Consider the following 118,697-nt stretch of genomic DNA (forward strand, 5'->3'; position numbering starts at 1 on the left):
GTTGTTGTACGATATTTAATTTTGTCACAACAATCAACATAGAACATAAAGGATAGAATTAGTAGTGTAAATATTATGCAAAATGGAACACGAGAGCTACATACATGCGCAAACCACAGAGTACATTATATAATATGGGAAGTTGACGAAACCTTTATACCTACATATTATATATACGTATAACATAAATACCTGTATTATGGTCGTTTTTAATTGTAATATTATTTTTACACAGGAATTCCACCATAAATTTAATGGCAGAATTACTAAAATGTAGATATTAGGAAGTTAATTTACAATAAAAAAACATGTTATTTCCATCTTCTTTTATTGTAATACTGTATAGCGAATGTTTGCATTATATCCTCATCGTGCGTCGAGATTGCTCCTCGAAGTATTTTATTGATGTTTCTGCACATATAAAATATATCATAGATATAGTAAATATCTTGTCAGTCAATTCGGAACTATGCTCTTTGAATTTTAAGGAAATAAACGGAAATCACTGTATACTCAACACGCAACGAACACCAAACAACAACAATAATGAATAAGCAAAGCGGTGGCGGCAAATAAATTAATAAGTAACATGGCGATTGGCGGCTACCTACTGTGTAGGTGGGCGAAGCGGGTCTGTGTATCGATCAGTGCCTTCTATAGACAAGGTAACAAATTAATTTTAATGTGATGGTATTGTATGAATCAAGATATGTTCTAAGTACAAACGCCGTGGCGCAAACGCTAGTAGTAGCCGCCATTTTATGACCAGTGGGCAGTGACACAACTAAAGAAAAGTTGAAAGGTTTCAAAGCGAGTGACAGTTGACAAAGCTTTAATTTTCGGGACAACTAACAGATGGCACTACAGTCTTCTGAAAACGTCACTCTAAGGCGTCTGTCCCACCCCTGGTTTTCAGGTATTCGTTTTTCCGTCACCCATTTTAATAAATTTGCAGAGTTAATGTCATCGTGGGAATCTGAGGACTTCGATTGGGATTTGAAGATTAATAATGCACCATTTATTAATACAATTTTTGTTCCCGTATGAGCGATTATCCAGCGACTCCCTGATGACTTTGAGACGAACATTCCTGGCTCCTCCTCAGCCTGCTAACAACTTTTTTTATGATAAGTATTGTGTATATAGGTCTCATCTAAGTATACAACGGGTCGTTTTTCCACAGTGCGATGAATTCGTATTTTATCCAAATATCTTGCACGCCATGCGGTAATGTCGTTTCTCACCTAACAATACAGTAAAAGGAAAACTTTAGTCATTTGAAACTATTTAAAATAACACGACACTTTCAGAGTCATAATAACGTAAGTTATTTGGATTTATTGCATGGGTCATCTCATCAGTGGGTTCGTAGACATTTTGATAAAGTTGCCCAAATATAATTTTGATTTATCTGAAATATAGATGTTTCACTAATCTGAACTATTGTTATAGTATGGGCTTGAGTAAGGAAATTACAGCCTATCTAAAATGTACTTATTTCTTAATACAATTTAAGAGCTTATATTGTTTCATCGAAGTATGCAGGAATTAGTATTATTTGATAAATTACATATGCTAAATGTAAAATAATTTTTTTACTCATAAATGGCAACATTATATCACGCGACTACAGCGCTGCGTCTGGGGGACTTCTTTCATGAGAAGGACTTTTGAACGTACCACATAGTATATACCCATATTATTACGTAGTATTAAGTACACCCTCTTTGATACCCACTACATAGATAGACCGTACATGATTTCCTAGTGTGTACCAAAATAGTAATAAATTCTTCGTAAATAATAGTAACTTTAAACTTTGTTACAAAGAGTACCATTGTACTATTTGCTACAATGCTCTTCAGACCCTGAATCAGAGAGCGAATATTAACATGGAAATTTTTATGTTTGGTAACCATTATCAAATAAAGATAATATTTCTAAGTAAAAATATTTTTTCGTTTATAATAATTTATTACTATCTACAAAAATGTTGATAACCTCTGAATCAGTGATGTCATATCTACCAACTTTTTGGTAGATCTACTCATTTTCACCTCAGTCTACCTATCTACCCCCCTAGACCTAAAAACTACCTATTTTGTAATTAGTTTGACCATATCACCACTTTAAATTATTTTTATATCGACAAGTGACGATTCGATGTGCTGCGTGAGCCATGCGACGATGCGTCAAGCAGTCCAGGCCATAAACCACAAAAAAAAACATCAGCAACAGTTCGCCGTTCGCGCCATTTCGCGCTCATAAGTCATAGCCATTATTATACTGTTCTTTCATATATGGCTCATTCCCGGTTCGTTAGTTGCGGAATCAATGGTGAATCTTTGCTTTTTGTGAGATTATTAAGAAACATGACATTTCATTTCACAGAAAAAATGTGGATCCTACACCTGAAGAATTCTGGAAGCATGTTTCATCCATTAAAAAAGGAGACCAGTCTCCAATGTTTCCCCTGCTATGCGAATTCGTGAGAAAATTACTCGCACTTCCACATAGTAGCGCCAACGTTGAGAGATTGTTTTCTGCAATTAATAATATGAAAACCTTCCAGAAAAATAGAATTTGCACGGAGACTCTAGACTAGACTCTATTGTTGCGTACTAAAAGATTTATAGCAAACAACGGGCAGCCTAGCACAGAACACTTACAATTTTTCAATAAAAATATGTATAATTTTCTAAAATAAATATTTTAAGAACAGTTCATGCATTTTTAATCTTAAAACTTTTTTAAATTGAGGTGGTAGATCTACCAATTTTGGATTTTACATTCTACCAACTTCTACCAACATTTGGCACATAATCTACTAATTTTCTAAAATTTGGGTTGGCAGCACTGCTCTGAATTATCATTTTGACCCGTGCCACTAAATAAATTTAAAAAAAAAATATCATTTTGACAGTGACATTTCTTTGTTTACATTTTTGATCTCGAATTACCTACCTACTTCATTTCCGATTCTATAGATAGTACTACAACTTTCAAGTATTAATTTGATTATGTTCAAAGAATATATTACTGCTTAGAAATAGAATATTTTACTGATTACGTCCGAGAATACAAAAATAAACCTTTTGTTGCAACAAACACCTTAATTTGTTTCACTTTCTGCGTCATCATATTATGAAAAATTGCGAACTGAAAGTCAACAACATAAGCAATGGGCTTAAATGATGTTGGATATTACCTCACCAAGGACTCTGTAAATACTAAGGTACCGGTGTTCTGTTTAAATCATAGTAAATAGTAATAGTCCTGGTTACCCAGGTGATAAATCCTTGGAATATATAAGTCCCTGAGATACATATTTATAATGTGGTGATTAGAGTGTAATCATGTTATTAGTAGCTAAATATTTTAAGTTATGTTGACCTATTATGTTCTTCCATTTTCTATTTAAACCAACCACAATGGGAAGCTTTTAGCAATACTTCACAGTACACATGCTAGCGTTAGTTCAATCATCTCATAAGATGCACACTGGATCACCAGTCATACTCAGTTATACTAGAAATGATATCATTGTGATGTGGAAGTTCTTATGCAAATACAAATAAGCTTCTATTCAATTCATCCTACCTTTGCTTTTGTGCCACAGTTTAGACAATGTTGTTAATGATCTTCTTATTTTTAATTTTTTTTATGTGCTTACATCCTCACAACTTGATACCAATATATGCCTGGAGATATAGTACAGGATTTTTTTAACAGCCTATATAATGCAGGTATTTTCTATTCACATATCTAATGTCTGTAAATATATCTGCTAGTGTAAGCACCTATGACTTCCATTTCTGTTATATAGAGGGCAACATACAGTCCAAGAGTCATATGTGTCCCATGTGTGCACTAGTTCTTGATAGTCTTAGGACTACTACAGGCTAATGAAGTTACCTAAATATTAATATAAATACATTTCGTATTAACTAAGAAATAATTTCAAACTTTGATGTCTACATAAATACATATCAAACAGGAGTGTGCATACCATATAGGCAATTAGGCAGTGCATACCTCACTAAGAACTTAAATAAATATAGTACTAGTGTTAAAGTTTTTTTAGTTCAATTTGGTTCCATTATTCTTTAACCAAACTTCTATTAATTCAATACAGTATTGTATTCAATAGTATCTATTGAACATCCACTCAATAAACAAAAGTATTAGATTGACCAAATGGTCCGGTAACGATATGAGAAACAAACAACTTCAATATTTAGACGTCAAAACAAAGTACCGTCTGTATAGCTATATCTACAGTGCCTACCTTCTAGAAAACCAATGCACACCCCTGATATCATATATATACCAACTGCTCAGCTGAACAGTTGAATACCAGCCTGTGGCCTCAAGATAGAGGTATTTTTACTGATGAAACGCCACCAATATTCCATTTTATTATGTTGTTCATTTAAATATTCTAAAATATTACATTATTGGAATTTGATAATCTATAGTAATAAGAATTTTTAACTGACTCCAAAAAAGGAGGAGGTTCTCAATTCATCAGTTTTTTTTAATGAATTAATGTGTGCAGTGTGAAGTCATGGAGGTGGAGGAGACATATGGGGATCCCCTGTGGCTGCACAGCATGCTCGTGTCTCACACCCTCGCTGTCAGTGATCTGTTGGTGAGTTGACACAACATACAGCACATAATAAATAAGTTATAGTTATTTATTAATTATTATTGTGTAAGAAGGGGTATTAAAACACGAATGTGGGTTTATCATATGGTATCATAATAGTATCACACAAGTGTTTCAATACCTTATTATCAACAGTTGCATACAAGACTTTATCTACACCCAGAATATGAATCCTTTAAAAGATTCTGAAACAGTTAGTAAGCTAACTGTTTCAGAATCTTGTTTCAGAACTGTTTCATTTAAAACTTTTTCATTAAAACAGCCAGTCCTAGTAGTAACCTAATATCATCCATTACTGATTATATACAAATAAAGTAAGTGTTAATGAAAGAATTATTTATTTTAGTAGAAATTTACATTTTCTGTTGTGCAATTATTAAAATTCACTTGAATATTATGTTCTTATGCAGTGTTTAAAATATCCGGTGGTGTGATGTCAAAACATGAACCACTCATTTTTTGAAGAAAAATGGCGGGGTTTCGAATAACCTACTTTTTTTTTACGGCGCGCCACATTTTGGTAGTGTGGAACGCGCGTAAACGAAAATGTTCTTTTTTTGAAATTCATACAGATACCACGCAACAAGCAATAAGAATGTGGCTGTTTGTTAAAACTCTTTGCGCATGAAGGGATCGAAAAAATAAACCAAGGAGTGTTGTTATGAAATTCAGTACAACATTACAACACTCGTTTGGATGATGTAATGGTTATTACGACATTGGGTGTTTTAATGTTGGTAATAAGCTGTTTCAGAATCTTTAATAGTGGATTTAAAGCATGGGTTTAGATAAATTATTAAATTTAATGCAAATGCTGGCTGAATGAACCTAATGACATAGATCAAATTAATCTAATGACAGTCTTATACACCTTAAAAGTTCAACATAAAAGTCCCTGATGGTATCTATGATGGTACACTACCTCTTAGGGATATCTAACCCACAGTAACTATTTCTTATGCCTTACTTTTTACGAGAATAATGGCTTATATATGAAGCGACTTTAAGCAATACAGCAATAATCCTCATCCAATTTAGTGCTTTAAATACAATGTGCATTTAACATAGTACAATATGGCCTTGTACAGTATGCAATTTAAATGAATATTTTCGATGATATTACAGATTTAAAATGCATGTTGATATATAAATAACGGGATCACTCGGAAATACCTACATTATATCTATAATTGTTAACTTATGACAGAATGGAGTCTGTCCGAGCAGCTAGTACGATAATAATAAATAATTATTTTTATGTTAACTCTCTTGTTTAATAAAAGTTGAGAGTGAAGATGAGCATAAAACATTATCTTCCTTGGTTGCAATGAAAAGTTTTGTATTTCTTTCTTCTTATAGTACGTAAGTACTTATAACTATTGTTAAACTTTCTTTGTCATTTATGTATTAAATACTGGTAACACTATAAAATCATCCCGTGGATATAGGTATGGGTTTTCATTAGAAATTAATTTAATAAATTAAATAAAACGTTCCATCTGTTGTTGTGCGCAGGAGGGCCGTTCCGGCGTGTGGGGCGAGCACTCGTACGCCCGACCGCGCGGGGTGGCGGCTCCCGGCGGAGTGCGCTGTCTGCTGCGCGCGCACCCGCCCGCCGCGCTCCCCGCGCCCTCCTCCGACGACCCCGTGGACGTGGAGAGCGTGCCGCCCGCGCCGCCCGCGCCCCCCACACTGCCCCCACTGCCCGCGGCCGGCACCGACACCGACTCGGATCAGGTGATGCGTGCAGAGACGCCCATTTAGGCCTATCACAGACTAGTAGTCTGTGATAATAAAACATATAGAATTATATGCAGTACCGCAAACGACGCGCAAAGTCTGACACACAAAATATCCTCGTCGATCTGACAGATCGCGCCGCACCGCGCCACACCACGCCGTACAAAAAGTGCGCCAAAAACATAAAACGTTCGCGTTAACACGCGCTAAGTTAGCGTGTGTTAGCGCCGCTAACGCAGCGACGCTCACTTAAGTCTGTCGTCTGCACTTGCTAGCGATTGACGTGTGTCATGGCGCTAGACATCGATGTATCAATGTTGATTCAAGAAATAGAAAAGAGACCAGCACTGTATGATACATTTTTGGCAGAGTATCATGACAGAAATTTAAAATGAAAATTGTGGGATGAAGTGTGCAAATTTATTTGGATATAAATAGTTTTAGAACTGAGTGTTTTATATGAAACAGATCCTTTAATAATCGTTCTGAAAGAATAGGATGAACCCAATTTTCTCTATTTCTTCTTCTTTTTTATATCTCAAGTACGAAATAATACACCGCAATCTCTGTACTTCCATTGCGTGTACATCCCTACAGTTCTGCCGACAAAATGAGCGAAAGTGTACGTCGTGTGCGTTGAGTCTGTGAAATATCTGCCAAAGACATTTTTTACGTTATTAGTGGATTGTTTACTCGCCACTTATTAAAACGTTATCGAAGCGAAAAATAGTGAAACTCTGACTTATTAAGTGAAAATTAGTACATAGGTTTGTATATAATTATCTACCCTCATTATAGACCTGTCATTAAATATTGACGCGCGAAATCTGTACAAATTAAAAATATACATAATAACAATACACATTGACTTTCAAATGAATCATGTCAATTTCATACTAGTTTCAAATTCCAAAAAGAAAGACAAACATTTATTTCACAAAACACTCACAGGATAAATTTAATAGAATAAAATAGAAGTACAAAACAAACCGAAAAATAACGTATTTAATTAAATATTGGAGAGTTCCTGTGCAATCAGGAATTGGGTCACCGACTCAGGATTATCTGTGGCGTGATCAACTTATGTCAACTTCACATAAAAATTTTCTATTCCTATGTTTTCATAACAAGAGTTATTTTGAGATTTTACCTACCCGCAGTAGACACTTGAATCGCTTTCGCTTTCGGTATTGTTCACCATCCGTATCTTCTGCTTCTATTCATATGACAACTTAAGGCAAAATGATTTTGCAAATCATAGTTCTTGCATGTTTTCCCAAATGCAGGACATTGTCTAGGGCACCTACGGCACTTATATTTGTCAATAGGTTTTATTATTGAGTCTTGTTGACTTGATTGACATCAACGCTCGTACCACTTAGCTGATTCATGTGCGAGACCTGATGAGTTGCCACTTTCTTAGATTGGCAGAATCATACTGCCTTATTAAGGGTGAGCTCCTCGATTTGCAAAAGTGCCGCGTGTGTAGCCTTATCGTAGAGATTCTGTGTGATAAGGTGGTCTCTCATCATTTACAGCACTGAGTATTTATTTCAGGTTTGCTAAAATGTTTTCCATGTTGACCCTTGATGGCAGCTTCTGCTACTTTGTACTACGCTCTTGCTGGTCGTACAAACATCCACACTGCTAATTCTGTTCACTTCACTCGCGAAATATTGTACAATACCAAATTTCAACAATTTCGGATCAAAATGACGTACCGATTCAGGTTTCGTATGATAAATGAATGACAAATTGCACGTAATTACAAAAAACATTCCAAACCCCAATCATGTCGAAATTGAGCTAAGAACACAAAACTGGTCACGTGATTCATATTAACGGACTGACAAAAAATAGCAGCCCCACTGTCATTCTTTAAATGACATCATGACTTAGTAGCTCAACCCCAAGCCCAACATGTATGGAATACACTAATATTTATTAAACTTTCTTTAAAATGTGTTTTTTTTTATGAAAATAAGGGACGAGATGAGCAGGGCGTTCAGCTGATGGTAATTGATACTCACTGTCTATTTAAATGCAGTGCCGCTCACAATTCTTGAAAAACCCAAAAATTCTGAGCGACACTACCACTGCGCTCCTCGTTTTGAGACATAAGATGTGAAGTTTCGTTTGCTCCGGCGCCCTCTCAGACCGAAACGCAGTAATCTTTACACATTACTGCTTCACGTCAGAAATAGGCGCGTCGTGGTACCCATAATGTTGCCAGTATCCTGTGCAAAGGTGTAAAATGGTGACGTTTGTATATATTGATGCAATCGTAAATGTTGTTCAGGACGGTGAGTCGGAGAGTGAGTGGGAGGAGCGCGTGGTGCAGGCGGCGCCCGGGCCGGCGCACGCGCGTCTGGCCAACGAGGCGGTGGCAATCCTGCGCGCGCTGCGGCTGCGGCGACTGGCGGGCGCGGGCGGGCGGCGGCGCGGCGTGCGGCAGGCGGCCGCGCGTCTGCGGCGGGCCTTAGCCCCGCACTGGGCGCGGGCGACGGCGCGCTGGCTGCACGCCACGCTGACACAGCACGCGCCGGCCGCCGCGCGCCGCCGCTACGGTGCCGTGCTGGCAGCGCTGGCCCGCGCCGCGCCGCGCCTGGCCGAGCGACTGGCGCCGCGCCTGCAGCCCGCGCCCGCGCACCCGCTGAGCGCCGTCGGAGGTGAGCGGTTGTTAATAGCAAACAGATGAGTGAACAACTTACAAAAGAAACAAAAGTTAAACAACCAAACTTTAAATAGAACTGATGAAAAGTTATATAGAATTGAAAAAGCACTAAAAGAAATTGACCATAAAAAAGATTGGATGCCAAATATGAAAAACAAAGACGGTAAAAGTAAAACTAGTAGCAATAGACACGATGTATGATAAATCGCTACCGAATATTATAAAAATGTATACAAAAGTGAAAAAATGGAAAAAACTACATAAGAAGATGATACTATTAAAGCTAGTAGGACACAAAAGTTTGATAAGGCACCTGAACTAGATCTCGTTACAAATGAACTACTAAAAACTGCATTAACCGTGATCGCTCCAAAACTAACAGATACATTTAACGAGACTCTCAGAACGGAAATTATTCTAGAACAGTGGTCCAAATCGACTATAATACTACTACATAAAAAAGGAGACAAGGGCTTAATGTCCAATATTTACAAAGTGTTTACCAAAATCATATTATGCAGAGTAGCCAATACCCTTAACGAAAATCAGCCTAAGGAGCAAGCTGGATTTCGTAAAAAAATTTCAACTATAGACCATACCCTTCGACAGATACTACAAAAATTCAAAGAACTTATGAAAACCTACTTTATCGGATTTGTTGATTTTAACAAAACAATCAATACCCTAGAACGTGAATTTATTTTGGATGCATTACATTTTCAAGGAGTACAAACAAAATACAGGACAATCAAGATTATTTGAATCCTGAAAAACGATTACAAAAATTATCGTAAAAGTGACGTTTGATTATTTGTCAAATTCGAATATTCGTCTCTGATATTTTCAACTAAGGTTAGGACCGTTAATATCGAGAAATGTTTCGTTTGCAATCATCGTTTCGACATTTAATACGATGTAACGAAGAGTAGGATTAGACACGACTAATGCCACGATATATCGAATATCGATTTTAGGAGTAGGCGCCCAGCAATATATATACTTAGGGTTTCAAATGAAGAATGTTAACAAAAAAAAATAGAAAGAAGTATAATTAATACGTGGAAACGATACTGGTCACCTACTGCGGTAATGAAGAACAAAGAAATGCCTATGAAAGACAAAAGAAAAGTATTTAATCCGTGCATACCATGCTTAATATACGGTTGTCAGACATAAGCATTGATCGACCAACTAGCCAACAAAATAAAAATTTGTCGGAACGGCATAGAAAGAAGCACAATTGGAGTTTCTAAAAGTAAGGGTCGTGTAAAATTAAAAGCCATTAAAAATATGACAAATTTTAAGACACAACATTCAAACAATTAAAGTGGAAATGAACAGGTCATATGATAAGAGAAAAGACAGAGAAATGGGCAAAACTAATAAATGAATGGCAATCCCTAGACAGCAAAAGAAATAGATGTACATAGCCCATGAAATGGGAAGACCGATATCAAGAAAATAGCACGGCAACAATGGACTCGTACAGCAAAAGACAGGACAAAATGGAAATCTTTGGAGGGGGCCTTTGTCGGAAGACAAGCTATACCAAATCAAAGACCGTTTGCCGATATTATTTAGAGGAACTTTTTTTTTACTTCATTTTATTAGTACCTAGTATGTAAAATAAGTACAGCAATAAAGGCTTTTTTATTTATTTTATTTATTTATAATAGAAAGAGAAGGACAAACGAAGAAGCGGTTCACTGGGGATTAATCACATCCATTTTGCATTTAAATAAAAAAATAACAGGATGTAAATAACATCGGTACGTGTAGGACATGATCCAATATATCGTGCAATTTTTATGTAGATTGAATGATTAGCATGGCTCCAACTGTAAGACTTAGGGGGATTTTGGTTATATTTTTTCGCACTGTCTATTATCTATGTAAGGAATAAATGAATTGTCTTCTCATATTGTGTAAATATATAATTATTTTTTGTAAAAATATAAACCGGCAGGAAATGGTTTCAATTATGCGCTATTTTGGCGATTTCTTGGGATTGCGGCCCTAGATGTTATCGTTACTCGGTATTATACAGTATTTAGTATTACTACATCAATCATAAAGTTTTATTTTACAATATGATGGATGATCGTCACATGCAAAATGTTCCCTAAAACACCCTCACTCTGTCAGTTACGAGAGTACCTAATTCACCCAACAAAATGGGACATCTTATAATAGTATATAGATAGATTTATATTTGAGAACAAAAACTATGAAGCCACCAAGAAAGCTTAACGGAAAAAGTTTTGAATACGAAATATCTTTTTTATGTGTGTGGACTTCTAGAACTTTCCAATAGTGAGCCTGTTTGTGTGCTATGTACGTATTGTATTCCAGCGGCGGTGAGCGCGCGGACGGACGGCCCGTGGCTGGCGTGGGCTGGCGGCGCAGGTCGTTGGGTCCGGCGCCTGCGCGCTCTGCTGCACGTGCGGCCCCTGCTGCCCGCGGCACAGGCCACGCCCGCGCCCCGCTCGCCGCATCGCTGGTGCGCCGACGTAGCGCACGCGGCCCGCGCGGCGCTCGACAACGTGCTCGCTGAGGCCGGGTAACTCGATCGATTCAAATAAACCTTTACATAGACAAACTTCCACATACAATATTATTCATTAGGCCTATCGCAGATGACACTCTTGTCGTGCTATCGAGTTGGCAGCACACACAACGTGTGCATTGCGTGCAAAATGTCTTTGGCAGATATTTCACAGACTCAACCTTCAACCTTCAGTCATTTTGTAGGGATGTACTCGCAATGGAAGTACAGAGATTGCAGTGTTTTATTTCGTTCTTGATATATAAAACAAAGAAGAATAAATTGCGAATTTTGATTTCATCCTATTCTTTCCGAAATATTATTGATTGACTATTTCACATTAAAAATTCAGTTTTTAAATTACATCCAAATAAATTTGCACTTTTCATCCCACAATTTTCTTTTTAAATTTCTGTCATGATACCCTGCCAAGATGTATCATTAAGTGTTGGTCTGTTTTCTATTTCTTGAAACAACATGGATACATCGATGTCTAGCGCCATTATACACGTCAATCACTAGCAAGCGTAGACTACAGACTAAAATGAGCGTCGTCTGCGTTGGCGCGCGTAGAGTGTAGACGCGAAAGTTATATTTTTTTTGACGCACTTTTTGTACGGCGCACATAGGTAGATTTCGCGAATTTAGGCGGCCAAAAACATTTTACTGTGTTAACAGCTTTTAAATGGGGTTTTAGTAATTAAAAGAGGTTATTATAAAATGAAACACTGTATGGAGTAAAACAAAAATTTTTAATAAATTATTTACTAAAAATATATATAAATATTAAGATTTTAATAAAAATTTATATTATTATGTTGTCTCAGCGGAGTAATTCACGGGACGATGCCCGGTCCTTTGAGAGGCTTGCATGGGGGCATGGGTCCAACATGTAGAGGCCCTTTGAGACTTTTAACTGTATAAAAAAAATTATATATATATATATATATTTACCTATATAACTAAATATATATAAAAAAATCTAAATAAGTATACTAATATGAAAAAAAATAAGACATTTGATATTTACAAAATAATTTTATTCCATTGTATATCATAAAAAACAAAAAAAATAAAACATTTTATAAAAAGTTATTAATCTTCAGAAAAAGATGTGTCGGAGTCCTATATTTCATTTTCGGTCTCATTTGGATCCCCAGGCAACAAAATTTCAAAAGTTTCGCTTAAAAAAGATTTATGTGAGGTTTTCCTGATTGGCCTCAAATTACTTAACAATGGATCTGATAATAATAATAATCTATGAAAAATATCTAAGTTGCACTCTTCGCGCGAAAACTTTCTCGCGTAATTTAGCCTGTAGGTGCGAAAGTGTTTGTTGCGTGCCTCTGCCGCTTCTTCTGACAGCTGTCCTATCGGCAGCAATGCATGTTCGATGATGCTTTCACCGTGGATTAACATCTTATGCATTGTTGGCGTCATGGGGTGCCATCCATAAAGATCAACATATAACTTTGCTGTATCCAAAGCGTAGTTATTATATTTAGAAACATCAATTTTATGGCCACTAGTAATCACCTCTAATATAACCTTCAACCTATGGATAACTTCATGGTTAATGCCTGTAATCTCAGCAGCCAATTCAGTGTCATCAAAAAAGCGTCTACTGGTATTCCCATCATTTGTGTTACCAAAGTTAGCTTTAGGCATATCAACTAAAAGGCCAGTTTCTGTTCTGAATCTTTCTTGAATTTCCCTTTATCTTTGTTCTTCTAACAACTTTTCCTCTGGGGTCCTCCTTTCTCTGTACTTTTTTACGAGACTCTCGAAACTCGAGAGCTTCGGGACATTTTACTACATTATTTTTACTAAGATCATTGAAGTCTTTTGATGTCGCTCCACATATAAAACACCGACTTGTTGAAGAAGTGTTTGTAGCTGCGTTGCATACTTTGCCGTCAATCATCGTCATTTTGATAATATGCCGAAACGTATATTCGTTAGAATTAATATTAACTTTTGTTGTGGTCAGGCGCTTTTGTGCATTTTCTACATATGCTATTTCTTCTCTAGTGATATTTGTTGATTCTTTCACGAAGCGAAATCTAATCGGTCGGCAAAATCGTGGTGACGAAGGTGTAGGATTCTGCCATACAACCTTTTTGCCCTGTTCTCCACAGACAATTTGGATTGGAACAAAAGAACTCAAGAATATATTTGCATCAGAGTCGGCATCTTCTGTAAATTTCTGCTTATACCGCGTTTGTTGTGAGCCGTCACAACCCCATTTCAATATAATAGTTAATGATTGTCTTTCATTAGAATTAGTGTTATCAAAACTTCTTCCAGGAATTTCGATAAGCGCGTAACGGTGTGATCAATTAGGCTTTGAAGGTCCATTTCCGCGCAGGTAGCCGTTACCCGTAAAGCCGATTTCGGCGGGTAACACTCTTGCTTCGCTTTCAACAAAAGGTCATAACAAGGGAAATGTCTTTTGTTTGTTGCTCTTATTATTTCATATTGCCTACGTGTGAGATCAGCCTCAACAAACATCTTAAGTGCTTCGAAGGGGGTCAACGGAGGGATAGCTTCATCAACCTTAGAATAAGCCTTTTTGTATTGACTGGCTTTTGTTGGCGAATTGGTTACGTCCTTCAGGACTTTGGACGCATTTCTTTTTCCATCTGATTGTAAAAGTACTTGCGCAGCATGGACTATTACTTCAGGGTCCACAGAAGAACGTATTTCTTCTGTTTTCCTTCTCTTGCTTCGCTCACTCAAATCGGCAAACGATTTACTTGGACGACCCTGGCGATGAGTTGTTTCAATCGGAATCTCAAAGGTTCCACCTAACCAAGAACTATTATTTTTTTCGAAAAACTCTTTATTTTTATGTGCTTTCAACCATCTTTGTTTCAATTGCGATCTAACGTATGAAAATTTATGCTTAAGAGTTTTTTTATTGTCTTCTGTATCACCATAGCGCACCAGCAAGTAATTCTCTAAATAATCCAATTTCTCATCAAAAGAAGGTAAGTTTTGTCCCTGCATTAGGTCAAATAAATATTTTTTCGTCACTACCTTCACGCCAGAGGTATTTGATGACCCTAAAACGAAGACAACTGTATTTTAGAAGCGTTAGAAAAAATATTTTTTTTTCTTGTTTTTTTACAAAAAATCTTTGATTAAGGATTTTTCCGAGATTTGCGGTTTCTAGCGGCAAATTTTTTGTTTACTATAATACTAAGTCCCTGTTTATACCGTAAAAGAGAAGAAAACAGGTGGGATGGACCCTGAAGTATAATTAAAACTCTTGAGAAATCGAAAATCAATGATAAATTTGTACAAAAAACATCTTGTCTTACAAGTGAAAAAAAATATGACAATCTGTAATAAAACACCATTATTATATATAGTTTCAAAGATTCATACCTGAATTATGCGAATCCATCACTTTCACTAAGGTAATTAACTTCACAAAAAAAATATGGACTTTGTAAGAGAAGTTGCACAGTGAGCGACGCGACGCGTCGAGAACTGTAACGTACACCGGGAACGGAGGTCAAGTTTCGACTATGTGTAAATAATTCATGGCACATGGCCCAAGGGTGGGGATAGTGAGGATAGATTCATGGAAGTGTCTTGTAACGGTACCGGTCAAAGTTTTATGGCTAAATTGACTTTGAAAAAATGACTTTTGGCCGCCTAAATCGTCGAAATCTACCTATGTGCGGCGTGGTGCTGCGAGGTCTGTCAGATGTATATTTTGTGTGTCAGACTTTTTACGCGTCGTATGCGTTACTGCACATAATTCTATAGGTTTTATTATCACAGACTAAAAAGTGCGTCACGGATATTCTGTCGTCTGTGATAGGCCTTAATTATTTCAGACAAACTTCCAAATGCAATATTATTCATCAGCAGTAAGCATCAAAAAGTTTGAAAATCTAGATTCCTTAATATTTCCTTGGGAATTTCTCAGTAATTCCGTCTTGATTCATTTATGTTTATGTATTATTTATCAATGATGTATATATTCATTTGTAATCCGCAGATTACACAAAGAGATTTATTGTGATTAGAATAAAGTATATACCTTGTCTTGTCATAAATACTGAAACAAATTTTATTTTATTTAAAAAAAAAACAAAATTTCTACTGCAAATAAAATTTATTACTTTTACAAGTATGGTAGTTTAATACATAAATATAAAACAATTTAAAATATAAAAAGCTTATTCGAAGTGGTCTCCAATGGCTGCAATAAAGTTTTTTAAACGTTGAGGCCAGTTATCAGTAGAAGCACGCATTCTTTCCATATGAAAATTCTTTACTACCAATCGTAGGGATTGTTTTAGGAACTTCAAATTATCATGGTGTTTAGAGCAAGGCGTACTCCCTAAAACTGACCATAAATCATAATCTAGCGGATTAATATCGGGACTAGAAGACGGCTAGTCTTCAGCTCTGATGAAGTCCGAAACGTTCGTTTCCAACCAAGACTGCGTAGACCGAGCTTTATGACCCGGCGCCGAGACTTGCTGGAAGGACTATTCTGGGATATTGAACATGGTGTTGTTAAGGGTCTTCTCTACCTTCTCAAGAATGGTATCTTGATACACTTGTGCCAATGATTTGATACCTTTTTCACAATAGGCTCAGTGATAATGGCTCAGTCACTCCTTCATAGCTAATACGCCACCAAACCCTCACTGAAGTCGGATAGTGCCCACGTTGCACTCTGTCGACTAATTGGGAAGCTTCCTTAGGGCTTTGAGCTTAAAATACGGTCATTTTGTTTGTTAAATGTTAATGTTGCTCAATTGTAAAAATTTTCTCATCCGTATACAAAAATTTTCTGTAATAGGCTGCAAGTTCTGAGTCATATTTTAAAATACGCGACATGGTTCTAGATGCTATCTTCATCTCCCGAGATAAAATCTTTTGCTTTCGGATTGGATTTCTTAGAATTATTTCCCTTACTGCTTTGACCACCTTTTTCGTACGAACACTATTTGGACGGCCAGATCGTATTGTCACAAACAGTCTCATTGTACCAATTAATAGCCCGGTACACAAACATTTAACTAATACCAAGCGTATGGAAGTTTAAAAAATTGCATCTGCCTCCATACCTACTTTGTGTAATGCAATCACAGCGATTCGGCTTATTCCATCACCCCACCATTTTAATATCGCAAAATATTGTACAATGTATTGGCGCCATAATTAGAAAACTTAATGAACAATCATATAAAAAGACAGATTCCAAATGTTTTTTTTATTTATTTTTCAATATTATTTATAATGTTATTCAAAATTTTGTTTATTTTTAATTGTAACAGCATATATGTCCAGACTAAGTATTAATGCTGAAAAATTCATACAGTAAAGTTGAGCCGGAAACGTAACCGTAACTGCGTATACGCAGGTACTCTTTCTTAGTCTTATCTGTAGAAAAATATTGGGTGACTAATGATTATTAACTTTATGTTGTGTGCACCTATAATTGACTCATACACTGGAAGTATTTTTATGGAATATTTAAGTTAAGAATGTATTATGTGTCGTTGGAGCACCTTTAAATAAATAAATTTAATGTAAATGCTTTGGGAAAGTGATTTACTATAGATGAAAGTGCTGTCAATCCCAGAGGGATTTTTGCTAACTTTGAGATCAGAAAGAATTAATGCCATCGAATGCAGTTCGTTTAAAGTTGTTAACGTGCTCTAAATGTTAAATATTATATTGCTAATCCTTTGATTGGCATCATTTCAAAATTTTAATGTAATATATAGGCAAGGTTTAGTAGCTACTTCGCGACGAAAAAGACTGTGAGTCGTTCTGACGAAGCGAGCCACTCGTCCTTTTCACTGTAAAGCGGGGCTTAGATAGGTTCAATAACTGATTTTGATTTCAAGACAAGTCAGCGCTGACTCGAAAAATACCCAATGTAAACTGATTTGAAGTCAGTAGAGCGGCGGGAAGTCAGCGCCGACTTCAATATTTGCAGACAAATATTTTATGGTTAGTCGGCGCTCCCTGCCACCCGCGCCAGTGGTAAAAAAACCCATGTAAAAGTCAGCGCTGGGTTAGTCCACAGAGTCCATTATATAATATAGGTATAGAGTTGTCAGTCAATTTCAAGGCGAAAGCGACATCGCGTGGGAAGTTAATGAAACTTTCCTCGGTTATACCTACATTTACGTATAATATAAATACCTGTATTATGGTTGTTTTAATTGTGATATTATTTTTACACAGGAATTCCGCTATAAATTTAATGGCAGAATTACTAAAATGTAGATATTAGGAACTTAAGTTACAATAAAAAAACATATTATATCCATCATCTTTTATTGTAGTACTGTATAGCGAATGTTTGCATTATATCCTCATCGTGCGTCGAAATTCTCCTCGAAGTATTTTATTGATGGTTCTGCACCAATTATATATAAATATCATATAGTAAATATCTTGTCAGTCAATTCGGAATGCTCTTTGCATTTAAGGAAATAAACGGAAATCAGTATATACTCAACACGCAACGAACACTTAATAACAACAATAATGAATAAGCAAAGCGATGGCGGCAAATAAATTAAAAAACAACATGGCGATTGGCGGCTACCTACTGTGTAGGCGGGCGATGGGGGTCTGTGTGTAAATCAGTATCCTCTATAGACAAGTTGACAAATTAATTTTAATGTGATGGTATTGTACCATTGTATGAATCAAGAAATGTTCTAAGTGTAAACGCCGTGGGTTAGTTCATAGATAATAATAACACTATATACTAGAGATAGATGTGCAACTCAAGTTTAATTTTGTAAAATTAGTGTACCCAGGCCAAGAGATGGTGCTGCGTTATTTTTACGCTCTTAGCGTACCGTCGCTAGAGGGCGCTAATTATGTTTATAGTTATTACTTTTTACAATTGTTGTAGACCGTATTGAATGCATATTGATGTTTATTAAGTTAAACAGTCATCTTTAAATAAGGAGCGCCATTCATTTTTTTTTTTTTTTGCGCCCAAGTAAGGGAATGGGCTACCCTCCGGGATAACGACGGGAGGGAGGTGGTGAATGCTCATGCATACCAACGCAGCCTAAGTCTGCGTTGGTTATGTGGGACTCACGTGAAAACCTAGGTGCCTACCCACTAAACACCACCTGCAGTTGGCTTTGGGCAGGTGCCCTCTAAGCCTACATCGAAGGCGACCTTCTCATGGGGAGAGAGAGGCGCAAGCGGCACTTCCTATGGAGTTTCCGCTGGGATAGAGCGCCATTCAGTGATTACAACATGATAGTCAAGTCTTTAATAATTATGTTAAGTGAGTGTTTTGCTATCACCAGCTCCATCTATCCGTCTATCATGTATGTAATTAAATAAATTATCGCCATCGTGGTGAAGTTGCAGCGTACCTGATAGAATAGGTGGCAGCACTTTTATTTCAATTTTTTTCATGTGCCAGTGTAGTTGCACCTCTCTGGGTCAGTCACTGTCGCTGTATTGTGGGTTGACGTCACGTTGCGTGGACGCTAAAATGTCTTGTAAATTAAGCGACTGACTTCACAAACGTGTGCTCAACCACACTCAGCCTACCACGACTACTGACTCCATGTAAACGAATGAACTCATGGATGGCGGCAGCGTCGGCGGTGATACTGACTTGTACACTGACCCTGTCTAAAGCCGGCTTAGTAACAGAGTTGTTCTCGCAGCGAGCGCGGCGTAGTGGTTGGCGGCGCCGGCGGGTTCGCGTCCCTGGCCAGTTGGCTGGCGGCGGGCGCCGACTCGCGTGTGCGCGGCACCTTGCTGCTGGCCCCCGCGGCGCGCACGGCCGAGGGCGACGCGGGGGGTGCGGCGGCGGGCGCGGGGGGCCGCGTGCTGACGGTGGCGGGGGCGGCGGGCGTGCGGGGCGGCGGGGTGCGGGCGGCGGGGGGTCGAGTCCTGCTGGCGGCGGGCGCCGACGACATGGTGCGGTTGCCGCGGACACACCGCCGCCGACTGAGGCTGCCGCAGGCCGCCCTTGATGCCGCCATTGTGGTAATTATCAATCAATCAATCATCGTTACGATTACAACTGTTGTGTAATAAGGGGTATTAAAACACGTATGTGGGTTTATCAATATAATGACAATAGTATCACATGAGTGTTTTAATACCTAATTATCAACAGTTGCATAAAAGACCCAGAATATGAATCCTCAAAATGATTCTGAAACAGTTAGCTTACTGCTAACATTAAAACAGCCAGTCCTAGTAGTAACCTAATATCATCCATTACTTTTTTAATTCATCCAGATACAATCGCAATCGACACGACAAATCAACACGCATCGAGCAATAAAAATGTGGCTGTTTGTTGAAACTCTTTGCGCATGAAGGGATCGACAAAAAAACATGAAGTGTTGTTTTGAAATTCAATACAACATTACATACAATATTCATTGGGTGTTTTAATGTTGGTAATAATCGCTTACTTAACACTAGTTTTTAGGTTTTTCCTTAAAAAGTCTTTTATTTAATAATTTTAGTTAACGAGGAGTTTATTATATATTCTGGCACTCATAGCAAAACAGCTTTTGTCATACTGCAAGGTCAGTGGAATTTCGTTGAAAATTTGTCTATTTGGATCCAGGCGGCTTCTTTGAAAGTTAGTGTCACAAATATTTTTGAATAAATCACTATTGAATTTCACAAATACACTCAGTTCATAGATATAAAGACAAGCAAGTGGTAAAAGTCCAAGTTTTCCAAACAGAGGTCTGCAAGACTCATCAGTTGCTCTCACACATTTTTTTGAGACATAAAAGCCCTAGAAATATTTGTACAATTACCGCCTATTTTTTTATTTGCCGAAAAGCATAAACAAATTTGTATATCTTGCTACAAACGTAAGAAATATGTGATTCCCATCTAATGGTGTCATTCAGGAGCAATCCCAAAAACTTTGTTTGATTTACTGTGTTAACAGTGGTGGTGTTATAATCAACATTTAGAACTGGAGTTTCGCGTTTAGTTGCGTTACATTGAAAACAATTAGTCTTTGCCAGATTTATCGTAAGGTTATTATGTCCAATCCATTTACTAATTGAATTCATCGTCATGTTTATGTCAGCTTCATGATCACGTACAGAAGCATTTTTTTCAGAACCTACAACTATGGAAATATCATCTGCAAATAGGATACATTTGTATTTTGTTACATTTAATGTCATTAATATAAATTAGAAATAGAAACGGGCCAAGAACACTTCCTCATTTCATGACTTCATCTCGTTATATTCATCAAGTTTCGTGATGACAACATATTGAAGTATGTTTAAAAGGTATGAAGTTAACCATTCAAGGGTGATTCCTCTTATACCATGATCTTCAAGTTTTTTAATAAGTATAGTAGTGAGTGTGTAAGTGTAGCAGTGAAAACATTGCTTGAGTCGTCGATTTCTCTTTCTGGAATCCATACTGATCAGTATTAAATATATGTATAAAATTTGAGACAAAATTCCATCAATCTTTTGCTTACAAAAGATTGATGGAATTTTGTCTTGATTGATGCATCTTTCAAAAACCTTTGAAAAGTTTGAGATTAATGTTATTGGACGATAATTGCGTATGTCAGACTTATTACCTCTCTTAGATATAGGCATTATCACTGATAGTTAAAGTAAATCTGTGAATGTACCACCGGCGAAAGATAAGTTAATTAAAAATTTCAGATAGTTAGTAGTTAATAGACCACCACAACATGTCTTCAATACCTTTCTACACACCTCGTCATACCCTTCTGAGTTAGTGTTTTTTAATGTGAAAATTTGGAGAAAAACAGTCTACTATCAACAGCTCAATTTGGTTTGAGATCTGGAAGGTCAACAGCTGACGCCGTACATGAACTTACAAATTTTTTGGTTAAAAAAATAGATAACAGAAAAAAACCATCGCCATTTTTCTGGATTAGGCCAAAGCTTTCGACACAGTCTCTGTCCCTATCCTTTTAGAAAAGCTTGATCGTCTCGGGATTAGGGGTATACAACTAAAACTGTTTGAAAGCTACCTCAGTGATAGAACACAATGCGTCTAAATAGGTAATCTGATAAGTAATGAAACCGCATTGTATTTTGGCGTCCCTCAGGGAAGTATTCCTGGCCCTACATTATTTTTAGTATATATTAACGACGTGTGTCAACTACAGCTCCCAAATGCTAAAATAGTTACCTTTGCTGATGACAAAGCTTTATTGTTTAGAGGAGACACTTGGGAAGAAGTGTATTTGAGTGCACAGAAGGGCTTTAATACCGTCAGTGAATGGCTAAATGACAATGTCCTGACATTTAGTATAGTTAAAACCAGGGTGGTAGATAACAAGTTAAATTTTCAATGCCACATAGGACAACTAGCAAAACGAGTGCGAAAATTAATTGTCATTTTTAAAAATTTGAGAAATGTAGCTGAAAAGGACTTGATGAAAAACATATATCAAGCTTTGTGTCAGTCGATACTAACGTATTGCATCACTTCTTGGGGCGGCGCTACAAAAACACACTTCCTTAAAATAGAAAGGCCCAAAAAGCGATATTAAAAGTAAGTAACTCATTACCAATCTACCATACCACTACAGAACTCTATAAACTATCAAAGGTTTTAACTGTGCGTCAGCTTTATATCCTGCAAACAGTTTAAAAAAAACATAGCCTTACCAGTTACGATCCGCAAAAAAATAAAGCGCAACGGCGAAAAGATAGAATCTGTGAAAAATTATTGTTTAATACTAGATTCTCCCAAAGATTCTTCTGTTTTTAACCTTTACAATAAGGTAAACAATGTGCTGTAAATTTACCACCTCAACAGAACTAAATGCAAGTGTATCTTGACAGAGTGGTTACTTTGGTTGGACTATACCTCTACTGAAAACCTTCTACACTAATAGTAACTGAGAGTAGAGAGTAGATAACACACACACACTCAAAAACACACATACATTATATTCCTAGTAATTTACAAATTTAAAGTCATCTATTGTACGGATGTAGTACGGATGTGTACTATTTTAATCATTGTAATCCTTATATCTGGGGGTGAGGTCCTGGTGATCTGTAATACAGGGTCAACCTACTTCAGACACCAGCTCCTCACAAAATACTATCTGTTAAAAAATGTAACACTACTGTACTGTTTTAGCTTTTAGATCTTTGTGAGGAGAAAATAAATAGATATTTATTATTTATTATTATTTAATGACATAATCTCGTTTCTAACCTCAACTTGCAACATAGGTCTAAAGAAAAAGATTACAAAAAGCTTTGATTGGTAGGTGCTTGCGGTTGTCCATTTGTAGTCAAAACTTCATCGGTCAATAAAGTGATCATTAAATTCATTTGCTATTCTGTGGGGGTATAGTCTCCTTTTTTCACATTCGAAACAGTATTTTGAACCTTTGCCTCTTCATTAACGTTTTTCATAAAATTATTGGAAAAATAATAAGGAATTGTCCCTTTTGTATGACGTGTGTAACCATTGGTATTAGGCTTATCACGCACAATACGTTTTTTAAGCTCTTTAGGGGCAAGGTATACACGCTCGTGGTTGTTACAATTGAAACCAAAGTTAATGAATATACATATATAATTTATGCCATAGTATGGTTTATTAGATTTAATAAAGTAAAATTTTTTTACTCCCTACAAATAATTTCAATGCTTTTGTTCAAAAGGATGGTATTCAAGTGTTTATTACTGGGGACATTTACAACAATATTAGTTTTGTGATTCAGTCTGTCTAACAAAAGTAGCAGCTGTTTTAAGATTTCTGTTGGATTATTGCATTGTTGCAATCGCAATATTAAGTACGCACCTAAATAAAATTTTATAACTTGAACACGAAAGCACTCACTCACCTACACCTACACACACACTCACAAAGAAATACTAATATGTATTATTTAGGTACGCAATAATACTAGCATAAAATAACTAATCGTATTAATATTTTGTAATTATTATTTTTAATCCTAAATTGGCATATTTGTACAGTGATTTTGTAAGACTATTGTATCTATACTAATATTATAAAGAGAAAAGATTTGGTTGTTTGTTTTGTTTCTTTGCATTGAATAGGCTGATTACAAAAATTCTTTCACGGGTGACATAGGCTATATTATATTTTCAAAAAAATTAGGGATCCTTACTAGAATTTTAGTAATAATATAACCCAAAGTGTAAAAAGTACCTAAATTATTTATTACTATTCTTTAAATCGCGTGCGCTGCGAAAGTTATTGATGATAAAATAAAATTACGACTTTGCAAAACACATCATTATTTAAAAAGTGTCACGACAACATATGTCATAAGTGCTCTTTTATTTTTTTAAATTTAATTGAAATGTCGCTAGGACGTCCTCAGTCCTGTGTTTCCGCGCACGTAGTCGCGGGGTATCAGCTCATCTAATATAAAGCTGTTGGATTATTAGTAAATAAATAAATAAACCACTAAGTATTGCAAACTGCCAATCACAGAATTTAGTAATTTTAAGACATGATAGACGGCAAATAGACAGCCTGTTCCACGATCCACCATCGGGTTTCGCGTAGTTGGTAGTTATTGATTCTCGTTCGCAGGAGGCATAGATAATACATAATATAAACTGCAGGAGGAATGCGTGCGCTGGATCCGCGACGTGTGCGCGGGCCGCGAGGACTGGGACGAGGCGGGGCAGGGGGCGCCGCCTGCGGGGGGCAGCGGCGCAGAGCCCACGGCCCCCGCGCCTCCCGCGCCTGAACACACGCGCGCTCGGCGCAGAGGTGACACATTTACAGACATTGTTACAGACATCAACTTACTCGGTTTAGCAAGGGGTTAATAATAGATAAAAATGTAAGAGATATTCATATAGAACCTCTATATATAATATTATACTAGCTGACCCGGCAGACTTCGTACTGGACCAATCGATAAATAAATTACCTAAACTTTTGTATAAAATAAAGTTTAAACAAACAAAAGTAATCCTTTTTTATAAAAATAAAAAACAAACAAATTACAAAAAAGTCTCGGTACGAATGAAATTTTATTGTTATTTTCGATTAATTAAACTTACTTACAATGACACACACAGTTATGATACAGTCTGTTAATCAATTCAAAGCTTACTGATTCATTATCGCGCTGAAAAGCACGTTTTTTATTAAGTAATCTTATTTTCCTCGCTAGAGAGCTCCGATAATAAACGCGTCCGATCGCTGCTAAATTCAAAGTGCTATAGGGACTAGGGGTGAGACGTATGTATCGTCACAGGTATTTGTAACAGGTATTAAAATATCACCGGTTGTCACTGTGACAAGATATCAAACATAACAGTGACAAGTATTAGGAGTATTTTGTAACAACTAGTATTTTATAACACCTAGTATATTAGTAACGACTGTTATTTGAGAAACGCCTGTTACTGAACAAGTATTTGATAACAACTACTATTTTAGTAACAACTGTTACTGAACAAGTATTTAATAACAGCTAGTATTTTAGTAGCAACTGATATTTGAATAATACCTGTTATTGAACAAATAATTAGGAGTATTTAGTAGATATTTTTTAAAAAGTATTTTGATACAGCTATAATTGTGTGATTTGTAGGTCTGTTATATTATTTTTAATTCAATAGGTAATAAAATAGTTATGGTTCAACTATTCTTTAAAAATATGTGGGATAAGAAAAACCCTGTTTACTTTTATTGTTTACTGAATATTTTTCTTTTAGACACATTTGTAAATAATAGATAGATCACTTTCATACATTTATTTAACATACTATTGTTTAGATAAGATAGGTAGGTACCTAATTAAAATATTGAAGTAAATTTCAAATGGAAGACCCTGTCTCTGATATCATTTTTCGTAATCGTATTTATTCACAGTTATATTGTGCCTACGAGCAGGAAAATACGGCTCACCTCTTCGAAAGAAAAAACCTATATTGGTAATTTGATAGTACCTACTGAATAATATATTTTTATGATGTTTATTTCTACTTTATTGTTGAATTATTCGTATGATAAGAGCACATTTTAAGTGTGTACTAGGTAAGGATCACTGTTTAAGCATAGGTAGTATTGAAACATAATGAATACGAAAGTATAATGATTATTTTTATTACATCAAAACTATAAAAATAATTAATAGGTCTGTACAGCTTTACCTAAACAGAACTTTTGAAATTCGAAGTTACCACAAGAGAAAGTACTATGTAATACGTATAGATGGCGCTAACAAGTAACGCCAAACAACGAAAAATATACGGCTCACTACAGTAGCTAGTATATTATCACAGATAGTATTAAAATAACAGCTAGTATTTTGTAACAGGTATTTGTCGCTGTTACTTTTGTGTCACAGTCACCGTCATACCTAATATTGCATTTTGCCTAGTACGTCTCAACTCTAATAGGGACAACTGCGGCCTCCGACGCTATTTATAGGCACTCCCCCGCCGGCCCCGCCGGTCGGAACCGCCGCAAACCATATAGATCTATATAAAATCAACAATGTAGTTAAGGTATTTAATTAGATAAGGATTAATGCTGTATTGGTTAAAATCGTTTCGAAAATTAGCCATTATTTGTCGTAAAAAGTAAATAACAAAAAAATATTATTGTGGGATATCCATAAGAGATAGACATATGCCATAGGGTAATTTTCTGTAGACCTTTTCAATGTGTACAATACTTAGTACATTATTTTGATAAATCGCAAAGGGTTCAGCTTGCTTTTGCAATGTAAGCGGAAAAATCTATTTCTTCACTATTTAATGGATGTTATTATACATATAAACATTCCTCTTCAATCACTCTATCTATTAAAAAAACCGCATCAAAATCCGCCGCGTAATTTTAAACATTTAATCATACATACGGATATAGATACAGAGAAAGCGACTTTCTTTTATAGTATGTAGTGATAATATATAATATAGAACCTCTATAGAATAACTAATTGAGATAGCTTGTATAGAACTAAAGCAATATATTTTTTAATTATTATTTACATTGGTGTATACAGCTCCCTCCCCTTAGTGCATCATATGAACAATTTAACATAGAATGAAAGAGGTACTATCAAAATTTTGTCAATTATTGCGTGTGGAAATTTCAATATAAATTTACTTGAACCTTCTGTCAATTGTACTACGAGGGCTGCACTAAAAGTATCGGGCATCAAGGAAGTGACACAACATTACTATTTAAAAATGTATTTCTTACTTTTCGAAGTATTCTCCGCGAAATTTGACACATTTTTCCATGCGATGGAACCAATCATTGAAGCAACCATTCCATTCTGAAGTTGGGGTGTCCAAAATGGCCGTTGGACGCCTGTCCACAGCTTCTTCAGGTGATGAAAATCTCTGACCATGCAATTTATTCTTTGTTTTAGGGATAGTATAGAAATCATTAGGGCTTAGGTCGGGGCTGTACGGCGGATGGTCTAATGATTCTATGTTTTCTTGCTCTAAAAACTCTTTTGTTCTGTGCGCGTTTTGAGAACTCAAATTGTCGTGATGGAGGATGATGCGGCGGTTGCAGTTCTCTTTACGGAGGTCAGAAATGACCTGTGGCAAACAAATGCTAGCATACCATTCTGCATTAACCGTTCTTTGTCCCTCAAAAGGAATAGTCGCAACATGGCCGGTTTTGGAGACAAACGTAACCACCATTTATTTTGCAACACTCTGTGAACGAACAATTTTTGTTGGATTTAACTCATTTTCGAACACCCAAACTCGTGACTGGTTTTTTGTTACGGGTTCGTACGCGTATATACAGCATTCGTCACCTAATACGATATTGTATACAGCATTTAAGGATCCTGCGTGGAATTTTTTACACCTAATTGTTCATGCAAGATTATTTGTATTTGACTCATGCCAATGTCTAAAGTTGCCTGAATTTCGCGGTATGACACATGTCGATCTTCCTCAATCAGCTTACGCACAGCATCAACGTTTTCTTTGGTGACTGCAGTTTTTGGACGACCTTGACGGGGATCATCACTGGCTTGACACGTCCACGTTGAAATTCAGCAAACCAGCGATAAATTGTTGTTTTGGATGGGGCTTCATCACCAAATGCAGAAATCATCCGGTCAACACACTGTTTTTGTGTTAAACCACTTCGAAAGTCATAATAAATCATCGCTCTAGAATTTTCTCGAGTCAATTCCATTTTCTCAACGAGTAAACAAGTTTGAAAAGACCTTGTGACAAGACCGAGAATCTTTCTTTAAATAAATAAATGGTATCCGATTTTTACAACCAAAGAGTTTTCAATTAAAAAGATTTAAATATGACAGGAACAGTGGAAATATTCCATTCCCGATACTTTTAGTGCAGCCCTCGTATCCTTAAAATTTATATCATAGTTTAAATTGTTAAATGTGCTTCGGGAACCTACTAAAATTATTTCTACTACAGCAACCTGCTAAGATAATATTTATACAAATGTTATTATAAAAACTTATAACTAATAATCTTCTGTCGTACCATATTAGGCAACTTATAAAAGTAAATAAAAGATAGGACAATGTCAGACCAAAACAGATGACTATTATACCAGTTACTGGTAGCCGTCTTGATAATAATAATAATTTTGTAAATACCATACCATTTTTACATTGTGGTGAAAGTGATAATTTTCACTATAACTTACTCTTCGATCCTTCTGTAATCACTATGTACTCCAATAACGGTTACACTAAACAACAAACGTGGTTTTACTGATTGGGCAGCAATGGGTATCCACAAAAATCGTAAATGTTTTAAATACTAGCTCTTATTAGCGCTTATTAAAAGCGTTTACGAGTGTATATATATATATATATATATACTCCCCTTGTACAACTATATATATATGTAGTTCAAAATATATGCAAAAAATACTCCAAGCTCTTTAAGGTAGTTTGTTATGAAGCGAAGACACGTTTCATTGTAGGTAATATTAAAAACAGTAATATTAAACTAAAAGCAACAAGGAATATAATTAGATAATAATGAAACTGGTAGGTCAAGTTGTAACGTAACCGTAACACTTTTATGTGTTTAAATATTAATAATCGCGTTATTAATTCGGAAATATAAAAAATATTCGAAATCCCAATTTTGCGACCAAAGACCTAAACTGTTCACCAAAAGTTCTATGGATTTGACATTTAGGTATGTTATAACATACCTATAGGTACCGATATATTATATATTAAGCTTTTTATAGCGCAGTTACTCAAAGAAAAATTTAAAGAAATAAACATTATGAATGTTCAGTGCCCTTACATTAAGAAAATTTAATATACGCTCACAAAAATCGTCACCTTTTTGCTCTTAATAGTGATTTTCATTATTATAACACTAGAAATAAGGGATTGCTTGTAACTACTTCTAGTAGGCTTCATAAGATACATGATAGCTTTAAGGGTAAATGTATACACTTCTACAATAAAGTCCCAGCCACTGTTCAGGCATTATCCATAAATAAATTTAAATGTTTTATAAAAAAATGGCTCTGTCGTAAATCCTATTACTCCACTACTGAATATCTAAATGATCGGACAGCCTGGGACTAGATTATCTCGACATTATCTCGACACCTGCCATAGTTAAATATTTGAATATTTGCCTGGTCCGTTTTGCGGATTGCGCTGAAGTGGTCGTGGTGAAGGAGGATCCTGCTTCGAGGGCGCTGCTGTCGAATTTTTTCCAAGACAACAGGCAAACAGCAATTGACATGTTATCTTCAATAGTCGCATTTAATGGACGTCCCTCACGCGGATCATCATTGAGATTGCTACGTCCACGCTTAAACTCGTTAAACCAATTGTAAATAGTGACACGAGATGGGGCTTCATTAAGAAATGCTAATCGCAGCCTATCATAGCTTTGTTGTTGAGTAAGCCCATAACGAAAGTCATAATAAATCATTGACCGAAAATTTTCTCGCGTAAGGTTCATTTTCACGTGCAACAAGAGTTTTAGATTTGCCGCCAATTCACAAAAACAAATGACAAATGAATGCATCATACTACATTTGGTCAGCCTAATTATTTAGTAGCAATAATAATGACAGTACAATATTGTATATTTTAAAAAGAGAGCAAAAATAGATTGCTGGGAGAGTTTCTTTCGCTGCTTCTTTCTCAGGATTCAATTTTGAGAAAAATAAACGCCTTTTATGCCTTGTATGCAACACTGAAATGAGGACTCGAGCGAATCGTCAAAAGTCAATAGTTTATGTCATATTTAGTTTCTTAGGATATACTTACCGATGTTAGGTTACTGTTCTAGCATTTATTGTTATTTAACTGGTTATTTTAGGTTTTTTTTTATTATAGTATAGTTTTATAGACGCGACATTGCGAGGTGACGGTTTGCACCAAACGGGCCAGAGCGAGCCTGGCGCTAACACTTCACGCCAGAATTTTTTGACGTTAACTCGCACGCCTTTGACGAATGTAAGCTACCATCATAGGTGTAAGGTGACATGTATTTGTGTGCAGGTGACAAGCGGGGAACCGTGACGGCGGTGGCGGCGGCGGAGGACAACGGGTGCGTGGACAATTAATTATTTGTAATTATTTAGGGTTATAATTGGTAATTCGACGTATTCTGACGAAGGCAAAACCTGATATATATAGATTTTTTAGGTTTTATCTTACATTTGTATGTTTTCTTCTATTTACGTTGGTTATTGTTATTGATATCATTTCTGGAAATTTTAAAAAACGATCTAAAGTTTGTAGGTATACTCTTATTCAGCGAAAAATGAGGTTTCGAACGAAGTTTCGTGTGTTTCTTACTACGGTTCCAAGCTTCGTCCTGAACGATCATTGTTTGAAATTCCTGTCTCCTAAACCTATTTATTCATTTATTCATTTACGTTGCGAACGAAAGTTTGATTATGACAGCTGTTTGCCGGAATTTTAACTTCAATTTGACAAAACTTCAAAAAACTTCGTGAATAACGTAGAAGGAACCGGCACCGCCTACGCATTCAATTTAATATTAGTTTGACGAGTTTGTAGGAAATTACAGACTAAAATAAATAATAGCCTGTTGTATTTTACATGAAGTATGTATTAAATAGGATAGAATACATATGGATAACTTAGAATAGGTGGTATTGATATTCCCGAATTAACAGAGTATGAACTGTAATCTGAAAGAAGCAAGCAGGTTCCCTCTCAATAAGCTGCTTCTTCAGCTCAAGCTCTACAGCCAAGTCGAAGGGCAAGAGCTGCATCAGTATGACAGTTAGAAAGAATAAAGATTGAACGTTATCTTATCTAACAGCAGTGGTATTACTATCTTTAGTAATATTTATAGTAAGTTTCATGATATTTTTCCTTTTGTTTGTCATTAATAAAAAAACAAAATTTATTTTTATTTATTATACCAAGAAAACTTACAGGTAACAACGAGTACTCAGACATATATAGTAAAAAGGTATAGTTTTATCATCGAATGTGTTTAAAGGCGATAATAAAGAAGTATATTACTGATTTTTACTTAAAACTGTCTGATGGAATGTGAATCACGATTGCGAGGTGTGAAAAGTGTTAAAAAGCACTTTAATAGATGATTTTTTAAATGTGTTTATTTCGTGTAAATTACAGATATTTGGTTGTCATAAGTTACTACCCATTGTTTCAAATACGGCCTATGGATAGATAAGATCTTGTCAGTAAACGGTGACAGCAATGTATCCGTAACTAGAGATACGTTATTGAAAACGGCCGTTAGTCGGGTAACGATTTCATTAATTTCAATCGTTCACGAAACTTTTCTATGGTTCCGAACTTCCTCGTGGTGTCCGATAATAAAATAGAGTAGTGAATCCTCCCTCTACCGAAACTTCGTTGAAATTTCGTTCGTTTACAGAGTTTCGTTTCGGAGAAATAGAGTAAACCCCTTGGTTCGAATACGAATTTCCTGCATCTTTTTTGTTTTTTTCTAATAAATTCCTAATTATTATGCATTTAAGGAGAGCTAAGAAAGCGATACGTTTCTAAAATTATCTGCAAGCTAAGTTTCATAACGGATTTTTATGTTTTTTAGGCAGGAGATAGGAGATAATATCGTTTTTCGGTTCCTCGCATTTTTAAATTTTAACCGATAATCGATGTTTTAATATTGATAAGCCAGTGTTTAATTGTTTTTATAAGACAGAAGAAAAAAAATGAGAGATGCAATTTTGACTTATTTCAAAAAAACTGGTTATTCAAAAATGGTTCTTATATAATAAAACTTAAATTTAACCTAACTACTAATTTGTCTCTCGACAAAGGCATCCTCTGAGGACTTCCACTTTATTCGGTCTCTAGCTACTCTCATCCATTCCGGTCCTGCTATCCTTTTAAAATCGTGCTCCCACCTTCTAATCTGTCTACCTTTCCTCCGTTTCCCGTCTTTTGGATACCATTATTGAACGGTTTTTGTCCATTTCTCTTTGTTTTCCCTCAGAATGTGTCCAGTCGTTGGTGTGTTGTGTGCGTTTTTGAATTTTGTCTGACTCTTAATGATTCACAATGCATATGGGGGTTAAAATTATCGCAAATAGTCAACCCTATCACCTCCTAACGGTATTACGTCGAATTACCAATAACCATGTATACATTAAGAGTATCTTTGAAATATGTCGTCGACGTTTGCAATGGTTGGTTGTTGCAGGTGCGGTGCCGGCGTGGCGGAAGGCGGTCCCCGCGCAGGTGAGTGCGGCTCCTCATACTAATTATAATTTATAAGGCTTTGTTCCGTTTTTTGCCTTCACCTCAAGCTTAAAACACCAATTGTAAAAAATCAGCCGCTACTTTATTTGTTCCTAAACAACACTTCTTGTGAACGTAACGCTGTGATTGGAGATCACGTGACCCACTTCTCTTCATACCAGTGGGAGGCTACTTTGCACAGGATGCCGGCTAGATTACATATGCTACATTATTGTGTTTCGGTCTGAAGGGCGCCGTAGCTAGTGAAATCACTGGGCAAATGAGACTTAATGGCAAAGCCATTGATTAGATTGGAACCTGGGCGGTTCTTCAGAGGTGCCACAATGATTACCGATATATCGAAGAGTTAAAAGGTTTATGTGGAATCGCCACCATGTCAGTCCGTCTCCAGGATCAGATCTCGAAGCCAGACAAGGCGATGTCATATCGCACCAGCTGTTGACTGGGCATCAGTATCAATGGCGATATCGTAATCATGGCAGAGACCATGGAAGATTTAAGCCATATGCTCGATGGCCTCAATACAGCTTCCCAAGGAGTAGGTCTCCAAATAAACATGGACAAGACGAAGATCATGTCAAATGTCCATCCACCTACTCCCGTAACAATTGGGAACTGTACTCTCGAAATTGTTGACGAGTACGTCTACCTTAGACAGACTATCCAGTCCGGCAGGTCCGATTTCGTGAAAGAGGTCACTCGTGGATTCCAACTCGGATGGGCAGCTGCAGCGTTCGGGAAGTTCCGTAAAATCTTCTCGTCCCAAATACCTCAGTGCCTGAAGACAAAGGTTTTCGACCAGAGTGTGTTGCCAGTGATGACTTATGGTGCGCAGACTATGGGCCTGATGAGAAAGCTCAAGGTCGCTCAGAGGGCAATGGAGAGTTGCCCTCATGGCCGTTGGGGCAGTAAAGTCCTAGAATGGCGACCACGTACCGGATGACGCAGTGTTGGTAGGCCCCCCCACAAGATGGACCGACGATCTGGTCAAGATCGCTGAAATACGTTAGATGAGGGCAGGGCCAAACCGATCGTCGTGGAGATTTTGAGGAGGTCTTACTTCATCAGTGGACATCTGCCGGCTGATGATAAAGTTATTATGAATAAGACCACCATGTCAAACTCTACGGACACAAAACTAGGCACGTCCAGCATACTAGGTAAGATGTTAGGAATACAGAGAAGCGACTTTGAGAAATTTAAAACGACCACAAGCGGCTAAGAGCTCGATGTAATGTTTGAAAACTGAGAATGAGAAGGAGAGGACGCGTTTTACTAAAACAATATTTTTTTTTTATGGAAAAGGAGGACGAACGAGCGTACGGGTCACCTGGTGGTGTACGTGTACGCGCTTTTTTTTTGAAGGTATCCATGTCGTATCGTCCCGGAAACACCGCACAAGGAAGCTCATTTCACAGCTTTGTAGTAGGTACGTGGAAGAAAGCTCCTTGAAAACCGCACTGTGGAGGACCGCCACACATCCAGATGGTGAGGATGATATCCTAACTTGTGGCGTGTCGTGCGAATTAATAAATATACAGAGGTGATTGATTGCAGAGGCGACAGTATGTCGCGTGGCGGGTGGAACCCCTCTGCCGTTGAGTGCGCCGCGCCGCGACCTTCGTGCCGCTGATATCATGAGGCTGCCCATCCTGTTTGCAGATGACCTGCCCGCCGTGCAGCCGCCAGGTGCGTTCATGAACAGGGGGATGGTTAAATAAATTCTAAATATGCGGACGACCGAGCCTTGCTCGGATTTTTAAGAATATACAAAACTTGAACAAAAAAAAATAATACATCTGGATTTGAACCGGGGTCTTCTGCTTTCCAGATCACCCAATGTCCCATCTGAGCTATAATAGTCTTGTATATAGTGGCGAAATTTACCTTTGTATTTTAATGCTAAAACAGCTACATAATTTACAATTATGTAGCTGTTTCTCATTAAAACACAGATAAAACTACATTTTTTTTTAATTAAAACATAGCTAGATCGATTTATCACCCCTGAAATCGCCTGTATACAAAATTTTATGAAAATTGTTGGAGCCGTTTGAATTGCAAGGTGACGAGCGCAATTGTAGTGCCGCTCAGAATTTTTGAGTTTTTCAAGAATCCCGAGCAGCACTGTATTGTAATGGGCAGGACGTATCAATTACCGTCAGCTGAACGTCCTGCTCGTTTCGTCTCGTCTCCTATTTTCGTAATAAAAAAACACATTTTTTATAATAACAGAAATGTACTAGAAACATTGGAGTAAAGGGTTTATTTTGTGGCCTAACCGTTTTGTTGTCCAATTTTGGCATTGCTTTTATGGCGTTTATCTCTGCTCGAACGCTTCTCTCAAAGTCAAAGTCAAATAAACTTTATTCAATTTGGCTTAAACTAAGCGCTTTTTAGTCGTCACTACAAATGTTTCCTTTAAATTACTGAATCTACCATATGTTCGTAAAAAGTTGAGCTCGTGAGAAGAACATACAAGAAACTTAACGGTCACACGAAGTACTGTTCTCAGATGAGTGCGGGCGCTCCCCAGATCAAGTCATCTCTTATCGGCTTGATTATTTGGCGATGAGTAGAGCTGTGGCTGGGGAGTGCTTATAGAAGTTATTCGGAATGATACCAGCGGCCAAATTGCACCAACGCACCTTACGTCAAAATGCTAAACACCACCCGCATCACGTAAACGTCTGGTATTCCACAACCGCGCGTTTTTCAATAAAGTTCCTGCCTCGTACAGCCATTTTATGGCAATTACCGGCTGCTGTTTTCCCCAATCGTACCGTAACTGTTTTCCAAGTACCGCACCTTAAAGGCCGGCAACGCATCTTTTGACCCCTGATTGTGCGTATATCCATGGGCGGGGTTGCCTTACCACGTGAGCCTCTTGGCAATTTGCCCACTCTTATATAAAAAAAATTGCATAAGGTCATCAGTTCGCCGTCTATGTGGTCAGCTAATACTCTTTTCCCTTCTGGTCCCATCCATGTGGTTGCTTTGTGTGTCCACCATCCACGATCAGTTAAGCGAGCTAGGTGTTCAGACATATCTTTAACGTTAACGCACTTGTACCACACGTGAATACTTCTGCAAGGCGTCCCGTCATTGTTGGATATTTATAAACATCGATATATTATTATTTATAAATTCGACCGATTTTCCGATCACTTTCGTTCCGGTATTTCTACTTTGTTGACGCCATTACATTGTACAGTCACCGTTTCCAGTTCTATTCTCCATAAAATTTTGTGCTTCAACGCTTGGAGCAGGTATTCAGAGTTATCGTATGTTCATTCGTCGAACTGCATGGTGATTGGGGGTTGTTGGCTCAGTGTCATTTTGTTTTCGAGCAGTCTGTGAAAATCCTGAGGTCTTTTTCGTTAGGCCTGCCGGAATGTTCACGCAGCTGTAATTTATATTTAAAAAAGGTGCTGCTTTGGAAACCTGTCATCGCCAACAAATTCTGTTCCTTTTCAAATACTTGCTATGTCAGTTCGTCTAAGATAGCAAAACCCCACATGATGGTGTTATCTATTAAGTCCGATCAAATTATATCGAATACCTTAATAATAATAGATATATACAGTAAGCCTCATTTTTGTGATCCAAACGCAAATTCGGTCATTTTCAACAAATTCGGATGCTCAATCTAAGATCCTGACTTTGGGGATATCTTGAGGATATATATGACCTTCTTGTTGTAGAGGAGAGCGCCACATCGGCTGCCACCGCTGGGCCGTTGACGGTGCGTGGCGGCTCAAGCGGGCGGCTCAAGTACACGCGAGTCATTGTGGCCAAGCGTGCCCCGCCCGCCGTGCTGCGCCGCTCGCCGACACATTGACCACACCAACACCTGGCCGCTGCTCACGGTCAGCGGCGGAGCAAGCGGGCGGCTCAAGTACACGCGAGTCATTGTGGCCAAGCGTGCCCCGCCCGCCGTGCTGCGCCGCTCGCCGACACATTGACCACACCAACACCTGGCCGCTGCTCACGGTCAGCGGCGGAGCAAGCGGGCGGCTCAAGTACACGCGAGTCATTGTGGCCAAGCGTGCCCCGCCCGCCGTGCTGCGCCGCTCGCCGACACATTGACCACACCAACACCTGGCCGCTGCTCACGGTCAGCGGCGGAGCAAGCGGGCGGCTCAAGTACACGCGAGTCATTGTGGCCAAGCGTGCCCCGCCCGCCGTGCTGCGCCGCTCGCCGACACATTGACCACACCAACACCTGGCCGCTGCTCACGGTCAGCGGCGGAGCAAGCGGGCGGCTCAAGTACACGCGAGTCATTGTGGCCAAGCGTGCCCCGCCCGCCGTGCTGCGCCGCTCGCCGACACATTGACCACACCAACACCTGGCCGCTGCTCACGGTCAGCGGCGGAGCAAGCGGGCGGCTCAAGTACACGCGAGTCATTGTGGCCAAGCGTGCCCCGCCCGCCGTGCTGCGCCGCTCGCCGACACATTGACCACACCAACACCTGGCCGCTGCTCACGGTCAGCGGCGGAGCAAGCGGGCGGCTCAAGTACACGCGAGTCATTGTGGCCAAGCGTGCCCCGCCCGCCGTGCTGCGCCGCTCGCCGACACATTGACCACACCAACACCTGGCCGCTGCTCACGGTCAGCGGCGGAGCAAGCGGGCGGCTCAAGTACACGCGAGTCATTGTGGCCAAGCGTGCCCCGCCCGCCGTGCTGCGCCGCTCGCCGACACATTGACCACACCAACACCTGGCCGCTGCTCACGGTCAGCGGCGGAGCAAGCGGGCGGCTCAAGTACACGCGAGTCATTGTGGCCAAGCGTGCCCCGCCCGCCGTGCTGCGCCGCTCGCCGACACATTGACCACACCAACACCTGGCCGCTGCTCACGGTCAGCGGCGGAGCAAGCGGGCGGCTCAAGTACACATTTGCCATAGTGACCAAGCGCGCACCGGCCGCCGTGCTACGCCGCTCGCTAACACACTGACCACACCCTCTCACGGCCGCTGCCCACACTGAGCGGCGGCGCGCGCTGCCCGCTGACAAACTGACCGCACCCTTCCGGTGTCGACATGGAACACACGGGGCGAAAATACGCTGTATTATACGACTGTTTTTTTCATATAATATGTGTTTCATTTTTTTTATTATCAAAAAAATTTAGTCTACCTTCTAGTTAGCGGTGTAAATTGAGCCTAAGGCTCAATTTACACCGCTGCGGAATGGAACGGAATGGAAGCGTCTTTTTCGCCTCATGACGCAGGAATTCGCGGGAATGCTCGGGCTGTCCCGAGTATGCATGAAACACGCTTGGCCCCGCACTGTGACAGACCTCTTCCGTTCGCGCCACTTCCAGCGGATTCCACAGATGGCACCGGAGAATTCTGGAGAATGCGCGAGGACACCGCGGAAGACGCGTGACAATTTTTTGGCTCGTATTTAATTTGTGTGTTATGCAATTGATATAAAGTTGATTATGCTATATACAATTTCGTCGCTTTTGTTCCATTCCGCAGCAGTGTAAATTGAGCCTAATATGAATAAGCACAGAATAAACTAGTTTGGCCTAGTCTATACTAATTCTGCCTATAAATACGGCATAATAAAACACCAGAACGAATAAAATTATGCAGATTTTTCATTTTAACCGCTCATTCAGCATTCATTTGACGCCATGTTGTTATTTGGAACAGAGCCCGGAGAAGGGCTTTTGACTACATCGTTGTGCAAAAAATAACATTCGGGATGAGGACGACCTCCGAAAAGTTCGAAGAGAATTCCAATTGTAACCAAAGTGGCGATGATGCTGATAAAACGTGGAAATTGATTCACAGAATATAGATGTACTGAGAAAACGAATTTCGCGAATGAGCACCAAACCCCTGAAAACAAACAGCTATTAAAATTAACTAAAAATTTTGCAAAGGAGAAAGCGTGCAAGTTTGTCTTGGTGAGGAAGGTCTACATTTTTTATTAAGAAAAATCGAAGAATAGCCTTAAAAAAGATTTAGCCACGATAAAGTTACTTTGTGCGTTAAACTATTATTGAGTTATCTTTATTCGGTTATCGCTATTCTCTTTTTGCTCAAGATTACCTACTAGTGTTTTTTATAAAATTTCCACAACATAATAAACATCACACTCAACACACTAACACTTGCATTTAACACATACACACGCCTTTATTAAATAGTCTTACATAAAAAATATTTCTTAATTGACACGCACCCAACTTCCCAATCCAATATTATGTACAACATTGTTACCACACCTACTCTACTTTTAAAATAAACATCATTTTTTTTCCATTTCGATCATCAAGCAAACCTAAAGTATACGTACAATTTGGCCTGTTAAATGTGTAAACAAAATTTATGAACGATGCGGGTCTTGCATCCGCGACTTCTCGGGTTCCGTCCGTTCCGAGCTCTCTTCCTCTGAGCCAACCGTTCGAGTGACGTATGGTTCATAAATCTTGGTATGTTTTGTTCCACTCTCAGGTTGTGGCTACATTAACAGGATCTACTTTACAGTTTTACCTGCTCAACCTCAATAATTGCATATTAGGAAATTTATGTCAGATGTCGCTCGTTCAATTCTAAACAATTTGTCGGCTGTAAACAGTTTTGTTGGCTGATTGGAAGAGCTATTACTTTTCTATAATTTGGTACTTATTACACATTCAAGGGCGCTAATACAATAGAAATACGATGCCAATATGTGCATGGTTTTTGCACCAAAACAAATGAAATTAGGCAAAACATACTTAAACCACGATTATGACATAATTTTGTAATTGCTTATTCCATGGCTCACTACCGTATGTATGATAGTGAGATCTGTGACAATAGATATGACATTTTACGTTGTGACCGAAACCAGGGAACGTCTACTAAAAAAATGGATGGGGGAATCCTACTATGTACGTCTAAGAAGCTACTGAACTGTCCCGGCGTCGAATCCTTGTGGGTAACTATACCAGCTTAATCTCAAAATTCCGGGGAACTGCAACATTTATATCGGATTATTGTATACATCACTTGACTCACAGTTACCTATACATCTCTTCTCGTCTCGCTGAAGTTTTGGCAACCCATCGTATCGTTGTGGACGATAGATCAAACGCTTTTTTTAAATGAAAGTAGGCCGCATCGACCTGTCCGCTACCATCACCTGCTGGAATAATATCTATCATGTGGTTATATATTACTTGTGGTGTTTCATTGCGGTCTAAGCCCATGTTGAGCAAAGGTTGTACCTGTGCTAAGATGCACTTTTGAATTGCTCACCCAAAAACCTTTGCTGGTGCTGGCAAGATCGCCACAGGTCTACTCGTCCGCTCTACATTCTAACCCCACTTTTAGGTACCGAAACTACACGACTAATCTTCCAGCACTCGGGATATGTAGTTGCTTTTAAAGACAAGTTATAAATAAGGAGCAGTGACACCGCTAACACCAGTCGGCAATCCTTTAATATATATGGAGGTAGATTGTCAGGATCTGTCGATTTTTATTAACCTCTTTTTTTTTAACATAACACAGTTTCATATTTAGATAAGAATTACTTATCTTTATTGGGTAAAACGTTACTAAATTAAATACAAATTTGGAATGATTTCGATTTCAGTTAAACAAAATCATTTCCGTGACCTACATGAATAAAGTGATTTTGATTTGAAATGAGAGTATAATTTGCCTGACATCTGCAACGAATAGTAGGCATTTTACTATGATCTAATAATCTCTAAACGCATAGTTTTTGCGAAAACTTAGCACCTCAAAATTTGTATTAAAATATTATTTCCAATTCATTTATGACTTCACGTGATCATAAGAAAGAATGTCTGGTTCAAAGTATAGTATAGCCATAAAGTTTCACCGTGTAGAATAATAAAGGAAATTGATACTTTAAAAATTTTCTGTGGGTATGTTTCATAACCTCTCACGCGATATCAGTCAATCAATCAGTCGGTATTACTTACATATGTATGATTAAAATAATATGTTGATTTTCCAAACGGACAGGGGTTCCCATATACTAGTTAACCGTACACAGTATTCATCTCAAGTTTTTTTTTTTTTTTGAGAGGAGGAAATACTGTTACGTATTTACGCCCCGGAACGGGGCGTAATATGTCGGACTCGAGTGTCCGCGTAAGCGGACACCCCATACCGACTAAAACCTCCTCTGTGCTGTTAGCAGCCCTGGCTTTCACAGCGAAGTAGGACGTGGGCCGTGGAGGCCGCAAAGACTACGCAACAACAGGCGCGGGGCGTCTCCTAAGGAGACTCGAACCTCAGACCGGCTGTGTGCTTGTGGGAAGGAGAGAGAATGAAAATGAAGATGAAATGAAGATGAAAGATGATAAGAACACACTCGCCGGCGAGTGTGGTGATGTTTTGTGTAATGTATGTAAGTGTGTATGTATGTGTTTATGATTGCATGTATGTGTGTTTGTATGTATGTACGTAGTGTAAATGTTTGTGTGCATGTATGTTTGTGTTTGTGTCTATTTGTGGAGTGTGTTTGTGATTGTGTAAGTGGTGTATGTCAGTCCGTCAGTCAGTCCGTGTGTGAGTGAGTGTAGTGAAGCGATTACAGGACGAGGACTAACGTCTCGTCGGGTATCAAATCATGTGTGGTGTATCTAGGGTGCGGGCAGCTGGCCATCGTCAGAGTGACGAGTGCCAGTGGTTTGCGGTGGTTGACCGCGCCTACGCCTGCGAAGGCGGTGTGTGCGTGTCTGTGTCGGTGTTTGTGTGGGTGTCGCGTTCGCGATGGTGATGTCGTCATCCGGGTCTACCGTTACGTGTCTGGGACGTCTTATTGGGTTGAGACTATGGCGAAGGGGGGTGTACCCGCATGCCTTCCTAACCAAGATGTTGGGATGGTTAGGCGCCTTGTCAAAGAAGCGTCGCGAGATCTCTTTAAAGTGTTGAGCTATTGTCGGAAGCTCTAGGTCGCGGTGAAGGTCAACGTTTCGGATGAACCACGGGGCTCCGGTTGCCATGCGCGTGAATTTATTTTGAACTACTTGCAAACGACGTAAGTAGCTCGGTCGGGTGTGCGCGAAAACGACGCTTGCGTATGACAGTATGGGCCGTAAGATGGTTTTGTACAGCGTCACTTTGTGTTTGAGCGGAAGTTTGCTTCGCCCACACACAAGTGGATAAAGGCGACTGAGGACAAATCGGGCTCTATTGCATACCGTATCAATATGTTTCTTGAAGTTCATATTGCTGTTGAACGTGACTCCTAAGTATTTGTAATCCTTCACCTACGGTATGGGTGTTTCATACAGTTTAATAACGTCGGTCGGTTGTTTTTTAGCGCGGATGCTATTCGCGTTACCGAAGAGTACCGCTGCACTCTTGGTGGGGTTCACTTCAAACCGCCATTTTCTGAACCAGTTGCCTAGTTCATCGACGGCGGCTTGAAGCACTTTAATGTTCTTGCTCAAGGTTGAGCGGTTGGAGCCGAAGTAGAGTGCCGTGTCGTCAGCGTACTGAGCGAGCTGGACACTCGGAAACTTGGGAATGTCGCTCGTGAAGAGCGAGAAAAGAGTGGGAGAGAGGACCGAACCCTGTGGCACGCCAGACCTGATGGGTCTGGGTGAGGATAGGGTGCCCTCTACTCGATATCGGAAGGAGCGATCGGTAAGGTAGGCTCGAATGATGCGCACGAGCCTGTCTGGCACTCCCAGTTGATACAGCTTGAATACTAAGCCGTTGTGCCATACCTTGTCGAAGGCCTTCGCGACATCGAAAAACACGGCTGCCGTGGTAGCGTGAAATTGACGCCGTATGAGAATGTACTCGGTGAGTCGGTGAGCCTGCTGGGGACACGAGTGAGCGGTTCTGAATCCGAACTGTATGTCGGGTATCAGGTTAAGCTCCGCGATGTAATGATTAAGACGCGCGAGAATTAATCTTTCGTAAAGTTTCCCGATCGAGTTAATTAAACTAATAGGCCTATAGCTACTCGGATTAGCTTTAGGTTTATTGGGTTTTGGGATACCGATAACAATGGAATCCTTCCATTGTTCGGGGAACGCGCTATTAGACAATAGAATATTAAAAATGGTAACCAATAAAGTAATAAGAGTCGAGGGTAGGATTTTAAGAACCCTATTGTTTATAGTGTCGGGCCCCGGGGCCTTCTTGGAGTGAAGCTCCTTAATGATTAGTTTCACCTCTTCGTAAGAGGTAGGTTTTATTACGTCGCCTGAAGGGCTCAGAGCGGAGCGACGTTCAACTTCACGATCAACTTCGTCAACGTGTGTCGGGTTGGCTGCTGCATTTGGAGAGCACTGACTCTCGAGACTATCGGCGAGGCATTCAGCCTTCTCATCGTCATCGAGCGCCGGCTGCAGTCCCGGTCTGTCCAAAGGAGGCATGACAGTGGGCGGCTCCTGTTTGAACGCGCGAGGCAGCTTCCAGAAAGCCACATGTGATGGCTTAAGGTTGCCGAGCAAGCGGTCCCAACGTTCGCCGCGGAGTTCTGCGATACGTTCCCGTACCACCCGCTGTAGGTAGCGGAGGTGGCGCCTATTCTCGACCGACGGATAAGGATAACGGAAAGTTAACCGGTGGGCCTTTCATCTCAAGTGAAGCGCGCACGGGCTTATATAGACTCGCCGACAGCAGTACACGCTCGTCTCGTCCCTTATTGTCATAAAAAAAAGTACTTGATTGTCGTACAAAATATTACACATATTACACTTATATTATTTTAGCGTTAAGTATAATTAAAAAAGAAGAGTTACAGTTACTATTCGTTATTAAAGAGCCTTAAGATCTTTTAGTAATCGTAATTTAAAAGTTTTATATTGTCAGCTAAGAAAAGTAGTTTTTTGACATTTCCACCAAGGGTTACTACGACGATCTGCGTATATTTGTCCAGCGGCACTAAACAGCAGTTCGCTTGGAACACTGGTAGGTGGAACGGAAAAATACTTTCTGAAAGCTTTTCTCAGAATTGGATACGGGTTGCTGTTTCAAGGCTCCTACAAATAAGACAGTAGGTATTCGTTCTTTCGATAAAATTTTTTGATCTTCAGCAGATCCAGTTATCTCTTTTAATTCATTAGGAGTATTATCGTTAGTATCCCACAGATTCTCCTTTTCTTGATGCATGTTGGAGTCTAAGCAAGATCGGTTCTGTAGAAACTGAGAGAACATTCTCTCCGCCGCTTGACAATAGTATTGGGTTGTAACAACCCGTCGAATAAGAAATTATTTCTGTAATTGCAACATCTAATTCATCAGAATTGCGATACTTTGATTTAAATCTTGGGTCCAGTGTAGGCGCAGCCATCCATGAATGCTGTCTTTTTAAAAAAGAGAACTTGATGTTCAAAGATTCATAACGTAAGTTTTTCTTATTTGTCATCATCTAATCTTTGTTTTCATATCGAACTTCCAATTTGCGGTTCACCACCATTTTTGCATCACGAAATCAGAAATGATAAATCAAGTGTGGCCCCATAAAAAATTCAAAACAGCTGTGAGATTCTTTATAATGTTCCATTAATTGATGTAATATGATTGAAAAATGAATATCATTGGCCATATTCAACACTGAATAAGTTGACTGCATTCCTTTCTTCTAAAAGCCTTTGCAACATCAAGTATGTGCTGTTCAACCTTACTTCGATGTCTTGAACCAGAGTGACACACCGACTCAAATACGGGTATAAAATTGAATCCAACAACAATTATAAACAAATATATGAATCAAACATCACAGGTATCTTCATATATCTTTTAAGTGTTACATTAATTTGTACAAATATATCATTGTCTTGTAACCCATAACACAGGCTATATATATATATATGCTTAACTTGGGGCAAGATAATTTGTGTAAAAAGTGTGTCATTATTATTATATATTCATATTACAGATCCAAGTAAAATATCTAATGTACTCTTTTCTATTACAACTTACAACCTATTTATTGTCCACTGTAGGACAAGACTCTAATGAATGCCATAAAAATACATCATCATAAGTAAAAACAAATACCAATTAATTTTTGCACGAGAAAAACCACATAACCTCCAATCATCACGATCGCGCCAGCTAGCGAATTCAACTGGCGTTCACGTTCAATCACTCGAAGTTAGCCAAATGATACCCGACGAGTCACAAGCACCCAGTTTTGGCGGGGCCGAAGGTTCGGCCAATTATTGGCCAAAACCGAAACAGTGGTCAAAACTAGATTTTTTGGGCAAAACGGAAACCGAACCGTCGGTTGCTCCTTACTGGAAAGACCTCCAGTTTTATCCACAACGAAGTTATAGGGGGTCGAAAATGGCCTGTACTTCGATAAAATGATGGTACGGCGGTGCCGCTTGTTTTTGCTAGACTTCACGGGGTCACTGCCGTGCCTCCAGATTTTAAAGCTGTATCTATATCATTTTCAATTTACTAAAATGGCAATAGAGAGGGAAAAGGCTGCATATTTTAATAAATACATTAATTCGAATTTAGATAAACCTAAGACTCTTTGGAAGCACATAAAAAACCAAGTACGCATCAAGCCGCAAAAAGAAATCGCTCTACCGTCACACCTTAATGATCCGGATACTATTAATGCTCATTTTCTAATTGTAGCAGCAGTTAACCAAATTTCTACTGCTGATATCAATTTTTTTATGAATAACTCATACAGTAACACCGTTTTTTGTTTTGAACCTGTATATGAGTCTACAATTTTGAAAATTCTAAGAACACTGAAATCTCAAGCCATTGGTAGTGACGGTATTTCTCTCGAAATGCTACGCCTCATTCAAGCTGACCTTTTGCCAGTCCTGACACAGATAGTCAATAATTCTATGACCACAAGCACGTATCCGGATCAATGGAAAAAAGCTATCGTTCGTCCACTAAACAAGATTGCAAATCCATTAGACTTCAGAGACATTCGACCAATAAGTATTCTCCCATGTATGTCTAAGGTATTAGAAAAAGTTGTACATGGCCAAATTATGACGTACTTGGAAACTAATGGCATACTTCCAAGCCTGCAATCTGGGTTCAGAAGGGGAAGGAGTACCACCACCGCATTGATAGACGTTGTGGATAATATTTTGCTATCACAAGACAAGGGTGAGTGCACTGTGTTAGTCTTATTAGATTATTCCCGTGCTTTCGACACTATCAATATGGAATTGCTGCTTTCTAAGCTTGTCTATTATGGATTCAGTTATCAGACTGTATTGTGGTTCAAAAGTTATTTTGGAAATAGGTACCAGAGCGTTGCTGTTACAGACGATAGTGGAAACACACGTTATTCCCGATATAAGTCGATATCAAGAGGTGTACCGCAAGGATCTATTCTTGGCCCTTTACTTTATAACCTTTACACTGCTGATATCATAAATAATATAGAGCACTGCAAGTATCACATATACGCGGATGATATACAGCTTTACATTTCGTTTCCTACAGATCAGATTCAAGTAGCCATAAATCAGTTGAACGCTGATCTACAACGTATTGCTGAGTGGTCGGAACGAAGCGCTTTAGCCTTGAATACAGATAAGACTAAATATATGATTCTTGGTACACCTTCTCTTATAAAAAACTTTGAACAAGCTAATCCATTGATACATATTAAGGGAATATCGCTGGGACGCGTGAATGAATCTCGGAATCTTGGCATTGTGTTCGATGAAAGCTTAAGGTTTGACAAACATATCGACCAAGTAATATGCAATTGCTTTTATCGCCTAAAATTACTCTACCGTATTAAAAATCAGATCACTCCTAAACTCCGGCAGAAGCTATGTGATGCACTGGTGCTTTCTAAATTAACCTACGGTGATACGGTTTATGGCGATCGCATACTTGTTCGTACACAAAATTCTATTCAGCGCATTCAAAACGCGTGTGCTCGCTATTGCTGGGATATTCCACCTCGATCCCACATCACACCATATCTAAACGATGCCAAAGTTCCCAATATGGAAAGTCGTAGGCGCACGCATTTTGCAGTTTTACTCTTTGGAGTTGTAAAATATCATATGCCTCCTTACCTATATAAAAAACTGTCATGGCTAGGAGATAAAAACAGGGCCTATAGTACCAGAGCATCACACTGGATGCTAGACGTGCCTAAACATCATACAGCTGCCTTCAGAGGTAGCTTTCGTTATAGCGCGACCAAATGCTGGAACAACCTGCCTCCACTATTGCGTGACCTCACTACAATTTCAAACTTTCGAGTAACAATGAAGAAATACGTAATGGCGAGTCAGATTGATTCAGCTCTGGTTGCTCAAAAATAATAGGCATTAACAGTACTAGGTTGGACTTTTCTTTGTTTTTTTATTATATAATATTATGTTGTGATAAATATTTATAATTTATTACTCAGCACCGCGACGTGAAGCGTCAAACGGGAGCTACTGAAAATCAGTGCTATGACCAATTGTCACAGGTAACCTGAGTAGCATCCCTTTTGATACACACTGCCACACAGCTGCTATATTATAATATCTTGGTAAAGCTATTTATTTATTCTTTGTAAAATATGTTCTAGGTTAGTTTTAGTTATAAAATTTGTTTTTTCTTATTCTTATTTTTGTAGCAATGTAATGTTTCATGTGTGTGTCAAATAAAAGATATTATTATTATTATTATTCATGAATTTGGACTATACATAATCAAAACCAGGCGTATCGAACTTGGGTTGCGGCGCTGGGCACAAAGGATCCGAACTGCAAAGTTCTTAAGAGGAAATATAACCGTGCCTCCAGAAAGCACAAATCGGCGCTTTTTTTTAAGCTACAAATCGCCCGTGCGAAGTCTATGCACGTCGTCAAAATCGGCGAGCAGCTTTCCAGTTACCCGACCGGAACACGCAAGTTCTGGTCGTTGTCGAAAGCTGCTCCTGGTAACTTCAACCAGCGGTCCATGCCGCCGGTGCACATGAGGAATGACACCCTGGCCCATACGCCAAAAGAGAAAGCCGAGCTCCTGTGCGCTCATTTCGCCTCCAACTCGACGACAACGGATATACATCGCCGACCATCCCGCGGTGTCAGAGCTCTATGCCTGAAGTACAGTTCAGACAGAAAACTGTTAGGCGAGCTCTGTTTTCGTTGGACGTCAGGAAGTCGAGCGGGCCGGATGGCATTTCTCCAATCGTGCTTAGAACGTGTGCCCCTGAGTTGACGCCGGTGCTAACGCGTTTATTCCGGCACTCTTATTCCAAAGGCGTAGTCCCTGACTCATGGAAGTCAGCCCTTGTCCATCCGATCCAAAAAAAGGAGACAGTTCGGATCCGGCAAACTACAGGCCTATTGCTATTACCTCCCTGCTCTCCAAAATCATGGAGAGCATAATTAGCCGTCAGCTCTTGGTATCACCAGTTGATCAACGACCGACAATACGGGTTTCGCCATGGTCGGTCGGCAGGTGATCTTCTGGTATACCTGACACATAGATGGGCTGCGGCTATTGAAAGCAAGGGGGCACAAGGCGCTCCTCTCCAAACTTCCATCATTTGGGCTTCCCGAGAGCTTGTGCAAGTGGACCTCCAGCTTCCTCACTGGGCGTAGCATACAGGTCGTTGTCGACGGATATTGCTCGAACCCGAAGCCCGTGAATTCTGGAGTGCCCCAAGGCTGTGTGCTGTCTCCCACGCTGTTTCTTCTGCGTATCAATGATATGTTGGACACCTCCAACATTCATTGCTATGCAGACGACAGCACTGGTGATGCCATATACACGGGCCATGCAGGTCTCTCTCGGGAAATCGTCGACCAGTGCCGGGAGAAACTTGTGTCTTCTATCGAGTCCTCTCTTGAGAAGGTCGCGGAATGGGGAAAATTTAACCTTGTCCAATTTAACCCCCAGAAGACTCAAGTTTGCGCGTTTACCACAAAAAAAACCCCATTTGTCGTAACACCGCTCTTCGACAACACTTCCCTCAAAGCCTCGCCTAGTATCGGAATACTGGGTCTCAAAATCTCGTGCGATTGCCAATTTCGTGGTCATCTGGAAGGCAAAGCCAAATTGGTTTCAAAGAAACTGGGCGTCATTAATAGAGCACGGCAATACTTCAAGCCGGCCCACATACTAGCGCTCTACAAAGCGCAGGTCCGGCCACACATGGAGTATTGCTGTCATCTCTGGTCTGGCGCACCCCAGTATCAGCTCGATCCATTTGACCGCGTGCAACGCAGAGCAGCTCGAATTGTCGGGGACCCAGTGCTCTGTGAACGGCTGGATCACTTGGTGTTGCGTAGAGACGTCGCTTCATTGTGTGTCTTCTACCGCATTTATCACGGGGAGTGTTCCGAAGAGCTGTTTAACCTGATTCCTGCCGCCGAACCTACGCACGACACGCCACAAGTTAGGATATCATCCTCACCATCTGGATGTGTGGCGGTCCTCCACAGTGCGGTTTTCAAGGAGCTTTCTTCCACGTACTACAAAGCTGTGGAATGAGCTTCCTTGTGCGGTGTTTCAGGGACCATACGACATGCGTACCTTCAAAAAAAGCGCGTACACCTTCCTTAAACGCCGGCAACGGTCCTGTGATTCCTCTGGTGTTGCAAGAGATTGTGGGCGGCGGTGATCACTTAACAACAGGTGACCCGTACGCTCGTTTGTCCTCCTATTCCATAAAAAAAAATATAGTCCTTGAGTAGTGAATTCGTGATAACGTCCCATCTTAATCTATCTAATGCGCAGATTCAAGTTATATCAAGATTCAAACTAAAAAGTACTACTGCACATAAAAATACACAGAAATGAAAACCAAATTACTTTTTCAAGTCCGTTAGAAAGCGCGTAATCTTCCTTCTTTTAATTCATCTGGTGTTACAGAAAGCATGAGTCGCTGTCAAGGTTGGTAGTTTGGGGGTTTTTTTCGAAACTCTGGGGAAAAAACAATCTAAATCTTTCTTGGGAAAATTTTGTGGAAATGAAATTCTTGGGTAGAATTTCGGGGAAAGAAACTTAAGTATAGGAAATTTGAAGTTACTTTCTCGCTATAGTCTTTTTTGTTTGTTATTTTGTTATTTATTTATTTTAGACAACAATAGGTCCATAATACATAAATGTTAGTGAAACAGTCTTAACCTATGTTAGTAAACAACTAATATTTATTCAAACATTACAAATCTTATAACTATATTTACAATACTATGACTACATAAAATTAAAACTATCATTACGTGGAAGCGTACCTAGAATACTAGCAGCATTTCCGCGTTGGATAGCTAGGCTGATCCGTTGACCGAGCTGCCAGCGCTTGGGTTTCCAGTAGCCTTATTGAGGCGCGAAGATAGTATTAAACAACTTATTCTATATTAGTTGATATAATTATTAAACTTACAAACCAAAGCAGATATCCAGTGCGCTTTGAATCCGCTGTCCTGTCTGACGGCTATCACCTTCCAAATAATATTGGGACTCCTCTCCAACCTATTTTTGACTGAGGCGATTCTTTTCCGTATGATTGCGGACAAACCATCAACACGGTTGGAGAACCGTTCTGTTTATGGATACAAACATACCGAACGTGCTTCAGTACCAAGGCAGGCCCAACATTATTCTGAAGATGTTATTATATTGGTCTCGGAGAGCATTAACAGTTTTTTGGGTATAGTCAACCCACAGACTGCACTTGTAAAAGCTCTGAATGACTTAAATGATGAGCGTGATCTTTACATCTTTTGCGCATTGTGCAAATCTGCCGGCTAACATATTCCCTCTAACCGCCAACGCCCTCCGCTCCCTATTATGTATATTATTCGTTTCTAATTCCTTTTCTTCTTCGTTACACTCTTGGAAGAGCCGTCGTGGTTATCACGAAGTGACATATTTTGGGGCAGATGTGATTCACCCCACGAGCATTCGCCACTTTTCCCTGCCGCCAGTCTAGTAAACTCGTTCAATTAATAATTGAATAATTCACTAATTCCGCCCACAGCAGACTTAATTTGGTCGTTCCATCTAATGGGCGACCTTCCTAGCCCTCTGGTGCCCTCCACGACAAGGCGCTCAATGGACTCACTTTATATCATGAACATTTCGCCTTTCGGTTATGCTTTTTATGAAGGGGTAGATATAAAATATAATAGTCTCTGTTTGAAAAAGATAGGGAAAATAGCTGCAAAACATATCTTTTTGGAAATAAAATGGGAACAGAAACTTTAATTTGGGTAATTTGCAGAAAATTTATTTAACAACCGTGGTCGCTGTCACTGTAATGTAATCTACCAGACATCAGGAACACAGAGTACTTTTAGTTATACATAGACTTATATATATATATAGAGGTCGACAGAAGACGTGCTGTTACATCTCTCGAGAGATATACGTCTGAAGTGAACAACGGCTTCATGCTCACTTTGTGAAACACAGTCACTACAGTTCCCTTTTCTTTTACTGAAAATTCCATTCTTGTAATTTAATAATATTAACTTTGAAAAAAAATTTGAGATATGGTGGGAAAATATCTAAAATTCTCACATAACAATAAACATACACACATATACACAAATTTTAATTCTAAAAATTATGGCCGGACTAGTTATATTTAAAAAATGTAGCCATTCTAGATCTTTATCAACTATCTCAAAACTTCGCTAAAACCCTTCTCGAAGCACAGTTTGTCTCAAAAGTTTACAAGTGTATAAGTCCGTCAACTTAACTCGGGACCTGGCTTGAATGACGACAGTTCTAAAGTACGGTCAGCAAGAAAAACTCAACAAAAGGTATAAATCACGTAGATTGGTAAAAATAGAATTTAACCTCGCACTAAATTTTCGATAATTTTTTTTTTGTAACTCTTGTAAATAACTGAGCATAAAATCACAAAATGCTCCAGGTGGAGCTCTTGAAAAAACTTTTTGGTCGATATCTCGACAGTTGCCGAGTTATCATATATAGTTATAGCTATGCACTTTAGGACAAAAATTATAGGAACAATTATTGAAGAAAATAAAATTTCGCATCTTTTATTTCCTGTAAACTTTTTTTTAAACTTACTGTTTACGATTTATGGCCCTTAAAATATATATATGATACCTCTTAAAATATTGGATTAATAGAAAAAATGTCTATTACACGAATAAAACTGAAATCAAAATTAATTTATGGACGATGACCTCTCGCGTTCCGTGCGAGCGTTCTTTCCAAATGAGCCAACCGTTCCAGTGACGTATTGTTTATAAAATCCTGTATGCTTTATTCAACCCTCAGGTTGTGACAACGTCGACAGTAGTCAACCTTCATATACAGGATCTACTTTACAGTTGATAATCTGCGCAACCCCAATATTTGCACATTAAGAAATTGACTTGAGATGTCGCTCTTGCAAATCTAACTAATTTGTTATGTTTTTAATGTGATAATCACTTCTGCGATGAATTATTACACAATTATTCAGTCCAACAGAGCCAACCGTTTGAGTGACAAATCGTTTGTAAAATCTTGTATGCTTTGTTCAACTCTCAGGTTATGGCTTCATGTTGTTGGCTCAGAAATCAGTTAATCCCAGAAGTGACGGTTATAATATCACTTTAAAAACATAAAAAATTGTTTAAAAATGTCTATTTTAATAGATCAGTTTATTCGCTACAACTTTTTTTCTATATGTCCATACTTTTTTAGTTGTAGGACGTTTAATGCTGCACTACCGAGTGTGTGTGAGAAGTGACAAGCTCGGGCCATTAACCACGCGTTCTGCTAACTCCGTGACGGACGAGTGAAGCTCTGTTTCGGGGGCGATAGGGCGCGTGCGCGGCGTGACGGAGGCGGCGGGGGCAGCTCTGCGCAGCAGTTCTGACGCGGAGTCCGCGAGCGTCGTCTGCCGCCAGACCGTGCCACGCGCCACAGAGCGGCGGCAACATGCACCCGCCCCGCCCCCGCGCGACCTCTCGCGTCGTCAGCCGTCCCACCCGCGCGTCCCTCGCGGGTCCCCTGCCACCATCCTGCTGACCTCCGACCACGACTGTTATGTAACACAGCAGAGCCCTTCAACGACAGCTCTAGGGGTCACCAAACACTCTCCTCGAAAATATCGTAATCAAAACATAGAACACAATAGGCAGCTTGGTGGTGCGGCGGGGAGCCATCTCCAATCCCATCTAGTGTTGCTCCTGTGGCCGTTGGGCAAGGCGACACCTGACGTGCCATACAGCCAGCCGCCGGTTATATAACAATATCCGACAACATTCAAACGATGTGATCGTACAGAAACACTAACTTACGTAATTGTTATTGATGTGGACAGCGCGCGACTTTGTGTTTATATCTAATTAAGAATTATTTATGACCTGAAAATATGAGTCGTTCAAGTAAGTATGTCAATTATTGTGCGGTATGTTAAACTGGCAACACGCCGCGACACGTGTCCACCGCAGTAGAGGGTGGCTAATAGCTATTGACGCAATTTGTGTGCTCGACCCTTCACCCTTCCGACTTTAACAATAGGCTGTTACAAATTTAACATCAGGCAGCCACAACCAACTCGCTTTTTACTTATGTTCAATTATAATGTAATATATTACAGTATAAATTGTAAAATTTTTACATTGCTCACAATCTTTGTAATATTATGCAACCAACAGTAATCCATTCAGGATTGTGTCCCCGCTAGTGGGTATGTCGCGTCGCTCGACACGAACGTCGTTTGTTGTCGTAACTCGCGAGGTTATGCCGAGTAACCAGTAATCCCTGGCGCGGGACTGCTCGTGAGCACTACAAACTCGCTAACATTATAAACAATGATTTTACTATGAATTAATTATAATGACTTTGGTATACATGAACGGGTACGTGGATGGTAGATGATCACTATAACTCCACCGTCCCGCGAGGTCTTGGAACTCGGGAGCTCTCCCAGAACATCGCTCGGAGATGGACGTGCACGGCGGTATATCTCAAACCACTCATCACAGCCATTCACTTGTTGTACACTCGGTGTAATGTCAGGAGTATGAAGTACACACCGTAAGGCAGGCGTGTTGTCGACAGGCGTGCTCGTGAAGGCCCCTCCGTTGGGCGCTTAGTAGCGGCCCCGGGGGACGCGGCGCCGCCATGCCAGGCGGCCGCCGGGGGCTGGTGGCCCCGCAGAACACATTCCTCGAGAGCATCATCAGGAGATCATCTTCTCAGCGTTAGTATCCCTCGGATTGAAGTCATCTCACACACTTGTTTCTAGCTAGAAACGCTTTCGTAATTGCATGCCCAGGTCAAAATTTTCCAGTTTCTCCAAATTTACAGAGGAATTGGGACGACATAAACTGCAAATTGACTTGTGACAATATTTTGAGCTGTAGTACAGATTTAGCGCGTGCTTGGTTTTTGGCCATGGGTACGCATGAGACCAGCTATTGGATTCACGCTTACCCTTTGTCAAATACAGGAATATTTCTTGAGCCTAACACGCTCTGAATCGCAACATGTCTACATCTTTATCTCAGCGTTAGTATCCCTCGGATTGCATCATCTCACACTTCACTTCCCAGAATGACGCGCCCGAAATCAGTTTATGTAGGCCGAAGGTGAAGATGACCACCTTGATAATAATAAACCTCAAATATATGTTAAAGATCACGATAATAATATATGTATATTACTATGGACATGCTCAATTTGTTCCATTAGTTTGGTTTCTGAATAACTAAATTATTTTCATTTAAAAACGTAAAACATTCGCAAAGGTGCCGGCATTATTTGTACCGGCTGTATTTCAATAGAGTCGCCGTGTACGATATAACTCACTTGAAATATATTTTCTCTAAACATTAAAGCTAATGTTAAATTATTTATTTATTTTATTTATCTAAAGAAACCAACAGCTACTACAATTTCTATAGTTACTTAAATAGTAAAATTCAGCCAATTACAAGTTTTCACTAATAGAAGTAATATAAATGATAATGGTACGTGAACACTATTTTTCGGCTCAAATTCATGCCAATTAAGTCACTTTACTTAATTTAAAAAGTTGAGGGTTATGCAATGCTTTGGAAATGCTTGTAGCAAATATGACAATGTCTAATAATCTACTAACATCATTCATTCATGAAACTTTTTACACATATCAACATAAAATAGAACATATAACAAAAATATCTTAAAAAACGCATCTGAACACTTTCTATTCGGACCACATACGTACTATATGTCGGATTCCAAATCTGCGAAGCATATTCCAGATTACTTCTTACAAAAGTACAACAAAGTGTCTTAATATTATTAAAATTCTTTGAAATTCGCTTAACAAACCCTAATGTCTTTGAATCCTTACTAACTATCTTATCAATGTGATCATTGAATAGCAACTTAGTGTCATGGTAAACGCCGAGATCCGTCGACCCATTGCATTTAGAGAGCACCTGACCTCTTAATTTGTAATTTGTTTGTAGGATATTAATCTTACGGGTATATCTGACTACTAGACATTTAGATGTATTAAGTTCAAGTTTGTTAATAAGGCAATACTCCTCTAGGCGGTTAAGATCCTCCTGAAGGGTATTCATGTCAAGTATAGATGTTATTGAAGAGAATATTTTCATATCATCAGCGATGGAAAGTAAATTGGAAGACTTAAAACAGCAATTTATATCACCGACTATAGTCCTACATAAATAATAAAAAGAAGTGGACTAAGAACTGATCCCTCAGGAACACTACTATTTACTGGAACCCAACTAGAAATGTAGTTATTTAGTACAACAGCTTGAGATCGATTTTCTATTTATGACAAGTACCATCGTAACAATGCGCCCCTATTCCCTACTGAGTTAGCTTACATATTAATATATTGAGGCCGATTTTATCAAAACGCATTACCATAGTCGGTAGAGATTACATTAACTTGCATACCATTATCCAAAGCGTCTGTAATAAAATTGTTGAGAAATAAAATATTAGAAACAGTAGATCTACCTTTCAGAACACCATGTTGGAAAGTACTAAGGGGTGTTTTTTAAACTAGCATACAATTGCTTAAATATGACCCTCTCAAAGACTTTAGCAATGATGTAAAGTTTTGAAATTGGTCCATAATTAGTAATTTCAGATCGAGTCCCTTTCTTAAGTACTGGTGTAATACAATGCTAATTTCCATAACTTAGGGACAGATACAGTAGAAAGTGATTTACTGAAAACCATAGCGATAGGAAGAGAAATAGTAGAAGAGCACTTCCTAAGAAATAATGACGAAATGTAATCAGGGCCTGGAGATTTAGTTAAATGTAGCCTGCACATTAATATCAATATTTCGAATATCAGAATAAATATTTAAATGAGAAACAAGAGTTGATTCACGATTCATAGCATCGTTGTGCGTCTCTACATATTGTATTACATCGATATCGCAGATTTTTATACATCTCGCACCTTTTAATCAGAATTACTAGATCTATATTTTCATATTGCAGTAATCTTTTTTTAGCTCTTTAAGGTCCTCGGACAGCCATAGTGCGGGTGAATGCTTAATTATGATGAGCCTAATAGAAGCGTGTTTACGGTACAGCTTAAATGTATTTGAATTAAATAGATTTAATTTTTGTTCAGCGGCGATTATAAAGGATATTCAATTTCAATATAAAGTTTTTGTAAGATACAGTTGTATCTCAAAATTCTCCACTGCTATTAAATTAAATATTGAAGTTTGGTACTCATTTTTTCATTCCGTTTTTTTTTTGCATTTTAAGTAAGATTCATAAAACAAGTTAAATAAATCAGTCAACAACAAAATCACAAAAATGTAAAATACTACCCTGTTCCTTAAAAGTTGTTAGAATTGAATAGAAAAAGTTGCTTAACATTGACGTAGAGATGAAATGATCAAAACATTCTTTTGTCAGTACAAAATGCTTTGCTAATTATTATTTTTCATGAAAGAGGAGGACAAACGAGCATAAGGGATACCTGATGTGAAGTGATCACTGCCGCCCACATTCTCTTGCAACACCCGAGGAAACACAGGAGTCCCGGAAACACCGCACCAGGAAGCTCAATCCATAACTTTGTAGTACGAGGAAGAAAGTTCCTGGAAAACCGCACTATGGAGGAACGCGACATATCCAGATGGTGGGGATGATATTCTTATTTGTGTCGTGTCGTGCGAAGATGAATTCGGTAGCATGAATCAGGTGAAACAGCTCTTTTGAACAATAACTTAAACCCTCAGAAAGCTCAAATGATGGAAGTTTTAAGAGAACTCCCTTGTGCCATACACGAAAAAAGGTCTTATCCATATCCAGGCTAGGCTGATCTATGTGTTAGGTATATCAAAAGGTCAGCCGTACTGTCGGTCGTTGATCAACTGGTGATCTTCTAGGTATACTTACCTATGGTATACCATAGGTATAGGTAATTTGCTAAGAGCTGGCGGTTAATAATGCTCTCTATGATTTTGGAGGGCAGGAAAGTAAAAGCTATGGGATCAGATGAATAAGCGTATTACGCGTCGCTGTAGTCGTCGAGCTTTTTTCGAGGTTCTTTAGAGATCTTACTATTATATTTAACTGTTAATTAGTTTTTCAACAACAATACACATTATATAAATCTAATTATTGAAGTTTTAATTTTTTATTATGTTTTAATTTTAGTAGTTACAGACGGATAATCAAAAATATTCACAGCAGAGCAGTACCTATCTTAGAGCAGATATTTTTATGATATCAAATAAGATGCCAGAGCTTGCTCTTCTCTTAATCACTTTGGATGTAAATACTAAGTAATAAGAGGCGGGATTGCCTAAGTAAAAATTTAAATTTAGTTTAGTATGAAATGTGCAGTGAGATATGCCATTAGTTTGAAATAGTAATTACAATATGTCGACGAAGTATAATCCGGCTAGGTTTGAAAGCGAACAATTGCTTAAAACGTAGTGGATTTCGGCTATCTCCGTTTTTTAGAAAATTATAGCCGTCATCTATCAATCACTGCACGTTTCTTAGAATCTCTTTTTCGAATTTTATCTTAGAGAGTTTCGCAAGGCTGCAAGAACTCTCAATAAAATTAGTTTATTTCTCGCACGGGGTCACCGCTCAAGAGAGCAGCTATGTAAACTCCCGCTCCCATCACCTTATCACTACTAAAGTTCAAACATTATACGCGAATTACGATTAAAGCGTGATGAATGTGCGCACATTCCAAACGTAGTGACTACTTTTATAAGCCAAAAGCTGTGACACCTTGGGAGTAATGAAGGGTTGATAATTATTTGTTCTGTCGTTCCATGTTCGCCTGTTGCGGCTCGTGCGGATCCTGCGGCTGCAGCAGACAGTAGTTTCCTGCTGGCTAACGCGCAGATCGTGGACTACCCCATCGTATACTGCAACGAGACCTTCTGCAAGATGAGTGGCTACAACCGCGCCGAGGTCATGCAGAAGTCGTGCAGGTAACAAGAACAACAGAAGGGTGTCCCGCTCGCCGCCCGGCAGGCTCTAACACCGTGCCAATCATCCGCAGGTGCACGTGGATGTACGGGGAGTTGACGGAGAAGGAGGCGACGGAGCGAGTGGATCGCGCCCTGGACCACCACCTCACCGACCAGTTCGAGATCCTGCTCTACAAAAAGAACCGTGAGTAAAATGGCTTCACATGCACTGCTATACCCAGAATGCTATTTAATAATAATAATGTAATATAATATTGACACAATTTTACACAAATTATCTTGCCCCAAACTAGGCATAGTAGTAGGCTGTACTATGGGTACAAGACAACGATATATTTAATACAATATACTTACATAAACATACATAAATATAAATAAACATCAATGACTCGGAAACAAACATTCATCATATAAAGGATATTTAAGGATCTATTTAATTTTAGCTCAGCAACTTAGTATAAAGTAGACCTTGAAAGTAGCACTACTCTGCCTAAGGTGTTTGTAGAATAGTAAGTAGTTGTGATAGCCTAAATATCATCTTCGTTTAATAGTTTGTGCCATGACATAATTAAACCAAAAATAACGCCTTTAAAATAGGCATGCATACACAAAATACAAACAAAAGTAAAATTACACAAACCTAGTTAAAAGTTGGCAACACATGACCGTATGTTTAGGTCTTGCAGGCGTGCTATACTTGCGATAAATAAAAAATGGCGGAACATATTTTTTTAATTTTTAATAACTGTCTCGATATATAGAAGCAAATCATTATTGTTTCTTATGAGCTCTACTTGGTGCCTCACGAAGCGATCTGAAATTGGATTTAATCACGAAAAGCCAACTAAAAAAGTTATGTTGTAAGTTAAGTTGTAAGTAATGTTGTAAGTCTTCTTTATACTGTTATACTTTATGTTGTTGTCTGTTGTATGGAATCCTAACTATCAAGTGCATAAAGACAGAATCGAAAGAGTACAAAAAAAATTCTTACGACAATTAGCCTACAAGGACAATATATTAAAAGAAATTAATAATACCAACGATCTCTTAAAACTTTATAAAACCATATCACTATGCAATCGTAGAAACTCGATAATCTCTGTTTTTGCATAAAATTGTAAATGGTGCTATTGATAGCCCGACAGAATAAGGTTAGCAGTTCCAAGACGAAATGCACGGTCACATATTAAAAATAAAATTACTTTTATGCCAAAAATTACAAAGAGTAACCTAGGTAGGACCTACTCTTTAGACGCTGACTTGACGTCGTCTAAGTTAGTCAATAATTGCGTCGAATGCCTGAATTCATTAGGCATGAAAAACAGAGTGATTCTCAGATGGGTCCCAGGGCACGCCGGAATCATAGGCAATGAAATGGCCGATGAGCTCGCAAGAGCTGGGGCTAAAGCAGTCCGATATGGTCCGGAACCCATTTGTGGACTGCCAAAGAGCGCCATCCGACACACCCTGAGTAACCAATGTAAACAAGAAGCACTTAAACGCTGGAACAACTCTTCAGGTTTAAACCACTCTAAAGCACTGATAAGGGCATTCAACAGTAGCTATGCGAATGAAGCCCTATCATTGAACAGGAAAAATCTATGCATACTCACTAGGATGCTAACCGGGCACTGTCGCCTAAACAAGCACCTCAGTGTGGTCGGCATCAGAAGCGACAAGGCTTGCAGGTTCTGCCTTAAGGATGATGAAACACCTATTCATCTACTCTGCGACTGCGGCCCACTAATGCATAAGCGTAACACAATCTTTGGCAACTACTTCGTACCACCAGATAGTGTTTGCAACACTCGCGTTAAGGAAATACTGCGGTTCGTAAAGGCGGTAGGGCTTGACGATGAGCTTTAGTATGAGTGGCGAACACAATAGTCCAATTCTGGACGCGGTGTTACTAGGAACCTTTTAGGACCAGGAAATAGCCACCCTCTTCAAATAATAATAATAATAATAGGTAGGAGCACTCCTATTAAAGAATTGTTGTCCTATAACAATATATTTAAAATAGCAGAATTGGACATATTTTGGCACTCTGCATCGATTTTCAAGGGCAAAATTAAAAATCATTTAATTAAATAATATCATTCGTTTTTTCGTATTTAATAATAGTTGCTGTATTTTAAATTAAGTTTATATAAAATTTAGTTTTTTTTTTGTTTAGAGTTATAAGTTTTTTTATATTTTTGTGTAGGTAACTAATTTATAAAGTAATTTAGATAGTAGGTAAACGAGGATTTGTCATATGTTAATAATGTTTTTAAGTACTTGTAATTTAATTAAGTAATTAATTGCATGTCGAGTTAGCCCGTAAATGTGGTATACGATGTTAAATAATATAAGTAATTAATGTGTAAATATACCATAAGGTAATACATTGTATACAACGTGGGCTTCCTATTATATAAATAAAAAAATACCTAAGTGACATAATACAGTGGGGGCACATGTCTATCGCCAGGCACGCCGCTGTGGCTGCTGGTGCAGGTGGCTCCCATCCGCAACGAGCGCGAGCTGGTGGTACTATTCTTGCTCACCTTCCGCGACATCACTGCACTCAAGCAACCCATAGACGCCGATGACCCCAAGGGAGGTGAGTCCCGCGCACCTGACGTCTCTGGGTGCACCTCCCACGAGTTATCATGTGTTTCGTGTCGCAGGGCTCTCCAAGTTCGCGAAGCTGGCGCGCTCCGTGACGCGATCGCGCTCCGTGCTCGTGTCGGCATTGCCCGCACTCAAGGAGCCGGCGCGCCAGAGTCACCTCGCGCACGTGAGTAGCTCGGCGCCCACTCCTCGCTGCCAGCGGGCAGCGGCTCGTGACGTAACGGTTGTCGTGTCGCAGGTGATGTCGCTGTCGGGCGACGTGCTGCCGCAGTACCGGCAGGAAGCGCCCAAGACGCCGCCGCACATCCTGCTGCACTACTGCGCGTTCAAGGCCATCTGGGACTGGATCATCCTGTGCCTGACGTTCTACACGGCCATCATGGTACCGTACAACGTGGCGTTCAAGAACAAGACGAGCGAGGACGTGTCGCTGCTGGTCATCGACTCGATCGTCGACGTCGTCTTCTTCATAGACATCGTGCTCAACTTCCACACGACGTTCGTGGGGCCCGGCGGCGAGGTGGTCAGTGACCCCAAGGTCATCAGAAAGAACTACTTCAAGTCCTGGTTCCTCATCGATCTGCTGTCCTGCCTTCCCTACGATGTCTTCAATGCCTTCGATCACGATGAAGATGTAAGACAATTATATTATCAAAATTAATAAATATTGTAAAGACAAATCAAGCGAGTGCTAATTTATTAATTAAGTATATTAATAAACTAGCACTCGCTTGATTTGTTTTTCTGATGATATGAAGATATAGTATTTTCTTTGATTAACAGTTACGAATTTATATGAAATACTTTTTAAAGGATTAAAACGAGTGTAATTTGGAAAGTACAATACTTACACGCGTTTTAATCCCTTAAAAAGTGTTTTACTTAGATATGAAGACATTTATTACCATTGCGACTCTTAATGGATGTTGATCATAATATAGTTGAGAAAGCTTCGCGAGCCCCGGAATTTGAACAACGTAACTGTGCTTCGTTCAATAAAATAAAAACATTTAAAATCCTTTTAAAATTATTACTCGTTTGAAACCCACAGTATGGTATACCATACTGTGGGTTTCAAACGAGTAATTCGTCTAATGCAACATATATGTTGCATTAGACGAATTTAGAGAATACAAGTATACGTTGGATGAGGGAAGCGCAGGACCGATCGTCATAGAAATCTTTGGGCGGTCTTTGTCCAGCAGTCGACGTCCGGCTGTTGAAGAAGATGAAGAAGAAGTATAATTCATCATCATCAGCTGGAAGACGTCCAAGCTTTCTCATAGTCCACGAACGCCAAGCATAGTGGCTGTTTATACTCCTCTGACTTCTTTATAACCTGCGGCAGTGTATGTATGTGGTCTATGGTGCTAAAGCCTTTTCGGAATCCAACTTATTCGGGTGGCTAGAAATCGTCAAATCTGCGCACGAGACGATTTGTTATAGCCCTAGAAGACAGCTTATTAAATACATGGCTCAGAAGTTATATGGACCTAAAGTTCTTCAAAAGCATATAATCTCCCCCTTTTTCAAGAACAGCACCACTATACTTCTGTGCCATGCTTGCGGCGTTTTGCCCTCAAGCGTGACGGAATTGAATAGCTTCTGGAAGATCTTAAGTACAGGAGTACCACAAGCTCTCAGAAGCTTGGCTGTAATTCCATCATCATCAGTCTTGATATTTTTTTAACTGTTTTAGGGCCAACCTAATCTCATAGCTGCCGTCTGGGCTATCTTCGGCTTAACCCGGCTGTTGGTAACAGGCGCCCGTCCATGTTTAACTGTCTGTAGAACTTTTCGAACTCCCTCAAAAGTTCGGGCTTAGACTTAAACAACCCTACCATCACCGGACTTCACCTTCGTCACAGTCACTGAGGCATTCGAAGAAGTTTTGCAATTCGAGTTGAAATTTTTCGGGGTTTTGGATCAGGATGGGTGCTAAACTTCACCAGTCGAGACCGCTCCAGTTTTCGATTGATATTCAATGTGCCTCTTACTATGCGGTCATCACTCCCACTTTTCACTGAGTTGGTCACGTAGACATCATTGAATATATTATTAATTTGGTCGACATAATGAAGTCAATCTCATTTTTGGTGGCACTATCGGGGCTGATCCCGTCTGAACTCCATTCACGTTGTTCTGGCTTCATGAAAGAGTTCATTATATAGAGATTCTCCTTCTCCATAAAGTCAGCCAGCATTTTGCCTCAGGCGTTCCGATTTCCATAACCAAATTGGCCCCCTCTCAACTCATCGCCGCTCCGTTTACCCAGTTTTCGTTGAAGTCTCCCATGACATCGTTAAAGTGGGTTTTATCAGTGTGAATACCTGTTGAGATGTCTTTATACATGGCCTCCACCTCCTCGTCTGACTGAATCGAAGTCGAACCGTAAACCTGAATGACCTTCAACTAATACCGTTCACTTTATATGAGTATTAGGTACGCTATTCTAGTGGACACGCTCCCCACTTCAGTTACGTTGTGGATAAGAGAGTTGTGTACGAAGAACCGGTGTCTTTGGACCTCAGATAACCCCACGATATCCCATCGTAATCTGCTCGTAGCTTCCTCCAGCTCTTCAAACTTCTCACCGGTCCGGTATCTTGAGATTCGTTTGTGGGAGCGTTACCACAATTATATTACGATGTTATAGTTCATTGAGTATTTATATTTTCTACAAATAAATTTTTATCCATCACAAAACTAAAACAATATTTGTAAACAATTGCATTTGGAATATGTACAATTACTATTTTCTCTCCATGAGAAGAGAAATAGCAGAGATATCTTTCCTTTTGAAAATTAATTCTAATATAATTGATTGTTGATTTTTGAGAAAATAAAATACCCCTGTTAGTCTTTTGCGATAAAATAAATTCAAGCAAAAATCCTACTTGTGGTGAGGGAGCAGAAACTTTCAAAAAATTGATTGCATCGAGTTGGCTTAGACATATTCTAAAGAAGCGCAGCACCGGCTAGAGAGTTATTGAGTAATGGATTCTTTGACTAGATTGTTGGAGCATTATTATACTTTAGTAACTGTATTCAAGACTTCGTAACTTTTTGAAATTATGGTTAATAAACTCTACCTTTGATTGGATTTTTTGGCTTTAAGATGTTTTCCTATAAGAAATAAATAAAAGATGTATTTTGCCTTCTCACAGATAAAATTTCGGCTTGGGCATCTCTTCTTTGTCTACGACGTGTATTCGTATATCACCATCAGAGAATGTCTTGAAGATTCTCTGATGGTGGCGACGGTCGGTTGCAGGGCATCGGCAGCCTGTTCAGTGCGCTGAAGGTGGTGCGGCTACTGCGACTGGGGCGCGTGGTGCGCAAGCTGGACCGCTACCTGGAGTACGGCGCCGCCATGCTCATCCTGCTGCTGTGCTTCTACATGCTAGTGGCGCACTGGTTGGCGTGCGTGTGGTACAGCATCGGACGCTCGGATGCGGACTCGGGCCTGCAGTACTCGTGGCTGTGGAAGCTGGCCAACGTGACACAGAACCCGTACTCGTACGTGTGGTCCAACGAGTCGGACGGGCCCGAGCTGGTGAACGGGCCCTCGCGCAAGACCATGTACGTGACCGCCCTCTACTTCACCATGACGTGCATGACCTCCGTGGGCTTCGGCAACGTCGCCGCCGAGACCGATAACGAGAAGATCTTCACCATCTGCATGATGATCGTGGCAGGTGCCGGAACTCTTCTCTTATTAGCCGGAGCACCGCCCCACGCGACCCCCGCGCAGCTCTGCATCGCGTCCCGCCGACCTGTGCCGGGGGCCGCGCACCCTTCCCACCCCTCCTGCCCGATACTTTTTTCTGTGTCTTTAAAATTTGTTGCTAACAAATTTCATTTTTTTTATTCACACAGTATTTTTTTTAATTTTCGTTGACTGCCACTAGGTTATTCTTACCTTTCATCCTGTTATCCTCCCCTAGTCCCGTGCAGGCCCACGAAGTGTCTCACAGTCATCACTCGTGTCTCGGTGTCCCGCCCGCGTGTCGTGCCACACCAGCTAGACGCGCACTCTGCGCATTCAGTCCGAGCCTCGGAGGCCGGGGACGCGGACGGGACGTGCCGAGCTCGCACAAGTGTCGACCGAGCGTGTCGGTCACGTCATCGCTAGATCCTCTCACGTGATGTCTGGGCGTCCATTCTCTGGGTTCGAGAGTAAGTGATTGCGGTATGATAGTTTGTAGTGTGACCTAATGAAGTGGCTTACGATGTCGGCAGCGCTCCTGTACGCCACCATCTTCGGGCACGTGACCACCATCATCCAGCAGATGACGTCAGCCACCGCTAAGTACCACGACATGCTCAACAACGTGCGCGAGTTTATGAAGCTGCACGAGGTGCCCAAGGCGCTGAGCGAGCGCGTCATGGACTACGTGGTCTCTACGTGGGCTATGACCAAGGGGCTCGACACCGACAAGGTGAGTCTCAAGTAAGACTGGGAGCCAGGCGCGACGCGTGTATACGTTGCTTGTGCTGCTGCCAGGGTACTACAAACGTGTCGTGCGCAGGTGCTCAACTACTGCCCCAAGGACATGAAGGCCGACATCTGCGTGCACCTGAACCGCAAGGTGTTCAATGAGCACCCCGCCTTCCGGCTGGCGTCGGACGGCTGCCTGCGCGCCCTCGCCATGCACTTTCACATGTCCCACTCGGCGCCGGGCGACCTGCTCTACCACACGGGCGAGTCCATCGACTCGCTGTGCTTCATCGTCACTGGCAGCTTGGAGGTCATCCAAGACGACGAGGTGGTCGCCATCCTGGGTAAGCCACTCCCTCACCACTGTTCTCTATAGCTATCCGTACACATTTTCATTCAAATTAGAAAAAAAATGCATTAGTTACGTGGGTTGTTTAAATACCGAATAGATAGTTAAATATAATATTACATATTTGATTTTAACTGAGCCCTCATTAACTTGGGTATATTGTCTTTGTTATTATTTGTACAGACTTTGACGGACTCTAATTGTATTACATTTTCAAAGAAAAATAGCACTCCCTCAGAACAAAATAAGGCGAGAAATCGAATAAGGTCGTGTTGATTTTGTCGTTGAGCCATATGTACTCAAATATACATATGGTAGAGCAGTAAAAGTTAACGTCATTTTCCTACTAACCTGTATGCGGCTGCTGACGTCACGGGTGCGTGTTCCGCAGGCAAGGGTGACGTGTTTGGCGACTCGTTCTGGAAGGATGGTGCCGTGGGCCAGTCGGCTGCCAACGTGCGCGCGCTCACCTACTGCGACCTGCACACCATCAAGCGCGACCGGCTGCTCGAGGTGCTGGACTTCTACCAGGCCTTCGCCAACAGCTTCGCGAGGAACCTAACGCTCACCTACAATCTTCGCCATCGCCTCATCTTCCGCAAGGTATCTTATACTTATTAACTACATAATGATCGCCATAACTGTGATGTCTAGGGAAATAATTTCGGCAAGGAGAAATTATGTATCGGGAATTAGGTTTTTAAAAAGCACTTTTATGTCACAATATTTAATGTTACTCGCATGATAATTGATACAAGACTGATTAAACAATATTATAATTAAAATAAAGAAAGTTAAAAGACTATGGCTGCACAATTAGCACTACGTCGGGGTACGGGGTGCTGACGTATGCAGGTATAGGCGAGTTGGGCCGGCGTAACTATTACGATATTTTTTATTAGGAAAACAAACAGCATACCTTCATCAAAATTGTGTTTAATTTTTACATACGCCTATTAAGTTTTCACAGATTACATGATTTATTTAATTTTACGTGTAAATTGTTTACTAATATATATTGAGTTAACATAAATTATACACTAAAATTCATAAATAATATGTTACAAATGCACAGGTATTCTAATCTATAATATTTTCACCTATGTTTTAATAATTTAATTTTAAATTTACTGATTTTATGTCAAAAGTGGTCTTAATTTGCATACTTTCTATTGTATATAAGTCACAATTTGCTAAACGCTCTTAGTAAAAATCTGTTGCAACCATATCTTGTATTGACTTTTGGTAAAACAAAAACTTTTATTTTACGCGTAGCCTGGGTACATAGCAATTAATTTACCGTGACATGTATGGTGATGTTTAGCAAAAGTAAATGGGGTGGGATTTCTAATTATCTACTACGAAATTTAAGGAAAAAATGATATCTGAAATTTTAATAATAATATCTTTTATTTGACACACACATGAAATACATTGCTACAAAAATAAGAATAACAAAGAAAAATTATAACTAAAACTAATCTAGAACATATTTTAAATAACTTTCCTAAGATCTGTGCAAGTGATCTATAGCAAGTGTGTGTCAAAAGGGATGCTACTCAAGTTACCTGTGACAATTGGTCACAGCACTGATTTTCAGTAGCTCCCGTTTGGCGCTTGACGTCTCGGTGTGTATTACTAATAAGTAATACATTAACGGCCGTTCCCAATGTTCAGTCTATCTCCGGTTGTGGCCCATTTGAGATAAAAATCGTAACTATCGTTGACTTTTCTGTCGCAATAAACTTATCGACGGTAACTCACCTTATCCGTCCACGCTGTCTGTCAATGGGAAGCCGTATAGCTTACCAGCTATAGAAGATTGTATGGATATTGCAATTTACGCGTTCCAATAAAAGGCTATAAGAATGACTTATCAGTTATAGGCTATATTGGGACAGCTTCAAGTTATTGACAGCTAATTACTGACAGTAGAAGGTAGTAATTTCTCTCTATCTGTTGGTTGGACATTGGGAACGGCCGGAAGACAACGAAGACGACTGCTAAGTGAGGGTGTATGAACGGGGTTCACGGCTGGCACGTGACGGGGCTGTCCGCAGGTGGCGGACGTGCGGCGCGAGCGCGAGCTGATGGAGCGGCGCAAGCGAGAGCCGCAGCTGGAGCCGGCGCAGGACCACCTCGTGCGGAAGATTTTCTCGCGGTTCCGGCGCGAGCGGAGCGTGGCGGCCGTGCCCGCGCCGCGCGCGCTGGCGCTCGCGGCCACCGCAGCTCCCGCCTCCGACGCCGAGAAGGGAGACTCGGCCGAGTCCGGCGCGGGCTCGGGCGGCGTCGGCGCGACCGACACGAAGGTCGGCGGCGCGGGCGTGCGCGGCAAGTGGGGGCGCCTGCTGGCGGGCGGCTCGCTGGACGCGGGGGACACGCCACGAGCCGCGCTCGGCCGCGCCCCGAGCACACGCGACCGACCCGCCCCCGCCCCCGCGACCTCCGCCACCTCCGAGGACGGTGCTGCGCAGCCCGCCTCCACGTTGGCTCCGACACTGTCGCTCAAGGTACATAGTACTTTTTTTTCATTAGGTTGGTGAACCTAATGAAATAAAAGTACGGTTTAGTGAAACGGGATACACGGTAAATATTGTATAAAACAGATAAATACGTTAACATGTAGGAGTGCCTCCACCTGGAAGTGAACACAGCATGCTTTTAAATGTATTCTAGATTTTATATAAAACTAAAAACAATAACTTAAGCTATATACGAACACAATTCAACCCAACAGCTGAACCTAGGGATTGACGGATTGAATATGTCTACCTTCTGACAGACTTTATTATATACAGAACAAATGCGATATAAACTAGAATGTTGACCATAACTTGTGCGTGTTGTGGGTAGACTAGACTGAACGTTTTCCTATTAATAATACGGCTGCAATGCCGTGAGACAGACAAGTTAATTTTACTTAACAATAGAGGACTGTCTATGTGACAATGAATCAGTTTGTGTAAAAAGACAAGGTCTGAAACATTCCTTTGCTGGACAAGAGGCGTCATGTCAAAATGCACAAGCCTAGATTCGTAGCAGTCTAACTGACAACAAAGATTAATTGAATATGAGAGATGATATAAAAACTTGGACTGTACCTGTTTTAACCTCTTAATATGAACATTGTAAGAAGGCTTCCGCACTGCAATACTCTTAAAGACTAAGCACGTAGCTGACATATCAGGGTCTTTAAAAAATTTAGTTTGTCTTATCACAAAACCTGAAAGACGAGATGCCTTTTTGGAAATATAGTCAATGTGCTCTCTAAAATCTAATTTTGTGTCAACCATTACGCCTACATCTCGCATTGTACAAACTTCTGTTAGTGGACACGCATTTATGAAGTAAGTAAGTAGTGATAAATTTCGTTTTCGAGAAAAGTTTAAGTAAAAAAATTTTCGATGAATTTAAGACCATCCTATTACTAACACACCATTCGCAGATCGAATCAAGATCACTTTGTAATATGATTGTATCATCTGTAGATCGAATTTCTCGAAAAATTTTTAAGTCGTCTGCAAACATTTGAAATTTGAATTTTAATTTAGTGGCTAGATCGTTCACAAAGACCAAGAAAAAAGGGGCCCTAAATGGGAGCCCTGTGGAACCCCTGATAGCACGGTTCTTGTAATTGACTTAAAGCCACGGATCTTTACAATCTGGGAACGGTTCTGCAAATAGAATTCGCACCACCATAATAGAGCCACATATTTCTGCGTGACCAAGTTTTTCTATGAGCAGTTCGTGGTCAACCACATCGAAGGCCTCTGATAAATTAGTGTAAATAGCATACAATTCGTGGCCATCTGTGAATGTTTAAGTAATGTCACTAACAAAATCCACAAGATTCGATGTAGTTGATCTACCAGGTAGAAATCCGTGCTGTTGGGGTAAGGGTTTAAGGTGGAAAAAAATATTTTTTTGAATCAGTAATTCAAACAGCTAACCGATAGCAGACAAAATTGAGATGGGCCGTCACTTCGTAATATCTCCAGGATCTCCCTTCTTGTGAATTGAACTTATGTGTGCAACCTTCCATCTTGAGGGAAAAGTTCCACACAGTAAGGACTTATTGAAAACCATTCGTAGCAGCTCAGCCAATGTCGTGCCACAGGCCTTTAAGAAACTAGGAAGTATAGAAACTAGACCAGGACCATTATTTGCATCTAGGTTTTTGAGCGCTGATATGACATATTCTGAGTATCTGATACGACATGAACTAAGTGACGTGTGAAATTCGACGGTTTCGTTGTGTTTGGGTCATGCTGATAGGTTGAGAGTAGGTACTAGAAATTATATGGACCAATACTTACGACTGTTTTAGAGGATATAGGATGTACGTACACGTTACGCAGCTTCGCAAGAATGTTGTAATAGAAGAATTTACATTCGTCAATATGATAATATTGACTATACGTACGGCACGCTATAATGGCCGTTTTGACGTTCGGCTACTCATGAAGTTTCGTATTAATTAATAATTATTACTTACTAATACGTACCTTAATTACATTAAAGGATCAAATTACTGTTCGTTATTGTCAATAGTTAGTCATAAAAATTTATCGAATGTATAATTTTAGGAAACAAAATTTATTTATTAACTACATTGATTTCTAAACTATATTAGGGTCCCGCGAACATTTATTATTTATTTTTATAAGACTCTAATTATTTACCACAAAACACGGCATTTGTTATTCGAAATTCAAGTTTTTAAAGATGAAATCTAATACGATCGTCACATAGGATCGCTGGCCAGTACAACTACAACCTGCGGCAAACACGCGTCAATGCTCAATGCAAAACCAAGTAGTTTCGACATGACGTTGCTTCGAAAAGTACAAATTGTGAGTGCACTGCGATTGTGATATAGTTTTGACCTGGCTTTGGATTTCGGATATTGATACATAATTACTGTTGACCCTTGCTCGTTTATTTGGACTCTGTTTACGCCTTTTGTCGTGGATTTCCTCGATATGGCATGAACGTACGCAAAGAACTGTTCTAAACAGTCAGACACGTGAGTTCGTTATACGCCTTTGTAACTATTTCGATCGTGAATCTCAAAATGGAGGGCCAATTTTACCTATATCGTCAGTGGTTGAACGCGTAGCTGATGCGCTTAATATTGCATAACGAACTGTTAGACGAATAACTAAACAAAAATATGGCTGGCACAGAAGAAAATAAACTTCACAAACCAAAAAAGAGAAAACGAGCAAAACCAGTCGTAGGCATCGATAGCTTTGATGCCGATGCCATCTGAAGACATGTGTACGGCTCCTATTTACGGAAGGAGTATCCAGCAAGAAAAAAGTTAGTGCAATCACTGAAGGAAGCTGGATTATTCTTCGGTGGGGAAAGTTCTTTAACGAAAAAAATTTTGAAGACCGTTGGATTTTGATACAAATAACAAACGCAAAATATTGATGGAAAGATTTGATATCTTGATGGTAAGATATAGTTTTTACGGCAAGTGAAAGTAATTGAAAATTGGCAAAATGTTGTATTTTTGGATGAACCATGGCTTAATGCTAACCATATTGTAAGCCGTTCTTGGACCGATGACACTGCAGCATCTACGTCCAAAGTTCCTGATGGAAAAGGATCGCGACTTATAATTTGTCACGCCGGAACCATGAACGGCTTTGTCGAAGGTTCTCTCATGGCTTTTGCGTCAAAAACCAATGGAGACTATCATGAAGAAAAGTTTACTGAGTGGTTTACCTCAATGTTGTGTCGCCTCAACCATCTATTATAATTATGGACAACGCCCCATACCACTCGATGCAAATTGACAAGCCTGCCCAATCCCAAAAGAAAGCTGACATCGTCGCATGGCTTCAAAAAAATGGCGTAGATGCAAACATAAAATATGTTAAAAGCGGAATTAGTACGTCTTTTAAAAGAAAACAACCCAACTAAGATCCGATACGTCATTTGATGAAATAGCGCTAGAACATGGGCACAGAGTTATACGGTTACCACCTTACCATTGTGAATATAATGCAATTGAGTTGATGTGGGCTCAAATTAAGGGATATGCCATTTACCACAACAAAAATGTTAAAAATATTAGAAGAAGCTTGTGAACTTGTGTTGTCTCATACGGCAAGAAACCGAAACGCTCGCTCTTGCTCTAAAATACTAACCACAGATAGAGCAAATAATCAAGTTTTATAAATCAGACTTTGCTGCTTACACGCGCCTGAAAGTAATCGAGAGCTGTACCTAATCAAGACGTTTCTTGTGAAGTTTCAATTTGCATACAAGAAACACTACACATATGTCGAAACAAAATTAGCAGTCAGGATTCCGCTAGTAAAACAATCAAAAAGGAAGCAATACCAATTTCTATATTTGGATATCCTTCTTCCATTTCAGTCGGAAGACGTGCACTGCTGGACAAAGGCCTCCCCTAAAGATCGCCATGACGATCGGTCCTTATCCAACCTATTCCGGCGATCTGGCGTTCCGGTCGCGGGGAGTGGCGTAAGCTCCTCCTCAATTGCTCAAGGTTGCTGGAATTTAGTGTCATTTGAAAGCGGACGGCAACTCTGCAGCGCATCCTGAAGTGGGGCAAGAGCGTCTGGGTGGCGGTGTTCAGCTTTGGAAAAACTTCCGAATACTCCAAAGCACTTTCACGTACTATGAATGTGGTGCTCAGAATAATTTGCAATTCCAATAAAATAATTAAGGCCCCAATTATTTAATGATTTAATTAACAAAGTATGTGATCGAAATCCTATGACAATGGTGTCTTTTTTGTGATTGACCCAAAAGCGCATGGTTGTAACATTCAATTTATAAAGGCTCGGCTACCGTTAGTCGTTGCGGCTAACCCGACAGTCGACACCTTCGTTGTACCGTGCGTGCGCCCTGTGCAGGCGGCGTTCGGTCGGAGTCGTGCGAGCAGCGTGCTGCCGGCGGCGCGCCGCGAACCCATCGACGAGGAGTCGGACGAGAAGCGAGTCGTAACGACCGCCGCCCCCGCCCCTGCCAGCTCTGTTGCCCCCACCCCCGCCAGCTCGGTTGCCCCCGCGCCCTCCCCACACGACGCTGCGCTCGCAGAGCTTCGGCGCGACGTTCGTAACGAAGTTCAACGATTACAACACAAGGTAAGCTATCATTGTATGCTGTAATGTACTTGATCATGCCTATTCATTATTAGGTTAGGTTAGAATACGTTGACATATTACGAGGAAGGAATGAATAACCTTCGATACATCCAGGACCTAGTTGAATGCCTTCAATGGTTCACCTGTGACCTGATCACATAATTATTATTTTTCATGAGAAACAGATGAAATTTTAGATTTACAAATTTTTCACATTTCTTACAGGAACTCGATAGTTAAGTTATAATTTTGTAAAAAAATAATTTATTTGTAGGTATTGTATAACAGCCATTGTTAAGTATATTTATATTATTGGTATATGTTTATATAATATGTACATATTAATTTACACACTCTTTTAGTTTTTCCTTTATTTTTGGGTACATAATATCATAATAAAATAATTCAAAAATAATTCTAAAGGAATAATTTTGAGAAAATAAATGCGTTTTATCAAATAGTGTCTTCAGGATTCCATTATTTATTTCGTCACAATTTCCAAGCCCAATTTAATCAGAATATGTTGCATCAATTTGATATTAAAAAATAAAACATATCTTTAAATATTTTTGAAAACTGTTTCTTTCCGGACCAAAATTTCGGCTTTCGAGTTGGTTGTAGACCTCCTGACGCTTAGCTGATGATAAGTGATACGGGCTTCCCATTACAATGCGATGCTGCTAAGAATTCTTTACGGCATCGCAGTTTCGTTCGTTTCTTTGCGACATAAGATGTCAGCTCTCATTAGCCCAGTAACAGTAGTGACAGCACTACCTAACAAGGTGACGTCATACGAGTAACGCTTGTATTTTTCTTTGAGAACTTGTTTTGCAACTGAGTATCTAGAAGCACGGTAGTGGTGACTTCAGTGGGTAGGTACATCCGGAGACCATTTAGAGATTCGAAAGAGGATTCACCGCTGAATCTCAGCAATACGAATCAAATTCGTATTCTCTAATGTACTAGTAATATATCGTATGCAATGTAATATATCTAGTAGTGGCGCCACACTTTCTGTGTGTGATCTACTCTCTCTGATCTTACAATCAGACTTTTGACTCGACTGTTTACTGTAGAGATGCATATGTTCGCTTGGGTCATATTCGAAGTTCGGTTGTTGTCTTACCGTATGCGCCTACAATATCGTTGGGCTGTGTAATGTTGATAATTATATTTTGTTCAATTTGAGCTGTCGCGGGTGGAGGAGCTATTGACGATGTTGGCGACGCGGCTCGGAGCCGAGCCCAATGACTCGTCGTTGGACGCTACGCCGTCCGAGCGAAACGAGCGAACTGAGCGCAGTGAAAGAACAGACCCCGGATACGTTGCTAGGAAGCGACGTTCGAAGGTCAGTTTAACCATCAAGTCTCCCAATATATAAAATATATTTATATTAATACTAGCTGACCCAGCAAACGTTGTATTTCCATATAAAGTAATAATAAAGAAAACTACATTATAATTTTTGGGGTATAAAAAATACATGACCACCGATTGTCAGACCTACCAAATATATCGTACATAGAGCTCAACAAGGGCTCCAAAGTATTCGCATGAGATTGGTCTATTGGGCAGAGCCAACTGAAGAAGCTGAAGACCGGTGACGTCGTTTCGTCTAAATCAGAACTATTGAGGTAAGTCGAGAAGTTCTACGGACAGTTATACACGACCGCACCGGGCACCTGTTACCAACAAGGCTGAAGACCCAAATTAACCCGACACTATAGTGTATCCCATAAACATCTGCTAATAATTTTATTGTTTTTCGAAGTAATTTCCGTTCCTCTCTACACATCGTCGCATTCGACAGAACCAAGAAGAAAAGCAGTGGGCCCATTCTTCCTTAGGGGTCTCTTCTATGGCATTTTCGTACGCTTTCACCGCATCTTCAGGGCTTGTAATGCGAATACCTACCTCGAATTTTATCTTTAGTTCTTGGGATAAGCCCTGTGCATGACCGGGGCGTAAAAAGAATAGGGTAGTCCCAGGCCCAAGGGTGTCGTAAGAGGCGACTAGGGGCTTATTGAAAGTGGGAGAGTCACGCTGCCGTCTTATGACGTCAGCACAATCGGGCCAGACTCGTCCGGGTTACTTACCACACTCGCACAGAATACCGGCGTGAAGTAGCGGCCTAGTGCCGCTATGTTTCGCAGGTTAGTGTGGAGGACCGGAGGCCATCCCTTTCCCCCCTCCCCCGCCCCATTACCCCCCAACAAAAATATGAGACGGCGCAGCCAGCCTTGTGTTTCCTTACGGAGACGCAGATATCTCGACCTAGCGATACGTCATATTTAACGTACCCCGGGTACAAAATTGAGCATAATTTTTTGCCTCATGCCGGGGTATGTGTGTACGTTAGGGAGGATATCTGCTGTCGCCGTCTCGGCAATTTTGAGGGTAGGGACCTGTCTACTCTCTGGCTCCGCGTTGATTTAGAGGACCGCGTCCGCATCTATGCGTGTGTCTACAGGTCCCATAGTGGTAACGCAGAAACGGATCACCTCATGGGCTGTGTTCAAGCAGCATTTGATGACGTGCTTGCACAGATCCCCTCCGCTGAAATCATAGTCTTGGGTGATTTCAACGGGCACAATGCCAAATGGCTTGGATCATGTACCACAGACTACGCAGGGCGATCTATGCATAATTTTGCATTGGCGTATGGTCTGTCCCAATTGGTTGAGTCGCCAATGCGGCGCCCGGATGTGGATAGCCAAATGCCGTCCTTATTATATCTTCTGCTGACTACACATCCCGATAGTTACCAGGTCACCGTCGACGTCAAGGAGCTCATCGTCGCTTGATGCTTCGGCGGCTCGACTCGACCCAGCCTGTGAGGTCTCCTTGTTTGAGGACGGTGGGACTACAGGTTTTGCGGCAGCTGCCGCGACCCGCATCCCCCCTGACTCGTTCGGAGAATCTATAGGGGTATCCACGAACCTCCCCTTGGCATCCTGGAATTTTAGGTACACCGCCCCCAGCCGATAGCCGAGGCGGCGCTTCCTCTCCAGTACACTTTGCACGATATCGTTGGGGATACTCACCACCACAAATGTCGCCTTATCCTGCGGTATAATGGTGTGGACACGCCATCGCTTGTGCCCATGGGTCCCCCAGTCTAAGGAACATACCAATGAGCACTTGGTCCCCATCGTGTTCGTGTGGTAGACGGATGCCGCAGCGTACCATCTTCGGTATATCTTTTGCATCTGTGACCGTGAGTTTGCACACCCCTGGCAGATCCAGCTTCGAACAAACCCCGACGGTCCAATCCACCGCCTCCTGATTTTCACAGTAGAAGTTCGAAGCGAGCCGTCATAGTAGGTCGGCCTCCGCATGAAGATGGGGCCCTCAACGGTCATTATTTGTTTTCTGGCTGTCGCGATGAACGCATCGTCCAGGTGTTTTTCGACTATGGCAGCTGTCTCTTTAGTTATATAGCACGATGCCGATGTGATGACGAGCTCAGCCTTGGGTTTGTCTGCAGATGCTGCCTCGGCATAAGTCGTCGATCTCGTGTTTTGGGCTGGAGTCAGTCTAGGCTTCTTGGGCTCGCCTCGAGGAGACAGGGTCTCGGCGAGCCTAGCCCTCTTTGTTTTGCCTTTGTCCTGTCCACTTTCCTTCTCGGACTGGCCAGTCGCCTTGGTTTACAGCACAGTCTTACGGAAAATGGCTTTTGTTGTGGACGGTCCTGGTGTTTCGTTCCGTCTGTCGGTTTGTGTTTTTGGGGGAGAGGTGAGTGATTGAGTTTGGGACTCACGTTTTGCTCGCCTCTTCTCCTTCTTTTTGAGTAACTTTTTGTGTTTTCGCAAGAGCCCGGGTTCACTCGCCAAGCCACTAGGCCGCTGAGCCACTTTGGGGGTGGTTGTAGCAGCCCTGTTTTTGGCGCGTTCACCTGGGCCCATTTGAGCTCGAAGTTACTTATGTTATGTGTTTGGGAGGGTTCCATAGACCCAGTTTGCGCCACCTCCATAGCGGAAGTAGCAGCTGTTGCTTTAGATGTTGAAGAGATGGCCAGTGCGGCTTTCCCTTCAGGTTTTCCCTCGGGTTGCCCCTCGGGTGTGTTTTTTGTGTTTGAGACCTTTAAATTATCCATGTTAAGGTTTAAGAGTCCTTCGTGGTTTCCCACCCTCCCCGGAGCCCGCAATAGGGAGTGCCCATTCGGTACACTAAGACAAAAACAAAGGATGTCGGTACAGCGAGTTGGTGGTTTAGGTGCGACATCAGGAGCTTGGAAGAGCGTGGCTGGGAGCATAGGTTCCCAAAACACCCCCAGTTTGTCCACGCAATCCTTACCCCCTCAGCATGACCGCCACCAGTCCCGCCGCCCCTCGCCAGGTATCTGCAGAAGGCAGGCTACCGAAGACCATTTCCCCACGCTGGCTAGGCGGGGGGCTACCGTTTCGCATGGAAGTCCAGACCAAAGAGGGCGTGTTGCTCATCTACAGCTCAATCCTCCAGGATTCCTTCGTCCCAGCTTACGGCGATCGACTGCGTAGGCCAAAAACGCAGGTAGGTCGTTGATAGTCTCCCAGCCCCAACCTACAAAAACTGGGGGAGCCGCTGGCCTTGAGATCAGCCGAAAGGAGGGATGGGAAAAATGATTGGAGACGGAAGAGATTGTTGTGGAGAGAAGGGTCAAGTGCGTCTTCTCAGTTTTTGCTACATCTGTTTCATATGGAACCAGATCAATAACAGGCGGCAACCACGGGAAGGGAACTAAGTAGGCTTGCCATGAGTATCTTTGCAACTTGTACTCCACCCATGACCATTTGCCAGATCGCTCCTTGGGGTAGAGGAGCAAAATAGTTGAGAGATATTGTTACACGTCTTGATGTGCGTGATGTCAAAACAATGCCTCTCCTCCGCCCTACCCTTGGGGCAAGGTTTGTTTCCCTTGGGATAATCCTAGTGCCTGTGTCGTTGCAGTAGCCGATGTGATACTGCAGGGCATGAATATTTTTATACCAAGCTCTGTAGTACCGATAGGTGGCAGATCACAGCCCTGGTTCGATGCGTCAGTTAAAGCGGCATCTTTCTGCAAAAAACATGCGTATCATATACACAACTTGGGTTGCGGCGCTGGGCTCAAAAGATCCGAACTGCAAAGTTCTGAAGAGGAAATATAACCGTGCCTCCAGATTTTTTAAGCGGCAAATCGCCCGTGCGAAATCGAAGCATATCGTCAAAATTTCAAAGCGAGCAGCTTTCCAGTTACCCGACCGGAACACGGAAGTTCTGGTCGTTGTCGAAAGCTGCTCTTGGTAACTTCAACCAGGCGTCCATGCCGCCGTTGCACATGAGGAATGACACCCTAGCCCATACGGCAAAAGAGAAAGCCGATCTCCTGTGCACTCTTTTTGCCTCCAACTCGACTCTTGACGACAACGGAAAAACACCGCCGACCATCCCGCGGTGTCAGAGCTCCATGCCTGAAGTACAGTTCAGACAAAAAACTGTTCTGCGAGCTCTGTTTTTGTTGGACGTCAGGAAGTTGAGCGGGCCGGATGGCATTTCTCCAATCGTGCTTAGAACGTGTGCCCCTGAGTTTACGCCGGGACTAACGCGTTTATTCCGGCACTCTTATTCAAAAGGCGTAGTCCCTGACTCATGGAAGTCAGCCCTTGTCCATCCGATCCAAAAAAAAAGGAGACAGTTCGGATCCGGCAAACTACAGGCCTATAGCGATTACTTCCCTGCTTTCCAAAATCATAGAGAGCATAATTAACCGCCAGCTCTCGGTATAATACCTTGAGGGTCACCAGTTGATCAACGACCGGCAGTACGGCTTTCGCCATGGTCGGTCGACTGGCGATCTTCTGGTATACCAAACACATAGATGGGCGGCGGCTATTGAAAGCAAGGGGGAAGGCCTGGCAGTTAGCCTGGATATAGCGACGGCCTTTGATAGTGTATGGCACAAGGCGCTCCTCTCAAAACAACCATCATTTGGGCTTCCCGAGAGCTTATTCAAGTGGACCTCCAGCTTCCTCACTGGGCGCAGCATACAGGTCGTTGTCGACGGTTATTGCTCGATTCCAAAGCCCGTGAACGCTGGAGTGTTTCTCCCACGCTGTTTCTTCTGCATATCAATGATATGTTGGACACCTCCAACATACATTGCTGTGCAAACGACAGCACTGGTGATGCCGTATACACGGGCCATGCAATGCAATGCCGTGGCCATCTGGAGGGCAAAGCAAAATTGGCTTCGAAGAAGCTGGGGGTCATTAATAGAGCACGGCAATACTTCAAGCCGGCCCACATTCTAGCACTCTACAAAGCGCAGGTCCGGCCACACATGGAGTATTGCTGTCATCTCTGGTCTGGCGCACCCCAATATCTGCTCGATCCATTTGACCGCGTGCAACGCAGAGCAGCTCGAATTGTCGGAGACCTAGTGCTCTGTGAACGGCTGGATCACTTGGCATTGCGTAGAGACGTCGCTTCATTGTGTGTCTTCTACCGCATTTATCACGGGGAGTGTTCCGAAGAGCTGTTTAACCCGATTCCTGCCGCCGAATTCCACCTTCGCACGACACGCCACAAGTTACGATATCATCCTCACCATCTGGATGTGTGGCGGTCCTCCAGAGTGCGGTTTTCAAGGAGCTTTCTTCCACGTACTACAAAGCCGTGGAATTAGCTTCCTTGTGCGGTGTTTCAGGGACGATACGACATGGGTACCTTCAAAAAAAGCGCGTACTCCTTCCTTAAAGGCCGGCAACGCTCTTGTGATTCCTCTGGTGTTGCAAGAGAATGTGGGCGGCGGTGATCACTTCACACCAGGTGACCCGTACGCTCGTTTGTCCTCCTATTCCATAAAAAAAAAGTAAATAAAAGTCGCAGGGCGCCAGGCCAGGACTGTATGGCGGATGACTCATTATCTTGACACCTGCCTTAGTCAAATATTCAACAGTCCGTTTTGGGGAGTGCGCTGAAGCATTGTCGTGGTGAAGGAGTATCCTGCTTCGAGGGCGCTGCTGTCGAATTTTATCCAAGACAACAGGCAAACAGCGACATACCAGTCTGCAGTAGCCAGTAACTGTCCTTCCATCTTCTAGCTACCACTGTCGCCAAATGACCTTTCCGACCAAAGAATGAGGCAATCATCTTTTTTCCTTGACTTCTTTCTTTTAGTTACCTTAGTTGGCCGATTCTCGAAAGGAAACAACCGATGAGCTGATTGTCTTTTGGTTTTGGGTTCGTAGCAATATATCCAGCTTTCATCACCTGTGACGATACAGCATTTGAGTCACCGCCGTTGAACTTATCTAACATTTGGCGACCAGTCCATGCGAAGGTGTTGGTCGTCGGTTAAATTATGGGGAATCCATCTGGTACAAAGCTTCCTAACGCCTAAATGTTCGTGTAATATTTTTTTGAACTTGACTCATACCAATGCTTAGACTTGCCCGTATCTGCTGATAGGTCACTCTCTTATCTTCCTCTATCATGCGTCGCATAGCACTGATGTTATCTTCACTAGTCGCTGTTAAAGGACGTCCCTCACGCAGATCATCATTGTGATTGCTACGCCCACGCTTAAACTCGTTAAACCAATTGTAAATAGTGGCACGAGATGGGGCTTCATTAAGAAATGCTAATCGCAGCCTATCATAGCTTTGTTGTTGAGTAAACCCACAACGAAAATCATAACAAATCATTGCCTGAAAATTTTCGCGTTAGGTTCATTTTCACGTGTAACAAGAGTTTTAGATTTGCTGCCAATTCACAAAAACAAATGACCGAAAATCTGAAATATTCCATATGCAGGCCCGGAGCAAAGGAGCAGCACCGCAAGTGCCGACACCGAGTACGCCGCTGGAGCCACCGGGCAGTCCGGGGCCGGGGGCGAGCGGCAGCAGTGCGGGGACGGCGGGGGCCAGTACGACGCGGCGCCGAGAGTTCGTGTAGCGCGCGGCGGCGAGCGGGGACAGGCCGCACTAGCGCCCCGCCCGCTCGCCGTGAGGTGTCGGTGATGATGACATGTTGTGTGACGGTGGGCGTGAGGGAACAAACGAGCATTGCCTGACGTTTGTGGAGTGGATCATTATTACTTAGCATGCTTCGAGCTGATGTACATAGTTAGACTAAGTATCTAGTACTCGCACGGTCTACTTGATTTAGGAGTTAGCTGTAAATAATCTGTAAGTGCCGCGCGTAGCAAGCGATCGCCTTATATTGTCTCGCTCACTGTATATACTTGGCAGTCGGGAGACGTGTCCGCCCGAGGCCGACATGACGCTATCGTCCACGCGGCGCGACCCCCTGACGTCATCAGATTGTCTGTTTGTTAATAGTAGCTCATAATGATTGTCGGTACCGTTCGGCGGTCCCTTACAAATGTAATATAAATATCCGCTGTTTTATAGATACTTATATATGTATACTTACCTATTATACATTTATATTTGATTACGTGTTTAAAGAGCAATATTACATTTAAATAGTTATTAGTTACCTACTATCTCTTTAAAGTTCTCGACACAATTGACCAAGTATTTTCATATGGCTGCAAATATATTCTTTGAGAGTAGACAATTATATCGTACATATTTATATTATGTCTTGTACTATATTTACATTGATATTTCCTATGTATATAATTAAGCTACACCAGCCGAGTGGGGTGCGACTTACGAAAGCCGAGACGGTAAGGACACGAAACAGGACTTGATCTTCGAAATCGTCATCAATTCCGAAGCGAGTCGTATTTCTATTTATTAGTCTTATAAATCCGGTGACCAAAATCGGAATTCAATATTCCGGATCACACGTCAGCTCACCTTCCATTATAAACTAGTCTAGATAGAGAGTTGGGCTGCACTCGCAACAAAACAATATCAGCCCGAGCTAAGGCGCCTGCGTTGTGTATTACACACACCACTATGCGTACGTATACCATGCTTACAGTCATTGCGCTGTTATTGGGTGATACCAGTAAAACTAGTATAATAATAAAAGAAATAAAATCAAGAGGGATTTTTTAATCGACTTCAAAAAAGGAGGTTCTCAATTCGACTGTATTATTTATTGTACTGAACTTATTACAATTATTGTATGAGGGGGAGGCCTTTGTCCAGCAGTCGACGTCTTGCGGCTGATGATGATGATGAGTCGGTATCAGCCACGGTAGGTTTACCAATAACTACATACATAAGTAGTTATAGGTAAGACGTGCTTGTACCGCGCGCAAGACGCGACTTGACGAGGCGAGAGGCGAAAATAACAATAATTGTAATAGAATTAGGTTAATAACATTGTATAAGAATACGCAATTATTTTTAGGGCATAATGTATAGTTTTGCAATAGTTTCTTTTGAAGTTGGTTGATATTTGTTAATTTTTTTGATAAGAAAATATATTGTTCAAATAATCACAAATAAGTTAAACATCATGAACATGAAACTGTAAAATTAAATAGAAAAATATTACAAAACTCATTTAAAATGGGAAGCTTCTGAAAATAATGATACAATGTCAAAAATATTCGAACAAAAATAGGGCAGAGTAACGCGGATTAGTGAGACATCGCCTTTTCTAGATATCTTCACTCTCTCCTCCTGTCACTTTCTACAATATATATACATTTACATCCTATTTATCTAGGTATATACCTATCTATATATTTAAATCTGTATCTGTTCATTGCAATGAATTAGCAGGCTAGGAACATAAGATTTTTTTCTTAAAAAAATAAAGTAAGTTAATATCGAGTGCCCTCTTGCTAAAATGACCTCGGGTATGAATGAATCCGGGTATGCTATCAATGCTATTCTTAATTGTTTCTTGTGGAATACGATCTCACTGTGTAGCAATTACATTCCTTTGCTCCCTGACGTTTTGCGGAGCGGGCTGCACCGATCTTACTCTTCGTTTTAGAACATTCCAAATGTACTCTATGGGACTTCGAGCTGGCCAATCCAAACGACGAATACTGCTACCAACCTACCTCTAAATATACGCTTCTACATCGCCAGAACGGTGAGCGAGAGCCTTAACGTAGGGGGAGTCCGGGAGAGTTTACCCGCCTTCGACCTAAATACTCATAAATCTTTCTTTATTTACAAATCGCTATATTGTATAAGTTTTATTATAAGCTGCATTATCTAGCACACTACATTTTATCGTAATAAAGTTTGATACATCATTAATAGTTTATGAGTAATTAACGATTTATACCAAAGTGACATTTGGCTAATATCTCCCGGGTGGGACTTTAACCCCTAAGTAGGGTTTAAAAATAGGTAAAATAATAAAAGAAAAATTAAAATTGCCACAATTAAGAAAAAATTTGAATTCAAAACAACATAATTAAATCTACATCACTTCCTTTTCTTAATATTGTAGCAATCAGGATAAATAAACTGTTCCTTGACATCCTTGGAGACTCCAACGCAAATTTCATGGACAAAATATTTGCCAGGACGAAGATTTTTTTTAGTTGGTGCTTTTGGAAATGGACGAATCATTTAATTTACGTAAAACTATTTTTGGTTTTTATCGTGACTCAGAATCTGCCGTTGTCATTTGACTATTCTGGATACCCCATCTCCCGATTCCGAGATGTAGAAGCTTCCTCTGCTGATTGTCTGAATATTCCAATTGCTTGCTCCGATTCCTCCTCAGTCAAAATTGATGGTAAATTGGCTCTAGGCGCCGCAGTTTCATTTATGAATGCTGATGCTGATGTTGAAGACTCTGACTGACGTTGTACTGTGTAGATGATGGAGGTAATTCGATTCCAGATTTGACCTAGTCTAGTCACATCTGGAAGTAGTTTTACAGCTCCTGAGGGCAAAGCAATTGAAGAAACATCTAGTTCTTGAAGTTCACTACTCATCTCTCTGTCTCTTACCGCGGAGCATAAAAATCTTCATCTGTAAAGATGTCGGCTAAAAGCCTGCGATATAATTCTACTTACAAATGAGTAGGTATATTGTAGATCTTAACAGTTCATCCTGGGTTTTTTACCATCCATCCATTAATGGCTGAATTATGTAAATTTATTAATAGTATTTTATTTATTATATTTAATTTTGCGTATTTGACAACATAAACTGCTTTGAGGTTTTCGAAGAAATCAGAAACTTTTTTTTCTTTTAAACCTGGTTTATATCGATAAGCTGGTTGCTTCTGGGGTTTTTAAACTTAGTTCAGTTTCTTGTCTTAAATCCTCTGAACCAATAATTCCATGTCCAGTTGTAATATTATTGCGGGAGAACGGGAGAGCGGGAAAGCTTACCCTGGATAAAGTCACCTCCCGACGGCAGGGTAATGTCTCCCAACCCACGCCAAGCTGTCCTTTAGTACATTTTTATAAAAAACTTTGACACTAAAGTAAAAGCTGTCTGCCATAAATGTTACTAGGATAACTACACTGACGGTGTATATAAATGACATACTGGAGTCTATTCACAGTAAGCAGCAGAAATACAATATCGAAAATTGAAAAATTTACAAACCGAGCATGATATTGTGTCGTCACTTCTCACTCTTAAATCAAACTGCCGATAGCGATATGTATATGTGATATGATATATATGATATGTGGTAAAGTCGCAATATCCAGTTTCACAAAAATTCTATGAGCAGTGGCAGTGGGAGACAACTCCCACCTGCTAAACTCTCCCGGACTCCCCTACATAAAATCCAATTTTCTCCAAGAACCGTTAATGCGGAATGTACGTAACAAATTCGGATTTCTGATATGTACCGGAATGCATTCAAAGTGCCGTTTACTATGAAGACTAACTCCGGTCCAATATATTGATCGCTGCCCAAAATATAACTGAGCCTCCACTTAAAGGGGTTATTTCTTCAAAGCAAACTTCTGCGAAACGTTCTCCTTGCCTTCGAAGTACTCGCCGACGTCCTCTTCATAATATAGTGATATATTGGCTTCATCCGAGAATAATAGTCGATCCCTGGTGTCCACCTCGCACAATTTCGAGCGAAGCTAATTCTAGCAACTCTGTGCTAGCGGTGTAATTTAGGGTCACGGGCTGGGCGGTGACAGCATATATTGGCAGCGAGAAGCCTCCTCCTGACAGCCCATAAGCTGGTTTGCACACCTCTCACGTTTAGTCTTTTTGAGGTCGACATAAGAAGATTTGCGATTTTTCAATGTCTGCTTCACCAGGAAGCGATCGTTTCGAGCTTCCGTGTCGTTCATAGTTTTCTTCCAGACCCAGGCCCTCTACTGACGGAACCAGTCTCTTGATAATATTTAGCTTCTGGGACTCATAAAATTGACTACAACCTTCCTCAAGTAGCGCTATAATTTTGCTCGCTGTTATCGTTCTATCAACCACTTTAGAGACCGCTAAACAATGGTATACTCAAGACTTAACCACCTTTTATTGCAAATGAGTTTATATTGTTCCTGTTAAAGCGCTCGAACTCTCTATCTAGATAGTAGACAGGTTAATAAGCAGAGGGCGGACTCGGACTCACTCGCATAATTAAAAAAATAAAATCTAAGAAAAGTGGCCTAAACTATTAGAATCTAAATCTAGCCGGAATTGCTTTTGTAAATTTATGTGTGAGTGGACTTTGCCGAAGAATTTCTTGAATTGGTCGCTCTTGACTCCAGAACCGTACTCTATGAAGCTGTGACGAATAGACATCAGTGTGAGTGTACTCTGAATGTGAAAATCTCTTTTTATACTTTATAAACATAGAGCTTAGACAACTCTCTGAAGCTTGAAATATCTGTTTTTCTAAGATTCTTGCAAAGAAAAGTTCAAAGTGATAAGATAAATAATTCTTTTTGTAAATAAGGTTTATACACATAGCTTTTTTCGAAATTGTCAATTATCGATATCAGATAATCTTTAAATAGTAAATAGAATGCCTTTTATATACCACTGTATAAAATACTTTTAAAGAATTGTAAATGGTTCGCCACCCGCCCCGCCTGCCTCTCACCCTCGCAGCCTCCTCGCGCGAGGGCCGGTCCTCGTAACCAAGTGCCGTTCCTCTCCTCACAGCGGTATACTCTCCAAGTTGAGAACTTCAATTAGCGTCACTTAATGTATGTTTTGGTTTTGTCTGATAGATGCTCGCTGTTGATGATATATTGATTTGTTCAGTTCTACATATTAAACATATCCAAACGATAGTGTCGTAATACGATAATATTTATAATTGTTATATTTTTTAGGTAAGTCAGGGTGGTACCTTCACCAACGAGCGCGCACATTCAACAACACACACACGTATCTCAGAGGCCGGTTGTGAGCCTGAGGCTGCTGCTCTGACAGACAGTAATGAATAATAAATAATCAGTGAGACCCGGAGGTCACAGCCGCTCCCTATTAAATTTGAAAATATATATTGTAACTAAATCAAAAGTTGTAACCGTGAGAAAGTCAAAAAAGAAAATTCGAACATTTTAAAAACTTTATCCAAGGTAAGGTAATTTTATGAGGCTCGTTGATGATACCGTAAAATTCTTCTTACGAGATTCTCCCTTTGTAATTATTGTGAAAGGCTCTCCGGAATGTGAACTGTTCAGTTAAACCTAAATTATATTGGATCAAATATTACTAAAAACTGGTTCGAAGTGTCTCCCTAACTGTTGATATAAATAAAATAAGCACTATTATGAATTCTATAACGTCCGTTCTATACATACAAACTTATGTAATCATAGACATATTGTCACGAGTGTCGGTCAGGGATTAGAAAGTACACACAGCTTAAAGGAACGAGCCTTTATTTGTGTTCACGTCCAAGAACTTTTACTCCGCCGCTGTTCCTCTTCAGATGGCGTTGTCTTCAGATCACACCGCACAGGACACTCGTTCTCTTCTATCTTCTCCTCACTGTACCACTTTCCACTGATATTTATTACGAACCAGCGCGTACGGGGCCATTGTAAAGGAGCACTTATATAGTAACCCGTGGACATTATCGTAGGTTATGAACTTAGTACCACTTATTTTATTGCTTCCTCTAATGTAATCATCCGGTGTGTAATCGTTTTGTGTTCCAAATAAAATAAAAATTACATTCCTTAGCTCCCTGATGTTTTGCGGAGCGGGCTGCACCGATCTTACTCTTCGTTTTAGAACATCTCAAATGTGCTCTATGGGATTGACGTTGGGACTTCGAGCTGGCCAATCCAAACGACGAATCCCGAAAAATCAGTGTCTCCAAGGACCGTTAATGCGGAATGTACATAAGGAATTAGAATTTCTGATATGTACCGGTGTTCATTCAGGGTGCCATCTATGCTAAGAAGCTATGACGACTAACTCCGTACGAATTTAAAAATTAAACCAAAGTATTAACTATAGTGTTTACAAGAAAAAAATTTTTTTTCTATTGCATTAAATATTTATAGCTGTGTTGTCCAATAGCTTATACATTAATAGAATGGTATTAAATTAATTTACAGCCAGTTATCAATTGAAGCGCGTACTTACCAGTGGGAGGCTCCTGGGAGGTAATGGGCTGAACATCCTGCTCGTCTCGCCCCTTATTATCATAAACATTCTACGGGGAAGTGCTTTTCATTGCTAACAACGAACATATGAAATTTATTTATTGCGTCGAATACAGTATAATATACATACACATATATATATATATATATATATATATTAAACATTACAGATCTTAAATTTATTGTAGTCTTTTCTATTCGGCAAATTTAAATTAGCATGCAAAACAAAATACTTTTTAATATTATTATTAATTACTTAAATTATAAATTACTTAACACTATAATTTTTTTTGTCCATTAACCATTTAGAGTAAGTTTTTCAATTCTAGCGGTAGATGATTGAATATTTTATACACATATTTAAACATATACACACACACAAATATATAATAGTACAAGTGTGCTTATCATAAGGATTGATTAGGAACACCAGTATCTCGCCATTTAAAATATGCCACACTCCATCAGATGAATTTTAAATAACACTGGCACAAATCTTGGAGTATATCTTCACAAACAATGTAAAATTATCAAATCATTGCATAAGAACCATATTTTAATATGTAACAATAAGCATAAGAAAATATTACTTAACACAAATTGATAACCTTTTTCTTTTTTGGAATCCTTTTCAAACAGTAACAGACTTACTGGGAATGGCCATAATTTCAATTGTAATAAAGCGACTGACAACTATGTCACCGGTGTGGACGTTAGCTCACCCGCGGGTCGGTGAAGGTACCACTGGCTCTAGTTTATATTATAGGTTGGGTGATGATGCCGTACTGACGTGTATTGAATTAATTAAATTAAACTGTTGATATTGTTTGAAATACTTTGTTTAAATTAACTAATATTGTACAGTGATGAACATTGAAGTTCATTGTTTTATATTTGTGTTGTCTGATGCCGCACGCGGCTGGTTTATACAAAGATCGGCGATATCTTGTTCTCAGCCTGGAACAAACCTTCGAACTGTTAAATTAATAAAATTCTAAATAAAAAGAAAAAATGTTTCATTTCGTAAATGGTGGAGCAGGCGTCGCACATGGTGGGGTCATATCAGGTCAGATCAGCTCCGAAACGTATCCCCCCTCTTGCAATGACGGGTGTGTGAAGGACCCCGTACTGAAGTATGACATAAATATTTGTGAATATTGTGTTATGAAATTCCAAGAACATATTACGCATAAAATAGAAAATTAAGACCTTGATAATGACTTGACCTGTAAAAAACGAAAATATTAATTTTTTAATGAATAATATCAATTTAACAAATAATTCTTTGTTAATAATGTTAAATAATTATGCGGACTTGGCAATGGACGAGTATCGCACAAGCCTATTGAAGAACGTCGTCTTAGACATCTGTCTAGATATATAACATATTGCAATCTTGCAATATATTATTTAGAAAAAAAAAATATGTTAAATCTGACTGAAAAAGATTCATTCCCTAGCATACATTGAAACGGCGAGATTGGTTTATTTTAGTTACTTTCACAGCATTATGTTATATAGTATATTATATTATTGGGCTGCTAATATTGATTAATTGCTAATTTTGTGTTGTCTGATGCCGCACGCGGCTGGTTTATATAAAGATCGGCGATATCTTGTTCTCAGCCTGGAACAAATCTTCTAACTGTTAAATTAATAAAATTCTAAATAACAAAAATAATGTTTCATTTCGTAAATGGTGAAGCAGGCTTCACACCTGGTGGGGTCACATCAGGTCAGATCATCTCCGAAACGTCTCCCCCCTCTTGCAGTGCCGGGTGAGTGAAGAGCCCCGTACTGAAGTATGACATAAATATTTTGAGCAAGTTGTTGTTGACGAAATAATCTATACTTACTACTATATAAATTTTGTAGCCTCTTACGTTTACGGTAGGTTACGACATGGGTAACTTAAAAAAAGCGCGTCCTTAAAGGCCGGCGTCAGGAGCGTTCCTGTGATTCCTCTGGCGTTGCAAGAGAATGTGGGCGGCCGTGATCAATTAACACCATGTGACCTGTACGCTCGTTTGTCCTATTTTTGGTTGTGTATACCAGCACCGACCGCGTCAACGTTCATGAATGTGTTATTTTCTATCTAGTGGATAGAGTGAGCAGTTAACTCGCTTTTGGGAGCTTGATTATGTATCAAGTTCATCAATGCTTCCGAAACAGAATATTCCTACGGCGTTATCTGATTTCTCTCAAGCATTAAATATGTGTCGAAACAACGCCATACCAGCATCAGATGTTAAACGACCTTTCGTGAAAAGGCTCTGTGGAATCAAACCTGAAGACAATTAGCTGTAACTGGCGCTGCAAGGGATTAACGTAAAGTAGCTCTAAAAATTTCAATGTCTCCTGTCACAAAAAATTGATATTGTGTACCTTAAGAGAATAGACATACTCTCTGTATATTATTAAGAGATGTGCCTGAGGTGCTACAGGCTGAAGCGTCAAATACTACACGAAGTTTTGTGTTAGTACTAGACTCACGTATCACACCGAGTTTTGAATGCTTTGATTTTCAATTTTCTGTCATGTGCTTAAGATTTATGTATTCTTTAATTATTTGGATATATTTATCTTTGAAAATAGAGTCACGTTCAAACTTGCATGAGAGGCTCTCAAACACTCAGGTGAGTCTTTCAATGGGATGGTGACGACGAATTGACCAAACTTGTTACAATAGGTGGTATCTTGAAAGCGCTTCTCACAAGCTTCTTCTTCTAAACAAAAAACAGCTCTGGTTTGATACAGAATCAAGCTCCCAAAAGCGATTTAACTGCTCACTCTACCCACTAGACAGAAAATAACACATTCATGAACGTTGACGCGGTCGGTGCTGGTATACACAACCAAAAATAGGACAAACGAGCGTACAGGTCACATGGTGGTAATTGATCACGGCCGTCCGCATTCTCTTGCAACGCCAGAGGAAATACAGGAGCGTTGCCGGCCTTTAAGAAAGATGTACGCGCTTTTTTTTAAGTTACCCATGAAGTATCGTACCGTAAACACCTGGAAGAAAGCTCCTTGAAAACAGCACTGTAGAGGACCGCCACACATCCAGATTGTGGGGATGATATCCTAATTTATGGCGTGTCGTGCGAAGGTGGAACCCGGCGGCAGGTAAAACAGCTCTTCGGAACAAGCCCCTTGATGAATGCGGTACACAATGAAGCCAAGTTATCCAGCCGTTCACAGAGCACTGGGTCCCCGACTATTTGAGCTGTTCTCCATTGCAAGCGGTCTAATGGATCGAGCTGATACTGGGGTGCGGCCGACGAGATGACTGCAAATGAGTCGGTTACAAACAAACATATACACAGGTGAAGCTTATAAAAAGCCACAGCAAAAATATCAATAACTGGCATGTTCAAAATATTTAGAGACATACAGATTATTTTAAGTATTCTAACAAAAATTATAGTAATTTCTACAAATTAGCTCTCTTACGTTAGGAGTCAATGACATTACGACGGAAGCAAGTTGACGTAGAATCAAATTAATTGAGTTGTTGATTATTTTGAGTAAGTGTATTAAATAGGAAAAAATGCAGGAGTGGTAAGTTAAAAAATGCAGAACTAGCTAGGTTGGTACGATTATGTCTAAATATGTTGTAGAAACAAACTGTGCGTTTAAAATGTTCAGTTTATAAAAGCTGATGTTTATAAAACTGAACATGGTGAGTCATTTATGTATAACATTTATCTTAAATACCTTCAGAATTTTTAGCATAGATTCCAGTAGTAACTGTATGACTCATAACTGTGCAGCCAATTTCACCTTCATTTTTGTTAATTTGATTGAAAATGACTCATAGTTAAAACAGGAGCCAAAAAATTTTGCACGTCATAAATGTGGCAAACATGAACTTTATAATATTGTGTAATTGTGTATGTAACATCAATGTAATATGTTTATTTATGCAAATAAAAACTTTGACTTTGACAAAGCAAGCGTTTTTAATATATTCTAACTCATAGAATTGTTTTATGTGACTAAATTTAGATAAACATGAAACAGTTAAATGTCATAAATGTATCCATTACTTGTAACAAATATTTCAAATATAATCCTCGACACATTTATCTTAAATGGCTGGTCCATGCATCATCTCGTGAATGGGTGCTCCTTGTGGTGCGAGGTAGTACTATAGTTAATAATTCATTGCACGTGTTGGATGATATTACTAATTATGACAGTTATCACGATCAACATGTTCAGGAGCATCCTAACACAAACAATAAATTCAAGCTCTGAAGGTTGATGCATCCCATATATCTAAACTAATAACAATAATATTATAATTGGGAAACATTTGTGTTTTTGTATGTATGTTTGTAATGTTTCCACACAAAAACTATTGGACCAATTACAAAAAATTATTTCACCCTTAGAAAGCTGTATCTTCTCTGAGTGACAAAGGCTATATAATAAATTTAAAAAATAGGGATCCCTAATAATAAATCAATAATATAACCCAAGGTGTGAAAAATAAAGTCATAAAAAATCTGTCATCGCGTGCGTTGCGGAAACTATTGATGATAGAACAAAAAAAATGTTCTACAGTATTATTTAACGTATCAGTATCTACAAAAAAGTCCGCGATACGATATTATGACATACTAAGTACTGTAGTTATTAACAACTTTTGACATTTTAAAAGTTCATATAGATACCGACAATATCATAGTAAAAAAAATAATAAATCTAAATAATAATTAAAGACCATTTCCTGACCTGTAAGAAAAATTTTAAAATTATGGAAATCGGACATTTCATTTAAAAAATATAACAAATTTAAAAATGTCAATCTAAAGACAATAATAAAATAATGACTTAGTGAAATAAACCTTTTATGTTAACAAAAATAAAATTTTATATTATATATAACAATTTTACACCCCCGCGCACACCTGTGCGCAGTTTAAGGAAGGATATAGGCATTAGGGTTAGGTGAGAAAGACATAGGATGCATTGTGCGAACTCATCGCGCCTAGGTAATAAAATGGCTTAAACATCCCCCCCGGCTTGAGTGGACGGAAGTCCTTTAAAAGGAACTGTAGCGAAGTCACTTAGACCATAATAAATAATTATAAAATATTTACCAAGAGTTTTTTATTACAATACCCACATTATATTGATATAGATAGGAATTTAAAATTAAATAGTATTTAAATTTAGTGTTAAATAACTTCCGAATAAAAGTGGACTGTATAATTATTTTGTGTTGGTAAAGGGTTTTACAACACGGTCGGCAATAATGACCACTTTTCGTACGAGCATCCACTACCTGAACAACATAATCTTTTCCTGGATAAGTCCGTTCTATCACCCCTATAGGCCAGTTTAAAGGCACACAATTTTTTGACTCAAGGAGAACAACAGTTCCTTTCTGTATCGAATTAGTAGGTTTTGTCCATTTATTACGCATTTAAAGCGTGTTAAGGTATTCAACCTTCCAGCGTCTTCAAAAAGATTGGATGAGGACCATTAACATGTTTTCTACGCAGAAAATTCACATTTTCAATAGCCAAATCCTCCGCGGGGAAGTGAATTAAGAGGGGTCATTAAGAGAAAGTGTGCAGGAGTTAGTGCCAAAGGTTCCGCGGAATCACTACTACGTACGGATAGCGGACGCGAATTTAAGTGCGTCGATCTGCGTAAGAACAGTTTGCATTTCCTCATACGTAAGAAGTTGATTTCTAACAATCCTTGATAAATAATTCTTCACGCTTCGAGTTTTACCCTTCCACATTCCTCTGAAATAGGGAGCCGCAGCGGGATTAAAACGAAATTCAATACTCATGTCACATAATTCATTCGCGAATTTGTCACGATATCCTTAAGAAACGAGCAATTGATAAACATTGTCAAGATACGTTTTAGCGCCGATAAAATTTGTTCCACGATCTGAATAGACAGTGCTAACAGGCCCGCGTCTAGCTACAAAACGCTTAAACGCGTTTATGAAAGCTTCGGTACTCAAATCCGTAGACAGTTCCAGATGGACCACTTTCGTGACGAGACAATGAAACAGACATATGTATGTGTACATGCTGCGCACAACTCGACCACGATGCGGAGTAAGTATCGGCCCAGTGTAGTCGACGCTAGTATGAGAAAATGCCTTAGCTTCTGTTACTCTACACGCGGGAAGATCGGCCATAATAGGGAACTGATTGACAGGCCGCGTTTTAAAACAGATATTGCATCTACGTACTCTACTTCAAACGATGTTACGAGCTGCTAAAATACATATTTAAATAAACCCTTCAACTGGGTTTTAGCACTCCACAATAGTTGGCGCCCAAACGAGGTAAATCTTCATTTATGAAAATGGATTGTTCGCTGTTATCCATGAATACGTCTTTGTTGGTAATTGAAACTTTTCGAGAGTTGATCCATTGGTCTCGGGCTGGTTTGGTTTTTAATTTGACTATCACAGGATGCGGTTTCTTTTCGTCGGGTTTTTCTCGCCCTACCCAGCAAGTGACCTTTATGTTGTCCTGGGTATAAATTCAATTTCTAGGCAATTTTACGTACCACTTCCGTGAAGCTCTCATTTTCTTGCTTTTCTACCCCACAATCTCTTACCATAAAAGTGAAGTATGTAAAATTCCCACACATAAAACAAATTTGGCTCGACGACAATTCTATATTTACAGTAACCAGGTATATAATGCAGCCAACGCAAGACTAAACATATACCCACAGACTTTATTAAAATGCAAGAAAACAACCAAAAACTGGCTCCATGGACTGAATTTCCATGAGACCGTTTTATGCATTTGTTCGTTCGTTATTGTATGTAAATAATTAATTGGCTTTCATACCCTGTTGTAAGTCTAATATTCTTCCTTTCAAAGACCTGTTGCATTTATATTTATTCTTCTGCTGTAGAGACTTTGTTTTTCTCAGCTTCTTCTTTTCCGTCCACCATGTCCTGGTATTGTTCAGCGTAAAAATCCACGGATTCACTTATATCTTAGAGTTTTTTTCCATTTTGCGAACAATTTTCAGCTTTCTATTTACTTCTTTAAGAAGTCCTTCCGCAGATGCTCCACTTAAGTTAGCTTGTATCTGCGGGGTTTCCTCCTTTTTCTCGCAATTCTTTTTCATTTCAACACCGCCGCACACAGGCCTTTACAATTAACTAAATCATCCTTGGTTAGAGACACAATTAGTCGACACTTAATACAGTAAACCATTTTATTTTGATTTCAAATAGCAGTTAGCTCAAACACCGATGGAAATAAGTAGTGCACTGTTCACGCAAGTTCTCTGTACACGCCTGCCCGCTGAGCCCCTGGGCACGGTACCGAGTGGCCTGGTACAATTCAGAATATAATAATAAAACTCAATAAACTTTAACCCTTAACTTTATTATAATAATATATACAAATGAAAGGGGAACAGAATGCGCGGGGGAGAGACGGCCGTCTCGAGAGCGGCCGCTTGACGGATATGTCTGTTGCTACCGGTGACCAATATAATAAGTACCTAAATGAAAACATATGCCAAATGTTATACATAACAATCTTTTGGTGGAAAAATACAAATGATAACGCGCTTAATCTTAATAATAATGTAATATTTATAAATGAGAGAAGAGGGCGCGGCCCACGCGGGGTACACGACCCGCTACTGTCGATCGAATAACGCACATTGCAATACAGAGTACAAGCTGACATGTGGAGAAGTGTGTGTGAACGATGCATACACACACACCAACTAGAGTACGGCACAAGCCGGCCGGGCCCGCGCCTAGTGCCGCCGGTCGGCGAGCGAGTGTTGCGATTGTGGCAGGTGCGACAGAACGGAGTGCGCCGACGAGCAGATGTCCTGCAAACAACACACGAGAGTCAAACTATCAAAGTCTCGCTCCGGGATACCTTCAAATACAATAAATAAGTTCCAATATATATATACATCTATTTTCAAAATATTATACATATTAATGCAGTTCACTTATACCTGACCCTCCTCTAAGGTCGGACCACTGTCTGATCCGGAGTATATGCTTTTACAACAAGATCCCAGAAAATGTTCAAAACAAAAGTATTACGTAATTCAGGAAAGACTTTCTTAATGATACCACAGATTGCGAATAGAGCGACCGCCCTCAGGTTATTAAATAATAAGTTTAATTGTACAATATTACTTGGTAAACATGTCTTTTGATGAAAAAAAAAGTCCGCTGAGTTTGTTGCGCCCATTCTTCTCAGGTCTGAGGCATTCGTTTTGGAATGGGTGGTAGTTTTTGACTTTCAATAAGTGATGTCACATCCTATTTTAAATAAAAATAATTGAATTTGAATTTGGAGCACCGGTCCTTGAAATGGAATGAAGAATTCCATGCCTTGCAGTACCACAACAGCAACAGCGTACGCAGCGGCATCTGGATCATCCAGCGAATAACAGATCTGCCTCCACCGGTGGGATGCAAAAAATACCGCATCGCATACAACACTATAGGTATAGTGCCACACGCAGCGGCTACCAAAATATCGGGGCAGTGTTATCGCGTGATTAGGTGCTCCGGATCAGACAGTGGTCCGACAACCCCAGTGGAGGGTCAACGGAAACTAGGTAGCCGACCGAATGTGAGGACAACAGAAGGTCTAACAGTGAAGGTGTATGAATTCTACGTCTGGGATTCGCGTTGGCGCAATAACCAATTGTGTCAGACCATATACTAAGGCGCAGTTGTGAACAGATCTCCATGCATGATGGCCAAGAATAAAGAAGTTAGAAATATGTAAGAAAGTTACAAATAACATAAAATTATCATACTTACAAAAGGCTGTTCAATAGAAGTTGTATTATATTATGTAAAAAACGCCTGTAGGGTTTTATTACAATATTGTAATTTACAAATATGTTGTGATAAATTACTATTGACGTAAACGATGGCAAGTCATACAGTGAAAATTGTTAATTTTAAGTTTAAAGTTCACATCCTATTCTATTAATCAAATATTCGACGGTAGTCGAAAGAAATGTCAGTCACATTAAAAGTAAAATTTACTGGTATTATGTATGAATTTTGTCGCCCCTCCCGCACCGTAAATAACGATCCGTTCGACACACTTGTTGTTTTATCCCGGCTTAAGCAGTTCATTCACTCTTTTACAAAAATCTCTGCGGGGCCGTTGCTATACAATACAAAATTCATCATCACTACTTTCACTGCTCAATGTTAGAACCATATTTAGGTTTCCGTAGCCAAATGGCAAAAAACGGCACCCGTATAGATTCGTCATGTCTGTCTGTCTGTCCGTGTGTCATAGCCACTTTTTTCCGAAACTATAAGAACCACAGACATGGATCCAAATAGATGCCGCGAGTGTATGTACTTCGCGTGTCAAAAGGAGAAGCAATGCTCATCCTTTGACGCTTTTATTTTATTTTTCATTATGATTTATTGGCGATTTTAGTAATAAGCAATACCGACTATTGATGTACTGAACACGTCAACTAATGATGAGGTGAGTGGCTAAACGTTAGACTCGATGCACTGGCATTTTTAACAATGTCACAGTAGGTACGAAAAAAGGGCACGCTTGGTTTTCATAGACGGACAGATTTGCGTTATTTACTTGGATCTATGTCTGTGATAAGAACTGTACTGTTGAAACTTGGTAAGTAGATGTATTCTGTAAGCCGCATTAAGATTTTCACACAAAAATTTAAAAAAAAATTGGTATCCGAGGTTTTTGAGGGTGCAGAGAACGTATTTGGGATTCAAGCGTAGCGTGACGCGGCAGCCGCCGGCGAGTACCACAATTTGTTCACTTTGGTTTGATCCTCACTTCACATATTTTTGGTACCAACAAGTAACGGTCAGACGTAATTTTTACATAGAAGTTATCGATCGCTACATATCTGTATGAAGTTGAATGGCATTTGTTGTTGCAATGTTAGAATGAGTTTATCTAACAAATTATTTCGGTAAAGAAGATTGAAACGCTTCCATACATTCCTGGGCCCAAGTGATAACAAGATGAAAGTACCACCATTTAAAAGATAACATTTAAATAATCCATAATTTAAAATTTAAAATTTAGCAACATTAGTCAATCTAGGAGCTGAGTAATCGAAGATATAAAAATGAGGTTATGTCTTAAACTATATGTTGACAGCTCATCTATTCTAGGTTTTAAATGCCTAGCTGCTAAGGATTTATCACATACTTATATTAGATGGGTACCAACCTTGTTTTTTGTTTTAGATAAAAAATACCTACCTATCTACGTATTCCTATCTACGACTGTAACGACATTTTTTTGCATTATAATATAAGACAATTGGTAATTAGATAATATAATATAATATAGTATCCCTAAATTAAAAGATAGTTTTATTTGCTCAGATAAGAATAATATATACTCATTAGCTCATACATGAACTGTTAAACAGACTGCTAGAGACAATTACTTTCTTTGGAATTCAATTGGGTAGGTAGTTAACAAGTCAGAAACGAAATGATTTGTCAGGCTGACATTGTCAAAGTGAAGTAAGCGTTGAGGAACAAGGATTTCACTAGTATCGATTTAGTATGTAAATCAATTTATTGATAATAAAATAATTGCTCAGTTCTGTTTTTTTCCTGAGAAAATAATATATTTTATTCATAATAATAATTCGAACATAAACTATGCACCTTACTAATATTATTGAAATAAAACAACTGGATTTTAACGTTATTTCAATCGATTAAATATTCATTCGATTACGTCATTTTAATCGAATTTCTTTATTTTAATGTTTTTTCGGTTTGTAGATTGCAAAATGAGCTAGTTTTTTGTATTTTACATGAGAAAAATATACCCTATTTTTTAAAGTATATTTCAACCTGTCAACCATCAGGCCCAAAAGTCCCATTCTCCTTTCTGTACTGAAGTTGTTTAGGGTTTCGTCAAGATTTTGTTAAACGTTTGCACTTTTACTCTAATGATAATAAAAATAATAAAGATGAATGAATAATGAGGCCAATACAATAATGATGAATTGAATAGGATGGTAGAAGCCGCTTCACATTACCACATGAAATATTCCATCAAATCATTAAAATAAAATACCTGGTAAGAGAACTGCGGGAAGTGGTCGAGCTGTAGGTCGTTCTCGGCGTCGGGCGGCGTGAGCTCCACGGACTCGCCCGTGAACTCCGAGTCGAAGTAGCGCGTGTCCGTGTCCAACTCCACCTGCGGCTTGAACGGCGGCGGGATCTTCTTGGCGACCAGGTCCGCCCAGTTGATGGACGCGAAGAACGGGTGGTGCATGATCTCCTGCGCGTCGGCCGGGCCGGCGCCCAGGCGTCGCGCGGGCTCCTTGGTGAGCAGCGCGGCCAGCAGCGCGCGGCATGGCGCCGACAGGCTGCGGGGGAAGCGCACCTCCTCCTCCAGGATGAGGGCGAACAGCCGGTCGTGGTCGCGGTTGTAGAAGGGCAGGCGCCCGCAAGCCATCTCGTACAGCACCACGCCGGTGCCCCACCTGCCGCCGGGAGACATACCATTACACGCCAACCACCACGATGTGTGTATTGATATCGTGTACACGAGTTATGACACGATAAATTTGGTATTCATCATAACACGTACGTACGTATCTACGTACGTAGCAATTTAGAAGTTGCTTGTACTGTTTGGCATCCATTCTATAAAGTTCATATCGATAGAATAGAGAGACTACAAAAGATATTTGTCAAATCACTTGAATACCGTACTGGACATATTTACAACGATTACTTAGAATCCTCTGAACGCAACAATATAATGCTTTTAAGACATCGTAGGGATATTTTTGACATAACATATCTTTATAAACTCCTTAATAATAAAGTGGACGTTCCTCAATTACTACATAAGATTAATTTTAGAGTTCCTTGCAGACCTGAAAGACACACTCTTCAAAAAGATGTGTTTACCAACAAAAGAGCACATACATGTCACACTAGCAATAGTTATACCAGACGAGCTTGTAAACTTTTTAATGAAAAATTTGGAAAATTAGATATTTTTCACTTGCCGTTTGCTAAATTCAAAATTATGATTAAAGAAGCCATGTCTAAACATAAGTAGCATAAGTAAATCTTTCTGTTTTGTTTTCATATCGTAATATATTAAGTTTTGTATTTTATAGGTTTTATATTTTATCACTTTATTTGCAATTAAATTTAGTATTAGTTTATTTATAACAAAGCACTCACATTGTAAGTATTAAGTACTTTTAAAATTATTTTATGGAACTATAGGTCTTCATTAAATAAAATAGTGTAAAGTTTTTGAATTGTGACCGTTTGTATCCTGAATAAATGAAATAAAATAAAATAAAAAATAAAACACCAATGGGGGGCTCTTTTGCACAGGATGCCCGCTAGATAATGGGTACCACAACGGCACCCACTTCTGCCGTGAAGCAGTAATGTGTGAACATTACTGTGTTTCGGTCTGAAGGGCGCCGAAGCTGGTGAATTTACTGGGCAAATAAGACTTAACATCTTACGTTTCAAGAAGAGCACAATTGTAGTGCCGTTTTACAAGAATCCTGTGCGGTACTGCATTGTAATGGGCAGGGCATATCAATTACCATCAGCTGAACGTGCACTCATCTCGTCCCTTATTTTCATAAAAAAATAGTAAGCTATTTTAGCGCATTTCGACGTTTTTATAATTACTTACATCATATTTTCGAAGGAAAGATTAATAATTTATTTCGCAACTTAAGAAAGTCCTTAATATCTTGTATTTTGTTTACTAGCTCGTGGCGTAACAATGACAAAAGCTGTTGTCGCATTTGAATTCGATTCGAGTCATACTCGTACCAGCAAATCTTCCTAGACATACGTACGAGGGGCGGTCAAAAAGTTCGCGGAATGGCGGGGTTGGCGGGGGTGAGGTCGCTCCTCCAGGTAGCCGCTACTTGAGTAACTCATAATTACTATATATGCCAATTTCTAGCCTAATTGGGTCATTAGCTTTCGAGTTACAAACGAGTGAACAAGTAAATCGGGAACAAACTAGCCACTATGGAGAAAATTGAACATCGCGCCGTCGTAAAGTTCCTCACCAAACAAGGAAAAACGCCTCAAACTATTTTGCAAGAGATGTTAGCTGTTTACGGAGACTCTGCTCCTGGTAAAACCATGATTTACAAATGGCACGGCCTTTTCAAGCAAGGAAGGGAGTCAATTGAAGATGATCCTCGACCTGGACGGCCCATTGAGGCCACTACGCCGGAAATCATTGAAAAAGTTGAAAAACTTGTATTGGAAGACGGAAGGTTGAAGAAGAAACAACTTGCAGCATCAGTTGGAGTATCAGAAACCACAATTTTAAATATTCTTCATCAACATCTTGGCATGAGTAAAGTGTGTTCAAGGTGGGTCCCGAGAATGCTCACGCCGCTGCAAAAACGTGAGCGCGTCAACTGTTCCCGCGAGTATTTGGACCGCTGTGGAGAAGTTAGGGAAGAAATTATGGCCCGAATTGTAACCGGTGATGAAACTTGGGTTCACCACTATGAGCCTGAGTCAAAGCAGGAGTCGATGCAGTGGCACAAAAAAGGCACACCACCCCCAAAAAAATTTAAAGTGTCGCAATCGGCCGGAAAGATCATGGCGACTATTTTTTGGGATACTGAAGGTATTCTTTTGATCGATTATAAAGAACGTGGTGTTTCTATAACGGGAGAGTACTACGCTTCCCTATTGGACCGATTAAAAGAAGCTATTAAAGAAAAAAGAAGAGGAAAACTGACAAAAGGTGTACTCCTTTTGCACGACAACGCGCCCGTTCACACGAGTCATGTTGCGACGGCTGCCATTCATCGATGCGGTTTTGAACAACTACGCCATCCACCCTACAGTCCAGACCTGGCCCCTAGCGATTTTTATTTATTCCCAAAGATGAAGAAAGAGCTGCGTGGAAAAAAATTTAGAGACGATGATGAAGTCAAGTCGGCGATTTCGGCGTATTTTGACGCCCAAGACAAAACCTATTTTTTCGACGGTATTAATAAGTTATATGCCAGATCCCAAAAATGTATTCGTGTTAAGGGGGAATATATTGAAAAGGAAAAATAACATAATGTATCATTTCATCTTTTTTCCCAGTCATTCCGCGAACTTTTTGACCTCCCCTCGTATATAGGTATTACAACCATTGTAAAATACTCTATTGAAGTAAAGCAAAGTGTGGCCGTATGAGTTTCTGTATGTTCTCCTCACGAGCTCTACTTTTTACGAACATATGGTAGATTTAGTAATTTTAAAGAAATATTAATAGTGACGATTCAAAAAGCGCTTAATTTAATCCTTATTAAATAAAGTTTATCTGACTTGGCCTTGAATTAAAGCTCCAGACATTGATGGAATACCATCAGAGTTGTGGAAGTACGGTGGAGAGGGGATCCAACGTAAGCTCTACGAGCTTTGAGCTACTAGCTATATCATTAAGGAAATATGGAAAGTAGGGAGAAAACCGTTGGAATGGAAAAAAGAAATCATCTGTCCAGTTCACAAAAAGGGGGTAGAAAGAAGTGCACAAATTATCGTGGCATCTTAAACGACTATCAGTGTGGGTTCCGAAGAAAAAGGAGTAGAGTCGAACAAATATTCCTCCTTAAACAAGTAATGGATAAGAAATTGTAATACACGCAGAGCATCCAACGCCCTTTTTGTGGATTTTCAAAAAGCATATGACAGCATGGATAGGAGGGCCCTGTTACGATTATATTACTGATACGATTTTAAGAGGGTTTCAGTTCCCGGATAAACTTGTCCATATGATTTTGGGGGCCACTGGAGTCAGTTAGATGCTTGTTCGAGTTGTAGGCCAAGTAACCGACGACTTTGATGTGATTACCGTAGTGAAGCAGGCTGATACGCTGTCACCGATGCTATTCAATCTCGTACTGGGGTATGTTTTAAAAAAGTGATGGCACTGGACTCAGGAATAGATATTGGTGTGATAAGGTGATTGGGTATGCAGATGGCCTGGCTCTATTAGGGGAAAACGATAACAAGTCGTTGAAGCTGCTAGAATCCTTGAGAAGGAAGCAGAGAAGATGGCACTCAAGCATAACCAGGATAAAACCGAGTATCTCCATATGAAGGGATACAAAAACAGCTACAAAATAGCTACAAGGATGTATCCCGATTGAACTACCTAGGTTGCACGGTGACAGACAAAAGCACTCGTGAGGAGGAAATTGAATTACGAATCCATAATGTGCAATCTTACACACACTGTACTGGACACTTACAGTAACGGAGGAGACCAAGCTACTTATAACAGAGCGAAAGATCGTATGCAAGATCGTGGGTCTGAAAATGGAAAACAGAGTCCGCAAGAATGCCGAGATAGAAGACCTTGCGGCTGAGCCCAACATTATTATAGAAGTTAAGGCCTACCGTCTTCGCTTACTAGGCCACGTAGAATGCGTGGGACCTCTCCCATCATCGTGGAATGAGAAAAGCAAACTCGGGACTAGTAGAGGGCCGACGCCCAGTAGGTTACCCTAAGAACAGATGGAAAGATCGGGTGAACGCTGACTTGTGCGAGATGAAAACCATAAATTGGCGTCATATTGCACAGGACCGAAATAGGTGGAGGACGGTCGTGTTGGAGGCCCAATCTCAATTTGGGCTGCAGAAGTAAGTAAGTATGGCAACACGCTCCGGCAAACGAACAGAAAGGTTATTCTTATTATTATGACAACACGCTCCGACAAACTAACGGAAGATATTCTTATTATTATGACGGCACGCTCCGACAAACTAACGGAAGATATTCTTATTATTATGACGGCACGCTCCGACAAACTAACAGAAAAGATATTCTCATTATTAAGACAACACGCCCCGACATAAACTAACAGAAAAGATATTTTATTATTTTTTTTGTTATCTAATCTATTTTACAGTACTAAACTAACAACAAGTGCTGCAAGCATGTTTTATGGCAGCCAATGTATGTGTTCAACGCAATTTATTTCATGAAGTTTTTGGAAATTCGACTAAACCTTGCAACGGTTCAACGGTAGAGGCGAAATACGTGTAGAATTGTTTGAAGACAAATATTGGCCGAACACTCAAGAAACTCATAACTTGTGGTCTCTAATGTCGCACAATGGAAAACTACAGAAACAACTCGGAGGATTAACGATTTTCGTTCTTGATAGTGAATAATTAAAGGCTAATAATTGTGCAAACAACTTCAGAGAGTGACTGATGAAACTGTTTGAAAGGTCCCGCTTACTGCTGCGTTAAATTGCTCAACCACCACAATAGTGTAGGGATTTCAAGTAGGATCGTTACCGGTGATGAGAAGTGGATGCTATTTGATAATCGGAAAGTAAAGTGTGGGAACTAGTTGGACGTTACCAGTCGACGGCGGGCCCGTAGTCCGCGTCCTCCAGTACCTCGGGCGCCAGGTACTCAGGCGTACCGCAGAATGTCTTGGTGGTGCGCCCGTATGTGATGTTCACCTGCAAATTAAATAAGTATTAATTCGCTAAATAATTAAATAAATAGATTATTTATAAATACGGCTTTACTCACGTTTTTGTCGGTGTCGGTACCGATTAGTTTCGGACCATTCGGAAGTCCTTCATCAGGGTGAGTGCGGTGGGTTCGCGATAACGTCCCACCTCTTACTCAATATTATTATGAATATTTATGATATAAATAGACCTGTCATTCGGCGATTTCTGTTTAACTCAACGTTAAACAAACCTGAGCGGTCTAAGTTTTGGGCAGTATTGAACGAGCTATGGAAGAGAAGGATTCTCATAAAAGTAAAATAATATCTCGACTATAAAAGTATAAAGTTATAATGTAGGTAATGTAACCTTGCATAGGCCGAAGTCGGCGATCTTGATGTGGCCGTCCTTGTCGAGCAGCAGGTTCTCCAGCTTGAGGTCGCGGTATATGATGCCCCGCGCGTGCAGATAGCCCAGCGCCGACACGATCTCGGCGCCGTAGAAGCGCGTGCGGTCCTCGCTGAAGAACCGCTCGTGAGACAGGTGGAAGAACAGCTCACCGCCGTTGGCGTACTCCATCACGAAGCACACGCGGTCGGCCGTCTGGAACGAGTAGCGCAGCGACTGCGAAGAGACAGGCTCGTCAGCTCCTCACGCCCCGCGCCACGCACCACTACAAGTTGGCACTTTATACTCACGGTGAGAAACGGGTGCTTGTTCTTCTTGAGCACGTGGTTTTCGGTGATCGTGTGAGCCACCTCGTCCTTCTGAATGATGACGTTCTTCTTGAGGATTTTCATGGCGTACAGCTTCCCCGTCCCTTTCTCTCTACTCAAGACAACCTTGCCGAACGTGCCTTTCCCAAGCACCTTTACAAACTCGAACTTTTCCAAGGTCTGAAAGTCCACAGTAAACATAAAAATTAGATGAACGACTGAAATGTTTATGTTTGGTATTTACTGAACATCAATATGAGCCGGACAGGACGACCTAACTAGAATTGGCATTCATAGAATATTTTCAAGCAGAACCGATTTTGTGGAATATAAGTTTAAAATATTATAAAAAGAAATTAAAAAAAACAAGATGCGTGGATATTGGCACCTTGGAAACGCATTAAAAAGGGTGTCGCAGCAGTTACTTCTGTTCTGAACTGTATTCAGAACCTTGCGAGTGTGTACCCAAAAAGCTCTCGCTAAGATTCTTGCTGAGATTATAGTCGAGGATCTCGCGTGAATGTGGAACGGGCTTAACGAACAGAGCGAGGCCGAAAAGCAAGCGAAACGCAAACAGCAAACTGGAGAACAATTGCGGCACTGGTACCGCGATCCCAGCATCAGTTCAATCCACTATCGGCGATGTAGTACTTTGTGAAGGGTTCGCTTCACGTCGACGTCTACCGAATGTATCGTGACCTGCCGCGTGCCGCCAAAGCTCACCACCGCACCGGCCTGTTCCTCAATGCTTCGGTCTTCAACGAAACACGGAACAGGACGGTTTTCAGGTCATGTTTAATGATTCCCCGGATATTTCAAGACCAATCCCATTTAAAACCTTATAGATAAGAGTGAGCATACAGTAACATATTAGTAGTAGGTGAATGGTGATGTAATACTCACAATCCGCCTGGGATCTCTGAAGCTGGTCCCTAGTTGTGCGATGTCTTGGTCTTCGCCGTCGGGCAGCGCGGGGACTGCGGCGGCTGTCGCGGGGACGGGGGCGAGGACGGGGGCAGCCATGCCGCCGCTCATCCGGGACGACACGTACCGGATGGCCGCCATCCAATCCTCGCTACGGACGACATACGTCAACTATCAATCTCTAACGGCCATTCCCAATATTCAGTCTATCTCTTACTTGGGATAAAAATCGTAAATATCGTTGACTTTTCTGTCCTAATAAACATCGACGGTAACACACCTCATCCGTACACGGTGTCTGTCAATGGGACGACGTATAGCTTGTCAGCGATAGAAGTTTGTATAGAAAATGCAATTTACGCATCCCGATATAAGGCGATAAGAATTTTGTACAGCTTTGTAGTACGTGGAAGAAAGCTCCTTGAAAACCGCACTGTGGAGGACCGCCACACATCCACACATCCAGATGGTGGGGATGATATCCTAACTTGTGGCGTGTCGTGCAAAGGTGGAATTCGGCGGCAGGAATCAGGTTAAACAGCTCTTCGGAACACTCCCCGTGATAAATGCGGTCTATCTAGATAGTGTATTGGGAACGGCCGTAAACAATATCTTTGTTTTGAAAGAAATTCAAGATAACATTTACGAGCGAATATATAAAAGAGCTCTAGTCAGTTTCATGTACAAAAGACGATAAAGTCGTACGTCGTAGTCGTCGTCGTGTAGGAGGTCAATATCAACACAGTTTGTTATTTTTAAAGTGATATCCCTCACTTCTAGCATTAATTATTTAAGTTAAATTTGAAACAATTTTTTATGAACGATGAACGATGCGGGACTCGAACCAGCGACCTCTCGGGTACCGCCCGAGCGTCTTTCTAACTGAGTTAACCATTCATGGGTCGTAAATTTACGTTTGTGTAGTTCAACTGTCATGCACCTGTAGTTAAGTAGATCCTGTAGACGCACTATGTTGAGACAAGGACGTCTTATATTGGCGTGATTTAATAATAAAAATTACTTTCTTACTAATATATGTCATAAAATGGCAACTTCCATGTTCTAGTCTTGAACACGCCACGTTTCCTTGTTCTCGATCGGCTTTCTTCTTGTTCAATAATTTGGCGGGCTGGACATGTTGAGGCAAGGTAGGGTTGCCATCCGTCTGGGTTTCCCCGGATTTGTCCTAGTTTAGAAGGCGTCCGGGCGGGGTTTCATATGCTGTCCGGGTTTAACAGTTTGGAAAGTCACAGCGCCATGATCCGCGATTTCCGCTAACAACCGACTCTCCAACACCACAAAACAGTGGATTAAAGTAATAATTTTTTAATGAAGACAAACAGTCTCATCAGTGATTTAAAAAAATCAATTTCATAGATTATAACTTTTTTAAGGTATATATATATATACTGCCTTATTCATAATAAAACGCTTTTCGAAGGTATAAAGGTATATTAGTTAAAATGTGTTATAAGCCTATCGAACTTCGATAAAATTCCTTATTTATATTCGTTAGATAAATCTCCCTTAACTAATACGTCTCTATAATACGCAAAATTGCCATTTTGTACAAAAAAACATGATTTGAACTAATTTAATGAGGAACTATCAATGGAAAAAGATATTTTTTCAATGTCAATGGTTTGTCAGTTGTTAAAAGTCGATGTCAAAATAATTTCAAATGTTGGCCATGTTTTTTGCGTTCGAGTGCTCAAAATAAGTTTATAGAAGGGTTCTAGCTACAATAAGTCACGTCAGCTTTATCGAAGAGATAATGAGCGTTTTAGCTCTAATATGCGATTATGAATACTATTTTTTACCAAGCGTATATTAGCGATGTTTTTAATCTCCGCTAAGTCATTATGAGTAAGACAGTAACCCCCTTATTCATAATGGTCCGCTAACTTTAAACAGCCGCTAAGTAGTGTTCTTTCTCATTCTGACTTAGGTCAATAGAAGAAGACAGAGTGAGAATTAGCAATTATATATATAGCATAAGCTTTAAGTTAGCAGACTATTATGAATAAGACAGTTAATGTATAAGGACAGATATTTAATAAAACCTTGAATTGAAAAGAACGTTAATGGATTTGATAGTCATTCACTAGTAAGATAGATCTTTGTTATTAGTCCCTTGTTGTATCGCTGCTTTGATTTTTCCTTCTTACCAGCTTCTTTCCTTACACTTCCATATTTGTTATTTATTAGTTTTGTCATTAAATAATTGGCAATTTTGGCTGCTTGGTGCTTGGTGGTTGCTATGGTGGGTTTAGTGTTAATTTTTAGTTCTATTAGTTCTTGGTCTTGGGTTTTTGGCGGAGCTGTCATCATTTCTTCTCGAATAATTCGATAGTTGGTATTGAAGTTGAAAATGCTTTTAACTTTCATATTTGAGAAATATGTGCTTCTACTAGTCATTATAAAATCTATTTCGTTTTTAGTTATGGCGTCCGATTAAATCCAGGTCCACAACTTACTTTCTTTCTTCTTGAACATTGTGTATAAATAACAAGTTAAAAATAATAAAATAAAAACAAATAAATAACAAGTTGATTTGCAAAATTAACACTATTTCTGTTTTACGGAATAACTTAAAAATATACAGTTTACATGTCCGGGTTTTAAGGTCCTAAATCCGGGCTTTGTTAATACTTAATTTACAAATTACAATTGAGGTGACAAATTTAGGTTGTTAATGCTCGACGGTAGAATATAAAAAGGAAGTGGATGAAATTGAAAATGGCGGCGCAAGCAGCGATCACGCAACACATCAAATGTCACATCCCTTTAAAACCGTGGTTCTCGAAATTTAGATTCCCCAATAAATCAATAATATCAACAATTTGCCGGTTACCCTTAATTAAACCACTCTTGCACTCCAGTATTCTTAGACAAACTAAGAATTAGAGACCATTCTCTACCATTCTCTATGTGACGGTGGACTTGATGAGGGAAATGTAGACCATTTGTCCATTAATTGTCCTTTAATGAAGTTTTCCTTGTACAATTTTATGCCTCCTGAAATCCCCCGTCCCACCTTCATGAAATGCCTCCTCACCTTTGTTTTCCACTCCTTTTGTAAATATTTTATGTAAATATATTAAACAAAATAATATTAAGTTATAACTAACACAATAAATGTTTTACATAAGTAATATTATCAGTGTTTGTCCATTATAATCTAATAGCATGTATATTTGTTTCAGGTATAATAAGGAAATAAATCTGTTTGTCTCAAAGTGACAAAGGTAAATGTGATGCCACTCTGGACTTTGTGTTCAATTGAGGATCCTGACTCTGTCACTTTGCAGTATCAGTGAATGTCTGGCGCAATGTTTGTAATACCAGGCTATTTAAAAAAAAAATGAAACAATCCTACCTATCAGAATGGAGAAACAGCAAAGGTAGTAGGCAAAGAATGCGGTTCCGGTGTCCCCAAAGAGGTTCACCCACAACATGATGAGACTACACAGTGATAAAATATGTACAATTGTAGGTGATGTCACGGGTCACTGTCTTTTGAACAAGCATCTATCTATCATAGGTGTATCAGACAGCTCTTTGTCCAGAGGATGCAAGGATGCAGAAGAAATGCTAGAGAATGTGCTTATGTAGTGCAGGAGTGTAGCCGAACAACGGGCACAAAAACTCCCAATCACCTGCATCACTTCCGGATGCCTGCAGAAACTTAACTGCTAGACTTCTGGAATGATCTGGGCTGGTTGGAGTAAGAAGACAAATGAAAATGCACAATGGCCCAATAAAGAGAATAAGTGTGTAAACAGCCCAGCTAATTTAACTAACTAAGCAAGCTATTGATAGGTACAATGAAACATATTAGATATTCATACCATAAATGTTATGATCAAACCAGTTAAAGAAAAAAAATTCTTTTAGCAAATAAATTTACAGCACCATATAGAACCGTGTCATATATTTTTAAGATGATTTATGATTGGAGATACTGAATATGACAGACATATGAATTAACTAATAATTTAAACATGAATTGGGTTGTGAAATCATCAACACTATCATCAAAACATCTTCACATATGGGTGAGAAAGAGTGAATTGTGAAAATGGGAACCAAAAATGGGGCCAAGACAACCATAGAGAGTGAAATACTAAGGATTGCTACAGTACTATACCAAAGCAGCACAAGAGAAAGTGAAGTAGACCTGGCAGAAAACGCACCAGTACCTCCACTCATGCCAGAAATTTCAAGAGCTATTGAAACACACAAAAAAAGCACCTGGTCCAGACTCCATAATTATGCAATGAAACCAGCAATAGCACCTATTCTCACAGAAATATCCAATGCAGAACTGAGCACAGAAAATATCCCAAAACAATGGACTGAATCAAATAAATACATATTATAATACTGCTTTACAAAAAAAGGAAACCAATGTAATATTGAAACCGATCCCTCAGTCAGATGTCCAACATATCTAAGACCTTTGCAAAGATTATACTAAAACTAACAGAAAGAAAGTTGGGCGAACAACAGCCAATAGAACAGGCAGGATTCCGCAAGGACTTTTCTGTACTAGACCACATCCACACTGTTAGGCAAATAATAGAGAAATATGCTAAATATCAACTAACATATTACATAGCCTTTATTGACTACAGTAAAGCATTTGACTCCTTATTACATTCAAGAATCTGGGAAACATTAAAAATATCAGGTAATAGATCACAAATATATAAGGATTAAAAAAACATCTACAAACACAGCTCACTCTAATAGCACAGAAAACAATGGCAATATGTTCAAAATACAGATAGGCCTGACAAGGAGACCCACCCTTACCAACATTCTTCATAGCCCTATTAGAAATGACATCAGGAATCTTGATTGGGGAGACTTAGGTAGAGCTTATTATATTGATGGTCGCCGTCTCACGTATTTGCGATTCTCATATAATATTGTATTTTTCGCATAAAACCCAAAAGACTAAAAGAAAATTATTAAAGAGCTATCATGTGCAAAGGCAGAATTGAAGCTACACCCTAAAAAAACGAAAGTTATGACCGATAGTAACAAAGACCCTATATTAGTGGAACACATCTAGATCACATATGTGGATCACATATCTAGATACATACACAGAGATAATGAAGGACAAAAGCTTACATATTTAAACCAAAAGCAAAGTATTCAATACATGCATCCTACCATATTTCAGTGAAAAAGTTCCTCTTATCAGTATTCCATCCACCCCAACTGGTTGACGTTTGCGCCAAAGACGCAACAAATACTGGAAGTATGGCCACAATACAGGTTATCCAAATGATTTACTTCCAAGCACCTTTTATCATCCTGGAAAATGTATTGATAAAAGACTATTTCTTCTAAAGGGATATCAATTCTCGATTCCTACTTGTCCTTGATTCTGCAATTTCAAAGAAACACATAAATGTGTTACTAGTACAATCCATAGATTAAGGCTAGGCACCTCCATCTGGCTAAGCTTCATATAAAAGACTGCTCTCTTTGTGAGTGTGGAATTGATGAAGGAACTCCTCTCTTCTTCTCTTTATGATCTTCTTCCTGATATCCGTCACCCCACTGATTTCAAATTCTTACTCTCCTTTGTAAATTCCCTTTTGTTTATATTCTATGTTCCAAAATAATAAAAAACTTTAGTTTGTTTGTCTATTAACCAATTACCCCTTTGAATATATTGTGTTTATCTTTTTTGTTTTTGATACATCAACAGTGTTATTTGCGGTGAATGATATCAACAGTAACAAATTTCATAGTTTCTGATGACCTTGTTTATTAACCTGGCCATATATAGCAGAGTTGATTAATATAGTTGCGTCATTGGTGAAATCTAAAAGGATGTGCCTTAAAGCCAAAAAATAATAAAATGCATCCTACCAATATTAGTATATGGAAGTGAAACGAAACGAAGTGGGCATATGACAGAGCATGGAAAGGAAAGAAGTATGATAAGATCAAAAGAATGGATAAAGTAGGGAATAGCAGCATCAGATTCAAAACAAAAGTTCAAGATATAACCCGGAAAATAAGAATACATAATTAGAAATGGGCAGGACAGATGATTACAGGAACAGACAAATGGAATAAATTTGTCACCCAGTGGTACTCAAGGAATGGAAAAAGAAACAGAGGCAGACCACAGAGTAGTACCACTGGGTTCTGATTAATGGTCAGTTTTCAAAGATAATTTATTCATGGAGAAAGTTCTAAAATATATATATAAATTATGTGTCAGGTTGTTTGTATGTGATGAACTCTTAAACTACTGAACCAATTTTCATTCAATTTTGCACATGGTGTGCAGAATGATCCGACTTGAGATGATGTTGAATCTTGAATGATTTGTAACCCAAAATTTTTATTTTCTTCAAATTTTGTTTTTGAATGACCCTTCCTATGAATGTAATTTTTTGACGTATGGTTTGACAGTTCTGCTGTGACATTGTTAAATAATAATATGGAAGGGAATAACAATTTATTATTGAAGTTATTATTGAACTTCATAATTAACAAATAAATATCTAAAAAATCTTGTACTTTATCAAAATAAAAATATAAAATCTGTCCAGGACATTAAACTAAATTATGTATCATTGGAAATGTAAGTATAGGCACATAGTATACAGGTTGTAATCGTTAAGTGGGACCAGGAGATTATTACTTTTTTTAAATCATATGAAGATTTATATTTTAAGGAATTCCATTGCTAAAAGTTTACCTAATACAACCAGATTTTGAATTGGAGTTTTTTTTAATAAGTGCTTAGACTTAACAATAATTTTTATAACAGTCACAACTACGAATCAAAATTACCTATGTACTTTAATAACAGGTTGGTTGCCCTAAACATTTGTTTTATAAGAGACTAGCTGACCCAACAGATGTTCTGTATATAATAATGTTTTTATATGAATTTGTCAATATATCATAACATCAAAAATTACTTCGTAAAATATGCACCCTGCTGTTGTAATGAAATTGTTTCAAAGCAGAACTGTCAAACTGTGTGTCAATAAATTCTCTCATAGAAATTATGTATGAACACATCAAAGGAAAAACAAATTTTTTGTTTTTATTTAATTTAGCAGCATTTTCCTATTTATTCACCTTTTAAACCTTCTCTGGACTTCCACAAATAATTCAACACCTAAATTTGCCAAATCGGTCCAATGGGTCTCGAGTTTTAGCGAGACTAAGAGAACAGCAATTCATTTTTATATATAGATATTCATAATTATTAAGTGAAAGTGTCATCTTTTACTTCTATTTCGAATAAAACAAACATTTATTAAATTAATTATGAATAGATATTATTTATGTATCATTCAAATTTTTCACAATGACTTTGGACAGATTATTAAAAGCAGCTTTTTTATTATGAACAGCACAATATCTGTTGGGTCCCGATAGTATACATTTAAACATTCAGGGTCTGTGCTAATAAATATACATCTAAAGCATAATTGACTTCACACTAATAAATAAAGCTTATTATGACTTTCAAATGCTAGCAGTGGATGTGTGATGTGTTGACAAATACTGCTGAACCAAATTCAAGTCAGAATTACACTAATTATGCTCTCTTATAATACATCAATATATAATGTAGCACATCTGTGCCTCCGCAGGAAGATAATTTTTATATTTTGTAAGCATTACAGTTATAGCTATATTACAAACTGTGTCGGAATTTAATTAAATTTATTAATTGGAGATGTTAGAAGTAAGATGAAATAATTGTTGATGTGTGTTTATTCTGTCAGTTGCTGAGCATTATGATACTCTGCCATAATTATATAAAAACAAAAGTTACTTATGACACACACAAATGTTAGATATCTACTGGTAGTAGTAGTATAAAAATATACACTTCTTACAACACCCACAGTATACTAAATAGGAAGTGTGGTGAATCCACAATTGAGATGTATCAAAACTCCAGCAGAGAAAGTAAGCAATCAAAAACAGGTCATTGCTATAATATATATGTAAACAAACTTGGACTTTGGACTCTCATCAATATTACTTCTAATTACACCAGTTCAGATAGATTGAAGTTACTATCAGGGTATTGTTTAGCAGATATTCGTGTAGATTGCTTAACATTATAATAACACACCTGGGTAACAGGCACATAACATTATTATGTATAGTGTAAAAACTGATTGTTTTTCTTGCTGCTAGTGGTAAGTGGCAAGGCGAAAAACAAGAATATGATTGATTAATAGATGAAGCAGTGAGGCAGGCACCTACCGTTTTCTCACGGTCTCCACTGCGAAGTTTCTCTCAATGACCGTGGTCCATTGCAGGCCTCGTATTGTGAACGCATAGAAGCGTGGTTTGTCAAAGGCCATGATCTGACAGTCACGCACAGTGAACTTGTTGAGAGGATCACGGTAGTTATTACGCTCGGGCTGCGATTTGAAGCCCATCAGGTCACCATTGTCGAAAAGGATGAAGTAGCGATCGCGCCAGTTGCGGATGTGTTCCCCGCGCTTCATGAGCCATCCCTCCTTCACAATATTGCCGGGCGCCGCCTCCGCCATGCCTAGCTGACTCGCGGCCTGCCCGTGCTCTCTCTAGAGCCGTTTGATAACAAAATTCCACTCTACTACGTTCCACCACGTTTTTGTTGATTAAATTGCCACGTGCCTTTCAGCTTTGTTGAATCACAATGTCGAAGCTAATTTTGTACATTTTGAACGATATATACTTCAATTTACACTGATTATTCTGTTTTCCTGCATAAAAAATTAAAAACGAAACGAAACAATTTGGCGATATGACGTAGCCTCGCGACTATAACGTCCCCAAATTAAATATCTAATGTTATGAATTATCTGTTGTGCAAATCGAAGTCATATAGCTATGCGATTGAATGGCGAATCAGAGCGAGACAAAATATATAGACAGTCTAGGTAACAACTCTTTAAATAAGTCGTGTAAAAAACTATTTTGACAAACTAGTTCCGTCTGTCTGCCACTAGGGGCCAAATGGGCGCTATTGTTTTGTTTTTTTTATAGTGTTCCTTTTTACTATTATCCTATTTATTATTATTACTATTGTGTTACAATTTACACCGTGTAAGGTATGGTGTTTAATTAAACCTACAGATCTTATAACATTATTCAATCTGCAGAAAGTCCATTTAGGAAATTTAAAGATGTTATTATAGTTAGAACATGTTGGCTCCAATTTAGTCATATTGGTAGGCTCCGACCGTACTTTTTCCTAAATCGAAACCACTTAGGAAATGTGATTGGCTAACTTTTCCGCTAAAAAAAGAAGTTTTAATGCTATTGTTTAAAATGTATAAATGCCCTATCTAAAAAAATCTCGTAAAAATTAGTTTTTATATGTAAGTAAGTACTAATGTCTCCGAAAACTATTTTAAATACCTTACCTTTCTTCAAACAGCTGATTTTTACATATGTTTTAAAATTTGAAAAAATACTTACTTTAATGTGATAAATTATTATTACTTATTTAAGTATATAAGTAACAATTCATTTTATTAGGTACAACTATTATTAATTAAAATCTATCTAAGTTCTAACATGTGCGGTGTTTGTTGCTACAATGCGCTGAAAATGAATCGTGTAAATGGAGGCAATTGCCCTCTTTGGTCGTAGTCATTCTCTCGATACGAAAACGGTTCGCACGCGTTTGACAGAATTGGTTACAATTTGATATAGGTACAACATTAAAATGCCGTCTTGTGTTATGGGAAGATGCATTAATTACGAAAGTTAAAAAAATCATGTAAACAGTAAAGAAATCATTAATTATTACATTTTATTTGATTTCACTATTTCTCTAACAAAATAAATATGACTCTATGACATCGCGTGTCGAACGTAAGCCGATCCTAGCCGAACGTGACTCGAAGTTAAATTTAATTAGCAAATTTCTTAATATTATATATATATATATATATATATATATATATATATATATATATATAAATGTATATATATATATTATATAATATAATATTGACACACTCTTACACCGTTAATTATCTTGCCCCAAACTAGGCATAGCCTGAACCTTAACTAACTTAGACCTAAGTGCTTTCCTTTTGCAAATAAACTTTTACTACCAGCGGCTTTTTATAATTAATAAAGTTTTGTCAAAGTCATGTTCTTATTATATGTTTTTTCAGTCAATTTTCTAATCTTTATCAATTCTCTATCATTAGTTGCTGCAGTAGATTCCGAATCCCACCAAGGAATTGAAATTTTGTTACGGAAAGGTTTTTTTAAAGAAAAGTTTTTGTGAGCACTAAATATCAGGGCCTCTGCAAATTTATTATAATTTTCATCAGCATTTGAATGGTCAGACTCGGAAAAGCTTAAAATTTTTTCATCAAGGCACGTAGAAAATTGCTGCCAATTTGCATTTGACAATCTACACTTGAGAGAGGGGGGAAAATTTTGGGCAGGGAAAAAAAGATATGATACTACCGTTGGAATTTTATAGGATGTTCCACGAAAGAAGAGGAGCAAGACAAGAAGAACATTAGGTAAAGTCAACTGCACTCTTAGGATTTTAAGAAGGAGCAACCCTGCGGGTCAAGCAAAAAAAGAGAAAGAGAAAAATAATCAGTATTGCTAGAGTCCCGTGAAATGTGATGTGCAAGGGAGACTTTATCACCCTTTATAATCATAGGAGGGGGAATAGATGAGATAAATAGGATCTGCAATCATGGTTGAGTGAGGTCGAGTAATATATATTGAGACCAAGGAGGTGATCAAAACCTTTGCTGCAACACTATTTACACTGGGATGTTAGTTTGGAAGAATGATTGGCGAAAAGGGGTGGGTGCGTCTATAAATAAGGTGCAGCCCGTATCAACGCCATCTGCTTTATCATCCCTAAGAAATGCATAGCACCCGGGCTATAGGCATGGCCCAGCCATGTCTCCGAGATGGCGACGGCACAAGGAAGATATTTATCTATACGGGTAACGCTAGGTTTCCTAGAACGTAGCCTTCTGGTAATCCATTGCAGAATAGACACTGGGGCTAGATAGTTCGTGGGCAACGTTGGACGGTATGCTAAAAGTGTTTTTCGATATAACGGTAAGAATGTGGTTGTCATCCTGTGAAAAATAGGTTGGTGTATTAGTGCCAAACCATTGAGGAAGGCTGAAGGTACTTTGGCAATGATAGCCTGGTGAGCAGCTCTGTCATACGACATATTACTTAAAGGGGCTCTAGAGTGTGGAGGAGATTTAATAGTTTTTTTTTATAGAAGATAGTGGGGGTTTTATTGATGCTAGTCTGGCTCATGTGGGTTGTATTGGCATTATAAGATATTATAAGACTTTGAACAACGATTTGTTGCCTTGTCATAAGAGATGTTCTCTTGCGACATTTTAATTGATTTTTGCCCACCATGTTCAGGACATCCTTTATTAATGGCATTATGTTTTCCAGAGCAATGAATAGTTTGCATCTTTTTCAACTGTAGTAAATGCGTCAGCAGAGAGATTGGGAACAGCATCTTGAGTCGGATCTGTATGTTGTTTTGATGTCGCCAAATATGCAGCAGTTCTGGCATTGAATGGCACCCTCAAGAACCTTGGATACGATATCCATATTGTTGAAATCATAATTTTGCGCGGCGGCCATCTTGGATTTCAAAAATGATCCCAAATTCTTTCTCTGCACCCTCGAGAACCTCGGATCCGATATCCATATTGTTGAAATCATAAATTGACAGGCGGCCATCTTGGATTTCAAAAATAACCCCAAATTCGTTCTCTGCACCCTCAAACACTCGCATACGATATCCATATTGTTGAAATCATAATTAGGCGCGGTGGCCAAAATAATAGTTTTATGAATAAACGCTGCACATCTTCGTGACGCTAATATTTTTATTGCGTTTCATCCGTAAAGGTTTTACCCTCATGCCAAATAATTTAATCCAAGGAAGTTTCACTTCATTATATCACGCGTTGTTCGATGTGCCTCAGCATCACACCACGACTACAATGAGATATATTAGTAACTACTGGTTGGAACTTATCATTTACTTATCATTGTCGCATATATATACATGTAAATAAAAAAATAATATAAGAACGACCATGAAAATTATTTGCTTTATTGATAATCTAGTTACCTACTCTCATTCTTGGTTTATTTTTAAAAACCATTGAAGTGCTTTCACTTAGGGTAAAACACTTTGCCAGTAAATAATACGTGGGTAACACTGAAAATGTTTAGAACAGGCCAGCTAAAAACATTTCTAATGAAAACTTTTTTGAATTTAAATTTTAGAACTCTTTGGTTTTTTGAAATGGCGTCATTTCTAAAACTTTTACAACACGTGAAAATGAACCTAACGCGAGAAAATTTTCGGTGTATGATTTATTATGACTTTTACTGTGGGCTTACTCAACAACAAAGCTATGATAGGATTAGCATTTCTTAATGAAGCTCCATCTCGTGCCACTATTTACAATTGATGTGGACGTAGCAATCTCAATCATGATCCGCGTGAGGGACGTCCTTTAACAGCGAGTACTGAAGATACGCAAGTGCTGTGCGATGTATGATAGAGGAAGATAAGGGAGTGACCTATCAGCAGATACGGGATACTACTACTACAGCAGATAAGCATATGCATTGGCATGAGTCAAGTTCAAAAAATATTACACGAACATTTAGGCGTCAGGAAGCTTTGTACCAGATGGATTCTCCATACTTTAACCGACGACCAGAAATACCTTCACATGGACTGGTGTCGCCAAATGTTAGATAAGTCCAACGACAGTGACCCAAATGGTGTATTTGACATCGTCACAGGTGATGAAAGCTGGATATACTGCTCGACAACTCGAAACCAAAAGACAATCAGCTCAGTGGGTGTTTCCTTTCGAGGATCGGCCAACTAAGGTAAAGAAAGGAAGAAGTTAAGGAAAAAAGATGATTGCCTCATTCTTTGGTGGGAAAGGTCATTTCGCGACAGTTGTGCTAGAAGATGGAAGGACAGTTACTGCAGACTGGTATGTCATTCTCTGTTTGCCTGGTGTCTTGGGAAAAATTCGACAGCAGCGCCCTTGAAGCAGGATCCTCCTTCACCACGACAATGCTTGAACGCACTCCGCAAAACGGACTGTTGAATATTTGACTATGGTGTCGAGATAATGAGTCATCCGCCATACAGTCCTGGCATCCTTTGACCTTTATATATTCCCAAGAACTAACGATAAAATTCAAGGTATTCGCTTTACGAGTCCTGAAGATAAGAAAGCGTACGTAAGATAGGAAAGCGTACGAAAATGCCATAGAAGAGACCCCTATAGAAGAATGGGCATACTGCTTTTCTCAGTGATCAGATTTTTCTTCTTTTGACACTTGTAATTTTTATTCTATTTTTCCTACAACGACTTCTATGGAAAAGGGCGTCACAATTTTGCCAATGTCACGTAAATAGACCACCAAGCCTAGAGTATGCATTTTGATCAGTGGTAACAAATTAACCAGCGTTTACTGTATTGATTAGTGCCAAAATTTATCAAATTTTTATTTTCTTATTAAACCTGAAACAAGTATAAAGGGGGTTACTTCAGGGGGTATAAAATTAATTGGGGGTATAAGAAACACTTCAATAAAGGGCAACAGAGACCCAGGGCTCTGTGAATGGCTGGATCACTTGGCGTTGCGTAGAGACGTCGCTTCATTGTGTGTCTACCGCATTTATCACGGGGAGAGTTCCGAAAATCTTTTTCATCTGAATCCTGCCGTCGCATTCCACCTTTATACGACACGCCACAAATAAGGATATCATCCCCACCGTCTGGATGTGTGGCGTTCCTCAAGAGTGCGGTTTTCAAGAAACTTTCT

The 118,697-nt window shown here is 39.6% G+C and overlaps 3 protein-coding genes and 1 long non-coding RNA gene across 5 annotated transcripts; 3 read left to right on the forward strand and 1 right to left on the reverse strand.

The window, feature by feature from the left end:
* Positions 1-2,965: 2,965 nt before the first annotated feature.
* LOC126971899 (translation initiation factor IF-2-like) lies at positions 2,966-19,485 on the forward strand (the record flags this gene model as incomplete). Its single annotated transcript, XM_050818413.1, has 6 exons — positions 2,966-3,235; positions 4,559-4,651; positions 6,185-6,406; positions 8,709-9,078; positions 11,436-11,643; positions 19,311-19,485. Coding segments are annotated over exons 1-6 (1,122 nt in total), but the record flags the coding sequence as incomplete, so codon positions are not given.
* Positions 19,486-19,521: 36 nt separating this feature from the next.
* LOC126971821 (uncharacterized) lies at positions 19,522-37,450 on the forward strand. The gene is made up of 6 exons (XR_007730994.1): positions 19,522-19,635; positions 24,240-24,390; positions 30,125-30,173; positions 32,295-32,332; positions 33,911-34,042; positions 36,058-37,450. It is a non-coding gene; the product is annotated as an uncharacterized LOC126971821 (long non-coding RNA).
* Positions 37,451-52,611: 15,161 nt separating this feature from the next.
* On the forward strand, positions 52,612-81,982 carry LOC126971763 (potassium voltage-gated channel protein eag). The gene is made up of 14 exons (XM_050818158.1): positions 52,612-52,646; positions 53,326-53,467; positions 57,592-57,709; positions 57,781-57,893; positions 60,183-60,314; positions 60,382-60,959; positions 63,600-64,023; positions 64,568-64,767; positions 64,858-65,110; positions 65,507-65,718; positions 67,176-67,625; positions 72,009-72,239; positions 73,429-73,587; positions 80,016-81,982. Exons 2-14 carry the CDS (start codon positions 53,389-53,391, stop codon positions 80,154-80,156), a joined length of 3,090 nt encoding a protein of 1,029 aa, XP_050674115.1. The 5' UTR covers positions 52,612-52,646; positions 53,326-53,388; the 3' UTR covers positions 80,157-81,982.
* Positions 81,983-94,061: 12,079 nt separating this feature from the next.
* Positions 94,062-113,664, reverse strand: LOC126971781 (RAC serine/threonine-protein kinase). 2 transcript variants are annotated; one of them, XM_050818185.1, is made up of 7 exons: positions 113,091-113,661; positions 104,802-104,973; positions 103,881-104,078; positions 103,552-103,806; positions 103,085-103,188; positions 97,782-98,193; positions 94,062-94,542 (listed from the first exon to the last, which is right to left on the reverse strand). In XM_050818185.1, exons 1-7 carry the CDS (start codon positions 113,381-113,383, stop codon positions 94,465-94,467), a joined length of 1,512 nt encoding a protein of 503 aa, XP_050674142.1. In that variant the 5' UTR covers positions 113,384-113,661; the 3' UTR covers positions 94,062-94,464. The 2 variants fall into 2 exon arrangements, with proteins under 2 accessions (XP_050674142.1, XP_050674143.1); XM_050818186.1 differs by lacking the exon at positions 103,552-103,806 and having other exon boundaries at positions 113,091-113,664.
* Positions 113,665-118,697: the final 5,033 nt, after the last annotated feature.

Source organism: Leptidea sinapis, chromosome 24 (assembly GCF_905404315.1).
Source record: "Leptidea sinapis chromosome 24, ilLepSina1.1, whole genome shotgun sequence".
NCBI lineage: Eukaryota > Metazoa > Arthropoda > Insecta > Lepidoptera > Pieridae > Leptidea > Leptidea sinapis.

Bases quoted from the DNA above. Each gene is read 5' to 3' on its own strand.
- LOC126971781 (XM_050818185.1), bottom strand. From the start codon at position 113,383: ATGGCGGAGGCGGCGCCCGGCAATATTGTGAAGGAGGGATGGCTCATG. The intron at 98,194-103,084 runs GTAACGTCCAAC...TCCCGGCGGCAG, and splicing joins TACGGGCCCGCCGTCGACTG to GTGGGGCACCGGCGTGGTGC. The intron at 94,543-97,781 runs GTATTTTATTTT...TGTTGTTTGCAG, and splicing joins TCCCGCAGTTCTCTTACCAG to GACATCTGCTCGTCGGCGCA.
- LOC126971763 (XM_050818158.1), top strand. From the start codon at position 53,389: ATGCCAGGCGGCCGCCGGGGGCTGGTGGCCCCGCAGAACACATTCCTC. The intron at 57,894-60,182 runs GTGAGTAAAATG...GTCTATCGCCAG, and splicing joins CCTGCTCTACAAAAAGAACC to GCACGCCGCTGTGGCTGCTG. The intron at 65,111-65,506 runs GTAAGCCACTCC...CGTGTTCCGCAG, and splicing joins CGAGGTGGTCGCCATCCTGG to GCAAGGGTGACGTGTTTGGC.